Here is a 105,629-nt window from a genome sequence, read left to right as displayed (position 1 = left end):
ACCTGCGGCTGACGTCAGCCCAGCCATACCCCCTCCCCGCCATAGTTCTGAGTGGTACTGCATGCCTATAGCTCCCAGACTAGAATCAGGGCGCTCACTCCGACAAGCTTAGTGACATGATATTATTGACACGATGTGCAAAAGAGGAACAGAAAACCAAGTGTTTGTGCAAATGTCACAATCGTTTTTTTTATTTGTTTATTGTTTGTTTGTTTATTTTGTGCCGGCGCTACGTGTTCCCCCCAGCAAGATGCCGCCATGTGCGCCTGCCAATGTCGCCCATATTTAAACAGCAGCATGTGCTGTGCTCCGCTAACTCAGTCAACCTTGCCATGTCTATGTCGGGTTTTTCATTTTCTTGTCGTTTAAATTCTATATATCGCCTATATTGTTTATGTCGTCCAGCCCTAGATAAGATCTGTATATTGAACCTTGTTTATGGCTTATGGTTTGAAATATACCTCAGCATACGTGAACTTCGAACTTTGAGAGGTACAAGTTCATATTCCCTATTCCCATTCGGGACAAATGTAGTAAAACACCTGCTGGTCGCACAGCTGCTGATTCATTATTATTTAATTAAGTTTCTTCTGAACAGTATAACGGATAAAATATATAATTACGTAATGCTTACATGAATTGAATCGGTTTTTCGTTTGTTCCCTTAATTTCCTATATGAGGGAGAAAACATTCCTAGATCATCACTAAAATGGTTTAGCTCTTATTTGTTATTCTAGGAAATTCCATTTTCGTTTTAAAAGTTTGCTTACAAGTCATGTATTTTTGTGTCTTGATTCTGAAAACAGGTTAGTTATAGCATTCCTTATGAGTTCTTATTTAGCCAGCTTAACATCTTATCAGTCTTAGTACTGTATCACTCATCAAGTTTCGCTTTTATAGTAAAAATGTTATATTCTTCATAATACGGACGCACGTCAGGCTACTCTGACTTAACATTTCCTTGCATTCCGTACTGTACAGTACATATTATATTTAGGTGAAAATAATCTCTGTGCGCTTATCCTACAGAACAGTTGCGTGGTTCCATTTTGTGATCTGGAACTTCCTGCAGAGGCGCTTATTTATTTGATCACATGACCATTCGCGAATTAGGTTTAAATAACAGAACATTCTTAATGGAACAGAAAATGACGTAGTCCGAATCACACTTAAAAGCAAGAATCACAGCCTAGTTAAATGTGGGCCAGAAGAGACATCTTAAGCGAGAAAGGAAATGCAAGAGATTTTCGGGAAGAACGGAACAGAAACGGCCGAGCCCGTAAAAGCGACTATTTCAGGTATATATTATATATATTCCCCGCGACCCAGTAGGATAAGCGGTTTGGAAAATGGATGGATGGATTATATATATTGTTTGCATGGTTGTAAGGCTTTTTGTAACAGCGATGGAACTACCGATGTGCTGTTAACCTAGAAAAAAATATTTCCAGTATTACTGCAAGCTAATTGTATTAAGCCCCCGAAGTCCCACAGAGTGATTTTTTTAAATCGTGCGCGTACAAGTTATTTTCTTGTATCCACGCGATTTAAAAAATCACTCTGTGGGACTTCGGGGGCTCCGTAACAAGCCATAATGACCGACATACAAGGGCGTCGGAGAGAGTTTGATATTGCGGGGGGCACAACATAATTTAAATGCAAAGGTCTATAATGGGGGGGGGGGGGGGGGATGAAGCCAAATTAAATATTGGATGATACGCGTCCCCCCGTTCCTACACCCCTGGCAATATATTACATGAGTTAGTTTCACAGAGAGTACCTGTTACTTAAGTTGCAGGGTTTATCAATGCGTGTAACATCTGGGAAAAAACAGGTCTGTTACTAAGACGGTGAATATCAGACTTTATACTTAGTTTACACCTAGCATTTTGGATGAGGCCTCCATTATTGCGTCATATCATAGTTGAAAGTCTCACTGGCTTGATCATCAGCAAATCTTTCAGGAATTTGAAAGAATTGGAACAGCAAAGTTCCCGACCGAATGAAGAACATGTCGGCTTATACACAGAGCCAGTGCAGCTGGATGAGTGTGTGGCCCTTGGGGTCGCTGTGAGGTCACCAGGTTGTTGGATTCAGTAACTCTTAGTTGTCCTTAACATACTGGTTGCAAAATGTAAAGCAATTTGAGTAGAATATATCATAGGTCTGTAGTATGTAAACAAGCACAGTCACAGTAAGATTCTCAAGCCTTATGCTCTTATCTACATAATATCTAAGTGTATCCTGGGCCACAAGCACCATCAAACGAGTTCTAGTAGTGCATTTTACCATAAAGTGTTTTATAAATAAAAATTTAAAATAAAAAAAGTTTAATTAAAAGTATTAAAAATGTGAAAAAATGTACACAGTTTTAAAATTGATAAAAGTCATTGTGAGTGTTATCCAAGACTTTTATACCTGTACATATGGTATTGGATATATAGTATGTATTGTTACGGACTCACGGCATAGTGCAGACGGGAAAAGATGTGGGAATCCACTAGTGGCTCCAAAACAAAAAGGGGTTTTATTTAAGGGAAGTACAGAACACTGGGAATCACCCAAAATGAAGGACCACGAGGGGTGAAAAAACAATAATAGAACTTAATACTAAAAACAAGCTACAAAAACAATAAGGGAACCATAACCAAGGAACAGGGTACAAGGAGCAACACACAGCAACATTTACACCATGGCATTACAATGTAAGCACAGAGTGAGGGAAGGCACTTAAATAGACAGACATCCAGGGAAAACACGGGAGAGGTGTAACGTAATCAGTGAACCAATCATGGGCGACATTGGAGCAACAAGAAACAGGTGGATACAAAAACCCAAAGAACATATGGGAATTAAGAAAATTAACACACACTAATGACTCAAAATAGCGGCATGGTGGTGCAGTGGTTAGCACTGTTGCCTCGCACCTCTGGGACCCGGGTTCGAGTCTCCGCCTGGGTCACGTGTGTGGAGTTTGCATGTTCTCCCCATGTCGTCGTGGGGTTTCCTCCGGGTACTCCGGTTTCCCCCCACAGTCCAAAAACATGCTGAGGCTAATTGGAGTCGCTAAAATTGCCCATAGGTGTGCATGTGTGAGTGAATGGTGTGTGAGTGTGTCCTGCGATGGGCTGGCCCCCCATCCTGGGTTGTTCCCTGCCTCGTGCCCATTGCTTCCGGGATAGGCTCCGGACCCCCCGCGACCCAATAGGATAAGCGGTTTGGACTCAAAATATACAGCAAGGACTAGGGGAAACAGCACCAGGAAAGACTAGAAACAAGAACATAGAAATAATAAACCTGGGGAAACGCTAGTATTAGGAAACATTAAATAAACACCACAGAACAAAAATCCAGAAAACAAGACAGGTGAGACTAGTTTCAATTCAGTCTAGGACCCAAGCCACAAGTAACCAGACTCTGAACCACACACTCAGCCCACTGAGCCATGCAGCAGTCTGGGGAACAGGGAAAATATGCTGGGGATTAGGCACACTGAGGCTGAAGTTCAAGATGCTGGGAGGAGGACAGGATGGCCAGCAGCACCTGCTGACCAAACAGCAAGGGGACAGGGAGGGCAGGGTCTGACGGACACTGACCCTGACTATGGATAATATGTGGGTTTTCCAAACTACCACCTAGTCGGAACCATGTGTGGCCATTAAACGATTGATGTCTCAATATATGTCAATCAATGGTGGTTTAGATATTTATATTACATACAATTTTAATGTCAAAGTATAATCACAATAATCATTTCCACGTGAAACCACAAAAGTGAGGCTGTTCAACAATATCTAAGTATTGAGCTAAACAGCCCCACCTTTAGGCTGATAAAAGGAACTTCAGCGATACGAAATATTTTCTGCCTCCCTAAGCTGATAGACGTCGATGCTTTTCTCATCACCTTCACTTTAGTAGTTCATTGGATAGTTCTGGAATATGATGGGTTTTTTTAAACCTACCCAATGAAGCATGCTTCAGCTAGTCCCATCCCATCTATATACCATAAATATGAACTTAATTTTTTTTCATTTTTCTGCAAAAGGAGCATTTCAGTGCAGTCGTATAATTAAGTCTTTTGGAAAATGTGTGGATTAAAATTTACATCTGTCCCATATATTACACAATCATACTTTACTGAAAATTAAAGTGCTGTGCCCCATTCTAAACCAATATGGGACATGATATACTTGGTATTGATCCCCCCATAAATTTTATCATCACCTACAGTTTGCTTCACAAAAAATTTTGGTCAGCAGCCACACTTAATGATGTAATAAATTATAATAGCTTATAATATATATGAGCTTTACTGAAGTATCACTTGTGATTATTAAGTAAGGAATAATTGACGACGGGCCGTTGAATTATTAGAAAATAATGCACACCCGAGGTGGTAATGCGGCCACGACGCGAAGCGGAGTGGCCGTTACACCTCGGGTGTGCATTATTTTCTAATAATTCAACGGTCCGGAGTCAATTATTCCGCTTATACTACGGTTGCCACACCGCAAGACATCGATCAGATGATATATTTCAAGGGATTCGTCCGGTTTTTCTACTTAAATCGCTATTGTGAGTAGGATTATTTCTTCCGCATCTCATCCAACGACTCTTTTGCTAGTTTCAAAACGTCATTTTAAAGCTGGCAATGGAGGCTTGAGCCGTTGATAGCAGACTAATGCAGTTAATAATGAAGTTATTAGAAAGAGAGCGAGAGACAGAGACACAGAGAAAGAGAAACAGAGAGAGAGAGAGCTTGTATGAATTAGGCTACCTTTGTGTGTCCCTCAACAGTGTTCTGAAGCACCGTCTCTAAACTGTAAGTCTGCTTTAAGATGCAGCGCTGTTATTACCTCTCTAGTGAGAAATGTCATGTGTAGCCTTTAAGTTGGTACACTAGGCTAACTAATACTGCTGCAGCCCAGTTGTTGAAAGTTTCATATTCACCGTAAATATTAAAATTTACTTTCGGAAAATCGTCTGTCATGTTGTTGTTTTTGTTAGTCCTGTGTGCTGTATAGGTACTGTATGCTAATTTCCGTTATTACAGTTAACTATGCGAAGTGATATGGAACTGTAATGCGGTCAAGAGAGCTACCTGGAACTACGTTCGCCGTGCGGTTATCTGAAAATAATTGCACACCTCAGAACGTTCGTCAGCCAATCAGGTTAAAGCATTCAACGGTCCCGTAGTATAATCATAATTAAATCACATAAGATTTCTTTTACTCAAAGAGAAAATTATTTGATGTTTTTTGATTAAATATTATGGTTTGCCTTTTGTGTTTATGTGCTCTGCAGGCTGCCTGCCTGACTGGTTGCAGGGCTCACTGTTGCGTATTGGACCAGGAATGTTCAATGTGGGAGACACCAGTTACAAACACTGGTTTGATGGGATGGCTTTGATCCACAGCTTTACCTTCAAACATGGTGAGATCAGACAAATGGCCAACAGACCAAAAATGCACCAAGTGAATGGCTGGGAATTAATTTGGTGGAATTGCGCTTGTTCTGTCTGTCAGGTGAAGTTTACTACCAGAGTAAATTCCTTAACAGTGAGACCTACAAGAAGAATATGACAGCCAACAGGATTGTAGTTTCTGAATTTGGAACTATGACGTATCCAGATCCTTGTAAGAACATTTTTTCAAGGTAAACAAACATATTTGACTCACATATTGGAGACAAACACGGTGGTATCATGAGTATTTTGTCATATATAAGTTGGGACCTGGACTTGAATGCAACTTGACTGTTCCAAGATTACGTAGCTAGATGATCATGCTGTTGTTCTCTTGAGCAAAATACCTAACCTGAACTTGTTCTGAAAAGTATAGTTCCATAAAGTAAATAAAATGATTAGTGGTTTTGGATTACATAATTAACTAAGCACAGAAATTACATTAATAAAGCAAACCATATCTTTATAATTAGTTAATAATTAGTTGCGATGCCGTAGTGCAACATTAACCATTGATAATTTTATAATGTTTTAATTTTAGATTATTCAGCCATCTATCCAATATAATCCCTGACTTCACAGATAATAATTTAATAAACATAATAAAATATGGGGAGGACTATTACACCTCATCAGAAGTGAACTACATTAATAAAATTGATCCAGAAACCCTCAACACAACAGGGCGGGTAAGAAATCCAAATAGTTTTATTATTTTCTTTGGTGATGTCGTCTTTTTAGGGGCCATCCTTTCCCTTAGTAGTATCTTGAATTTCAGGACAACTACAGGAATCATATTACTCTGAACCTGGCAACAGCACATCCTCACTATGATGACGAGGGAAACACCTTCAATATGGGGACATCCATCATTAAACTTAGCCAACCTAATTATGTCATATTCAAGGTGCCAGCCAAGGCTTCAGGTAACAGGTCCTGTAAAGGCAATTCAAGATTCCTTATTTAATTAGAAAAGTATAAGAATATATAGTTATCGATGTATATCCACAACCACCTTTCCTGCAGGTGAATCAAGCAAGAAATCAGTTCTTAAGGATATTCAACAAGTGTGCTCAGTGCCTTGCCGCTCCAGATATTACCCAAGCTACTTCCACAGCTTTGGGTTGACTGAGAACTACATCATCTTTATCGAGCAGCCTTTTAAACTGGACATCGTTAAACTGGCTACAGCCTATTTCAGAGGGTTCACCTGGGGAAGTTGCCTCAAGTATGACAAAGATGACATTGTAAGCATATAGAAAAGCTGCAAGGCTTTAGATAATGAAACATAATAATTTCTATGCATTTACATTAAAATAGCCTTTAAGAGTGTTTTTTTGTCATTTTATTAGACATTGATCCATCTGGTCGACAGGAAGACCGGCAAGGCCATTTCCACAAAGTTCTACGCAGATGCACTGGTGACGTTTCACCATATCAATGCCTTTGAAGATGAAGACCACGTTGTCTTCGATATAATCGCCTACAAAGATAGCAAACTATATGACATGTTCTACTTGAGCAACTTAATGAAAGAGACTGACCAATTCATTGAGACTAATAGGATGTCCTCTCCACCAGTATGTCAGAGATTCATCTTGCCCCTCAAACCCAACAAGGTAAAGGGGATGTCTGATGTATAATTTGGCTTCTGATTTCAGTGTTTTAAAGGCCAGAAGGATTCATGGTGTTAAGAAACTATATGCCATTTTGCATATACCTGTAGTTGCATACATACCAAATAATCCATCATTCGACTGTGTGGTTTTATTGCAAAATGAAGTTTTGACCTGGACAGTAATGTCAAAGTTGACCAGGAGTGTTTTGCTGATCTTAGGGTGTAATAGCTGGAACCAACCTTGTGAAACTTGCTGGCGCCAAGGCCACAGCTGTACAGCAAGAGGACGGCTCAGTGCACTGCAAACCCGAAGCTTTATTTGAAGGTACAGTGGTACCCCCATATCCGCGAGGGACACTTTCCTAGACCTACCATGGATAGTAGTGAACACCATAGTCTTTCGTGCGCATACATTAGGGCTGTCACTTTTTATCCGAACACAAAACTATTTAAAAAAATATTTTCCACCGTGACCTCTTAGGGGGTCTGTACTAATGTGACGCTGTACACATGCAATGCTGTTAATAAAAGACTGAAAAGAATTAGTATGTGTTGCGTTTCTTTTTTTTTTTTGTGGGGGGGGGGGGGGGTCCTGGGGATCACAGATATTCAAACAAATTGCTTGACATTTTAAATTAGTTCCAAGTTGATTTTTTAAAAGTGACAGTCCTATCATGCATAACTATGAAAATGTTCCATTAAAAATGACACATAATAAGACAACTAATAATAAAATAGAACAATTATAACAACATACTGTAATAAATTATGTAAATATGGTCATTCTCTTGAATGCTGGCTTTGAAGAACTGCCAGCATCACCTTTGTGCCTTGGCACCATTATTAATAAAAGTTAATGTTTTTAACAAAGAGTGATGTGAAACTGTGGCGACCAACACATAGACCGAGATTCTCGCTGATTAGCAGGGAAGTGGAACAGTGTGAGTAGAGTCACATATTAAGTGCAAAGGGGTAGAAAGGCTACTCAGATTGGTGTGCAGTTTTAAACTTATGAACCATTTGTTTTTGGAATTTTCCACTTCATATGTTTGGGCCACAATAAATCACGAATAACAGATCACGGTTACCAAATCAACGGATATGGGGGTTCCACTGTATATTAAGATATATTGTAATTAATATGAATAATAACTGTAATGGCACACGATGTGTGACCTAAGGCCAGACTAGGATGGCAGTTTGTAGAGAAGAACAGAAATAAGGGAGGTTGCCGAGTTTGACAGGAGACAGCACTGTGTACCAACGTCCTTGGATTTCAGCTAAAAAGCAATGATATAATGGTATTCTTGATAGTAATAGTTTTAATAAAGTATTTGGCTTGATTGTTTCCATCTCTGTGTAGGGTTGGAACTGCCAAGGATTAACTACAAAATGAATGGCAGAATGTATCGGTACTTTTATGGTTCAAGGGTCGAGTGGTCACCACATCCAAATAAGGTAAAGTGGTATATTTCCAGCTCTGCAGGATTTTTGTCTGATGACCTTACTGATAGTTAATATAACTGGCAGTCAAATGAACAGAAATTCCAGCACTCCAGTGTCTATCTCACTATAGATTGGCAAGATAGACATTGTCACCAGACAATGTGCTGAGTGGACTGAGGATGAATGTTTTCCATCAGAACCCATCTTTGTACCCTCGCCGGACGCTGTGGATGAAGACGATGGTGAGAATTCTGCAGTGATTAAACATCAGCACAGGGCCTGATATTGGTGGTTTGAATCAGGAAATACAAAGTTCACATAAATATAATCACCCAAGCGACAAGCAAGTAGTGATTTATAGGAAAACCTAACATTTATGATATGCTGTTGTTCCTGCTCGGTACCAATCTATTTTTGTGCAAATTGTTTGTTCCAGGGGTCATTCTGTCCTCCGTCATCTCCCAGAATCCAAAAAAGTCTCCCTTTCTGCTGGTCCTGGATGCAAAAACCATGAAAGAGTTTGCCCGAGCAGCGATCGAACACAGCGTGCACATGGATATACACGGCATCTTCATCCCACAGCCGGACTCCTGCTGACAGGCTTTGATGCTTCACCTTAAGTGTAGTATTGGTCGGTGTTTGGTTAAATACTACTGCCATCTGCTTATGATGTAATGAAATTTTGGAATGTATCAATGACACATTTAATGATGGTATTTACTTATCAGCAGGACTGTATCGTGGTTTCAATTTATCAATAGTAATAATAGATACTTTATTGATCCCTGTGGGGAAATTCTCTTTTATGCCTCTCTCAACTTGCCCTCTTAAAGGGACAGCAGGTTGCAGCCACCTGTCATGGCACCCAGGGAGTTGGGGGTTAAGGGCTGTGCTCAAGGACCCACAGACGTGCTGAGGCTGGGCTTGGAGCAGCGACCTCCTGATCAGAGGCACAGAGGCTTAGCCCACAATTTGTTCTGCTTTTTGCTAGAATGTGATATTCTAGAACTATTTCAAACTCATGTTTATTCAAATGGACCTTTTAAATATGGCAGGTTAAGCCTTGGGTCTTGGTCCCGCAAATGTAATTCTTATGTGAATATTTGCAGTGCTTATTTGGAATTTAGCCTCGTTTGGCCTGCGGGTGACTGTTCCGGCTGGTAAACTAATGATTTTATTTAAAAAAAAAAAATCAGACCAAGAACAGGTAGATGTGAATTAGCATATCTTACATAAATGCAGTTTTGTTCCCTTTAAGTAAATTCCCTCACCATTACTGTATATCACCCAGTCTGACATTTTTATTGTCTCCAGTTTCAAACAAAGCCTTTATTTCGGAGTGAATTATTGAAGCAAATTCTGAGTTGGAAATTGCATCGTGTCATAAAAAACAGCACTCCAAAGTTCAGCAGATAGAAACATTCTATCATACTCTATTCAGCTTAGCAACTTTATCTGTAATAAAGACTGGTTAATCATAGTGTTTTTGTTATCTAGTGTAATTTAAAAAATTAGATTAGGACAATAAAGCCAATCAACACGACTGATAATGGAATTTACAGCTTAAATTTTACCTGTGAAATACAGCAAAGAAAATCTGATCTGATATCCTATCAATAATCTAATTATATATATGGTACTTTCATGGACTTCAGATGATATGCATTGCTGCTTATGGTAGGGTAGATATCCTCCAAGGGTCTGTTTTCCACAGGTGTATATCTGTTCTTGCAGAACATTGCTGAATCGATGTAAATGGGTTGTTAAATGTTATCTGTGGAAAAAACAGCTGCGATTTTCCCAGACCGGTCTCAATTTGACAAGGTGCATAACACCAATGGCGTAGATTTGGATATGGACAGAAGAGACATGTCCCAACCAGCATTACGTGACTGCTGTGTGTGTTTAGGGGGGCGGGGGGGGGGTCATGGCTGATTTGGTCCCTGCCACTGATGAAACCAAAGCTACAGCCTTGTATAATAGCATAGGATAGCATCTTTTGTGAAGAAACCCTGACTCCTCTGTCTGATCACTCAAAATTTCATTATTCATTTCATTATTATTACAGCAAAATTGTATTATTTTAGCATGTAGTTGAAATATCTCCTCGTAACCCTGACCAGGAGTTATGGGGAATCGGAGCAATCGGATTCGTGGATGTACTTCTTATCATATTTCACTGATACTGGAATCTAAATCATATTACAGTAAAAATATATATGAACTAACAACCTTGTGTGATTGTGGTATTTCAGTATAAAGGAGTTCTTACATAATGATACACATATTATTGAATATTGTTACCTGGGACTTACTTAAAACCAGATATCCAGATTCGATATACAGTAGTCCCTTCACATTTTTGCAGAAGATCCCTGTGAATGTTAAATTTGCTGAGTATGCCTCAGCCATTCGATTTAGAAAAGCAGAACCAGTTTCCGGGAACTGACTTTGTCTTCGGAACCAGACCTTTACCTAGGACTAAGGGCTGAGGGTGGGGCGGGTGGGTATCATTAGTCCTCCTTGATTTTCGCTAACTGGGGGGGAGGGGGGGTAATTAGGTTTAAGGTAAGGCCCCCTGTCAGTAGATTTTGCTGACTGGGGCCAGAGAAAATTTTAGGCAGGGGTTCAAACACGTAGACCTCATTTTACTACCTGACAGCATGCCTGACCCAGTGCAAAATTCTGGGGGGGGGGGGGGGGGGTTCAACTTAATTGTAACCTTGGTATCTGACTATATGCCTGCTCATATTTTCACAAAAATAACAATCTCAAAGATAACATTTAACAACACGTGAAATCAACCACCCTGTTAAAACATCATTTTGGTGTTTGAATAATTATTTGAATATCAAATCAGGGTCTACTGTTAAAATGAAGAGCTTATCTTCAGTTTCTGTCCTGAAATGCATGCAGTGATGTTGACATTCACATTCTGGTTATAGGCTATGTGATAAGTTGGTTTACCACCAGGAAGTTCTATGTGGGTCACGTTTTAGTAATGATTAATGACATAAAAAAACTATGTATTTTGAACAAGAATATACTTATATAAATAAAAAAACACTTAATATATACTTAAAAAGGGCTTTATATAATATATAATTCGCAAGGTAAAACGTCTGTTTTTTATACTGACGTGTGAAGTTTAAAGCATACTAACGTGCGTAGCTTGTTACGCTTGATATATAGCGGATAGACTACAAGCAACATAGCGAGGAAGATAAGATACGCTATCGCTAGATATGCACACCTTGCATGGTGACTCCCCTTAAATATGTGTATATCTGCGATTTATTTGCACGGACCAGCAGCTGAATTAGATTTGTCAGAGTGAGCTCTGATCGTACTATACCGAACCATAAATATACAACACAAAGAAGAAACAAACAATCAAACAATGCCATACGATCACAGCAAGAATAAAGAAGAAATCCCCGATCCGATTAAGGCGTCAGTCGAAGGTATGATTAGAATTTTGCTTCTTTTACAAAAAAAAACAAACATTGTCATTATGAGCATAATGATACCACACAAAATTAATGATGTATGATTTTTAAAAAAATTTTCAAACCAATAGAACATTTTCAATTTCCCAAAATTTGTTCAGAAGTCATTGTTCAGTCCGAAATTGGTAGGGTCTTGAAGAATACTACCTCTTTGAAATATTTCTTTCGGCCGAAATATTATTTTTATACTGTGGGCAGTCTTCCTTTTAAGTCGGAATTCTGACTTTTTATTTCAAAATTCCGATGTTTATCTCAGAATCCATGAAGCTCACTTAAATCCATTCTGACTTATTAAGTTGGAATTCTGACTTTTATATCTCAGAATTCTGACTTATTAAGTCGGAATTCTGAGTTTTATATCTCAGAATTCTGATTTACCAAGTCGGAATTCTGACTTTTATATCTCAGAATACCATACCGAACCTTAAATATACAACACAAAGAAGAAACAAGCAATCAAACAATGACATACGATCACAGCAAGAATAAAGAATAAATCCCCGATCCGATTAAGGCGTCAGTCGAAGGTATGATTAGAGTTTTGCTTCTTTTACAAAAAAACAAACATTGTCATTATGAGCATAATGATACCACACAAAATTAATGATGTATGATTTTTTTTTAATTTTCGAACCAATAGAACATTTTCAATTTCCCAAAATTTGGTCAGAAGTCATTGTTCAGTCCGAAATTGGTAGGGTCTTGAAGAATACTACCTCTTTGAAATATTTCTTTCGGCCGGAATTTTATTTTTATACTGTGGGCAGGCTTCCTTTTAAGGGTGGTTCTGGTTGACTTATTAAGTCGGAATTCTGACTTTTATATCTCAGAATTCTGACTTATTAAGTCGGAATTCTGACTTATTAAGTCGGAATTCTGAGTTTTATATCTCAGAATTCTGACTTATTAAGTCGGAATTCTGAGTTTTATATCTCAGAATTCTGACTGACTAAGTCGGAATTCTGACTTTTATATCTCAGAATTCTGACTTATTAATTCGGAATTCCGACTTATTAAGTCGGAATTCTGACTTTTATATCTCAGAATTCTGACTTATTAAGTCGAAATTCTGACTTTTATATCTCAGAATTCTGACTTACTAAGTCGGAATTCTGACTTTTATCTCAGAATTCTGACTTATTAAGTCAAAATTCTGACTTTTATATCTCAGAATTCTGACTTATTAATTCGGAATTCTGACTTATTAAGTCGGAATTCTGACTTTTATATCTCAGAATTCTGACTTATTAAGTCGGAATTCTGAGTTTTATATCTCAGAATTCTGACTTACTAAATCGGAATTCTGACTTTTATATCTCAGAATTCTGACTTATTAAGTCGGAATTCTGACTTTTATATCTCAGAATTCTGACTTATTAAGTCGAAATTCTGACTTTTATATCTCAGAATTCTGACTTACTAAGTCGGAATTCTGACTTTTATCTCAGAATTCTGAATTATTAAGTTGGAATTCTGACTTTCATTTCTCAGAATTCTGACTTACTAAGTCGGAATTCTGACTTTTATATCTCAGAATTCTGACTTATTAAGTCGGAATTCTGACTTTTATATCTCAGAATTCTGACTTATTAATTCGGAATTCTGACTTATTAAGTCGAAATTCTGACTTTTATATCTCAGAATTCTGACTTATTAAGTCGGAATTCTGAGTTTTATATCTCAGAATTCTGACTTACTAAGTCGGAATTCTGATTTTTATATCTCAGAATTCTGACTTATTAAGATATATTAATTATATCAGAATTCCGATGTTTATCTCAGAATCCATGAACCTCACTTAAATCCATTCTGACTTATTAAGTCGGAATTCTGACTTTTTATTTCAGAATTCCGATGTTTATCTCTGTATTTTAACTTTTCATTGAATGTTGAGTGCTCACTTAAATCCATTCGCATAATGCGCATGTAACGACAGACGTATGCGTATACTTCATGGTGTTAGCAGCAAAAGTAAAAGCGAAGTACAGATAACTTCGTTTCATCGTAGAGGTCTCCTACAGTTGTGTTTTCATCAAGTGATGCTCCCTGGAAATCTTTTATGTCCATTTCAAAGTCACCAGCACATCCAATAGAATTCCTGCCATTCAGGAAAAATAAAGATAAAGCTTTTTCCAGCAAATCTGTTTTTTGATCATTTTTTAACACTTCAACTTTTCTTGTTCCGCCACCTTTCTTTGTTCTCACTTGAATGCATGCATTTTTTTTTGTCATCAAAATTAATCCACCCTATTTCTATCTTCCTGGATATTTTGATTGATTTTTTCTTCAGTAATGCTGAAGTGCCTTCTGTTGTAGGACCTTCTTGTGGTCTTTTGTGGCACAACTTTGACCGTAGATGTTCTAACAGTTTTGACTGGCGCCCTTCTACATTTTTTGCCTTCCTCCTACAGTATGACACTATTGCCAGACGATCACCATACAATGAAAAGTATCCCTGGAGTTGTTCGTCTGTCATTAGTAGAATTACATCACTGTCAATCTGAAGAAGAGAAAACAGACCAGCAAAAACATATTACTAACTACAGTGCACACTTTTTTTTACAAATTACATATACAGTAAACACAAATGCATCATATACAAGAATAAGTGTTGAACACAATTATTTTTTATGTTACAAACATACGTATGAAGAAACAGCAATGTCAACAAGTTAACAAGTATTGTTTTTTTTTTTTTTTTAATTTTCTAGAATTTTTTTAAATAACGACCTTGTCTCTTTGCAGCCTTCCAATGACATTCTCAGGAATGTTCCTCTTTGTCAAAAAACTTGACAGCTCATCCATCCTGGCCAACTAAACAATCAAAAACATGCTACAGATGGCACTGTAAACCTTAAATTATTTCATTTGGAAAACTGCATACTGTATTAAAGTATTACCAATTCAAGACACATACCTCTGTTTAAATTTAATGATTTCCCAGGACTTGCTTCTTTCACACAGTTAACTGCAGGCTATGAAACAGAACAACATCAAACAAGAAAAATTATTTCTAATTTAATATATTTAATGAATTATTTACTGTTCTTCTGTGGCAGTGTGGTGCTACTTTGCTACTATGTCACATAGAGACTATATTTTTGATTGATTATTATGGTCACCTGTAGAGGACACAGTTTTATTAAATTGAACCCTGGAATGAGGTCCTGACTCATAAATCCAGGAAGAACACAACTGGTGCTCCTGCCTATACTATTCCCACTTATCAATAATACTACCTTTTGTCTGTTACATGAAATTGTGTCTTCACAAGCACATTACTTCTCACCCACTACCTCCATCTCTATTTTCCCAGTTATATTTGCAACCTGTCCTGACTATCAAATACCTACCCAAGACTACATTAACACAGCCATACATACCAGATGCTACTTTTGGATGGCATTTTTAATTACGTTTTAAAAAGCTGCAATTACGTTTAAAATTGGGCTGTAAAAAGAAGTCTGCTTGAAATCAGCTGGTCCACCAGCAAGGGCTCATAAATGACGCTAACAAGCCTACCAGCACCAAACAACGAATGCTAGTATTGCTTGTATAACAAACATCGCATATGCTTGTCAAGCTGGTAACTACGGAGCCCTTTGAAGGCCAGGGTGGGGGAAAAAATTAAATAGTTTTGCGTTCCATACCCTCACAATAACTTTTGCGAGGGAACGCAAAAATTATTGCGAGGGAATGCACAACTATTTCCAAAAACATTTTCTCACCCTGGCCTTTAAAGCAGGGCTGACCAGTTACGGCCTAGGCATTGCGTTATATGTTTGTACCAGCCCCTTAGACAGGAATAAATTTGGGAGAAGGGAATCCCCTTGGCAGATTTTACTGCACGAATGTAATTATGTTTTGTATGATGGGTCTTGATTAGCAGTAATCCTTGTTTCACAGTAATATTTACCAATACTTTTAACTTTGTTGTTAATGCTATGTTGAAGTATGTTGGGTGGTCTGTGCCACAATAAGGGTAGGATGTTCTGATTATACCTAAGAGGACAACTAATACAACGCCTGCCGTGCTGCTGGTTAAACTTGATTAATTGATTGATGATCGATATGAGCAAAAGTACCGACCAGCAAGCTTACACGTTCATATCAGTCATATGCAGCAAACAGAAAGAGCTTAACAGAGACCTCATCGAAGAAGCGCATCTCAATAACGGTAACCTTAAAACATTACACTCTGATCCAGTGCGTGTCAACTGCATCCACAATGTGCATTCATGACACATTTACCATAGATAGCAGTGATGGCCAAATTAAGGTTCGTGAACCACTTGCTGTATTTTCCGACTCCACTAGATGGTGCACTCTATTCAAAACAGGGCTCAAAGCATGCGCTAATGCAAATCAAGAGTGCCATCTAGTGGGATAAAAAAATACGGCAAATGTTGCACGAACCTTCATTTAGCCATCATTAATAGATAGCATAGATCGCAGATAACTTTACAAAAACATTACATGACCCCCCCCCGCCCTTCTCCCTGATCATTCTGGACCCAAAGGCAGCAGCCTATACCCTGCACTGGTCCGAATTAAAATATTAATGTGCTGGGACAGTGAAAGTGACCGTGTGCTCACTTTTACATGAATTGTTAAGCTGAAGTCCTTTTTCTGAAAATCGGAATATATATTAACAAACCTTATATTTGTGAAGTTAAAATCCCTAGAAATTTAGAATAAATAATGGCCAAAAACCCACAAATTAAAATGATCTTTTTTAAATTATTCTGGATACTTTTATAAGCTTATTTTGGGAATATGGTATCAGTAACATAAGGTCAGCACATTGTTTGTGAACAGTAGGAATGAGCCTGGATTTTTGTTTTCTTACAAAATGTTTCTGTTTGGGCATGTACAGTATGATTACTGCTAAAATTATATGGAAAGCCTGTCAGAGTACCTGGCTCTCTCAGTGAATCGATGAACAGGATGTAATGATTGTAGGATCAAAGGGGTGATCCTCAAGATCTTTCAGGAATTCCCTCCTCTTTTTTACACACCACAAACATGTTTTTATACCCTTATAACTTACATTATCATTCCTCGCAAAACATCCACACTATCCATTCCTAAACCTCTACATCTCACCTTTTTTATATGTGATGTGATTTTGTTTTTTGTTTTAATTTGAGACAGGCTGCCTCCCTGACTGGTTGCAGGGTACACTTGTTCGTATTGGCCCAGGCATGTTCTCAGTGGGAGATACCAGTTACAATCACTGGTTTGATGGGATGGCACTAATGCACAGCTTTACATTCAAAGATGGTAAGGAAAAGCTCTCAGGTGGTACAACAGGTTTGAGTAAGTTAAAGTGGAGAGAACCCAGCCAAAATAAAAGTCCCTTTTCCCCTGATTGTTTCGTTGGACCCAGAATATTGATACAATATATCCTGTAACATAGTTTCAGTGGCTCCTTGTAGATATTTCTTTGTGTTGCAGGGGATGTATTCTACAGAAGTAAATATCTCAAAGGAGATACCTACAGAGCAAACATGGAAGCCAATAGAATTGTAGTGTCAGAAATGGGAACAATGGCCTACCCCCATCCAAGCAAAAATATACTGTCCAAGTAAGTGTTCGGTTTGCCTTTTTCCATGAGCACTATGACTGTGCATTATGTTGCGTCACATGAAAAATATTTTTAGAGTGTGAACAGCTTTAATGAATATCATGCATAATTGAAACCTGTTAGACTCCCAGTCTCAGCGGGTGATACATTCCTGATGAAGACCTACTGTGGATAGCAGAACAAGTGGATAATAACGAACCATCCGCGGATCTCACATATATATTGATTTTTGTGTACATACATAGGGTAAAATGTAATTGACAACTTAAACAGAGAAAGACATTACCAACATTAAAGACAGTAACATAGAGTACATTGCACATTAATGGAGAGCACGGTACAGCACTGCACTTTCTCTCAAATGAAAGGAACTCTGACATTTTAGGCTAATTTTGAAGAGACGACACAGTAATGAAAAAGAATCATGTATCAAGAGATGGTGGAGCAATGAAAACGATGTTTTTATATCCTTCAATGGATGAAGGAACCACGAAAACATACAATTACTCCTACTGCAAGGAAAATGAGAAAATTTTATTCGTTAAAAAATATCTTAGCCTATTGTCATTACTCAGCAGTGTACAGCCTGTCCTCACTTGGTGCACAATTTGAAACTTATGAATCATTTATTCTTGTAATTTTTTATATTTTTCTCGGACTATGGTAAACTTCAGATACCTGAAACCATGGTTACCGAAGCTGCAGATACAGGGGTTCCACTGTATATGTACTGAATTTTCTTTATTTTCAAAAAAACATTATTTCTAGAGTGATCAGCTTTCTGTCCCACACCATCCCAGACTTCACTGACAACTGTGGGAATAATATAATAAAATATGGAATGGATTATTATGCTACTTCAGAGACCAACTATATACGCAAAATAGACCCTAACATCTTGGAAACACAAGACAAGGTAATTACAGTATAACAGTCTTGGTCTGATTTTAACCTAATGGGTCCAACGAAGCTCACATGTACTGGGCACTTTTCTGTGTATTTCAGGTGGACTACCTAAAATATCTTGCTGTAAACCTTGTGACATCACACCCACATTATGACAAAGAAGGAAACACCTACAATATGGGGACCTCAGTAGCAGAAAAGGGCAAGACAAAGTACATACTATTCAGAGTTCCCCCTGCTGCAGAGGGTAAGACCCCTACAAAGCCAGTATCTGCTGTACATCACTGCTTTTCTTCTTTGTCTCAAGGGCAAGCACTTAAATCACATGTGAAAACCTTCATTTTTTAAGCATGTCCGCTAAGACCAGTAGGTAGTATTTTGAAATTTTAAAAACATGCACACGGAACATGTTGAATTTTATTTGCATTAGATGGTGTGTGATTCATATTAATTCAATGATGTCAGTTAGATGATTGGAGTTTTGGGAATATCTTTGTGAGCTGGCAAGGAGACACTGGGTGTTTCTTAATGTGCGTAGGCCTACTTGACCGTACTTCAAATACAAGGACACGTCACTTGCATCCTTCTCAAACAAGACCAATCCCATGATTCATTATGCTCCAAAGCCATTCTTGGGAGCCAAATTAGCAAGATCGGTCTTGTTAAGATCACAAGTACAATGTTTGTGTTCTTGGTATTGAAATACACCCACTGTCTTCTTCATATAAATGACTCTCCTCAGATAGTGCCAAAGCTACACCGGCCTTGAAGAACCTGGAGGTGCTGTGTACAGTGCCTTGCCGTTCCCTCATGAACCCCAGCTACTATCATAGCTTTGGCATGACAGACAACTACTTCATCTTTGTTGAACAGCCCTTAAAGCTGGACATCCTTAAAATGGCCACAGCATATATGAGACACGTCAACTGGGCCAGCTGCCTCAAGTTTTGCCCTGAGGAATATGTAAGAATCTACAGTCACCTTCATTCTGAGGGTGCAAATTGTGACTTTTGAAATGTTATGCACTTTGGGGTAAAGGTTTTCAGTGGATAACCTCATCTCAAATGGAGTCAAATATTTTCATCTGTCTTGCATCACATTCAGACCTTGATTCACCTGATACACAGACAGACTGGTAAGGAGGTGGCAAAGTTCTTCACAGATGCTTTGGTTATGTATCACCATGTCAACGCATTTGAAAAGGATGGTCACGTGGTGTTTGACGCCATCACATATGCGGACAACAGTCTGTATGAAATGTTTTACCTAAAAAACCTGAAACTGGAAATGGAGAGACCTGGGATGTCAGGAAAAGTCTTTACTAAACCGCAATACAAGCGATTTGCCCTTCCTCTGCTGAATGACAAGGTACCGTTTAATCAACAAAAACACAACATACTTCATCTTTGATCCAAAGAAGACAACATTGTAACAGATGGACAATAATGATACAACTATCAGGAAACAACCCCAAGATTCACTAACTGGGAGCAGTAAATGTTTTTATATGCTATTTCTTTAGGAGGCCAAATTTGGAGATGATTTGGTAAAGCTCACATTTACTACAGCCCATGTCATAAAAGAGAAGGAGGACAGATTGTTTTGCCATCCAGAAATAATTTGTGAAGGTAATAACATTCGTAATTTCTAATACACTAGAAAAGATCATGTGTGAGAGATTCAGCTGTTTTCCAGTTTTTGCACTCAAGTGTGAAGCGAGTACTGTTTGCATCCATTTCTTTTGATAAAGAACAGATGCATTTCTGTACAGTACATCCTGCACTTAAATACTGTATTTATTCTGTATTTGGGCATTCTCAACCACAACAGGTGTGGAACTTCCCAGAATTAACTACGACTTCAATGGAAAAAAGCACAGATATGTGTATATGACCTGTACTGACATGTCAGCAATAAGTACAAAGGTATCGCTACAATATATACCAGGACTGGTTATGAGAGCTTGTTTACTTTATTTACATCAGTACTTACATAATTAAGAAGAGCTGATCTGTAAAATGCAGGACATTTTTGGGTTCTGTGAATAGGTTGTGAAGTTTGATGTTGAAGAAAAGAAGGCTTTGGAGTGGATGGAGGAGAACTGCTGGCCTGGTGAAGCAGTCTTCACTGCTAGACCAAATGCAGAGGAGGAGGATGACGGTGAGTTCATGCAGGAGTCACAACAAATTAAAGCGAGACCCAAGATCAACTGAAACTAAAATCTACTGAAACACGTTAACCGTGGAAATATTTCTGATGGCAAATACTGCTGAAATGTCTTACTCAGCTTTTACTTATTACTTTGAATAAAATATTGACTGTGTCTTTTTTAAATAATGTATGGAAGCGCTGAACTATTTCAATCATTTCTATATTAATATGTTAATATTCCCATATCATTGCATTGGCATTCTCGTTGCAGGTGTCGTTTTGATTGTAGTCATCAAGCTCAGTCCAAAGGTGTCAGCCTTCCTGCTTGTGTTGGAAGCCAAAACGTTTACAGAAATGGCCCGGGCTTCACTGGATGTGGAAATGCACATTGACATGCACGGACACTTCATACCTCAGCTAGGCAGCTAAGGTCATGTCGTCATAGAGAGAGTGTTCCATTCGGTTTGGTTATCAAGATGTCTGGAGCAGTGTCTTCTACAGATGGAGCGAATGCAGGACAAATAACATTAAATGAAAACAACCAAAACTGAATACTTGTTTTCATGCATGGATTTTCGGAAGAATTATCCTGGTCAGGGTTACCTATCTCACACAGCTTGAGGATGGGGCTCAATGACATCATGTCTGTCCATCACAGGCAGGGACAGATTATGGGTTGTGTGGGCCCCTGGGCAAAACGTTCGTGAGGGCCCCCCTCCCCCCCACCACCACCACCACTACCACCACCAGCACCACCACCACAACCACCACAATTCAAGAGCCCCTGGGCAGCGGCCCCGCTGGCCCGGTCCGTAATCCGTCCCTGATCACAGGGTACATACAATCATAATCTATGGACAACTTAGCCTAACTGCATGTCTTTAGATTGCAGGAAGAAACCTACATGAAATGGAGAGAACATTACAGCCCCCCAACAAACACAGCAGAAGCAGGGTTCAAACTGCTAACCTTGGAGGTGTGAAGCAATAGTGCTGGCTAATGAGCCACCCACCTATCCTCATAAACCATTTAATTAACCATTTAATTAACCATCTTTCCAAAAATAACATGCAACGCAGTTGCCCTGATTTTTTTCTTTCAACATTGTATTGTTGAATTCGCCTCATGGTAAATGTACTATGTACAGTATCTTTTTGTATGTTTAAGTATCAGTATAAATAAACATTAAGTTCACTGATGTTTAATTGCGATTTGTATATGATGGATTTACTATTACTAATACGTACTTTTGGTCTCTATTTGTTACAAATCACCCAGTCTACGATTACCCGGAAAAATCATGGATACAAATAAACTTCGGCCTAGCAGTTGAAGAGCTTAAATTAATTCGACCCCATTTTTCATTGGTTCGGAGAAAAGTCAATCATCGAAGACCTAAAAAATTATCCGGAGTCGCCACTCAATCCCACTCATCATCCATAATCTGTTGTGGAAACAAAAATTACATCAATGTATTGCAATGGCTTTTAGACTGAATATATTGCAAGATTAAATGTTTTCCTTTAATTAAATGTAATTATAGAATCACTGAATTACATTTTACAGTAAGAGGGTTAAAAAAATAAAAACATAAACCACTTAGCACGACAAGAAGTCCTTAGTCAACATTTTGATATATAAAATTAAAATGTACTTAATCATAAGTACTCTGCAGATTTCTAGAACGGTTTAATGCTCAAGCTCTTGTCAGTAATTTGTCGTTCCTTACGCAGAAAGTGAGCCAAAGCTCAGGTTGCAGCGGTGTAAATCAGATTATTAGTTAAAATGGATTGTGACGTAAGGGTTTAACCAGCAGGGAACGTTACATATACTTTGTCGCAATAAGTACCGACTGTAGGGAAGCGCGCAGGAGTAAGCATATTTGGGAGGTGGGAATGGTATATCTGATATTATAGTCTTGGGGAAAACAAGCGCGAACAAGAAATAATGGCATCGTTTTTGCAGGTGAGTGGTTGCAGCCTAAACGTAGGATTCGGGATCTTGTATGTAATATTAAGATGCATGTTTTTCTAGCTCAAAAATAAAGGTTGAACTAAAAAATCGTAAGGATACGGCATGCCTGGTCTGAATTCAGATTGTTAGCGGTGAGCCGTTGTCTTAACCTTATTAGTTTGGATGTTTCAGGGATCGATAGCGTTTTAAGAGGATTTTAGGCTATGAAGGGCGGCGCCTTGTGTATATTCTGTGCATACGTGGGTGTCTCCTGCAGCGCTCCAGGCACGCGCGTCGTGTTTATGGCGTGCTGTCTGTCGCACGAGGCGCACTGCAGCTTCCTCACTGTTGCTAAGGCGACACCATTTATTTATTATCGCCTCTGCATTCAGGGCGAATGTCAATAATGGTCGACAGTAAGGCGCTGAAGCCGTGTCGCATTTACTATGCAAAACTTCGTTCTCCTCACGAACGTATGACTTTGCTATGACGCCAGAAGTCAGAAAATTATTCTAATTACAGAAGTCTTGTTTGATCGTTTCTAAAATTTCTTAAAATAGTGATAGCCGCCATGTCTTCCAACAATTATTAAAAATATGTATTGTAGCATTCCCCCACGGGTTTAAAAAACCCGGAAATGATCGAATTGGTGAGTCCTGAGGTAGAGCTTTCATCATAAAACCATCACTTGGGTTTGATGCGTCAGTTAATACATCGTGGGGGAGATTAATGTAGAAACTGCTCATTTTCGTAAGGTAGGCCTAACTAGATATTCTGTTAATTACGTCGCGGACTGTAATGTTGAAATATAGGACATGGTGTGTGTTCACAGTTATTAGTATGAAGGCTTTTGCCCTTCATAATAGTAGCTTAACGTGTGATTAAAATAATGAGTAATGTTTATTCTTTTAAGAAGCCGTATCCCTTTATCGGCGCTGACCTACTTCATTTTCCTATTATACCTAGGCGGATTTGGGCACCTTTTTCTGTGAAAGGAGTGATTTTCATATTAATGCATAAGGCCAAAGAGATATACCCCACCGCTGTGTCCCACAGTGAAACCTCGGCCTATATTTGTTAGTCCTGTAGGATCTGCAAAGTGTTTGAAAGGTTTAAAACTGCTTGATTTCATACAACAAAGAATAGCGCTACACTATCTTAAAATTAATGACCGGGATTTTGCTGTGAAATTTTAAGGTAGACATAGTTCTTGCAGTTATTGTTCAATTGTTGTAAGCAGATAATGAAAGATATTTCAAGAGGGAGTGCACTTTTGTCTCACATGTCCATGACTGAGGGTTTAAATTTCATAATTCTAACAGGTTTATGTCAGAATTTCTTGTCATGTTACCTGAGATTATCTGGTGGCGTACATTTCGCATGTTATATTGCTTCTCTGCATGAGCTTACTTGAGGTGAAGCCATTCCATTTCGCTTGTGATCTCTTTAATCTCCTTCCTCCTTCCAAGATTCCCGATGATGAGAAAGGCCATGACTTGAATCTGTTTTGTGTACCCAAACACTATGAAGATGATTTGGATCGGGTGATTATTCCTCATGGGCTCATTATGGATAGGTGAGCTCAGTACGACAATGTCTCATGTACCTTTGCAGTTCCTCCACTTGGACAGCTTAAAAACACTGTACATCTATGATATTTTGCACACTATACCTGACATAATGATTACTTTAAGGGAAGTTTTTTTTCCGAACCCAGTTCTCCAGGGACCCCCAGACAGTCCACGTATTTGCTCCTCTTCTGGGAGCTGGCAGGGAGCAAAAATGTGGACTTTCTGGGGGTTCCCGAGGACCAAGTTCGGAAGCATTGCATCACACTATTAAAACTGACCATATATTTTTGCTCTTCTGTCTAAGCACGTCCATTTCTCCCTCTGCAGGACAGAACGATTGGCCCGAAATATAGTACAAGACATGGGAGGGTGCCATATAGTTGCTTTGTGTGTGCTGAAAGGTGGTTATACATTCTTTGCAGACCTGCTAGATTACATGAAGGCACTTAATCAAAACATCGATAAATCTGTTCCATTGACTGTGGATTTCATTAGACTAAAAAGCTACTGTGTGAGTGATTCATCTTTGTTTCTTCTCACTTAAAAAAACTCTCTGATATTCTTTCTGGGCCTTTAATCACTGTAGTAATCACCCTTCAGGGTGGATATAATTCATAAGTGTGTAAATTTTATGTCGGCATGCCTTTGGTGTCTATTACTGCATCAAAATGTAACTTAATGTGGTGGAAGACTGGAGCCATAGTTAATTAAATGTAGTGTTGAATTGTATAAATTTCCAAGTCCATTATTCCAGTACGACATGAATTCACATCTTACATCAGTTATAATAATATAAAATACCAGTAATATAAAACTGGTATTGTACATGGCCCTATTTCTTAATTTAATATATTGTGCTAATTCTAACTTGACATACTGGAATTGGGGGAAAATTAGGGGAGATGTGCACTATTTTAGATTCCCCGCGACCCAGTAGGATAAGCGGTTTGGAAAATGGATGGATGGACTATATTAGATTCATTGCTTGTGTCTATTCTGCTTTTGCTACTGCAGACAGTTGGAGAGGCATCCTGAAAGAGTCACTGTTACTTATTTATTTTCCAGGATGATCAGTCTTCAGTTGATGTTAAAGTTATGGGTGGGGATGAGTTGTCTGCCCTCACGGGGAAAGTGAGTATGGAATTTCACTCATATGAACAATTGTTTGAATATTCTTCTTTTATATATTTTTTTTTTTACCCTATTCAGTCTTCCACTTTTCTCCACAGAATGTTCTGATTGTTGAGGTAAGATCTTTGTGATTACATGCATATATTGAGGCATCTTTTAACTTACCTGTTGCAAAAAGCAATCTTGACAATCTTTTTTTGTGTAATACCTTTCTGTCTTTCAGGATATTGTCGAGACTGGCAGAACAATGCAGACGTTGCTTTCTCTATTAAATAAGCACAATCCAAAGATTGTCAAAGTAGTAAGGTATGGTTCTTAATTTACTCCAGTTTTTATAGTACAAAGGTTCTCGTGCTGGAAGGTAAAATAACAGGGGATCCCTCTGGTCTGCTGCCTGTAGATGACTTCAAAAAGAGGTGAATTTCCTCATTTATGTAAAGCGCATAATGGCTATATTAATCTTGTGCAAACTTCTATAGGATACACTTCAGTCATAATTATTGCGTGATGAGCGGATTATCAGACTGGATGACATTGTTTCATTACAGCCTCTTGGTCAAAAGGACGCAGAAAAGCTCTGGATACAGACCAGATTGTGAGTCCTATTTATCTTTTCTCTATGGGAAAGTGTGACACACTTTAGTAGGACTTTACAGTAATAAGCCTAAACACATACATAAACTTGCAGCAATGGCAACATTAATTATGATTCAAATAATAAAATCTCAGTGATAAATGCAGTTTATTTTTTCCATGCATATTGTGCTATTCTGGTTGAAATCTGATAAGCTCTTTTCTGTCTTTGGTACTATAAGCTTATTATTAGTTCTGTGGACTCATGTTTAATTTCTAGCAATGAGAAAATTTGTTAGATACTATTTCAGGATCATCTGAATTGCATGGTGCATTGCTTGCAATAAGTATACTGTATAGTCCATTGTACTAATGCCTTTGGTCCTACCTCTATGCCTTCAGACATCGGGTTTGAAGTTCCGGATAAATTTCTAGTCGGATATGCCCTCGATTACAATGAGTATTTCAGAGACCTCAGTGTAAGTAGATAAGATATACGGGGAAGGCTTTTTGTGTGTGTCTGCAATACTGAGATCTGAAAGCACAGCTAAGGCAAATTACAGGGAAGCTCCTTGATTTTTCTTTTCAGCACATCTGCATCCTGAATGACAATGGAAGAGAGAAGTACAAGAAGTGAGAGGGATGCAGGACGCAGACGACTGCACAATCAACCGACACACAGACCACTGTGAAGCTGCTTATTTTTTCATTTTAATGTTTGGCCTTTTTATGTTTTTCTATTTAACTCTTGGCAATTTCGTTACGGGGCCCCTCCTTTTGAGGGAAAAAAATTGTTTTGCAAGTATTTGATGTTCTGGGTTTTTATTTGTGAATAACTTGAACAAAAATGTAAATCTGGAGTTGTTTCATGGACCTCAACAGCTGGAATATGATTAGACAAAATGAATGTTACAAGGGGGAGTGAGGTTTCCTTAAGTAATATGCCCAAACCAGACCCTGAGATACCAGGGTATTAGTATAGTGAGCTACAAATCAGATTTGTTTTTATTTGTGAAAAAACTATTGTTTTTGGCCAATGTAAACTATTATCCATCGTTATCAGTTTGTATTGTTTATATAAAGGACAGGTGATCAATATAGTTCATTTGCACAAGGAATGTAAAGAAAAAAGGAATGTACAAATATTTATTTGTATGTTTAGTTTTGTTAAGAGCAAGATCATAATGGAATAATTTATTTCAGCAATAATAAACCTGGAAGTTGTTTATCTGTGTTTTGCAATTTAGTACTACAGTGTGAAATATTGACACATTACTCAGCATACTTAATAGTCCAGTAATGGAGGGAGGGGAGTATATAAAATGATTTCATTCAACAACCTACAAAAAAATGGGAGGATTACCTATATTTCTGTGTAAATAGGCAGGTTATCTCTACTTGTGTTCCAGAAATCGAGACTAGGCTTGGGTGGTATTATAGTAATACAGTATACCTCAGTATCTTCGGTTTACCATGGTAGTTTGAAATCTTCCATCCATCCATCCATTTTCCAAACTGCTTATCCTACTGGGTCGTGGGGGGTCCGGAGCCTATCCCGGAAGCAATCGGCATGAGGCAGGGAACAACCCAGGATGGGGGGCCAGCCCATCGCAGGGCACACTCACACACCATTCACTCACACATGCACACCTACGGGCAATTTAGCAAGTCCAATTAGCCTCAGCATGTTTTTGGACTGTGGGGGGAAACCGGAGTACGACATGGGGAGAACACGCAAACTCTGCACACATGTGACCCAGGCGGAGACTCGAACCCGGGTCCCAGAGGTGTGAGGCAACAGTGCTAACCGCTGCACGACCACGCCGGCCCCAGTTTGAAATCTTGACAACAAAATTATCCGCTCAGTCATTTTTCTTTTGCCAAGATTACAAAATACCAGAACAACATTTCTTTTGAAAATACTCTATACCAAGGAATAATTTGTCATGTGTTGTGGTATGAAAATTACATACTGCACAAACCTAATCATTGCTTATTTTTCTGTAGCCATTTTTCTGGAGCAAAATTGAGTGTGTGAAAATTATTCAATTTACTCACAGGGATGAAGAAAATACTCTTTTTCTATAACATAATCCTAAAAATATTTTGGGGACGCTGTTATTTCTGCATAAGTAAAAGTACAGTGCCACGCTAAATGATATTGCAGGAGATTTTTTTATTTCTAGTGAGAATTTTCGATAATACGAAAAAGTGTTATGTGTATGCTGTTATTCATACCAAGGTTCATAACTTGTGGGCCATGAATATTTATCATCAATATACCTGTGACCAATATAAATCATAGATATTTAAATAACATTATTCTGAGAAGGGATCCATGAGCTTCACCCTGAATGGGGTCCATGGCACAAAAAGACCCGTTGATCTATAATGCAAGGTCCAATCAAAGTATACAGAATAAATTATTTTAGCGTTTAAAGGATGAAATTCCATAGTGAGACAATAGGGGGCGGCCGATAAAGACGTAATTCAGCTACCTAGTTTAAAGACCGCCCCGTTTTCTGGTAGGAAACGTCACGTATGTGCGACAGGAATTAATTTTTTTCTGGGGCATGTCAATGGAGGAGGACAGCCTGTTGTCCACTTATATGTCTGTTTGACATTTACGCCCTAAAAATATATACTAAGATCACCATGATTGCACTTAATAGATTTCTTCGCAGAAAACAGGTACGTGTGTAGGCAATGTAGCGTAATAGTTTTTTTTATATAACCAATAAGCGATCGAGAAAAACTGTCATTAACTTTAGTTTACTAGTTCTGTAACGCTGTCCTCTAAACTTTAGATTCATGTAACGTACGGTTTATTACTCACACGACATTTTTAACAGTCTGTGCAATTTCGTTTATTGTCTTAACGTTTTATTGCGTCAGTGTCTGTCACAGGTTGCCTTAGTCGCCGGTCAAATGCATGGCGCTCTATCGTCTCAGACGGAGGGAGAAATCAGAATTGCGAAAATACTTAAAGAAAAATTTCCGCAGGCAGCCTCACTGAAGGTGCTTGACATTTCAGGCGAGTATAATCCAACGGTTAATTTTCTGAGTGACGTCGGAAGCGATAAGCAGCAAGACTTGCGGAAGACAGCAAACGTTTATATGTATTATTGCGTCACTGTAGAATACTGCAAACAGGACAACATTTAAATCGGGGGGTTTTGTGGTTTCTAGGTGGATGTGGCGCCATGTATGAAATACACATTGAATCCGAGGAATTCAAGGGCAAAAGAACAGTTCAGCAACATCGGCTAGTGAACCAGGTGATTTAATAATACCTTTGACTGACATCCGGTCCAGGCTGGTCCCTGCTTACCACGATCCTGCTTTGGAATGCACGTTAAGAAAAGTCCATGGACGGTTGGATAGATGAAAGGGTCCCGTTTTATTTGACGTCACCTGTGATATACTACATATTTTTGAAGTGTTTCTTCATACCACTTATAACTGAGTGTCACAAAATAAATGGAATGATACCACCAGTCTCAAATTCTACATCCTCAGTTAAAACTGTGTATGCAGAGCTTTGCTGCTTTTCATTCTTCACAGTACTGAAGTTTTATTTTCCCTTAACAGGCACTTAAAGATGAGATCAAAACCATGCATGGCCTACGAATATTTACAGATGTTCCCAAGAATTAGAAGCAAGAAGTCTGATGTCATTATCTAATTACCCACATGACCATTATCAGAAAACCTCAAATGGAAGTTGATGTAGCATAACAAACTGCATTTTGCAGACAGAACGCACATAAAACTAATATGCAAAGGTGTGTATTCCTCGGTAGTCGCATCTGAATTTATACCAATGTATCTGGTGAAGAGGAAAAAAAATGACAGGGATGTAAAAATCTTTGTGAAGGTAGTGTGTTTGTCTACTGTTGGCAGCACATTTTCTTGCTGTTGTAAATACTGCGCACAAATGCAACTGGTGAGATTTTTGTTGTGTAAAGTTTACTCTATGAAGAGTGACCTTAATTTTTGATACGCACAAAGTAAAAATGTCTTGCTAGTTATGTCATCTGTGATTAATGCAAGGAGGAGGTTGATGGGTAGACCCTGTGAATAACACACTGGCATGCACAGACCTATCTGGATTTCACTTTTACTTTTGAACTTGGTACATAATTTTTTAAAGTGCATTTGGTCTCACACACTTCACGCTTGATGCACGCTGTACAATGTGTGCAACCCTGTACTTGTACTTGTATGAGCTGTATCCGGTTGTATTTGCATACACAAAAAAATTGAGGAGTGTTTGAGATGTATAGATAACAGGTAATGTGATTAAAGCCATCAACACAGAAGTGTAATTCATTCAGATACTTGGTAAATGCAGTCTTTTTAAATTTGAAAACTCAATGTATGTTATAATGTTATGTCAGATCCTTCATAACCAGTTAGAGTTAGGGTATAAGATTAAGTTAGATAGTGACTGACTGCCTAGACATCCTAACCATAGTACAATATGCGTCTTATTATCTTTTATTTTGTTGGATATTTTAACATGTGGTCTTTTATAAATGTCCGGGAAAGTCCAGTGCGTTTTTTTTTAACTATTTGTTGTTGTCAGGTTTCAGTAAGTTAAAAGTTTGATATTTTATATAGAACTTAACACATTGTATAAATTATATTTTATGGATTAAATGCCAACACACCCATTTTTTTATTTTCTAGTTTTAAAAGAGTTAAAGAGCATGAAATGTATTCCATATATACAAGATACATATTTATCAATGAAAGCATTTACAGCCATATTGCGGAAATGAAAGGAAAACTGAACTGATTTCAGAAAAGTATATTCAATAGCCATAACTACAGAAGAACAATGGAGCTGTATTGCATATTCTTATTTTAATTTGCTTTTTGCGGCACATGCATGCAAATAATACTTTTTAGTGAACTTTTTTAAGCGGCTGATATTTTGCTACGGGCTAGAAAAGCTCATAAAATACGTCATTCGGGCTCAGGGTTTTTGCTCTCTGTACATACTTAACGGGGGCGCCTTTTCCAAAAGATAACTGTCAGTGTTGTCTGTGTAGAGTCGTCATGTTGGGTGCAGCTCTGATTGCTCACTGTATCCATGGTAACTCAATGGAGCTCGACGCTCAGGTAAACACAGACCCTTTGAAATAGCTTCAGTCTGGGGTGAGCTTTGCACTGATGGGATAGCCAGTTGAAATAGTAGCACGTATAGTCAAAGCTCCTACCGTATTACAGTTTTTTTTTGACAAATGTTGCTTATTTCATGGAAAGAGTATCCCATTAATTTGAAAATTTATATTTATATTAGATGTGACGGTTCCCTGTTTCCCCTGCCTCGGGTCCTGTTTCTTGGTACGGTCTTCATGTCACTTTAATACATGAAAAATTGTTAAATTAGTATAAAATAATTCTAATTGACTTTCCGTAGTAAATGATATAATTATTACCTATCCTTAAGGAACATGATTATATTATATGAACGATGATAAAATGAGCCGATTTTCTAACTTCGGAAGTTTATGCCATATTCTCACCAGCAGATGGAGGAAGTTTACAAGTAGTATTACAAAAAAATAGGTTGTAGAAACTGCCTTAACATTTATGGTTTTAAGTCTTCATGACCTTTTATGCAGCCAGCCCCATTGCTTTCATAATTCTTCTTGATAAAAAGGGGGGAAAATGATATAGATAACGCAATTAATCGTCTTGCTTAAATTATTTTAAGTAATAGCCATAAGAACATGAGTGAATATAAAAACGTTATGAATTACTTGCTAAAAGTACGAAATTGTCCTGATTTATCTGCAAATTTCTCTCTGAATAAGTGTCATTTTGGTCAGGATTTGCATTATTGAAGTCTTTAAGCCAGTGTTTCTCCTTTATGGTCATAACGATCCATTGTCATTTACACTGGTAGTGATCTCTCATTCAGTCATGCTCAAATGACATTAATTTAATTCGCGACACGGTTTAAATGTACTGCTGTACACTTCTTACGTTTCTAATGGCGTTAATCAATTTTCTTTCTTTCTCTTTATCTGTCTATCTATCTGATTGTCTGTCTGTCTGTTTATTTATTAGAATATATTCTCATTGTTTAATCATTTCCGAGACTAATGGGGAAAAAAACTGAAGTTAATTTCTTATAAACCACAAGTCATGCTATAATTAAAATAATAAATACTGCTTTATTCCATTGAAAGTGAAACATAGAATTTTACGAAAATTTTACAGCGAGGCTTTAAAGATAAACTATTCGGTTAATGTGATTTTAATTGTGCAATTCAATACCACCTCTAAATAAGCCTAATTAATAGCAGTACTGAAGAACTGCTTTATGTCAAACCTCTACCTCGATTCAAACGCTTGCTCATAAAAGCCTTTTCATTTAGACCACCTCATCTGGTAATTTGATTGACCACACTTTATTAGAGCAATAGATATTATGTTTAAAGTGGAACGAAATCCCGTTTATAGAGAGGGTCTTTTTTCATGAATTGGCAGGTCTCACAGAGTGTACATTTGTTGAATGTGCGTTTCCTTTTCTCTAGCGTCTCCATTAAGCTTTGAACTAAATGAACTGAAGGTTATCGGGCCACCTCCTTTATAATTTAGATGGCTTTTACCCCTTTTTCTGCAATGCTCCAGTTTAACATGTATCTCTGAAATCCATTAAAGCACAAACATTTGTTTTGCACCTATATTCTGAGGCTGTGGGCCAACATCGGCGATGCGCTTGGACCCTATTATTTACCTGTCCAGTAACCATGGAAACTTCCTTAGCTGGCGAACACTCGTACTATAGCCAACAGCATATACTGTATATAGTACATTGAAACTACTAAGGCGTGCATTACACAGACTGTGAGTTTGCATTATTTGTATATTTTGCAAAGTTGCTTTTTTGTTATCATTGGTGCATAGCAAAATATTTTTTATTTTTAATATACTTCGGACAAACACATAGTGTCAAATACATACAAAACAAATACGTTCATAAGCAAACAAACACTGTTATAATGAAGACCATGTGATTTTCTTTCTTAATAACCAAGAAACTCTTAAGCCATACATTCAATTTTGATAGTCATTTAATACAGTGAATACTTGACAATATTTAGCCATTTAAGACAGATAAGCTATGTTCACACTTTATAATATTTACTCAATGGTCTATAACTACTTGCAATCATGCAATTACGTTTAAGAACTTGTTCAACGCAGTTAATACGCATTTACATGCGCAAGAGATCCAAAATTATTTACCTGTGTTTAGTTCGAGAAATGGGAATATTATATCAATTTTTTTCCAGTCAGAAATTATCTGTAAAAATCCAGTTGCTTGTACTTTTCGATTTGGAAAACACAAGTTTTGCACGCAGTAGTTAGAATACACTACCAACAGTACGCTTTTGAAATCTTTCTATCTCAGTAAAACGCGGATAATATTACGTTAGTACTGTATTTCTCTTTCTTCCGCTTTATTGAGTTCCACTAATTCTGATGGGGCCCTGCATGTTTACGTACTCTCAACAACGGCGTTTCGCTGTGACAGGTAATTCCAGTGTTTCGTGTCTTGTTATTAGCTCGTTTTTTTCTTTAAGTTATCTGAATTTGGGTTACTTCTGTCACTATAGAGCTTATCATTGAAGGAAACACGCATACGCGAAAAAACAGGGGTAATTTATAACGGGTAATCAAAACTGTAAAAGAGTTTGTCGTGCTTGGGAGCGTCCACCGAAATTTCTTACTCATCGCGATGCTTTATAATGCTTAATATTGAGTATTTTTTATCGGTAAATATCGTTATGATTCTGTGGGAGTGTCACGGGATTTGTATCAGTATTTAAATATATATGCACACTTATGGTAAGTTTTACGGTAAAAAAAAATTGATCAGCCATTCCCCGCTGCTACGCTACTTAGGGGAGTAACCTAGCGCGAACCCGGAGTAACTGACACGGGGAGGAGAGAAGAGGCACCGCCAGCTGCTCAGCATCATTCCGCTGCTCCATGAAGCCTGTAGATATGGCAAAGGAAGGAGCAGAGATTTCAGAGGAGACGGAGCACATGATAGAGAAGAACGGCGGGAAAGAGCAAGAAAGTGTCATGCCGGGCGGGGACACGAAGGAGATGCGCGCCGTCGTGCTGACTGGCTTCGGGGGGCTCAACAAACTCCGGGTGACCAAGAAAGCGATGCCTGAGCCCCAAGAAGGAGAAGTCAAGATTCGCGTCAAAGCGTGGTAAATGTCTGTCTTTGTGGGATTTGCTCAAGTTGCTAGTTGCCTGGACTTATGTTCTCCGGTTGAGCGTGGCTTTGCACTGTTTTTAGTCGCTAGTTCTGGGCTGACCCGGCTTCTTCTGGGGATGACACAGCCCCGGAGACGCAGCTTGTGTCCGGCGTCGCTCCCACTTCAAACCACTGCTGTCTGTTTCTATATATGCGTTTTTTGGGGCTGCAGAAATACCGGCTGTGGTATCACAACTCATTCTTGCAATTATGAAAATGTTTCATTCACATTCAGGAGGAGAATGAAACGTGAACGAAGAAACTACTCTGGTTTTGGTTGAACTGGTCACAGTAATTCAGTGTTAATTAATTTTATTATAAATGTTCGGGATAGAATCTGGTATGAGTTATGTCTGACAGACTGCATTGCTCTGATTGATATATCATGCCACAGGTCCTCCAACGCTCTGCATAATAAGAGGCTTTTATATCTCCTATATCTGCAGTGAATTAAAATCGCAGTATTTTACTCGCCGTGATTTGCTTTTAATATGAACGCCAAATGTTTTTTTCCAGCGTGTTGCGGATCCAGCTTCGCAATGAAAGTTGATCTGTATAGGAATTTATACGTGTGCCATTTTTAAGTATCGATCGCCTTACGGAAAGGGTGCATGAGCACGGTTCTATCTAATGATAAATGCGGTAACCTGTAGCATCACTTGTTGAAAAGCGTGTTAGATTTCGATCGTTTTTTGACGAGGATGGTGGGAGTTTTTGAGGCGCACTCTCTAGTTAAAATCATGGTCTTGAAGCCCTGAGGGACTGGTTTGGTATGGTTTGGTTTATACCATATACTGATCTTTAGTGTGAACGTAGATTGCGTCTGTGATCTAACTGGCTGCGACAAGAACCGAGCCACTAAGCGTCTCTCAAATATTTTAGTGTGGGTGGACTCTGGTTGCATATAATAATACTGCTATATCGGTTTGGGATGTTAATTTGTTTCCCATTTTCCCCGTTTATAATAATACTTCGTTCAGAATAATCATCTCTGGCACTGTGCAAAGTAGGATCTTTTGCTTGTCACAAGATCACTGCTCAGTGTGTAAGGCGATTCAAGGGTCCAGTAATTCGACTTTATTATAGAGAGTAAGATCATTTGTGCATATTTAATCTCACATTGTCAGTTTGAAGCACAGTATATTTTGGATATTTTACATACCCTTTTGTCAGGGATGTTTGTGAAAATTGCTCCCTCTTAGCTGGTTTATGCTGTTATGGTTTGAATGCCATAATAGGCAGTTATGGTGGAACGAATCAGACAATGAATAACTGTGGATTGAAATGAACTGGCGCTATGCATGCACTGCCCATCATATATGTGTGCTTATAATAGCTCTTGTTAACAACCTCTTTGCTATGGCTGAAGTAATAATTTCACTTTTTTTCAGTGGTTTAAACTTCCTAGACTTAATGGTGAGACAAGGAAACATTGACAACCCTCCTAAAACTCCTCTTATCCCTGGATTTGAATGTTCTGGAATTGTGGAAGCAATGGGAGGCAACACCAAAGGCTTTGAGGTCAGTGCATCTGTAAATGCTTCTACTGTGGTACACTGCGCACTTCGGGGAAACAACAGTTATGCTGCCGACTGTCTTGTCGAGGAAATAATTCAGATGGACAAACTTGGTGGTTGCAGGTTTGGATCTGGCCCAGTGTCTGTGTAATTGGAATCTGTTCATCCTTGAATTGGTTTACTTTGTGAAATTTGGTCCCACATTCCCAGGAAATCTGCGATTCTAAATTTTCCTTATCTAGTTAATTTTGTTTTTTTTTCCCATCTGATGAACTAGAATCTCATCTATGAGTATACTACCTTAAAACACAAGTTTTACGTAGACACCTGATGATTATGACATTGCTTAAGAATAAGCCGTTGCTTAAAATTGACAGATGTTACATACACTTAAAAGTGTTTGTTTCTTTCAATAGTAACCCTGTTCCTTTTATGAACCTGTAGTACTGTGTCTCTTATTGAGCTAATTGTGGCCTTTTGAATGACAAATTAACTGTAATTAAAAGAGGTATGCCGATGCTCTGAGTATATCTGGATGAAACCACAAAAGCAAAATGTTGAAATCAAAATTGCAGGCATATCACAAAAATAAATGTAACTTAATATGACAACGGCATGTTGGTTTACTTTTGAAATTGACCTGTTTATTACTTTTATAGCATTTTACATTTCATTTTTGGCTGTCTTAACTGCTATGAAATATCTGTGACAGAGTAGCACGTGGTGAAGCCAAATTAACATTGCTTACAAAACAAGCATGACTGAAATCTTGAGTGATATGTACTCTGAAAAGATTTTTGTTATATTTAAAAAGCATATTTTGTCTTCCCGTTAATAATGGAAACATATCAACTATGCTGCACCATTTTTTTCCATGTGGGAATTGATTTATGACAGTAAAGCTCATTAAGATTACAGTTGAAGGACTGCACATTTTTTTCTAGATTAAAATCTCCAGTTTAAGTACTAAAGCAAGGCAGACAAACTGAGTCAATGCAGTGTCATTTAGTGTATTCAACTTAAAAAGCAAGATATTTTGTGGATTGAAATGAACTGGCGCTATGCATGCACTGCCCTTCATATATGTGTGCTTATAATAGCTCTTGTTAACCTCTTGCTATGGCTGAAATAATAAATTCCATTTTCTTCAGTGATTTAAACTTCCTAGACTTAATGGTGAGACAAGGAAACATTGACAACCCTCCTAAAACACCTCTTATCCCTGGATTTGAATGTCCAACAACATTGACTGGTTAAATCTTTCCCATGGGGAAAGTTTGTATTAACTTTATTGTACATTGCAGAACACTGAAAGTGACACTTTAAAAAACCAATTCCTGGTTGTTGGGAGAAAACAAAACTGCACAGAATAGCTGTATTAAAATTAACTTTGGAATTTAGTGATTTGTTTTGTATGGGAATATTCTGGAGCCGTCTTTGAATGCGCAAGATTTTTACCCAGGAAGGTCTTTCGTACAAAAATTAATAGGCAGGAAGTCAGAAAATATCTAGAACTCGTCTTCTGACATGTCACACACTGAAGCAGCACATAATGATTTCCTTTACATCAGCACTGCTTCAATAAAGATCACAACCTATAACCTTTTGCAGATTGAGAGGGGACCTTAAATCACCCAGTTCCAGCACACACTCTGTGAATTGGATTGCGTGTAACATGTGCCACAATGCTGCATCATGAGATATGGATTATTTCTCAGGAGAGTAACATTCTAAATTGTACACAAAACAGAATGCTGTCATACCCAAGAAAAGAACCCCAGATTAATACGATACATTGGAGCTAAGCACTCTGGGATGTGGAGTTACACGGGCTGTTGCCACATGTGTGTTTGTCCATTAATCAGAAATGTTGTGAGAGATCACTTGTCACACTGTATAATGTTCCTTCATTACTCAGAAGAACCGTGTTTGTGTTAGGTGTTTATGATCCAAGTGGTTTTTCATACTAATTTCCTGTGCTTCTGACCGCTGCCTCCTAACATCACCTGATTAAGCATTTAACTTTGTTGTTTGTTGCCAGTAATGGCCACAGTGTCCATCTGCTCTTCCACCCCTTCATTCCAGAAGATGTAACGCAGTAGCTCACATTCCTTGCCAGCCTGACTAAACTTCACATTTGGATCACTAGGGTCGCCTAGTAACACTCATGACAGATTGTGGTGCAGATATTATTTCCTTTTATAGAAACTTACAATGCACACATGCCACATTTATACATTTAAAATGCAACTTCTTTCTTCTTGTGACAGAATTGCATGATTTGACCAGTAACCTGATTTTAATTCATTCCCTGGTTTTTGAAGGTTTGTGATGTTTTTTTGATTAAAACATCAGCAAAGAAATTACAAAATGAAACATTTTATCATGTCAAGTGTACTATCAAGGGTAGTTTTTTTTACAGTATTATGTACTATTTGATTTAATGTAAAAATTGCTGATTAATCATTTTGCAGGTGCTGATACAAATTGTAGTTAAACCTGATAAGCTTTCTGGGCCTTTATTGCACTTGTATATGTCAGGGTGATGAAATGCAGGCCCTGCTGACCTTCCTGAGGTGTCATTTATTACACGATAATCCTGATGATGGACCAACGGTACATGCAGGCACAAGCCAAGCGACCTTGAGTTGTGTATCGTAAGCAACAATGTTGGGGCATTTCTGGCATTCTCTGCAGATTTGAAAAACTGACAGTTTCCAAAGCGGCCTCCATTATTCTGATACCCGCACCTGGCTTCTAGTTTAGCTGTGGATCGATAAAAATGGGAAAGCTGTTCAAAGGTACTTAGAGCATGCAAAACGTTTGCCGCTTAACTTTATTGGGAAACAATGGGTTTTATGGATATTCATTCGGCAGGAACCCAGTGCTTTGAGACTCTTCTGTAGCGCTGCACAACATTTTATTGTCAAGCTAATGGAGTGTAGCCAGAATGTGACACCTGTCTGATGGCTATGGCTGGCCGTGCTCCCTTCTTCTGTGCAGTAATCTCATCCATTCTTCCAGATAGGGGACCGTGTAATGGCCTTTGTGAACTACAATGCCTGGGCGGAAGTGGTGTGCACGCCGTTGGAGTTTGTCTATAAAATTCCCGACGATATGACTTTTCCTGAGGCAGCTGCCTTCCCCATGAACTTTGTGGCGGCGTATATGATGCTGTTCGAGGTGGCCAATCTCCACGAAGGGATGTCTGTATTGGTTCACTCTGCTGGAGGGGGTGTGGTAAGTCATGCTTTTTTTTTTTTTTTAGAAAAAAAAGAAATGTTACAGTATTAATATAGTTCATATACTTTTCGTTATTGGATATTCCCTGTGATTGAGTGGCATCCTGCCCAGAGTGTCCCCTACCCTTATACTGTCTGGGGTAGACTCTTGGCTCACCACAGCCAAGTGCTGGAATCACAATTATGGATGATGAATGGATGGGTGGTAAAATTTTAATTTTACTCTCGTATTTTCCATCCATATGGCATGGTGACTCAGCATGTAGTACTGTTGCCTCACACCTCCCGGGTTTGGGGTTTGAATCCTACCTCCGCTCTCTGTGTGTGGTGTTTGCATGTTCTCCCATTGTCACTGGTTTCCTCCCAAAGTCCGAAAACACACAGTTAGACTGGCATCTCTGAATTACTTGTGTATATGCCATGTGATGGCATCTGTTCAGGGTGTACCCCAGCCTTGTGCCCTGTGCCCCCCGGAACAGCTTACAGGCTTCCTTGTGGCCTTGATCAGGAGAAGTGGCTGGAGAATGAATAGAATGGACTTTCTGTACACATAATGTGTTACGCAACACTTTTGTGGGGCTTTATAGTAAAGTGACCTGAAGTAGAATCATTGTAAAGGATGCATCTCTGCACTGAGGGCATGCAAGGCCAAATCTGTTAGTCTTCTGCAGCACCTGGGTAAAGCTGAAGAACACCAATGAGACCTATTCATCTTGATAATTGATTGTAAGCAAGAGGGGTTAGGGTTAGGCTGTTGTGTACCTCAGTGGGGTGGCTCAGGGTTGATTCTCTCCATCTGCTCCTTCATTCTTGATCTCTGTTTATATTAATAAGTAACCCATTTCTCTTGACAGTAAAGCTGGACTGGAGTCATTTTTCAGACCCAAAACCGTATTTTCAGCCCGTCAGACTACTTTTGATTTATCGCAACCCCTCTCAAAAGAATATGCTGATTTCCCTAAGCTAGAAGGTCTGAGATGGTCTGCGTTTACTGTTGCTCTGAGAGCACCATGGTGACATGAAGGCTACGGAACGTTCATGGATTCTCAAATCAGCTTCATCGTGTATTCCAAGGACAACCGCCTGGATCTCTAGCTTTTCTGGACTCGGCTGGACGATGGCCTTTTCCCCAGAGCTACGGTCTAGCCTGGCACGGCACTGCCTGCGAATACAGCTTCTGTGGATAATCTGATAAATGTAGCGGAACACTTTGTAGACCCGGCTCATTTAGTCACAATTAAAAAGAAGTGGTAGATCTGGGGACATTATGGTTTTATTGTTGCAGTTGTGCTACCCCTACTGTGATCTTATGGGTGGTATTAAGTCTCTGCCTCTATTTTCATTTTTATTCAGGGCAATGTCCTTGACTGGAGCAAAATTTAATAATGACACTATGATAGGTTGCACTTGGTCCAATATAATGCAGATACTTTCTGAACATTCTCCCAATTCTTTCTTTCTGTCTTAGGGACAAGCTGTTGCCCAGCTCTGCTCCACCATACCAAATGTTACAGTTTTTGGAACCGCTTCCCCTTTCAAACACGAAGCCATCAAAGACTCAGTGACTCACCTTTTCGACAGAAACGCTGATTATGTGCAAGAGGTTAAAAAGTAAGTGATGCATCGAGAGCTGTGAGTTCCCTCGTGCATATACCACCAGCCTAATGGTTGCTATGAGAGATGCACAGCTGTGTGTGATGTGCTGCATGGAGTGAATCTTTGGTGGACTTCAAACATTCATTGTTCTTTCAAAATAGAATATTTCTGGTTAATCATTTAACACCTTTCCTGACTATTTTCTCTTGTGGTTATACACATTTGCTGGCATTCTCTAAGACAGTGTTTCCCAACCCAGTCTTTGGTGACCCCCAGACAGTACACATTTTTGCTCCCTCTCAGCTCCTGGTAACTGTTCCGGGGGTCCACGAGGACCAGATTTTTACCACAATCTCCTTAGTTATTAACGCTGGGATAAGCTGATTGTGGGTGATTTCAGTTACTCAGTGATGGTTCAAAAGTGTAGCACTGTTGCCTCACGTCTCCAGGGTTTGGGGTTGAAAATGTGCATCTGCTCTGTGTGTGGGGTTTGCATGTTCGGTGACACTGTCTGTGAATGCCATGTGTATAAGAATTTCTCAACACATTCATAACACATTGTAATGCATTCATAAAGCATTATAGACAGATGGATTGATAGATTGGTAACACTTTACATTAACTGCACCTTCATAATGCATTCATTATGCATTCATAGAACGTTCATAAGCAGCATGTAAGTACACCTTAACCTTAAGGGATTTTAGGATGTTAAGGTATACAAACATGATGTTTATGAATACTTAATAAATACATTATGAAGGTGCACTGAACATTTTATGAATGCAATATAAAAGCATTATGACGGTGCAGTTAAAAAAGCGTTACCGATAGATTTTTATGAGGGCATAACACAGTATAGCCATGCTTAGTATGCATTATGAATGCTTTATGAAGCCCTCATCTATAATGCACTACAAATACCTTCATGATGCAGTACAAAGCAATGGAAGTTGCTGTAATGCTTTATTAGTTCTTATAACCATTATAATGCATTATGAAGGTATCTATAATGCATTATAGATGACAGCTTCAAGTAAAGTGTTACTCTATGTACTTCCAGTGTCATGCAGGTTTTTCCTGTAGTCTGTAGTTAATCATCTCTAAATTGCGTGAAAGTCTGACATCCCCCCAGATAAATTGTCAGAAGATGTATGGATAACATGATTATGCTGATTTTTATCTATTTATGTATGTATCTGTTTATCTATTGAAAAGTGTGCTTTCTTTTTTCTTTTGATGGTTTTATAAAATACCTCTTCTGGTCTTCTGTGTACTTTCCAGTGAAATTATATTGGTGTGAGGCAGGGACCGAGAGAAGGAACAGACACACACACATGTGCGGGAATGACGTACTGTCCGGCATTTGATCAGGCGATACACTTATTAGCCATTGCCTTTTCTGGCCTTGTGTGCGGCTGGTTTCCATGGAGACCCGCAGCCTGGCTTTATGGGGGAGGATTGCGGGAGGAGCTGCGCGGGGTTGGGTATCTGGATGAATCTGCCGCGGCACATGGGGCCATAGCAGATGCGGGCTGAGCTGATTCATTCAGGGGAAGCACCTGTAGCTTTCTGCTCCCGGCCAGCTGACGCCGTCCCACTGCTGCAGCTGTATTGTCGATTCCTGAGGTCCTCTTTTGGCTGCAGCTTCATTTTCCCCTCCTCTTTTGGAGAAATGGGGCCAGAAGATTTAGCTATTCTGTGGTATTTCTTATCCATTAAGGTTACATTTCTATTGTAAGGTTTTTCTGGTGTTTGGGTTGTGCAAACGTCTAATAAAGGCAGGAGTCCAGGGCAATTATGAGAACCATTCTAGTACCAGAATTAATTATTGTTCAGGGTAAACAGTCTTTATTTACATATTATGGTATATAATCAAATCTCCAGTAAATCCAGTATTAAAATGGATCCCAGAAGAGGGTAACAGCCAGGTTGGGTATTTTTTGTGCTTCTGTGCAAGGAGTATCTGGAAATAAGTATTCTGAGTTTGGACTTAAGATGACTCATTTCACCAAAGTCTGTGCTTAAACACATGAGGTGTAATGAATGTGTATGTGAAGGTGTGTAATAAAAACAGGCCTGCTCTGAACAAAGGGAGATTAATAAGGCTTCAAGGCCTCGCATTCCAGCGGGGATCATGGGTAGGGACAAATTAAAATGGTCTTAATTTGGACCTCGAACAGTAGGCCATGGCGACAGCATCACGCGACCCGTTGAGCCGTTTTGCGGGACCGGCGGTGAACCACCACCACACAGGAGTGCATTTAGCGGAGCTGTTTGAACTGATATCGCTGAAGACAAAGCCCTATTCTTTGTTATCAAACTCGCAAGCTGGTCATAGTTCCTCAATAACACAGGACTCAAATCTTACTATTTTCCACGGAGTATAATAATACTCATTTCCCATTATAATGTTTGGGCTTCATTTGTGGAGCCAGTTATTAGATGACTTCAAAGTGACGGTTGCCTGCAACAACAGGTTGATAGCTAAGCATTAGGCTTGCAGAAAATCAGAAACAAAAGACTTAACCTCAGTGACTTGCTGAGTTAACTAATGCTTAGCGAGCAAAGTTAGGAGGCTGTGCACCAGTTGCCACTGACTACCGCTGTTGATGATGGGTCATGTCATCGCTCTTACATGGTATGATGTGTTCAGCTTCTGCTTGAACTGCATTTTATCTTAAGGTCTATTTATATCCAGCCGCTGCCTTTTAGAGGAATTTCAAAGAGCATCGATCCATCATGTCTGTTTACGGACAATACTCTGATCCACATACTGTAGGACTCATTAATTTGCATACAGATATTATTGACCTAGCTGTTTATTATTAATAGCTTGATCTTAGCGTATGCCCATATTAATGATTCAGAGGTAGCTTTTTGATCATTTTTTCCCTGATGGTATTCTGTAATGAAGACTGGACCGTTCCGTGAAAAATCAAAGCTTGAATATAGAGATGGAATTGACAAGCATAAAAGGGACTGTACCCAAAGCTAAGACTATTTTCTTCTCGACATTCAGGGCAGGATTTTTTGGGTGTAGGAAAACATTTTTGGACACAATAATTTGTTTTGAATTAAGCTATATTTCTGGTGTAGTTTTCAAATCTGCTGACAGTTAGGTTACTCATATTGTCACAACCTCTCTGTGTGTAGTTGGAGAAGTCTGTAAATGTGCTGGTATACTTAAAAACAGTTGCTAACAGAATGTAAGCTGGCAAAATATTGGTTGATTATTTGGAGTATTTTGATGTCTGCACTTTAGCGCAAGTTGCCGTCTCAGGAAATCTAACAGAAAGAACGCTATTCGAGTCTACGCAATCTGCCAGAGAAGAAAAAGGGCACAGTGTGGAAATTATTAATCAGGGTCCTCTTTGCCTAATGCAAATTTTAAATTGGAAAATGGCTGATTGGAGCCGGTCTCTAATAAGGTATACTAATTTACCGTGTCTCCGGAAATAAGTCAGGAGCTGAGAGACAACCTGCAGTGGAGGAGTCACAGGTCACTAATTGAATGTCCTGTATCCTGCAGGATCTCCCCCGATGGGGTGGACATTGTGCTGGACTGCTTGTGCGGAGAGAACACAGGCAAAGGCTTGGGTCTGCTTAAGCCCCTGGGAACATACATCCTGTACGGTGCGTTGACTCGTGCTGACTCATTCAGGAGGGCCTATTAGATGCAAACTGGAACAACGAGCGCCTGGTTGCACTCTAAGCGTGCTCTAAATAATTTACTGGGAGATGAAAGCCCAGAATGCCTTGGTTAAGAATGCCTACAAGTATAATTTTGTTGGATTGTAATTAACATTAAGCACTCACAAAGCTAGTGTTGAGAGGAAAAAAATGATTGGTTGTAAACTGTAAGAAAAAAAGGGTTTGGTAAGGAGAATTGCAAATGAAAGAACCAGTTACATAGTTTAGAAAAGGTTCCTAATTGCGATGACCAGACAGGCCATCATGTGCTAGATTTCAGCAGATGGTCTGTCTTGAGGTGTCGGGAATTCAGTATCATGCAGGCCGTGCTGCAGTAACAGCATTTCCAGCATTTTATTCATCCTAATGGCCTGTGCCATGTCGCTCCCACATGCCGGCAGCTTGTCTGACCAGAGCTTTTCTGTCCTCCGTCTCCAGGCTCGTCGAATATGGTGACGGGCGAGACGAAGAGTTTCTTCAGCTTTGCCAAGTCTGTAAGTAGAGTTTGAGTTAATGACAGCCAGTGCCTGCTGGACACTCATTATGAGTACTCTAAGGCCATAATGTGCCTTAGTAACATTCCGAAGGATTCTGATGGCACTGAGTATTGTTTTAATCATAGTAATCTTAAAGGCTGCTGCCGCCCCCCTTGTCAAACCTGTGTCTTAAAGCATTTTGATGTTTCATTCTTTTTTTAGCCATTACATTTTATATATCTTTACTTTCATTGACATGTAGCAGACGTATAATTATCTGTGTGCCAGGTGCAATGATTAATTAGCCTTCGGTTACTGTGTCGTGGGTCTTGCCCGCAGTGGTGGCAGGTGGAGAAGGTGAACCCCATCAAACTTTACGAGGAAAACAAAGTCATTGCCGGCTTCTCGCTGCTCAATCTCCTCTTCAAACAAGGCCGGAGTGGCCTCGTGAAAATGGTCGTGCAGAAGCTGTTTTCCCTCTATGAGCAGAAGAAGATCAAGCCTCTGGTTGATTCCCTGTGGGCTGTGGAAGAGGTAAGTGTGGAGTGGCTGCAGGATGGATGTGGCTGCTGAAGCTCTTTTGCTGCTGTTCAAACTGCCCTCCAGCTTGGGAGGCAGGTGTCTGTGTGTGTGCGCAAGTGGGCATGTAGAGTGGGTTGGCGTTGTTCTTGAGGGGGGAGCAGTCCGTTTGCGGTATAAGCCAGATCCCCTTGTGAAATGTTCACAAAATGCGCCGATGGTTGCTGGTACTTCTCCCTGTCCTCTTGTGCCTTTGGTGGACTGTATTTTTGTTTCTTTATTTTTCGGCTAACTGCCTTCCAAAGGCGAAGGCGGTCTCTTGGCATCAGAATCTCCCTTAGCTACACGGGCAGGCTCCGGTTGGTCATCCCTTGTGGGCAGAATGCATCTGAGGCCATGGTGAAGGCCCTGTCCTGTTAGCCATAGTGTAAACCAGCCTTAATTTGGTGCACAGTGTCATGTGTTTTGAAGGAAATGGCTGTTTATAGATACCTTCCTGTATTTGACAGACAGCTGAAAACTCTACAGTATGCATATATGCAATTGTATATTGTGGGGAAAAATGGAAAACGCTCTCTGATTTGCATTTGTTTTTATGTCAGTTTTACTAATTACTTGTATTATAATTAAGATTAACAGCTTCAAAGTCAACCTGTACATGATATTATGTACTTTGCATTTTCCATGTCTATGAGCAGCACTGAACAAGAGCTGTTGACTTCCTAATATTTCTTGATTTGTTGCACAGGGGTCCGTTCTCTAGCTTGCTTTATCACTGTTTTGGTTGGGTGGTGAAGGAATTTGGGCAAGAATCTGATTGATTTGCAACAGCTACAGAGGATGGATGGTAGTCGTAAATGATTTAGCAAATCAGTCATGGAACAAGATGACAAATGAGATGCCTGCTTAAAAAAGTCCCTGTATCATTTTCATATTCAAATAGCATTTGCATAGTATGAGAAATGTCTGAACATCAATCCATTAAACAGACAAATTAATATTAGATTATACTGATGACAGTTTCGTTCAAAGTTATCAAATTATAAAATCCATGCATATTAATTTCCACAAAGTGGAAATTAATCAGTTAAAGGTTTGCTTGACTAATCTCTAAATTGTTTAAATGTAGTATTCTAAATTAAATATCTAAAATAATGGTTTACCGGGACAAAGGACTGCATATGTGATCACATTTTATTTTTTTTTAATACAGTTTCCATTCTATTTCATTCAAAAGCAACCAAAATTCTGAGCGAAGGGCCAGAACTTTAAAGAGCTAAACTTCCCCACCTGTCATGGGTGTAGTTTCACTTCTAGGAAACGATTCCACAAGACAAGTTTATTAGACCCATCAGAAGACCTTTAAGGTCCCGATGTCAGAACCTGTTGTTTTAAAGTCCTTGATGGCGTTTGCAAAAGCGCAAAAGTCAACAGACCTGCTCTCCTTATGTAGCTGTAATCTTACCCTTTAAAGAATTTGTCCCTTTGAGTGGAAATAGGTCGGTTTTACCAGTGAATAGACAACCTTTAGTTTATGGTTATAGATTGCTTTATCATATTTACGGAGTATTGTTTAGTGCCTTCTCTGAACAGGAAAAATGGTGCTGCCTCTGACTTCTTCAATATGGTCTGTCCTGCATCGTCACTCACCTTTCTGAATCATGGCAATGGGGACCGTTGTCACTCCCTTCATGGCGTCTGCGCCTGGACGTTCATGAGTGTTTTTTTCCTGGGTGTGTAGTGCCTCTGCCGGCCCTCCGATGTGTCCGGGGCCCAGGCATAATTTGAACCCAAGAGAACAGTGATCATTTTATCATCATGCCCGGCATCTTGCTGTCATTCACACAGCCCAATTTGTCTCAGACTCCACCGGCTGCCTCTTCCCCCTCCACCCCCACAGAGTCATTTGCTTTACGTAGTCGCTGATGATGGATGTTTCACAGCTTTTCAGTTTCTTTTTTAAGTCCAAAGTTTCAGCCAAAGCTGTCGCTTCACAGTAAACTTGATCTTGTGTTAATGTCCATCTATCTGTCTTACAACTGCTTATTCTGGTCTGGGTTACCTGGAGTCTGTCCCAGGCAACACCAGGCACAAGGCTATGGCTTTAGAGGCACAGATTGCCTAACTGCATGTCTTTGGGCTGCAGGGGGAAACTCGTACCAACCGCGTGCACACATGCAGAGCGGGGGCAGGATTCCAGTCACTAACCGTGGAAGTGTGGGCAGCAGTGATACCCAATGAGTCATCATGCCACCCTTACATTAGTGTACTGATGTTAAATTGATTATTAACCAGAGGGGTAGTGGAGGGGTTTGAGGCTATCACTGCCTAAAGTATATGATAACCCAAGCTGTCCGTGTTAAGCAGGAAGAGCTGAGACAGAGGGTGATCTGCAAGAGAGGCACGAATCTCAGCCTTCCACTAGGTACAGTAAGCCAAAAATGGCTGTGTAGAGGTTAAGTGTACTGATCAATAGGGATGGACCAATTCGCATCTTTTCAGTTCTGATCTGAAGCCGATACCAATACAGATTCCAATACAAGAGCTCTTTTTACTTTAATGTTGTGATATTATATATATATATATATATATATATATATATATATATATATATAACAGCATATGCTGTTCCACCTGGTTTGTATATTATGTTTAAGTGTTTTTTTGTGGCATTTTGCAATTCCATTTGAATATCTTCCAAGCGAGGATACGAGTGGTGAATGCTTAAAATGTCCCACAATTTTTCTCCCACTGGTAACGTCATTTATCTACATTTATCATACTGTCACTGCGATAGTAGCCCCTTGTGTATCACAAGTTGTAGCGAGTATGCAAAACAGACCAAGCTAGCGACTCCCAAATCATCCATTGCTTTTTTTTCATATTACTCGCGTCGTCTTACACAACTCTGTTCTCTTTGTTTTGTGGGATTTTCCACTAAACACTACTCCCACCTCTCAAAATTTTGTTTTCACAAAGACTGCAACTTGCTGTGCTACTAGTTATTATTTAAAAGTGTAAATGCTTCCTGGTTGTCACCTGTTTCTCTGATGTTCTTATGCTGTAAAGTGTATGCACATGACGTCACAGCAGGCCGAAGTCATTGCACTCATACCCACTGAGTGGCAAAAACTGAGTGGCAGCCTTTCCGTTCAACTTCAATGCCTGCAATTCAATCTAAAATGAGAAAGAGCTTTTGTGCGATGGGTTGTACAAATATATTTAACACAAAATAGGAGCTTCCTGTTTAGAAACTTACTAGATAAATAAGTATTGAATGTAGATTGGTCATGTATGGCCAATACCAGATCTGGCAAATCTGGTCTGGATCGGCGCCAATATCGTGCCGAATATTGGATCAGTGCATCTCTATTGATCAGCTTATGATGCCTCATTGTTTGATATCTATGCAGGGAAACAGAGCAGTCATATGAGCCTGGTGGTCCAAACAAGAAACTCTGTAATGCAGGGTTTCACCGAGTGTGGCCACCGACACATAATGGTCGGCGAGCCTTGCGCTTGAAAAGATTGGGAATACTTGTTTGAAATGGTCCAGTGTTTTGTTTTCAAAATATATGTATTAGGACATATATTAGGACATATATAGGAGGGCAATGAAGTGCATGCTTGTATACCTACCTGCAAACTTTAATGGCATATATCGATAAAGAACAATTAATAGCAAAAACAGTAGAACCTTGAAACTCAAATGCCCCTTAACTCGACCAACTCAGACATCCAACGGGTCTGTTGAATTTTTTTTTACTTGACACTCGACTGAGATCTTGGAACTCTACTGTTCCTGCTAAAACTTGTATGGGTCGAGACGCGTGCAAGTCTAACAATACGGACCTCAAAAAATCAGGAAAATTCATACCGCAACTCGACCAACAACTCAAAACATGACAAAACAAAAGACCTGCTAAAGCTTGTATGGATCGTCTCTGATGGGCTGACACAAAGGCAAATGGACCTACTGGGATGCTGATGCCTATGAATGGCTCTCAGTCTTACGGTGCCTCTTGACTGAGTTTGACGCGTGAAAGTGGTGTTCCTGCGCTCATTGAAATTTTTTTGTGGTTTATCTACAGTACATTTAGTGATACGTTCATGGGGCCATGATTACTGTAAGCAGTGATACAGCAAACCAAAGAGGAAAGTAGTGAGAGTCACTGTAGAACTTAAAAAGGAAATTATAGCGAGACTTGAAGGTGGTGCACGTGTGTCTGCTCTCGCTTCTGAGTATGGGAGTAACATTTATTTCATGTTTATTGCATTTTTGTATGTGCGCTTTTTCATGTGTGTATTAGCTTTATATTGATTGTTAATTCTTTTTATCATTAGTTAGGTAGGTAGATAACTTTAAATAGGCAATCATTTGGGGGTCTGTAACGGATTAAATTCATTTATGTGATTTATATGGAGAAATTTGACTTGGACATCGACCAAATCGCAACTCGTCTTCTGGAACGAATTAAGTTCGTGTTCCTAGGTACCACTGTAACTGAATATTTGGAGGAAAAATTCATAAGGGGCAGGGAACAAGTCAGCATAAAATGAAGTATGCAGTATATGACTTGTACTTCGTTCTTATTTTTCAGCCAGGGGTTCCGTGCGAGCAGCAAATTGAGGTTTTCTCTGGGTTTGGAATGAAAAGGTTACGAGTCTCTAGAGCAGGGATGATTTTTTCTGTCTTTATGAAACTGTCTACCAAGCAGTCAAATTATAATAATAAATGTTGACTGTGACGATGAGTGTCATAAAGAAGTTGAGGTAAAGGTCACGAATCGCATCACTGATTAAGTTTGTCGCGCCATCTTGCTCCCGGGTGGATGCCAGCTTTTCTTGACTGAAAAACAGAAGTGAAAGACCCGAGACTGGACACTGTGCACTTGGGCTGGGCAATATCTCAAACATTATATACTATATTTTAATAATAATATACAGTTCCCTCCACAATTAGTGGCATCCCTTGTAAAAAGGGTTAGAAAAAATCCACCTTTTGGTGAAGCAGCTTCATGTCACACTGAAAAATTGAGAAAATCCTACCTTTCATCAACATAATTTTTTTCCAAGAAAAAAAATCCATCATCAAGAAATAATTGTCTTTAACAGAAATACATGTGCCACACTTATTGGCACCCCAGGAAATTGTAGTGTACACAATGTAACTGAAGCATGTTTCCCCTGTAAATTGTACATTTTGGAGTTGAGTGGAGTGAATAGAAACCTTCAAGCTGTAATTCATGAATTCCTGGTTAACAGGGATATGAATATGAGGTGACACAGAGCCCAAATTCCCTTAGTCATCCATCAACATGGGAAAGATAAGAGAACATGCAAACGGAGAAGTGTGTTGACCTTATAAATCAGGAAATGGGTTTTTAAAAATAGCTGCTCGCCTTATAATGCCAATTTCTACTGTTAGGGAAATAATAAAAAAGTGGACAACAACTGGACCTGTTACTGTCACGGAAACCAGAGCAGAAAGGCACGGATCCAGAGATGCAAGCCCAGGTACGCTTTATTTGCGCAGCAAGCCAAGCTAAGGCACCAGAAGGTACAGGCGAAAGGCAAGGTCGAGGGACAGGCAGGTAGGTCGTAATCCGGGGAAGCAATCCGACACGGAGGCACGGGACAGGACCACACAGGGGTACGGGGACGGGACGTGCTGGGCTCGGCGGGGAAAACGGGTCAGGTGCGGGAACGGGTCTGGAACGGGAAGGAAAAACAGGTAAGGCGAAAACACGGGGCAAACAGATCAGGTTAGGAATTCGGGTAAGACGATAGACAAGAAAATGCTCGGCAAGGCTAGAACTCATTAGCGCAATACTTCGCGTCTGGCTGTTGCAACTTGGCTATCTTTATCCTCCCTCTCATTAAGCGCAACACTCTGCAGCTTCTGGTGCCCGCCTGTGTGGGCGTGACAGTTACAAACCTGACTGGAAGAGGACCCAAGTTTGTTTTTTCCCCCACATACAGTGAGGAGGATCATAAGAGAGGCAAATAAAATCCCCAAGGATGACTGTTGGTGAATTGCAAGACCAAGTAAAATTTTGGAGTTACCACGTCCCTGAAAAAACACAATCAGATACCCCCTTCATGCTAACAGATTATTTGGAAGGTTTGCCAGAAAAAGCTGTTTTTGTCAGTTACCCACAAATGTAAGCTGTTGGAGTTGGCGAAACACTACTACAACTTTTACTGGAACTAAATTCGGTGGTCTGATGAAACAAAAATGGTGCTTTTTGGCAATAAGCATAAGGTGGGTTTGATGTAAAAAGAAGGATGGCTGTAATGAAATTAACCTTATCCCAAATGCAAAATATGGTGGAGGTTCTGTGATGTTGTGAGGCTGTTTTTCCTCCAAAGGCCTTGGAAACCTCGCTACGGTACATGGCATTACGGACTACATGAAATACCAGGACATTTTAAATCAAAATTTGGCTGCCTCTGCCAGGAAACGAAAACTGGGCCTTCATTGGATCTTCCGGGTGGACAGTGATCCTAAGCACATGTCCAAATCAACACAAAAACGGTTAGCTGACCGCAGAATCAAGCTTCTGCCATTGGCCCTCTCAGTCACCTGACCAGAACCCCATTGAAAACCTGTGGGCTGAGCTGAAGAGGAGAGAGCACAAGAGATGGTCGAGGACCCTGGGTGATCTGGAGAGGTTCTGTAAAGAGGAATGGACTCAGATGCCCTGCTCTGTATTCACCAACCTTATAAAATGTCATAGGAGACTCAGTGCTGTTATAAATCTTTGTAGTCTTGCTTTGTGTATAGCTGAAGCCTACTTCCCCCACAGAGGTGATAATCGCCGTTTAGTCACTGTTGGATACCAATACTGGGTTACTTGTCTAACATTGTCCATTACCAATAATATTGTCACATCCACCATTGCAGCAGCTTGTCACTCCCTTTACTTTCACAGCCATTTATATTGATTGAATGGGGGGATCAGGTTGAGTGCTATACTTTAGTGTGTAACAGCCATAGTTAGTCCTTTTTGCTAAGAGGCTGGGGTCAGACTCTATGATCCCATGATAGAATAAAATAGTGATACTTTATTCATCCTCATGAGGAAATTCTCTTTTTGCCCTTTTCTATGCTGATGAGAGCAAGTTTGTGGGTTCGCAGTGTATGGGGGGGGTTCGCAGTGCATGGGGGGTTCGCAGTGCATGGTCAACCAGCATGCAGCACCTTAGAAGCAATTAGGGGTTAAGGGCCTTGCACCAGTCTGCCAGTATCAGGATTTGAACTGGCAACCTCCCAACCACAGGCGCAGAGTCCTAACCTACCGGGCCCCTCGCCACCCCCCATGGTGCCTTGCTTCAGAGTAGGCCTATGTCTGGCCTTCCCATAGTCGCAGTCTCAGTTCCAGCTGTCTATACAGTATTAGGAGACATCATTCGCTGTTTCGTCTTTTCATTGTGTTTACTTTTGTCACATTTGTCAAAGATGTTAGTGTAAGACTTTGAGGTAGACAGTGAACAGACCCGTACGCTTTAGGGGAACGGGATGAAAGAACAGAGATTTTATTTATGGATGGGTTTTACTAAATTAGCAGAGACGAGTGAGAACACCAAAGGGGAATGAGTGAGATGCAGACATGGAAAGGGTTATCGCTGCTTGTGGACTCAGACCTTGTGACCTGAGCAGATCTATATTTTCAGAAGGAAAGCAGAATGCAATATCTGTTATTAACAAAGCACAGGTCATATGAAAAGATGTGCACAGTAAATGAGATCCCCAGTACAATTAAAGGGAGTTTAGTTGATGGAGGAATAGAAGAAAGAAGTATGTTTCTTCCAGTCGGAGGTAACAACTGACTGTGAAAATCGACAGGTATAAATCCGGATTGAGTTTTTCCATTTAAATTACAAAGTGTGCCATAACACTTGAAAATAAAGAATTCAGTATTTCAAAAATATATTAACAGCTTAAAAATAAATGGAAATATCAATAGTTCCAGCTGCCCATGGTGCTGATATGTAATATTTCCATTTAAAGCCGCTTGCTCCCGTGGCTCACTGGAATAGATTGTGTTCCTCTGAAAAAGGATGTCTGAAATATGCACGGACATGTCGCAGAAAAAGCTTCTGAAGCTCATTTCCATTTGTAAGCTTCTTGCCATAGCAAATCTGTACTTCAGCGAGGTATTCCGCGCAGACGGTTCCCATAAATGCACTGGACTTTGTAAAGTTATACATATTTAAAAAGAGCTCCAGATAGGTTACATTAATTAGCCGGCAGGTGACCGCCACCCTGTGAGCACTTGGCCCCACTTGAGTGCCTTTAATCCATTGGGAGCCGCTTTGGGAATGATGGGAATGATGGGAATGGTACTTATGAGAGGTGAACAGCAGGGTCATTCCTTGGAATGCATTTGCTAAATCATTTTTTTTTCATTAATTAGCTGGGCTATTGTTTGCAATGGTGTTCCTTTTTTATTTAAGAGTAATAGTCATACTGTATCAGTACAGAGCTAAGGGTATGTGTTAGAGTGGGGATTTTTAATCAGATTTCCAGCTGGTGGTTAGGTCCCGCAGTGTGTGGCTCAGTTGTTTAGGGCGCTGTGCCCACGATCGGAAGGTCGCCGGCTTAAATCCCAGAGTCGGCTGGGCACTGTCACCATTGGGCCTCTGAGCAAGGCCCTTAACCCTGAATTGCTCTAGGACCTGTTTGCCCTGCTCTATCTCAAAAAACATGTACGTCAATTATGAATGAAAGCATCTGCTAAATAAATTAAAGTGTGTGTATTGTACACCTGTATGCTTAGCGCATTGAGCGGCTGACATAATACTGTCCTAGTCATTCTGATTTTTAGGTTTCTACACATCTCAACCACCATGTTTTGTTCCTCCGCAGACAGCAGTGCATTTAACTTGAATCATGTTTCTTTTTTTCAGATGGGGAACCATCGTGTTTATAAGCATATTATGGATTTCTTATGGTTTTAGCTGTGCTCATTTGCAAGCAAAATATACAGAATGTATATGCCTTTTGAGTTGTGCAGTCTTATCGTTGCAACCCTGCGGCAGAGCTGATTTTATTTTTCCATGGGTAATTGTTTTGGTGTTGCAGTTCCTTCGCCCACCTAAATCATGCCATTGTGGGTCTCTCTCCTGGCCTGTAGATAGATAGATTCACTCAAAAGGCCTCCCTCATTTAAATGCCGCTGCTCTTAAAACGAAGGAACCACTGTCTAGCAAAGCTGTCATGGACAAAAATCCAAGATAAGCCATGTAAATGCGTTAATCAGACACAAATATTTGGCAGGTATTTTACAAAGGAATTATTTTTATAAACAGGGGTGCCGTCCCCCACTTTTAAAAGCTGAAAAAGCTGAGCAAAACTTGTGTCAGCGAACATATCTGGGAAATATATGCAGAGTAACACAGGACCCAGCTGCCCCCCCCCCCCAGCTGCAGGAATAAGCTATCGTAGGGGAACACACACCAACCAGGACAATTTAAACCACTAATCTGTTCTGCGTATATTCTTTGGAGATGTTATAGGAAATGAGATAGTCAGGTATGCTGAATTTAAAAGCCCAGCTTTCCAGTGATGAATAATTAAAGCAGAGAATGAACTGTTCCCACCAAAAATAAGACATTTTATGAAGTCTAAGGATGTGATAATAAAAATCAACTGTTGATCACACAGAGGAAGTAATATGCAAGCTGTTAAGATAATCACTTTGTAACAAGGGATCATTTGTGTTAATAAGCGTCCATCCTGCCATTTCACACCGCCTTGACCTTTTGTCCTAATTGAGCTGCAGTGTGATATGTACGTCTAGCTCACCTTGTCTTTGGTTATGTATTGGCTATTATGAGAATGCTAAAAGCTGTACTGTTAGCTTGCATTTGCATGCAGCAGATAAAAATGGTCCCATGGGAAGTAGAACAAGAGGGATTTTAATATGATATGACCTGGAAAAGCAGAGGTGCAAGGAAATTTGTGGCTGAAATGCTCCCGTGTAAAAAGAAAATGCTTTGCAGATTCTGGAAAATATGCTAAAATTTATCTTTGTAGCAGTGCAATATCTGAGTTCCATGTCTGAGTCTTAAATGACCAAGGGAAAGGATCACAATGTTTATTTGTATGACTCATCAAGCTGCGAAAGATTGGGAGATATCTGGGCAACTTGGAAATGCTCTGGAGCAGCAAAAATGGTTACACGTTGTACGTGTGACATGTTTTAACGAGACGTATCCAGATCTAATTTCGCTTCAGTAATGCGTGTTTGTGGTAGTGGAATTTATTTAGCCTTTTTTTAAAAAAGGAAGGTATTTATTATTTCAAGTTATAATGTTTATAATATTCTTTGAATAAGATATTAATAATCCATCCATCCATTTTCCAAACCGCTTATCCTACTGGGTCGCGGGGGGTCCGGAGCCTATCCCGGAAGCAATGGGAGATATTAATAATGATATATTTAAATGTAACCTAAATCATAAATTTCTTAAGTAAAAGACTTAATGTTTGTTACTATGAAGCAGTGATACCGGATTAAATTTGAAAAACGTTACATACTGTATGAGTGTTACATCATGTAAGTGGAGTTTAATGAATTATGATACTGTAACTCGTAAGATTCATAATACATTATGTGCAGTGAGGAGAGCCCTGAGGTTGCTTCACAGCCTGTTTTGGTGTGAGTCTCAGGAAGATATTTAATGAACCCCACCAGCGGTTTCTGTGTAATACAGAATTCACACTGGTCACTGTCATGTGACAACATTAATTTTTGATTGCTTGTATAACTATTACAGTGGATCAATACCTGGATGATTCAGTCTAGAGACGGTCTTATTTTGCCATTCTTCTTTTTAACATCTGAAATCCAGTGAGATGCCTTTGTCTTCCAGTGTCATGTTCTCCGCACAGACTTTGTCATGGTGCTCTTGTTGTTATCAAAGATATGACAGATGTTAACAAAGCAGATTTCTTCCTGTAACTTTGAATGGTTCCCAGCGTAATAGAAAAAATAACAATGAAAATGAATACGAAGTTTGCCTGCCTCACTATTCAGAAAACAGCAGTTGGTCTTTTCATGACATAATAACCCCACAAGAAGTTGCTTTAGTCTGGTGATGGATCCCTCAGAAGTTGGCCTTGGTCAATTTTTGAAACTGCCACCTAATTGTATCAGGTATTTAAAAGCAAGTCGACCCTTAGACCTTAAAATATTACAATCCATAATGAAATAAAAGATGGTAAGAGAGTTAAGAGCAATGTTGGGAGGTCATGCAGAGATAGCACTGCATGCAAAGCTGATGATGGAGAGGCTGTCCAGGTAAGTGACCTGGAGCTGTGGGGAGGGAAGGTTTTGAGTACGACGTGAGCCTCATGCCCAAGGGAGACTTTTGTTGTGTCATTTTCTTTTGTCTGCTGTGCTTTTACAGAGCTGCTGTCGCGGATGGAGATAGTGCATGCAGTGCAAGCTGTGGGCTTAGCGGCAGTGCCCAGTGTGAATGGCCCAAATTCTCACACATATAGATAGCTGTTGTTTGCTTCCAGTGACCCATAGATCACCTTCTCAGACATTTTGATGGTCGGTGTTCAAACTCCTTTTTAAAGCTAAAAAGTAAAGTAGGGTTTTGCGATTTCTGCAAGTTGAAGTTCCTTTTGATGCTGTTGACCTTCATGGAATTTGTTAATGTGTCCTTTTCTCGTACATATTGTTCTGTGTGTCGAGCGACTAATGTGTGGGAAATGGAACTGAGTGCACATTGTAACTGAAGCTGGGATTACCCAAAGCCTATTAACCCACTGACTGGTCACTAATGATTGACCTGACACCAATAGCAGAGTTACTACTGAAGACTGCATTGCTGTTCCAGCTGGTACCTTTGTGTCTAACGACTAGATAGGAAGCTAGTCGCTGGGTGAAGCTTGTTTTCTGTTTACTCTCAGTGCACCTTCATGCCACTGCAGTTTCAGTCCCCACAGCAGTCGCATGTGGGCCTCTTTGGCTCTCTTTCCTGTTTCTCAGTACAGCTTTTGTGCAAAAATATAATTAGCAGCTCCCTTTGTTGGTGTGGCCATCAAAGAGGCACAGACACACTGATATCCGGATGGCTGTAGCGGTCCTCTGGGACATCGGTTAACCGTTATTTTAACCATTATTTATTATTTAACATTATTTTTATTTAACATTATTTTAACCATTATTTAGTGATCATGTTTCCTTAGGATGTTTATGAGTTACACAGTGATCCTGAAGTGCCAGCTCTCCATGTTTATTGTCCATATTTTTGTAAAACTTTTTTAAACTAAGCTTTAAATTATTTCAGTATATTTTGTCATCCAAAAACAGGTTTCTGGCACAAACTTTCCCCAGCTTGGCGAGGATCTCAGGGAGGTGAAGAGCTTCCTGGTTAGTTCTGTAGGGTGGCTCAGTGGGTAGCAGAGCTACCTCACGATCCCAGGATTGGGGGTTTTCCGTGTGTGTGTGTGTGTGTGTGTGTGTGTGTGTGTGTGTGTGTGTTATGTTTATATTACATTGTGGGGACCAAATGTTCCCCATAATGTAATTAAAACCTGTTATTTTGATGTTGTGTGGACTATATTTCAGGTTCCCACAAAGATATGCGAATGCAGTCAAAAAACTAAAAATGCTAATATTTGTTTGGTTACTTCTGGTTAAGGTTAGGGCTGGGTAGGGGTTAAGGTTGTCATGTTGGTATTAGAGTTTTCCCCATAGATATGAATGGAGAGTCCCCACAATGATATAAGCTGTGTGGATGTGTGTGTGTGTGTGTGTGTGTGTGTGGAGTTTCTTCTCCCAGTCCAAAAACATACAGTTTGGTGAATTTGCATCTCTAAATTGCCCATGTGTGTGTGCTGTGCAATGGGCTGACACCCCATCCTGGACATTCCTCTGTACCCAGTGCTGCCTGATATTGGTTCCAGGCTGCCCCTGACCCAGTACGAGAGAAACAGTTGGAGGATGGATAGGTTTCACAATAGTACTAGTAATTTCCAAAGCTCTCAAATCTTGAAATAATACATAGATATGAAAAATTACAAAAATCCCTATTTTCATGAAGATCCTGCACTAGTATAATCTTGTTATTATGACTGTTTTTCTTAAGCTAGAATGTTTCACACTAGATTAGGTTTTGGCTAAAGGTGGGAAAAGCATGAGCTTGTTGCTGTGTGGCTTGAAAAGGGCCGTAGCTCATGTTTTTACACGGTAGACGTCCCACAAGACAGCAGCACCTCATTGTTCGAGTTCTCTTTGTCAGCCCTGCAAAGGCCTTGGCTGGACGAGCTGTGTTTTCCATGGGAAACTTCAGCACCGTTGTCCTGGTTCCGTCGGGGCACAGGGGGCACCGAGCGACATGCAGCATATTCTCAGAAACCAAAAACCCGTGAAGGGCCTCATTATGGTGAAGTGGGCGCAGGCAAGCCGGACCCTGCCGGCTCTGCAAGGTTCGACAGGCAATGTATGCATGGAAGAGGCTGCAAGTGGGGCTGCCAGACTGGAACGGGTAGAAAAAGGCTCTTGTTTTTCTTTGGCAGCGTGAGTGGGTGAGGGGGACTGTGTACAGGGTCCATTATTTATTAACGGCGGCCAATGATTTGTCCCTGTAATGTCGTCTGTAATCACATCTCTGAGGTGACTGAAAGCTCCTTCAAGTTGGTTAGTCACGTTTAAGTTGTTGATTTTGTTAAAGCAGATAGGCAATAAATGGGAGATCTTTAAATTCAAAAACCATGAGTGTCATGATCCTCTGCAGGGTAAGTGGAAGACTGATGGGTAAATATTAGTAAATATTATAAATATTCATTTATATGCATGTCCGAGACTTTTTTTGCCGGTAAAGCTTGGAAATTGGAAATGCATAGTAACTGAGAGACTGGGTTTCATAAGTGAGATAAAATTTGAACATCTGGTGTATGACGCAGCAACTGTACGGCTTTGTAGTATTGTCATCTCAGAGCTTCTGTGGTTCAAGTGAGAATTCAGGCCCAGCTCTCTTGGTGAGGATTTTGGATGTTCTCCCTCTGTTCACTGGGATCTGTCTCGGTTGATTCCTTGCCACAATCCAAAAACATGTTGTTCAGGTCACACTTTGTGTACGTGTACGTGCGAGGGATTCGTGGAACTGGCGTGCCGTCTGGGGTGTGCCATGCCTCGCACCATATGTTTTCTGGGATAGGCTCCAGGAACTGATCGGAAAAGCAGGAGCGCTGGATGAATGCTTCACAGAAAAGCAACGAGATTCCGTTTTAGAGAAATAACGTGTCGATCGTGTCAAATGCTGCACTCGGTTGGCTGTAAAAAGGTGGTCGCATGCTGAATATTAGCTACTGACAGTAAATTATATCTAACTTGAACTCCCACTGGAAATTCCCTGTTTCAAGCTTGAAAGCCTGACTGAAAGGGTTTGAGCAATTAATTGGAAGAAGTCCTTTAAAAGACGCAATAAAAGATTTTTTCCGCTTAAAACTGATGGGACATAGAGAGAAAGCATTTAGGCTAACACACTCCACTCCCGGTCTATTTTCAATAGGTTTTCACCTGATTCATAATACCATAAACCAAGAGTTGATGTTTTTGTGCAAGACTTAATCATGTTTTATAATTTTCCAAAATATAGGGTCTTTATCTTGAAAATAATTATGTAAGGGGTGGCCATGCATATATAGATTAAATATAGATTATTTTATGTTGTTTTCAAAAGCATGGATGCTATTATTTGCAAAATAATGAATAAATGGTTTGGATAGAATATGGGGTCTGGTAGGAAGGTAGGCTAGTTCTTTGTAAAGGCAGAATCAACTAGATATTTCAGTCACCACTCAGACTGATCATGATGTTAGGAGCACTTCTTTGAAGTGATGCTTTAGGAAAAATCTCTGCAAATTATTTTCGCTAATAGGGTTGCTTAAAGCCATTAAATGACCATTTAGTATCCCAGCCCAGACCTGAACGTATACATTTCAAATGTATTTGTGCAGTAAATCTACTAGCATTGACAAAAAAATTACGTGAAAGACAGACAGACAGACATAATAGTTCGAAAATTGATGGTTAATTGCTAAAGAAATGCAGATGAGTTGTGAATTTTTGCCATCTTTAAGCCTCTTTTAGATATCCGGGCGAAAAATAATAAATTTTTATTGGGAATTTGTCTGAAAGCAGTTTGGAACTAAAAGGGTTTTTTATTTTTTTTTGTTTTTTTGGTTATTCACCACTTAGGTCTCACTTCAGTGAGAAACAGTGAAAGTATTCAGCATTCAGTGTTATATTTAGAGACGGATCTGAGTCATTAGACACCCCAGCAGATGTGTCGCTTTTTACCGTACATTTGTGAATAGAAGCTAACAGTTACTCTCACCTTGTTCCTAGTATTTCTGTCAGTGACACTAATGAGAGTAAAATATGGATTATCTGCCAGCTTAACTTCCTGTACCACTTCATTAGCCATAGAATCGAATAGAATAGCAATAGAATCTTTTTCATATTACACTGAATTGTGTTCCTTCTCCTTGCCCACAAACTTTCATTAGCTGGCACCTATCAAGAGGATAATAAAATAGTATGTCCTCCATATATTCAATATATTCAAAAATGGATCAAAAGTTTATTGGCGCATTTAAAATTAAATTAGAGGAGCTTTAGAACTAGGAATGCCATTGCATAAATTGCCAGTAATATTGCATACCATATTTTTTAACAAAGAGACAGTTTTAAAATCATGCGAGAATGTTTAAGTTGTACCTGAGTAGGAAACACTGATTTACCAAATTATTCGGTAATCAGGTTTATGTAATGCGGTTTTAAATCGCACCATTTCAGTTTTATGTTTCATTGTGGTTTCAAAGAAATGTTCGTCAATGCTGCTGATCCTGTGTTAAACTTTGACTTAATATGTAATGTCACTTTTAGGATTAGCCGTTATTGAAAGACAAATGATGTAAGCACATAATTTGTGTAAAGGCACAGTAATCCCCTGGAAGATGGGAGATCATCCGTCCCACATATTAATATCCTTCTAAGTTAATGAACTTGTTTTCCCTTATATGAGGTTTTTCTCTTGTGAAAATTCATCGCAGTCTTCTTCGATTTTAGGGCTTCTCAATGCCCATTGAGTTTCTCTCTTTGTTCCCATGGTTTTGTGCTACACTGTGTTCCTCACGCTGCAGATCCCCATCGATTACATCCATAAACAGTTTGTCCATCTTGCTGAAGTTAAAGCTTTTCTGCTTTTGGCCGTTCAGGGAAAGTCCCGCTTGCCTTTTCGCAATGATTCCACTGCCTTTAATATAGCACTATAAACAACACTATAAACTCTGTGCCTTTAAGACAGCCTGATGGCTGTAGATATGTTATTTACCATCCAGAAACTACTTGACCATTATGTGCTTGATTGCCTTCTGTATGTTTTAGCTTGTGGTAATGGCTCAGATTAGCAGCCATCACAGCACCTGTATGGAATTTGGTAAACAGAGACCAAACCAAGTAACAAAGACCTGTGTTGCTAAATTGCCTTTTTCCAGATTGAACACCCCCCTCACCCAGCAACAGCTAACGTGAAACTGTAGCTTTTAAAAGCAATGCCAGCGGCAGCCCTTTCTTTCCACAGAGGGTAACCCATCAGTGGGGTTAAGCCATCAGAGGGGGTGGGAGGATGCCCCCCAGCCTATCTGCTCTGTGATACAATCTCCCGGCTCTGTCTAGCTTCACTGACGGGGAGGGTGGATGAGGGGGCATCTCCGGCATAGAATCAGTCACTGGCTTATCGCCTTTCCTTGTGGATTGGTAATAACCGGCACTCAAAAGGTAGTGAGGTATCGAACTGAGGCACCTAACCGCAATGGAGACAGCAAGACAGTGCTGGGGGTCCTTTCTCGTACACACAGGGAGGTCTTTGTCTATGCCTCTTCCCTTGATATCAGGTGGTTTTTCAACAAAGTTTAGAAACTGTTTTGAGCCCATCACTATGAATTTAGGGCATGGATGCATACATGGCAAGTTTAGGTAGGTCTTGGTCCTTAATAGAATCAGTTAAATGATTTTAGAGTATGTCACCATGTAGCATTGGACTCGCATAATAATGGAAGGTTTCCAACAGATATAGATACCGGTGAGTTTTATTTCTGTATTCCGAAACACAGATCCAATACACCGAGTCTGTAAGCAGGTCGCGACCAATCAGGATCCAACAGCACAAGTGGTGAGTAACCGCAGGTCATACACACAGAAGGAAAGTCACGTACAAATAAAAAGCATAAACTGGAACTGAAGCTCAGATCGCAGCTTGAAAACAAAAAACAGGGACTCTGCGACCACAGCAGCGTCACAGGCGCTCAGATGTCCACACCGCTGACGAGCTACAGGTGAATGTGGCCTGATTAGTAATACGGTGTGGAGGCGTGTTGACGATGGTCTGTTACGGTTCAAAAGGCAGCAATGGGAATAAATGTGGAAACGGTTTGGTAACCAGTCATGGGCTGTCAAGGCCGAAACGCAGCCTGCCAGAGAGTTAAAGCCTGGATGCATTGAAACTAGCAGCTGGATCATTTCAAGGCGTCGCATGTTCAGAAGGCTTTGGCTTCCCTACTGTCAGCACTCACACGTAGGTAGATTTCTTAGTTTTGCCTGGCAGCTTGGTTTTAGAAAGTCTAATTTATACTTATAGGAAAGGCTCAACTTGTGAAGATGAAACAATCAAGAATATGCTGTTTTGATTTGATTGTAAGATTGATTGAAAATCCTTTGGCTGCTGTCCTCTTTGTTTACCAGACGTGTATATATATTTCTTGTGTGGGTTGCCTGGGGGGAGGCGTGATCCTTGGATCCCCAGTTGTCCGGGCGTGAGCTGTAGCTGTCTGGCTGTGACTCATACTCCATTAGCATCATGAGCGGAGACAATTCTGATTGTGGTGGCCAGGCGGAGCCACCCTACCCCAACCTCCCCCCCCCCCCCCCCCCCCCCCCCCCCAGGTCTCAGCTTGCATCAGACAGCTGTCAGCCGCTTGGGTGTTTTATGTGGCTCGTGCTGATCTGCAGAATCACAGACTGCACCCAAACAAAACTGACACGTTAAGTATTAAATCGCAGTGAGCCAGCTGATTTTGGAATGTTGAGACTCTCATTTCCACCTACCACTTCCCTGGGGTGAATAAAAGGATTGTTTAATCATAAGCAAAAAGAAAAACATTATTCATAGTTACGAATTTGGTTTGAGTCGATCTTAAAAAACTACGTTTTAAAGTGTGTGGAGTTGTTCTCTCCTTGTGTTCGTGCTCGCTTTCTCTGGGGATGATTGTTAATGTCTGTGTGTGCCCTCTTACTGGCATCCCATGCAGGGCATTCTCCTGCCTTATGCCTTGTGCCCCGAACTACCTGGGATAGGTTACAGGCTCACCATTGAACCTAAACTGGATCAGTAGTTTTGGATGGATAGATACATTTTAACATCATCTATGCTGCAGCCTGTGCTTCTTGAGGCGAGTAATACCATGCTGTGGGTAAAATAGTTTAGTATTAATCAAGGCCCAGCTCCACAAGCCAGAGAGATAGCAGCTTAGCACTCAGTTCAGAGGGTGGGAATAGACAATGAGAACATGCCTTTTGTCATTGGATTAAAACGTCTTTAGTTCAGCGGATCAGGTGCATGCTGGGATGTATGAGATTACTTTTTGCAAAAGCTGATAAAATTGTCCATGATATCAAAGGGGATCTGTGTAAGCCTTGTTGTTCCCTAGAGAGCTTTGCTGCCTTCTCATAAGTCTTTTTTTGTTGTTACTACTGCCACCTAAAGCTGAATTTGTGGCACTGCATTAAGTTAATGGTTGGAATCCTCTTTGGAATTGAGCTGTATTCAGGCGTAAGAGTGTTCTGGATATGATATACGCACTAGTTTAATGCAGGAAGCTTCCAGATATATTCAATTTTTCAGAATTATAACACAAATTTAAACCAACGTAGCACTATCTGCTGAGAGTGTTTCTTTGCTGCATCATTCTTAATGTCCGTTAAGTTGACTGCTCTTGCCTCCGTTTCTAATGAATTAAAGAGCTGTTTTGATCCTCACACAGGTGAAAGAAGCTATGCAGAGAATCCATGACAGAGGCAACATAGGGAAGCTCATCTTGGATGTGGAGAAATCCCCCATTCCACTGGTAAGCAAATTAATACCTTTAAAAGCATCGCAGCATCTCTTTCACCTGCAGTATTTGCATTGACTCAGATTTTTTTCATATATTTATTCAAATGGGCCAAACATCACTAAGAAATAAATCGGTAAAACCAGGATAGCTAAACAGGATAATTTTGGTGGAGCTGAGATTTAAAAAACAACAAAAAAAGAATCATCTGATTACTAATGTGATCACATAACTGACCTATTGAATGTATCTGACGTATTGCTCACTGAAGAGGAAATTACAGGCAAACTTGGCCACAAGCCTGAAAAAAATTATGATTAATTCTTATTAATTCTATTTTTGGAGCCCCTCATTACTCTAAGTGGTTGAAATAAGATGAGATGCATACGCCTGATGTACTTAGGATATATTTTTCAGCAGGACAGCAAGGTAGGCCTTCACATCGCTAGTTTCCATGGAGACAGTTGTTCATGGCAAAAGTGCATTTAGAAGCAAAAGTCAATGTTAACATTGTCTAAATATCTGCAACTGTGATCCAACCCTGCCTGTGCCGCCTAACTGCATTGCCCTTTCTCAGATCATTGGATAGATGGCCAATCGAAATGAGTTATCCATCATGCTTCTTTGCCGTGTCCATGGAGACTATGACCTAGGAAATTAAATCATTACCATTCAGCAGAACATCGTCTGGCCTGTAGAAATGTAAATTTGTTTCTTATGGAAAACCCATGGGACATGATGGCCCTCTGCTGAAGTGCGGTATCGCATACCTGAAGCTCTGTTTTGCAAGCAGTTAAAAATTCATGCAGTCTCACTTTTTCTCCTCCTTTGCAGATATCACTGTTAAAGATACACTGTATCACTGAGTTCACCACATATTATGCTAAAGCTACCGTTCTGGTCTTTCGTTTCCTAGTTTTGCTTCCTTCTCTCTATGCATGAAAGAAGCCTGCAGATTGAATTTCTGCCAGCTGTCTTTATAATGAAAAGTACAATGCTGATGTTATATTTTTTTTCTCCAGTGAATTCCAAGAAATAGATGTGGCAAATATAGTTTTGTCTTAATGACAAATGCCCATTATCTCAGCCTCCTGGCTTTTGGAGTGGAGCCGCTCATCCCAGGGATATCGGGCAAGCTCCCTGAGTGGCGAAACGCACACAACGGTGAGACATGGATGCCCTCAGGAGAACCATGACGTGGCTCAGTGAGCACCTTTACCTTTCAGATGGCCAACGACAGCACAGAGACGAGTGAGGCGGGTGAGGAGGAGGAGGAACACGAAGGGGATAATGACAACAAGGAGCGGATGCCCTTCATCCAGTAAAGGCGGGCACTGAGGGCTCCCTGGCTGACTGAACCACGGAGACGGATGGGGCGGGTGGGGCAGGGGTAGGGGAGGGGCGATTTAAAACGGAAGACCGTTCACCCTCGAGTCTGTGTAGTACAGTGTGTGTGCTGTCGTATCTGTCTGCCAGTCAGCTGAATTGTGGGGAAAAAAAGAAAAAAAAAAAAACATGGCTTGTTGACAGTGTTGAACAACTTAAGTGCCATTCCCAGTCAGTATTCAGACAATGTTACTTTTGTGTTGCCAGCCAAACTCTAGCTACCAGATGCTTGGCCATGTTTACAGCCTCTTGGGTGTCCGTTTCGCCGTTTATTGGTCTCAGTAGAAATGAGTGAGCGTGCGAGTGAGCGTGTGCGTGAGTAAAATTGCTGTAGCAGTGGTGATGGCAGATAAAAAATATATATATAAGGTGAAGAAGCACTTTTCTGTGTGAGCCTGTGCTGTTCCCTCATTTTTCCTCCAGTCCCGTTTGGCCGGCAGATAAAAGAGAGCAGTACATCAAAGATCCCGTCTCAGCACAGCCGGGGCTATGCTGCTCCTGTTCTCTTCGTGTTCTCCAAAAGACTATCTAAAAGCACCTTGCTTGCACCTTGCTATACCTACACTACAAAGGGCAGCTCTCTGATGGCATTTCTGGGTGGTGAGATTTTCTCCTACCTGAAGTGCAGCGGGCATAGATGCTTGTGGCTGTTTGGAGTGACTTGCTAGGTTGCCGTTCTGAAGCTGTGATGCTCTGGTTCTCTTTGTATACCTCTCACCCCAAACCTCCCCTTTCCATTGCCAGTCCGTAGCTCCAGCCTGCTTGTACTCTGTCTGAGCAGGACTTGCATGAGCCCAAGGCTCCTGATTCAAATGTCCCTCTGGTAAAGACAAATAAAGCATGTAAATTTCACTCTGTCTAACCACATCACCATTATGAAACCTCCAGAGAATGATAGTGTCCATATAAAAAGACTTATCATAACAGAAAAGTGGCTTATGGTTGTGCTGTTTCCCAGCTCCTTCATCTTTCTGTCCTTATGTTGTGTTAAATGCTTGTACCTAGAAAATGATGTTTACCTACTAGTGCCTGTATATTGTATATTAAAGAACACAAGCTAGGAGCAGTGTAAGGGACTTGGAAAATCAGACACAAAGGTTGTGACTGAACTGACGAGCTTGTGGCTGCAGATTGAGGGGTTTATAAGTATTTGATCTCAACTTTTTGCCAAAACTGTAGGGTTTGCCCTATTGCAATTGTGTTTGCACCCTCACTAGAAAAATATCAGTATTTGGTGTGAATACCAGTGCAGTCAGACATAGGATTTTTCCACAAAAACCTGTTTTGTTTTCCCTTGCTGAATAAGTAGCATAAAATCTGATTTTTGCATGAATCTTTTTTTTCCACTAAAGAATCTCACTACTTTCACACTTGCATGTAACTTCTATTTTTTTTGCAACTGTTAATTTTGTTTTAAAAAGGGTGGTAGACATGAAGCAATGTTTGATCTTTATTAATTTGACACTTTTTGGTTTCTTTTAACACACATTAAGAAGTTCACTTTTCTGTAATGAGTAATATAATTTTTGAAGTTCAAATTTTACATAATTTGTATTCATTTTCTTTGTGATGGTCAGATTCATGTAGTAGCAGGGAGACGAGATTTTATTTACTGGTTGATTTGGGCAAGAAATATATATCAAAATGGGACCTCTATTAATTGACATGGGTGAAATTTGTCATTTACTTAATTGTATGTCTTTATTTTATAGCAGGTCTCACCCGGGGGGGGGGAGTTATTATTATATATTATACAAGCCTGACTCACAATATTTCATGATTTTAGTTTTCATTTGTATACATGTTTAAATATTAGAAATTACCATGTATATGTTTGACAACAACTTTTTGGAGTATGTTGAAATTTTAGGTATGTCTCGCACACCTTATATTCTGTTAAAATACTAAAAAAAATGTTATGTTGTACTGGTGGTTTATCGGCATTGATAATATTTTGTGAAAATAGTGGTTGCACTTAAGCTGCGCAACCACTCCGAAGACTTGACAGAGATTTAGTGAGCTCAGCTTGAAAGTGAGTCATATTGCTTGATAAGCCTTACTCTAGTGATTTGTTTCCCTTTAATGAAAGGCCAGAAACATAGTGTTTGCACAAGGTATGCGTGGATGTGGGAAGCAAGGTAATTTTAACTGAAGGAAACTCCAGGTAGGACTCAAAGGATCTGGACTACTCAGTGTACAGAATCTGTTTGACATGGTTAGATGGCTTTTCAATTTGCCTTAAAAAAAATACAAACTGCATTTGCTTACCTGTCAGCTCAAGCCTGGATCTAGATTAATATGGGAATATTGTTTAACTGTGTTTGTTGTTATTAGTGCTTCTGTTCTGCTGTGCACATGAAGCCAGTTCTGTTTACATGAATAAAGTCATCAGTATGGCAATCTGGTCAGCGCAGTATTTCATTTGGCTGCTGGTTTTCAGTTCAATGATCATAACAGACTCTGAGGTAGAGTAGTGGGCATAGTGCCTAATATTAGCAACCAATTGTGATAAAAATGAAACTAAAAATCTATTTCAGGGGTGGGTGGGTCATTGGGATTGGTCCTTTAAAAAAAACAGGCAACTTGATATGAATATCTTAACGTGTGCTGTTCTGTCTGTAAGATTTAGAAAAACAAGAAAAAACCTTTAGATTTATGTAAAATATAAAAGCTACGGGATGACCAGGGGTGTCTGCACAGAAGAGAACGTGTGTGAAAGGTCAACCAGAACAAAATGGATTCCCTACCATTAAACATGTTTTCTGTCTGAAACTAATTTGTACTTGAGGAAAAGGTGGTAACTACAGGATCGGGGGGGGGGGGAGCACTTTTCGATTTGTTTATCACATGCTTTGTCAGATATATATGCACATCTGTTACATTCTGAATGTCACCCTGCAGAATAACCCACCTTTTGACCTTTAACGTTACAGCTAGTGTTCTGTTAGTACTGGGGCCGGGACTGCAGCTTGAGGGCCCCTGGCTATTCAGTGGGGCCTTATCCCTCTGACTCATTCTGCCTCATCCACACCTCCTAAATGTGGAAAAAGCCTTTCTGTATCTAACTGAACTATATTTATCCCACCAGGACATAACAGTATCTAAATGTATTGTATGTAAGTTTACATATATAGTAGACACTTTTGTCCACAAGTGCGTAAAGTTAGAGAACAGGGTCAACTGGCATCCATGGACCAGTTGGGGTTAAGGTCCCACTGGTGCTATTCTGTCACAGAATTTGAACCCGTAGAGCAGTAACCCATTGGGCTACACACCTCTCACAAGTTGTATTATCTTCTTTAATATTGTGATATTTCAAGTATCATATTGATGGGCGAAGGGTGAAATTTCATATCCTGCATATGACAACTTGGAGCATATAAGACCTGCCCTCATGATGACAGACAGCAGCTTTCATCCACTGCTCAGCTACCGTGTGAAGGTGTTAAGACTTGACACATAATCAGGTTGAATGTTAACTAAAGGTTCTACACTTCTCTTTCTTTCAGAAGCCTCATGCATTTCAGTAATAAAGCCAGATGATGGGCCCGTTTTACCACCAATGACAATGAGACGTTATCAAGTAGTACCTCAGTGATTAAATCCACAGTTTGATTTCCACGTAATGTGAATGAATCTGACCTTCAAATTTCAAAGCTTCTTCTTCCCTTTCAGCTGCTAGGACGTTCTGTGCACTCAACTGTCTCTAAAGTGTCTACATATGGCTCTGAATGCTAAAAATAGTTATACAGACACTACTCTACTTACGAACGAGATACGTTCCAAACGGCCGTTTGTAACTTGAAATGTTCTTAAGTTGTTGTTCAAAGTCATTTTAAGGGTATAACCAAGTACTAAGAACTAGGATGCTAGGAGTACGCAGGTTACGCTGCTGCACGGCGGGAGTAGCGGCCAGAAGTCGTACTGGGTAGGATTGGTGCGCGGAAAAAAGATTATGTTGCGGGCAGGAAACGGGAGCCCAATGAACACAATTTGGACTCGCAATTCTCTTCGTTCGTATGTCTGAAAGTACGTAAGCTGAGAGTTCGTAAGTAGAGGAGCGTCTGTACATCCCTCACATTCCAATTTTATAATAATCCAACATAATTGCAGTTTATTTTCAAATTTTTCATTGGCATTTTTATATGAGACCCTAACAATCATGAGCAACAGCACAGGATACAAATGATGTTTTAATATGATGAGATTTCATAGTTACAGGATATCTCAGTTTAGCTGGGTTAACTTAAACTGGAAGTCATTATTGTCCAGTAAGAGTTTACGTGGAGTGTTCTTATTGGACAATTATGACTTTTAGCTTAAGTTAACACAAACAACCAGCTATTCCAAACAACAAACTGTGTGGATTAATCATGTAGTGGCTCCGACATCTCAGAAACAGCCACCTCCTGTCATTTTCACACGCTATATTATGTGGAGTTTAGCCTACATAAAATAATGCAACAAATCAAACACATCCAGTCAGCAGCAGCTCTCTGGTAAAAGCATCTTGTTAACGGGAAAGGTCGGAGCGCAACGTTTGGACTCGTTAAAGCCTAACAGGAAGACCACAAGTGCAAGAATAACAGCTCGGTACAACAGTAGTGCACAGAATAGCTTCTCTGAACACACAGCGCATCTAGCTTTGAAGTAATTCTGAAGACAAAAGTGGGTACTAACCAGTACTAGCTAGATATACCAAATAAAGTGAACAATGCATGTACTTGATAACAAATAAAATATTTTTTCCAGTAAATATACATCTATGCATAATTTATTTATATGCAGAGAAAGAAAAAGCATAGCAGCTCATTTGAATAATAGTGAGCCAGTTAGCAAGCCACGCAGGCACTTGTGTAATCGGTAGCTAAACGAGTCCCACACAAACCCAGGTAAATATTTATGAACGGACCAAAAGAGAGCGCTGTCTGTTACCTATCCACCTTGTGTATTTGAGACATACAATACAGGCCAATGAGTTTCTGCCAGCACAAACATCCATCCCATATTTAGCCAGTCTGGGCCATTTTTGGGCCATTTTTCATCAACACGAGGCACCGACTGGTATTCCAGCAGTATCTGCAGAGAGCAGTGACTGAAAAATGGTGGGTCCTGCTCTTGCTGTAGTCCTGGTGATCAGCGGCGCTTTGCTTCAGCCTGGAAGTGGGCTGCCGTCTCGGACCAGAAGGGCAGCTCCGGCCAGACAGAGAGGCAAACGGCTCGGGACTTCAGTGCTGACAGAATTAATGAAGCACTGGCTTGCCTAGTTGCTGTCCCCCCCCCCCCCCCCCCCCCCCCCCCACTCCCATGCTAATTTGCTGCTTTGTCCGGTCGAATTTCCAACTGAGATGCAGCAGCGGATGAAGATGACGTCAAGTCTCAAATCAGCAAGTTGTGGCAGGAGGTGAACTCCTTGAAGGAGGTGCAGGCACTCCAGATGGGTGAGTTGGGGAAGGAGGGACATTATTGTTGTGTGGTCTCAGGGCATCGCGCAGGCAAAGTCTATACAGGCCGTTATCCACTCATAACCACGATCAGTCCTGTTGTAAGTCAGGCCTTTATTTTACATGCAAAATTTATCATGTGTATAGCATACTGTATAATGAAATTATATTATCTTTAAGTCATGTTGTCTGGTACGTCGCATAGGTTGTAAGGCGACGATGACCTGTATTAGAAAGCAAAAAGCCCAGTGTGGAGATGTCAGTCACATAATCACTAGGGGGAAGAATCAGTATTCATTCATTTTTTTAACCTGCTGTGCTTGGGAATCTAGAAGCAATTTCAGAAATAATGGCTTTCTGTGCCAGTGCATGTACTGCATTTACACAAAGAAACCTCCATTCAGACAAACACAGGGTTAAGCCTAATAAGGGTAGAGTGATCTGCACTGAAGACTACTCACCATCTGTATCCGCATGCTGCCACCAGAGGTCAGCAGTGGGTTTGACGTCACTGGAGGGACTCACCCAGACAATCGAGAAACACAACGCAAACATTTTAAGCTCTGGATTGATAAAGCACATGAGGCATGCATTCCTGAATCCTCATAGTTACATTTTTAGTGCTGAGACTGAAATATGTGAAGTAAAGATTTTCAATGTACCATAATGGAACCTTTTTCAAGTACTTGTACAATATCTGGTGTATCATTATACATATTTACAAACACCCTATGGGGTGGCACGATGGTGCAGTGGGTAGCATAGCCGGCTCATACCACTCTGTGTGTGCAGAGTTCTGCCTGCGTCACATGGGTTTTCCTCTGGAATCCTATGACATGCAATTAGGATGATTAGGATGTTTACATTTAGCATAATTAGGATGTCTACATTTTCCCTGGTGTGTTTGTACCTTGTGATGGACTGGCATAACATCCAGAGTAGATTCTTGAATCGTCCTGCCTGGGAGAGGGTCCCTGTGACCCCAACCCAGATTAGTGGCTCAAAGAGGGATGGATAAAGTCACTGCGCTCCATCTTACACAAGAGGTCCTGGAAGTTAACAAGTCAGGATCCAAATAAGAAAATGTTTTTATGAGAGGAGTGAAACATGGTTTACGAAATCACACAGTGGGTTTCTCTGTTGAACGCTACTTTCTGAATGGCCTTATATATTATGCTGGAAACAGACTCACAAACACATTACCACAGTAAAAAGGCTCTGCTTGTTTAAATTCCAGATGAATGTTTGAGGAGGTATTAAAAGTCTCACCGAAGATTTGTTAGGTGCTATTATTTAGAACTTTATTAGTAATAATTATATATTATCTATATATCTATATTATTAATTATAATATTATCTGAAACTTCATATTCAAAAGATGAAATTTTTGACAAAACAAGAACCGCCTGCAATAATATGTGTATTTATCTTATTATGTTTATCTTATCTAACTCTGGGGTTGATATTTTTATACTGTATCACTGGTATCCAAAAAAAGCAAAAACAAGATTTTCCCCCAAATAGCGACACATTGATGTGTTTTTATAAAGTCAACAGAAGAGAGTAAACACACAAAGGCTTGACCGTCTAACTCTGTTTTCAGTTTGCCTCCGAGGCACCAAAGCTCACAGGAAATGTTACTTTATCATCGAGCAGCCCCAGCACTACCATGAAGCCGAGGACTGCATCTCACAAGGGGGTACACTGGCAATTCCCCGCGACAAAAACGAGAACAATGAGCTGTGGGACTATGCCAGGCGGAGCTCGCCGGGGACCAAGGATTTCTGGATTGGTGTGACTGACATTGTGAGAGAGGGTCATTATGTAGATGTCAACAGTGCACCGGTCAGTTACGTCAACTGGGACCGCTCCAGGAAGGAGCCCACTGGAGGAAAACGGGAGCTGCGTGACACTCTCTCTGGCCTCACAGGGAAAGTGGCATGACGAGGTGTGCCGGACCCTGAAGAAGTACATATGTGAATACCTCATCCCTTAGCTGCTGTTAATCAAACAGATGAAAAAATACAAAAACACTTGAAGGGGCTTTTTTACAGCTCAGCTGTATTCTGTATCCTATACAATAATTATTGCTTTTTGATCATTGTTTTGAGAGAGAATGGAAGCTTGTTACGGGTATGTGAAAAATGTACAATACGTCCTTTGTAACCTACTACGGCACGTCTAATCTATCACTTAAAAATGTAACGATTTAAATTGTTTTTAAACCTTTTCTTTTCCTCCTGATGAAATTAAACTTCAATATCTCCCTGGCAACAGGTTGTCTGTATCTTTATTGTTTTGCATTCCTGTTCTGTAAAATATTAAGCAACTGCAAACTGTTATTGTTGCAGGATCACATAACATTAACTGACCAGAAATGCGACAAATCAGAATGAACCTTTTTTTGTATAACACTGATACGCTCATGGAATTTTAACTTGGTGCCCTTCCTCTTGCTCAGTATAAAATATAGGATTTGATAGGCAGTCTCATAGATAAGTATCCTTAGAGATAAGCAGAGAAGTCAAAAAATAAAACATTATCTCTGATTCATTTACTAATCACTGTACAACCAACAACAAAATCACTCCACTAGTAAGTCGGAAATTGACTCACAAATATTTTTAAAAGCCCGAGATTTAAAATGTGTTCCTCCCCGAGCAATGACAAATTTGACCGTCACTTCTGTTGGCAATAAACTAGTGAATAAAATAAGAACTAAATATAGACGTATACGGCTATTAGCCTATGTTATTAGATTATGATTTGCCTACACACACACACGCGTAGCATGTGGGGGAAATGACGCATGGGTCAGCCGGAAGTCTCGCGAAACTGAGAAACAGCCACCCCCCCCAACACCCCCCCCCCCCCATTGATTGCTGTCTGTGCTTAGCTAGCTAGCTGGCTAGGTGGTACAGCTAACAGAGAAGAAAGTGTTTGCGGTCACTTTGGTGACAAGTTTCCCCCGTGTGCTTTATCTTCATGTTTTCTTTTTTAGCTTGAGAAAAACAAAAACAATGTTTGACTGCGCTGCCTTAAAGCTCTCCCGCTGACAGCCGAGCTCGGGTAGATGTTCGTTTAAAGTGTCGTACGAATGGAAATGGTGCCTAGCGAAGAGAACCAGCTTGTACCCAAAGAGGTGAGACCGGGCTTTTGGCACCGACGGGCCCTAAATCCTTCCCCCTCAGCCAGCGGAATAAACTAAGTAAACCACGATTGTAGTATTTAAGGATAGCGGCATTGTTTTAGGAAGAAATACGGATAATAGTGAATTGCGAGCCTGTCATTGCTAATAGCTATCGTTAGCCTCACAAAACATTGAATAACTTAGCAGAAGTGCTAGAAAGCCAAGTTATTATTAAGGGGAGAAATCACTCCGATGCTTGGCTTATTCAGAAACATGCGAGCTGCGTTGTTCTGCAGACTCCAGTTTTGTGTTTGAAATCGCAGAATACAGTTCAGCAGACGTTCAACTGCGAAGTACCCTGTCAACATTTTAGAAGGGGGAGTGAAAAGGCGATGGAGGTAGCTAGCCAGCTATCCAGCTAACTGCTACTGCGGCCTTCAGTGGATCGCGGTGACAGATTGGCGCTGAGGGGCCTGTTTGCGTCCTGGCGGTGGATGATGCATCTAATGAGCTTTTAAATATCCACCAAGCCACCCGAGTAACTTGTCAGAATAACAAGTTAAAATGAGCAAGTGTCACTTAAGAAACAGCATTTTCCTACAAAAGCCAAGTAACACGTATAATTCATCAATAAGTGTATTCTCGATAATATTGTCACGATCCGTTATAACAAGCCTTATGTAGCAAGTATAATTACAGTTCATCCTACTATATAAATGAAATGGACTTAATTGTTACAGTTGGTTTAAAGTATGATTCTGATTATCTACCTATTGTCTCGTTTTCTTTCTGGACATTTTGCCTTAATGATTATATATCAGTATATAATCCGAATTTGGGATTACATGTTCAATAAAATTTATTGTACTAGTTGGACTTTACGTTTCAAATGTAACTGAAAATTTGTTTTTTAAAAACAATAGTAGGAATTTTTGACAACTGATTTTTATCCCATAATTGAATCTTTAGTGAAACACTCTATAATAAGGTAATGTTCTAAAATGTACAAATTCATAGTCCCTAAAATGTTATCTTGGAACCCCTTATATCTGATCAATAGTAAAGATTCTCTGAATATATTATAATAAGCCATCTATTTTTTTTTTCTCATGTAGTGTAACATGTAGTCTAATTTAAAAAGGTGATTTTTCTGGAGTATAATGCTTTGACTTTATTGTGTAATTATACTGGCTGGTCTGGGAGTCTCACATGTTTGTTGAAAGAAAGTGGTTTAGTGAACATATCCTCTACTGCTAGTCATGAAGTTGAAAAGGTAAGCCAGTGTGTCTTGGCACAGAACAAAGATGTTGGCAGCCAAAGGACTAGGGAAATAATTGCTTTATTTGCTTGTTACAGTAATTTTCATAAGTGAGTTTAGTTGGCTAACATTTTTCTTGGGTGTGTTTGTGCTGGTGTCTGTTCCAGCCAGCTTTGTAATTTGATTTTGATTGGGTTTTTCCAAATTAAATTAAATGCCACTATTAGGAGGTACAAGTGAAGGATATTCTTAGGAAAACGGTACAAGTTTGTCTATGTTGATATGTAAGCATTTTTATTTGGTTTGTTTACCCCTAATGATTGCAAGTTGAGGCCCAATTTTTTTTTTTGCACTGAATCAATGAGTCAGTTAAATTATAATAATAAATTGTTGTCTCTATCGTTAGCTAAATTTAAGTAAACTTAACTTTGCTTTCTTTTTATCATTGCAAATACTTATGAGAAGTTCAGAAGACATGGGCCAGATTTAATTAACTGTTCATTAATGGTGTAATGAAACCAAGTATACATGTGTCCCGTTCAGGACCCAAAAGCAAAACCCACGCAGTTAACTGCAGGTCCATAATACTAGTATTTTTAAGTGCCATGTGCTCATAATATGTTCAGACCCAAAACTGATTCTTTTACATATCCTGCTACTGACAGTTTGTGTGTGTGTGCGTGTGATTTTTTTCCTGAGGCCTTAATTATGTTTAACTTAGTTTTTTTTGTAACTTCGATTTAAGATCGTACTATTTGTGAGATTTTGGTAGAGTGTTTTATTGGAAATATTAATAATGAAAATACATTCAGATAATTGTCTGTTTATATAGCTTCTCCAGTAAGCTATGCTTCATAAATTTAATTATGAATCTCCTTCTGACTGTTTCAGTCAATCAAATATATTGTTGATTAGATTTGCTATTTACCCAAGTTTCGATGAACACTTTACATCTTTTGTTTTTGTTAAGTGTTTTGTAACCGTTTGGCCATGCCATAATTAGTACAAACAGTACTTGGTAGCCATTCTGCAGACCAGGATCAGGACTGAGAAACTACACTAATTTAAATATATTCCAGCACAGGGTATGAATTCAGTCGCTAGTGGCCACAAACTATGCTGATTTTAAACTCAGCCTCAGCTCTTAATCACATCGTTTGTTATTTGAACAGTAAGTCACTTCACTTAGATTGTTAAATGTTAATGTGGTGCCAATTAATAGTTTTTTTAAAATCTGCAGAGCCTTGTGTTTGCTGTTCATCTTGTGTCCTGTGCATTACTTGGCATATTCATGGTGCCAAGCCTGGAAAATATTACAAAAATACTTTAATTTAGAAATTCATTTGGGTGGCATGCGGGTTCAGCAAACGGTATACACGTTCATATTGGCAGGGTTAAAATTCATCTGTTTGTGTGGTTCTGTGTTCTCATTGTATTCAGAAGGCTTGCTGTTTTAAAAAAAAAAAAAGCATCTGTTCCTTGTGTTTGAACATTAGACATTTTTTGTTTAATGCACAGGCTTGTGACCTGTCAAACATTTAGACAGTTTCCCCCTCCATAAAGTGTAAAATGGGACTTTTTGCACTTTAGCATTGTATTAATATTCCCTGCAATATCTGTTGTAGTTGTATTGGTTCAGTACTGGATAATGAACATACTGTGTAGTATATTTTTGAATTAAGCCACTTGAGGTGCTTAAATTCTCCTAGCATAATTACATTTGGTGCTGTTGCAGAAATAATGCGCTTTCAGCAGTGGTGGTGGTTGTGTTGCTTTAAGTGTAAACTGCAAAAGGTTTTCGTTTTTTAGTTACTCGGTGACCAGAAGCAATCAAATTAGATGTTACTTATTTTAAAGCAAATTATTGGTTACTTTCCGTTCTATCTAAAATGTTGAATTACAGCAGATATACAGTAGCAAACATTGCATAATAGCACATGTTATCTTGTCAAGTGCCATAGTATTATTAATCGTTGATGGTATATTAGACTGTTGCACCCAGTGCACCATTAAAACGACTATATGATAAACTCATAAGGAAAGTACCAGTTAGACAATCTTATGACTTAGGGTAAAGACTGAAAATAGGCTTAAACCACATGTTTTGGAGATTATACATTTTAATTTTCCAGAATCCAGAAAGTTTAAAAAAAAAAGAGTGATATTTTACGAAGTGCACTTCACCCATTTGCCCAGTGGACACCTTCTACTTTGGAGTGTCCATTGCTGGGGGCTGCAGGATTATGCTATTCGACTCACTATAGCATTGCTCTTTCCCTGACAGGATAGTATACGTACCTATCACATTTCAAACATGAAAAAATGTGCCCCTTATATGTATGAAGTTCCATTCATTAATCTTGCAGGTAAACATTCTCAAGAAACGTTTGGAGTAAATGGGGCTTTAGGTTAGCATATCACTGCTTTGGCAGCATGTTCCTCAGATACACACACAAATGCAGGAAAACCAGCTTCGGCTGTTACTGTTTAGTACTGGAGTGTTAGAAAGGCTAATGACAGTAGATTGGTTGTGCGCTGAGGGGGATCTGTCACTTCCACAAAACAAAATGACTTCCTGTTTCATTTGCCAGATACTTGAAATAGTCACATGGCTCCAGTGATGGTCCCCATGAAGACGATTGGTTAATGTATCACATGCTTGCAATTGCTGTGCTGAGCCCATTATATCTGATCGCCGTAGTGCCTAGGGCTTTTGTAGCCTGAGCTCTCATGACATTTTGAAATGCCATTTCTGTTTGTTTTCAAGATATCAGTCAATGTTGAAGATGGGAAATAATACTGAATCAGTTTTGTATAGGAAACATCATTTGAAGATGTACTTTGTCTTTGTGCGAGCTGTGGAAATATTAAATCAATGGGATTTTTTTCAATTTGATAAACTGAAAATAATTGCCTGTTTCAGAGTAGAATTGTGATATTTCAACTTCATCCCTCCAGAACATCTTAAACATTGTCTAAGGCCAATTGCTGTGAAGGCTGTATACATTTTTCTACTATGAACAGTAGCACTGTGGATGGTATAAAAGGTAATGCAAATATGAAAGGCAGCTGTCTTCTTGCTGTAATTTTACCTGGTATTTTCTCTGATTGGTAGTGTGTGTGTTCTGTATAGTTGGCAAAATATTCACCCAGTGAATTCTAAATGCCTTTAAGATTGATAATTTAACAGTATATGTATGTGATTTGTGTGAATGCCTATATTTTCATTTAAATCTCCATTAGATATGTTCATGTAATCAGAATATGTGAACCTGGAAAGCCGAAAGGCTGTCATAGGTTTAAGTCCCCTGTTTATGAAGTGTGGTCCTTATTTAGTGTTATTCTCTCTTTGATATCCACTGCACCAGCTGTATTTACAGTTTCTCATTCCATCTAGTGTTGAACTTCACCGCTCCTGCTGGATCAGGGTTTGGACTTGCTTGTTATATCAGAAGCGTGAATAATTAATCAATAAGGACAAAAGCTCTGGAGCTTAGTGTTCCTTTACCCTTGGTGCATTTTTTTGCCTTGTTTGCATCTTGCTTTTGTATGCCCTGCACTAGTTCCACTTGTTCGACAGCATTCACAGAGTCCTTCAGGTGCTCAGAAGTACATTCCTTCCAGGTGTCTCGCTATGACAATGCATTTGTGAGGTTTTTTTTTCCAGTTTTTGAGTTCTCAGATTTTTGTTAATCTCACCATCAGCATTTAGGCATATGTTTCTCTTGTATTCTTTTTAGTGAGTGATTGAGTAATATTATTTTTGCAAAATATTCTGCAGAATGTATACATTCAGTCACTTTTTTACAACAACTTTACAGGCCTACTTGAGTTGACTGATGGGAATGGAAACTGTGATCATGTTTTTGTTTTAAAAGTTTTATCCTAGAAATAAGTAGCTAGCGAGAGGCAGAAACATTACTTTCAATGTACCTCACCATGACCTTTGCAGTACGCAATTACTTATAAATGACTGGGCCATTGTAATCCCCATTGAAGCCATACTGTAGTTGGCTTTCTGCTATTTTAAATTGAGATCTTGGTTTTTTGTCAGGTTAGTCTCAAATCCAGAATAACAAAGGCTTGTAAAGTAGGCCAGGTACACTGGCTTTCAAAGTTGCTGTTGCATGTAGTTTTATTATATTACAGTTGTATTGTAATTTTTTATTTGTCTTTTTATAAAGTTTTTATATTAGCACTGTGTGTAAAGTTTGCTCTGTGTTAAGTAGGAAAAAAGGTGTCACTGGCAATGAAATTGATGTTAATTTTTCGTCTGTAGTGTTCAGGTTGTTAATTAGACTTGACTGTTTTATTAATTTGTGTTAAATAATTCAAATCATGTAACAGAATGTTAAACACATTTAAATTATAATCCCATTGAACATTTTTGTACTATTAAAATGCATTCTTAATTTTAGAAATTCTAACAAAACAATACTTTTAATTAATTCATCCATTAAGGGCTATCAGTGTGTAATTGATTAAAAATGCATAAAATGAATAATATTATGAATTTTCAGGGGCATAACCAAAGATATTTAGATTTTCACCATTAGTTCCTAACATCAATTTGGTATAACACAATTGAGTCTTAAAGTAAACAATTTTCATTTAATATCGCTAAAGTCTGAGAAATCTTTAAGCTGTTTATTTACTCATCATCTCACTTAACCTTACTTAAGAGCTGTATTGGACTACATCAGTAATCCTGTATATAAAGAGTACTGTGAGGACCCCAGTAGTTTGGAAACACGGAAATTGACCTTTACAATTTTTTCCCCCTTTGTATTCTCAAATGATTCTTATTTCTGACATTTTGGTTTTGATTAGTTTTGCCTCATCATAGACAAATATCAGGGACAGAGTAGGTGTGCGTTTCACTTCTAAGCAGGAAGTGATTCTGGATTGGCTGTCTTGCAGTAGGTGTTTGCAAGTTCAGCTAATACAGTCAAACAAGGAAGTGAAGAGGTGGTTTCGTTTTCTCACTCGAAGCTGAAGGGGAATGGAGTAACAGAGAAACTAAAGTTTTTACTTTATTTCTATAATTTTTCTCAATTCGGTCAAGGTTTTGTGTCCTTTTAAGTGTGGAGAATTTATTTCATAGAAATAAACACAACTCCTAACTGTATAGAGAGCTGAGCGGCCAGTCCAATGACTTTGTCGGCTAAAGATTGTTGCACTTTGACTGCTCATGATCAACACTCACCTTGAATGCTTGAATGCAGGTTCACGCGGATGTCTAAATGTTCAAACATTTTAAATGCTTCTCAAATTGGATGTCAAGTTTGAAAGGCAGGAAGCCATTCCATGCTGTGCCTTCAGGACAGGTATCGTAACCTGACATCTTCCTCTGTGATGCTGTGTGATTCAGCAAAGGGTGTAGTGACATGAACAGGATGCTAGCGTTTTAGATAGAAACTTTGTTTTTTCAGTCTGGTAATTGATGCCGGTGTGGACGGACAATTTTTCAGTGCTCTGATTTTGATGTGGTGCTCAAGTAAAAAGCTATGTAGGATACGTTAAGTTGCGAGTTGTAAATGAGTTAAAGCCTGATTTTGCTGTTAGCTCCGCATGCAGTTTGATTAACGCTATTTTCTGTGAGCGTGGCTGGCTGAATTCTAGGTCCTGTGAGCCACAGGTTGGAAGAGGGACACCTGTAACTGAGACTTTTCTCATTTGTCAACGTTAGCATGAAGCTTTCTTATCTGTGGTAAAAATACCTCTAATCTCATAATACACTCTGATGTATTAACGTTGATTCTTTGGGTTGGTTGTTGTTTTGAGTCAGACTTGGTTTTATTTCCTGGTTTTTGGCAGCTAAGCCTGAACAGCTGTAAGTTCTGCGTTGTGACGTGAAGGGCGTGTTTATAAAATAGCTTGTTGAATACAGAAGTAAAGTTTATGAAACAAGAAAGTTACTAGAGCCTCACAGGGCTTCCTTCCTTCAAAAGCATCGAAGGAAACAGGTGGTTTCTATTTGTAGAGCTTCTCTGTGATGGATGACATTTTAACTTAGCTGTGTGGGGTTTTTTTATGTTTTAATCCTTTTGTGTGTCACAGGGTATGTTTTGGAGTTGTCGACAGACTATTTTAGAGGAGATGAAGAAGAAATTCTCTCAGGTAGCTCCCAGTTGGGAGTCGTGTGTGTGTGTGTGTGTGTGTGTGTGTGTTCATTGCTGTGATGGCATGCTGCAGTCCACTGGGATGCTGTGATTTGTTGGCATCTCATTTTCTAACCCATCAGTCCTAAAATACCCCCTTTTCCTCCTGGCATCAGGTCCACCTGAGCTGAGTATGAATTGTTGTTTAGGGTGGACAACGGCGACCAGGTTATTTTATTAACTGACCACTGTTAAATGCTTGACTGTCTTTATCTTTAGTAATGGATTGATCATCATTTCCTGCATGAACTTCTCAATTATTCAGCCCTGCTAATGACAGTATTTTAAAGAAAAAACGGGATTGTGAAATGTATAACGTAAAAGCTTAATTTCAAGAGTAGAATCCGGTGCTATGATTTGTGTTGTATGCAGATTAAGGGGCATTGGCCAGAATGTCATTTGCATTGTTTTCTTTTAGTAAGCTTGTGTTGCACGTGAACTGGACAATTACTGCTGTGTATGATATAAAAACTCAGACTTTTAGCACCAAGGAGCAAAGTTTAATGAGCTCATATGAACCAACGACATAACTGTCTTGATCTTGGCTGCCTCTCAGGTGAAAGGTGATGTCCAGACATCATTGTAGCACCACTGGGAAATTAGCATAAACTCATGTACTCAGAGCTCATCTGTATGGTGAATTGGGTAGATGGTGTGATGTTTACTTCCTGGTTCAGAGTCATGTACTTGACAAGACAGAACCTTTAGTACTGAAAGTGTCAGACTCATGCAGATGGCTGGGTGATTTTTTTTTCATCTTCTGCCAACGTCCGTATGAGAGTAATGAAGCAGGTTTTTCAGACAAAAGAGTGAATGTGGACTGCAGGAAATGGCTTTTCTCGGTCCTTAATAAGCATGCAGGTTGCAGTGATGTTGGCTTTGGAGTGGTCTTCTGCAGTGTCACAGCGATGTCACAGCTTGTGTCCACGCACTCCCAGGCTTAGCTTTTTAAGCTGCTGCTTTCAACAGATTAACGCATCAAGGTCACCGGAGGTCCTGTGAATTCTGAATCACACGAGCTTTATGCTCCACTCTCCAGAGTGTTGTTTTCCTTCTGTGACATGCATGGTTATGTTACTGATTTTCTTAACAATGTATGCTTTGAACTTAATAAGCTTGGCTTATCAGTAATATGTTGCCGATGATTTAATTTTCTCCTGGGGTTGTCCTCATGCGTGGTGGCCGTGTGCGACTGCAGCAGGAGCGCATGTTGTCTGACCCAAAAACGTGCACACGTCTGCCACCCATCCGGCGGGGAGTCAGCGGCTTCTTTCTCCGTCCCGCAGATTGAGAATGCAGCGGAGGAGCCCAGAGTCCTGTGCATCATCCAGGACACGACCAATGCTAAGACGGTCAATGAGCGGCTGACCCTCAACCTGCCAGCTTCCACCTCTGTCAACAAGCTGTTTGAGGATGTGGCCCAGAAGGCGGGATATGTGAGCGGCACCTTCGACTTGGCATGGGGCAACACTATGGACATGGTGAGACCCTCCCCCTCCCAAGGCTTTTATTAGGGAGCCCTTTGACTGGTATTGAAAAATCATCCAAAATGACTATTGAAGTTGGACATGGGGCTGTACAAATGGTTTATCTTAATCTAAGGTGAACTGACAAAATGGTTGACTGTTGATAAGCTTGATTTTCAACATTTGTTTACAAATGTTGGCTTCTCTGACTATTCAGAATACAGCAACCTTGCATGCCTTTGGTTTAAGTTAATATTTTTTTCCTTTAATTTAGCTTTTAATTAGATATGGCTGTAGACTCATATGACTGCATTTAATAACAAAAATAAATTGTGTATATATATATATATATATATATATATATTTGCACATATGTGTGTGTGTGTGTGTGTGACTGCTAGGCTACTTTAACCTGTTGTCACCCCTGCAGGCGGTGCTGGACCACAGCAGTGAGATGCCTCTGAGTGACTCGGGCTTTGAACCTGGCAAAAAGAACTTCCTCCAGCTGACCGACAAAGATGGCGAACAGCCTCAGTTAGCATCGGTAAGTTGTGAAAATGACACGCAACCCAAACCTCAAATGTCACTGCAGCACTGTATCAATCTATACTAACCCTCAGTTTTTTAAGCTTGCACCCTCCGTCTTTGGCTTTTTCTCTATGCGGATGTAAGATCTCGGTATTGTTCGCCTTTTGTCGAACACTAAAGCTTCCTTTTAAGCCTCCCTGTGTGTGATTATGGCGCCAGTGCCAAACACACGCTGGTTGCTACATCGCAGACCGCGGTTTCAATTTGCTGTGCTACTTGGTTGTGCCTGAGGGCTGTCGTGCGATGAGTCATCTGGCATCTGTCCACCAGCACGTGCCGGCCAATTTGGCTGAATGGTGCACGAGCACCTTGCTGGCTTCACTGCTGCTTTTGCTGAACAATGTTCCGCTCCTTGGTCGGCGTCGCCCTTCCCGTAGTGCTCGCGTGACTTGAACTTTGATCTTGGCTGCGGGAGATGCCCCGTCTTCTTCCTGGGGCATTTGGGGACACACGGCTGACAGCGGAATGTGAGCTGATGGTCTGGCATGGTCTGAGTGAGTCGTGTTTGTGTACAGGATGAGTCGGGCACAGCGGACAGCAGTGGTTTGGACGACAGCTCTCAGGATCGCTTTATTGGGCCACTGCCCCGGGATGGTATGGTGGGCTGCAGCAGCGACTACAGCAGCCTAAACTACTCCTACGCTTCCATCCTCAACAAGTCAGAGACGGGTAGGCCTGCCTGCCTGCTGCCAGTGCCCCCTTTTGGTGGCTTCCTAAGTTGCAGCTGCAGTCAGTTCAAAACTCATTCATTTTTTTCTACCCATAAAGGTTATGTAGGCTTGGTGAACCAGGCCATGACCTGTTACCTAAACAGCCTTCTGCAGACCTTGTTCATGACCCCGGAGTTCAGAAACGCACTGTACAAGTGAGTGGGCTGCCTCATCTGCTCTGTGCTTGATGGTACCAAAGAGGCCGGTTCCAACTTCACTGTCCCACTTGTGTGAGTAGCTGGGAGTTCGAGGAGGGAGAGGAGGACCCCATCACCAGCATCCCCTATCAGCTCCAGAGGCTCTTCGTCCTGCTGCAGACCAGCAAGAAGCGTGCCATCGAGACCACGGACGTGACGCGGAGTTTTGGCTGGGACAGCAGCGAGGGTGAGCATCGTGTTGCCGGACCCACAGGCCAACATACTCAACGGTTGGGTTGCTATGAGAGGGAATCGTTGATTAGGTGTGATTTAATAAATTCTTCATACCACTTGCCTTGTCTTATGAAACTTGCCTGTAATTTTATGCGGAAACACTCCCAGAAATCAGCAGGCTTAGGAATAAACCTCTTGGATGGGTTAAAATGCAACGTTTTGCCGGACCATCTGCATTTCACAAATTGTGCTTTTTTTCCTCTCAGCTTGGCAGCAGCACGATGTACAGGAACTCTGCAGAGTCATGTTTGACGCTTTAGAGCAGAAGTGGAAGCAAACAGAACAGGTCCGTGACTGAGACACTCCTTGTCTCCCTCCTCCTCCCTTTCTGGTTAACAGCAGGGCAAGTTGATGACTTACTTCCCTCTGAGTGGCTGTAGATAGCTTAATGATGAACGATATTTGTAATGTAGCTCTGTTTGTTTAGTATTGGGATTGGCTTAGTTGGGTTTATTGACCTCTTGTTTCCCTTGTATGGTTATGCTGACTGATGTAATATCTCGTGTATTTTCATTGCTGAATTGCTTCCTCAATCATGCAGGGAGTGAAGAATAAAAGCGCAGGATTTAAATGGTAATTTGGCCTCCTTTGTGACCTTTTAGGCTGACCTTATTAACCAGCTGTACCAGGGTAAGCTGAAGGACTATGTGCGTTGTCTGGAGTGTGGCAATGAGAGTTGGAGGATCGACACCTACCTGGACATCCCTCTGGTCATCCGGCCCTACGGTGCCAGCCAGGCCTTCGGGAGTGTGGTACGTCTCCCCCCTAGTCCCACCAGTCCTGTAAACCCTGCCAACGTAGCTGACAGGAGCAAGAAAGGTGTTAACCTAATGTATGCAGTCTAGAGTGTAGATTGAGCAACTGATAGGTCGTTGTGTAACAGATCTGAAAATTGCATTCTTACAATAATAAAACGCATCTATGTTTAGAATCAAAAAACTTTTATTATCCGGAAGGAAATTGTATAATTGCTATCTATATTGCCCAACATAAACTGTCATGTCTTGCATTACTCTCCGCCAGTGTGGCTGCATGGTGTTGCAAGTTTCGGGTTGTCTGTTACCTTAGTTGATAGTATTTTATTTATTCTCATCTGTGTGGTGCCTGGCTCTACAACAGGAAGAGGCTCTCCAGGCCTTCATTCAACCAGAGACCCTGGATGGACCCAACCAGTACTTCTGTGAGCGCTGTAAGAAAAAATGTGATGCCCGAAAGGTGAGTGTGATCTTAATGGCCACTGTGGGTCCAGCGTTATGGTGTGAATTCTGGATGATGTCTTACAAAAAAAGTCCTGTAAGAGAAACATTTCCGTGGATGAACCGTTTCGAGAGGTTGGTTATATTCCATCAAAGACCCCTGACTCCCATTTGCCCAGTCATTGGCACTTTCCCCACTAAGTGATCATCTTGACTTTGAAGGCTCGTGGGTCATTTCTTGGTGGGACTGAAAGTGAGGGTGACCCTGTTCAGCCAGATGCTATCCTGATTGGCTGGGTGTGCCTCTGTGGGTTAGGTCCCTGCGTCTGTGATCGAAATATTTATATATCAAAGGAGCATGATGGGATATGCGAAAACCTTCCTATGTGCCTGTACTCACACTTGTACAAATGGCAAATAAACTATCATTTCATTTCCATTTCATGGCCATGTGTGTCCATAGATTGCCTTCGCCCATCTTATGTGCTGTCTGTGCCTTTCCCTCCAGGGCCTGCGTTTCCTGCACTTTCCCTACCTGCTGACGCTTCAGCTGAAGCGATTCGACTTTGACTACACCACTATGCATCGCATAAAGCTCAACGATCGCATGACGTTTCCGGAGGAGCTGGACATGAGCCCCTTCATCGATGTAGAAGATGAGGCACGAGAGCGTTATCTACTTTTTCTTATCAGCAGTCTGTCAGACCTTACTTACCTCATCTTATTGTAGGACTTTACCCAATATAAGGTTTACTATCAGGTGTAAAGACACCATAATGTTCCCACTCCAGCAAATGTGAGCTCATCTTCCTTTTTTGGTCGCTTTTGCCCTTTTGATTTATCACTAACAGACAAGTGGCCCATGATTGTGACTTGAAGGAAATGCGTTGGCTTGTTCTAGGAATTCGGATTTAATTTCTTGGTATTGTGCTGTGCTATTGTTGCATATAATATTGTGTTTAAATATTAAAGCGCCAACGGAGTTAAGTTTACTGCTACTATTACTCTCTGATGTAATCAAATTCTAAAATTTACTAAAAAAAAACTAAAAAGATCCAGTGAAGTAGTTTAGACCTTAATGATGTTTACTTTTATGTAACCATAATATTTCTCTCGCACTATCAAAGCTAACCCCTCTTCTTGTCTGTCATCTTCTGTCTCTTAAACCCAAAGAAGTCTCCTCAGACTGAGAGCTGTACTGACAGTGGGGCGGAGAATGAGGGCAGTTGCCACAGCGACCAGATGAGTAATGATTTCTCCACGGACGATGGTGTGGATGAGGGCATCTGCCTGGACAACGCCAACAGCGCAGAGAGGGTACTCAAGCCAAAGGTATCTCCTGACTTTAAACTTTGGAAATAAAACGTTTGACGTTCTGCTTCAGTGCATTAAGAGAAGTATTTGTGCATTATATAATCCTGTTAAACTGGACTGGATTAACAAGATTATCAGTTTTATATAATTTTTCTGTGTGCCATCACATGCTAAGGCCTTGTTTGCTCTTGCAGAGCTCACTGATCTTCGAGCTGTTCTCCGTCATGGTTCACTCGGGCAGTGCTGCTGGTGGACATTACTACGCCTGCATCAAGTCCTTCAGCGACGGCCTGTGGTACAGCTTCAACGATCAGCACGTCAGCAAGGTAGCCCACGGAGTCTGGCTTGTGGGAGGGCGGGTCAGAAGTGAGGGAGGTGTTTTCAGCCGGTCCCTAATGACAAGCCGTCTTGCTGCCCCTGTGATTCCACAGATCACACAGGAAGACATCAGGAAGACTTACGGTGGGTCTTCGGGAAACAGGGGTTACTACACCAGTGCCTTTGCCAGGTAAGTGGGCAAGTGCAAAGTCCTGTGATCTGCATCACGTCTTTCCTATAAGTCTTAAATGTCAATCCACTAAGGGCTTTGTGTATATCATACAGTCATATTCCAAAAATACTACACTCATTCAACCCAGTAGTGCAGTATTTGTATTCATGCTTTCCGTAGCATTTGATATTGGATAAGTACCATATTTAGCAGAATAATCCAAAAAATTTCTTAAAGCAAAACGATTTCATTTGTATTTTGGGAGCCTGACAGCCCTGCTCTAGCCTCTAGCATGAAAGCTAAGACAGACGCCTCTTACAAAACAGGAACAAACAACTGTCATGTTATGCAGCCACGTGTTTCAAATTCGTGTTTGTCCCACTTTCCCGCATTTGTTCCCTTCCTACAAGGGAGTCATTATCACGCCGTAAACAAAGCTGCATTGACGATCGTAACACTGCGTGATGATAGTTACCTTTGGCGCATTGGGGTAGACGTGCCTGATCTAGTGATGGAAATTTTCAGTTCAGGTAATGCTGCTATATCATAACGTACTAAATGATTTATTTCAACAGTTCTACGAATGCATATATGCTCATCTACAGACTGAAGGATCCCTCGAGGAATGCAAGTAAGACAGCTCAGAATCCTTTATATGACCTCATCTTTGCACAGTAGATGTACTATATGAAAAAAAATTACCTGCAGATTTACAGTCTATCTTAATTTGGTGTGGATCTATTATGTATATGGCATTACAGATAATGGTGCCATCGCTTCAGCTGAATGTAGACGTGCAACTCTGTCACTGGGCTGCAATTATTTCCCCCTCGTGTAATTCCAGAATATTTGGATGTGGAGAGCTTCCCTGACCACATAAAGCGCCTGGTCCAGAGGGAGAAGGAAGCAGAGGAGCACGAAAAGAGGCAGAGGGAGATTGAACGTAACACTTGCAAGGTATTCTGACAGGCCCATACAGACATATGGCGGTGACAGCCAAGACCCTCTACTGATCAGTTCACGAATATGTGAAATGTGATGCGTATGTGTGTGTCTGGTAGATCAAGCTGCTGTGCATGCATCCGGTGAAGATGATGATGATGGAGAACAAGCTGGAGGTGCACAAGGACAAGACTCTGAAAGAGGCTGTGGAGATTGCCTATAAGGTGCAGGACGATGTTCCAAGTGCTTCTGGCCTGGCTGGTTTTGACATTATGGAATTTAAGCGGACGGGAGACTAGATAGAATGCCTTTATACCTATTGTGCTTGAAAGCCGTTTTTAGGCTGAAAATAAAACTGCAGAGTTGTCTGCTGTGAAAAATAATGCAGGTATGCTGACTGACAGTCTTGGATTGACCCGTCTTGCCTGTTTTGTGTAGTTGATGGATTTGGAGGGGGTCCTGCCTCTGGACTGCTGCAGATTGGTGAAGTATGACGAGTTTCACGAGTACCTGGAGCGCTCCTACGAGGGCGAAGAGGACACTCCGATGGGGCTGCTTCTGGGTGGGGTCAAATCCTCTTATATGTTTGACCTTCTGCTGGAGACTCGTCGGCCAGACCAGGTCTTCCAAACCTATAAACCGGGAGGTGAGAAGACTGACCTTCTCTGGGGACTTTTCGAGACACACGTCTTCCCTTGTCCCTACAGCGATTAGAGATTTCTGACCCCTTCTTCTAACCTCAAATCTTCATACGTCTCTGAGTTTTAGTTTGCCAGGTGCTCCTGTTGCAGGTAGATTGAAAACCCTACTGACGAACTGCCAAATACCCTACCCTTTACTCTTTGACTGATTTCAGGAGGGAAGGGCTTGTCTAGGGGTATAGATACTGCATTTGAAACTAGATTGCCATTCTGTTCATGGATGGTTGCATTAGAAAAGATATTCAGATTTACATCACTGGTTAATCGTGGTGGTTCTCTGTAGAGGTGATGGTGAAGGTCCACGTGGTTGGGCTGAAGAGTGAGACTATCTCTCCACCCGTGAGCGTCCGGGCCTACCTAAACCAGACCGTCGCAGAGTTCAAGCAGCTCATAGCCCAGGTAGGATGTCGTGGGAGTTTCCTTGTGATGGTGACAGCACATAGTGCTGCATCCAAGGAGTAGTCAACTCCCACCCTCAGCATCCTACTTACTGCAACTATATTACAAAAATATATAAGCAGTGAAGAAGAGTTAGTTCTATGACTGAACTGTTTTCTTGTGCAGGCGACTGGCCTTTCTGTGGAAACGATGCGTGTTGTCCTGGAACGTTGCTACAATGACTTGCGGCTTCTCTACGTGCCCAACAAGACACTGAAAGCCGAGGGATTCTTCAGGAGTAATAAGGTCCCCATCTTTCCCCTCCTGGTGTCTCTCCTGTGCTGTTTGAGGCTGTAATGAGAAGCAATCTGCTCTTCCATACCAATGTGTTAAGAAAGAAGGCTAGAGAGTGGAGGCTATTTTAATATGTACTTTGAAGTTCCATTCTAGGCTTTGCTGTGCTGTAAAGCACCTGAGGCGCACTTTTTTGCAGTTGTAGCCGCCTGATGAAATTGATAGCTTGGTTTCCTGTGTTTTGAAGGCGGTGTAATAATGCTCTTAATTCTGCTCGTCTAGGTTTTTGTGGAAAGCTCCGATTCGCTAGATCACCAGATGTCATTCACTGACTCACATTTGTGGAAACTCTTGGACCGGCATGGAAACACCATCCGCTTGTTTGTTTCGCTGCCTGAGCAGTCACCGGGCTCGCTGGCCAGTAGAACTTGTAGCCAAAAGGTGGGCGCTGAGTCCGAGGAGCTCTTCGAGGGGGCGAAAAGCAACACTAAGTCTGTCGAGGCCATACTGGAGGAGAGCACGGAGAAGCTGAAGAACCTGTCCCTCCAGCAGCAGCAGGAGCAGCAGGCCTCTAGCAACAGCGACAGCCAGAACGCCAGCGACGTCGAACACGTGGACTCCCTATCCCAGGAGGCGTCTTCCGCCTTTTCCGTCTCCACCGCTGACAACCGGGAATTGGAGAAGCGGATCCGAACCGGCGGCGGCAGTGGTGGAGCCTCCGACCCAGAGAACCAATTTCCGTCGGAGGAGCGCTCAGACTCTGATGTCAACAACGATCGCAGCACGAGCTCGGTGGACAGCGACATCCTGAGCTCCAGTCACAGCAGCGACACGCTGTGCAACGCCGACAGCGGGCCCATCCCGCTGGCCAACGGCCTCATCAGCCATAGCATCACCAGCAGCCGGCGATCCAAGGCCCACGAGGCCAAGAAGGAGACCTGGGACACGGCCGAGGAGGACTCGGGCACCGACAGCGAGTACGACGAGAGCGGCAAGAGCAAAGGCGAAGCCCATTACATGTACTTTCGGGCCGAGCCCTACTCGCAGGAGGATGGGCCTGGGGACGGCCACAGCAAATGTGCGTTGCTTGAGCTTGCTTGGTAGTTTTTATGGTCCGTTAGCAACATTAGCGGCTTTTGGAGCTGCTTTGAGGAGCAGCTGCTCTGCAGTATTGTAGAGTTGAACAGAAATGCATGATAATGTGATTATTTTTACATCATCCTCTTTGTGTCTGTTGTTTTATTGGTTGCAGGAACTTGCTTATAGTTTCAGCTGTAAATTGTCTAGCTCAGCGGGTGGCACCGTTGCCTCATATATAGAGGGTTTAGGGTTCAGATCCCTCCCATGCTCTGTGTGTGTGTGTGTGTGTGTGTGTGTGTGTGTGTGTGTGTGTGTGTGTGTGTGTGTGTGTGTGTGTGTGTGTGTGTGTGTGTGTGTGTGTGTGTGTGTGGTTTCCTCCCACAGTCCAAAGACATGCAGTCTGTTGAATTTGTTTCTCCCATTGTGTGTGCGTGATACATTGACATACCGTCTAAGGCAGGTGTGCCCCTGCAATATGCTGCTTAGTTCTGGGCTCTAGGCCCACTGTGACTGTGGACTGGATAAGTTGTTAAGATGAATCATAATATAGCCGTACATCAGATATACCGAGAGCAGAACAAGCCAAGCAGCAATCTGCTTAAGAACCTGCTTTTTGACCTTGCTCACTGTTTCTGAAGAGAACATGCTTGTTGTAGTGTGTTGTATTCTAAATCGGTGTTTCTCACCCCGGTCTATGAGGACCTCCAGACAGTGGAGAGTCTGGGTGTCCCCAAGGCCCAGGTTGAGAAACATTGTTTTAAATGACATAACTTGGAAATATTTCTGAAATGTAACTGGATGGTGAAATTAAATAGTGTGAACCTGGTTTTTCAGGTTTGCTGGTCTACGTGGATAAGAGAATAACACTAGCTGCGTTCAAACAAAAACTCGAGCCCTTTGTAGGGGTCCTGTCCTCCCAGTTCAAGGTCTTCCGGGTCTATGCCAACAACCAGGAGTTCGAGAGCGTGCGGCTGAACGAGACCCTCTCCTCCTTCTCTGACGACAACAAGGTAAGTCTCTTTTTGAGGTCAAACAACCTTAAGCCTTCTTATTTAGATTTATTGAATCTTTTTCACAAGGGCCATAAGGCTATGGGTAAAGGGAGGGGTGTTTTCAATGCCAGATTTATCTCTGTTTGTTTTTATATCTAAACAGATAACAATTCGATTAGGAAGAGCGTTGAAAAAAGGCGAGTACAGAGTGAAGGTGTACCAGCTACTGGTGAATGATCCAGAGGTAAATATATTTTGTGTAGATCTTTGACCTCGTGTAAAGTACATTTCTGGTGGAGCACTAAGCACTGTCCTCTCTTCCCAAGCCCTGTAAGTTCCTGCTGGATGCCGTGTTTGCCAAGGGCATGACTGTGAGGCAGTCGAAAGAGGAGCTGCTGCCTCTGCTGAGAGAGCAGTGTAAGCTGACCCTCAGCATCGACAGGTCAGTGCCACTGTGGGAAGATGCCGAGGTGCCCTTATAGGGGGTGGGTGGGCGGGTGTGTGCCTTTCTGTAGCAAAATCAGTGAGTCACGGAGCTTGCATTTAGCATTGGATACACCTGAAAATCAGTCTGTGATTCATGAGTAAAACATAACCAGTTTTTTTTTTTTTTTTTTTTTTTTTTTTTTCTTCCTGTCCTCAGGTTTCGCCTAAGAAAGAAGACTTGGAAGAACCCTGGGACTGTATTCCTGGACTACCATGTTTATGAGGAAGATATTAATATTTCCAGTAACTGGGAGGTCTTCCTAGAAGTTTTAAATGGTACATATTCGGAAGTTACCCCTGGAAAAAAAAGTGCTTTGTTGTCAATCCTTCATTTGTCACAGGTGTAATTTTGGTTATTATAGCATCATCGATGGGGGGCTCCCTGATTGCCCCCTCACTGTCTTTCGTTTCTATAGAGCCAGAGAAGATGAAGTCCATGTCCCAGCTGGCGGTGCTGACCCGCCGGTGGAGTCCTACCCGCATGAAGCTAGAGCCTTTCCAGGAGGTGGTGCTGGAGAGCAGCAGTGTGGATGAGCTGAAGGAGAAGGTGGGTATTCCTTCCTGAAGCCCTGCACCCCTCCATGGGAATGTGCTGTGCAAGATGTGAGGCGTTATTTACTTTGTTTCAAATGTGCTGTTTGAAATCTCTTTCAGCTCAGTCAGTTGAGTGGAATCGCAGTTGAAAATTTAGAATTTGCTAAGGTATGTCACCATTGTCCTTTTATTTTTAGATTTTATGTTAGCTTGGTTTTGTGTCAAATGTGTAGCACCTACATACATTTGTCTCCTCTCCAGGGTAGAGGAACGTTTCCTTGTGACATCTCAGTTCTGGAGATCCATCAGGATTTGGATTGGAATCCCAAGGTTTCCACACTCAACGTCTGGCCTCTCTATATCAGCGACGATGGGGCTGTAGTTTTTTACAGGTAGAAACATTTTAGCTTTATCCTTGATGCTGTTTATTGAACAGGATGATGTCATGCTGATACTTTTCCCCATGTAAACATGGCAGTTTTGGGGGCACCTATAAAAAGGCATTTGGATTTTGCAATCAACCCAGGTATTTTAACTAATATTCTTTTTTTGAACTCGTACAATCATCATGTAATCCAACAAAGAATTTCTGTCACATTTCCAAAGCTCACTAATCCACAGACATTTTGTCAGACATCTCCCATGGCCTGAGTGAGCTATGGAAATGTGCTCTTCCGTTACATTTTTATACGCTGAACTTTCCTGGCTTGACGCGAATATCAGTGGTAGTTGTATTTATCCTCGTAAAATCCCTGGGCTCGTTTTTTTTTGTATCCGTCTGTCGCCTTCCCAGTTTCCTTTACCCACCATTATCCAGAACAGTGGATATTGCCAAGGCCAGCTTGATTTACTACTTCTTACTCCAACCGTGAACTGCCAACATGCTAACAGGAAGCTATGAATCTCACGACCTCGTGCCGCCCCCCCCAGGGACAAGATGGAGGAGCCCATGGAGCTGTCAGAGGAGGAGCGCAACGAGCTGATGAAGAAGGAGAGCAGCCGGCTGCTGAAGACGGGCCAGCGCGTCAGCTACTCGCCCCGCAAAGAGAAGGCGCTCAAGATCTACCTTGACGGTGGCCCCAGCAAGGACCCGGGCCAGGACTGAGTGCCCGGGTCGCCCATGGGCTTAGCTGGCTCGCCCCCGCCGCTGTGAAGCCCCACCACGGCAGGGATGGAAACGTCACCAGCGCTATGTGGCTGACCCACCCTTCACACTGAGGTTTAGAGTGGCTCAGTATACTATTGTGCACTATAGTGTAATATACTGTAAAGTTTAAAGGGAAGTGCAAAAGCTATTCAATAAAATGAAAAAAAAAGAAAAAAAAAAAACACAAAAATCTAAAACCATAGACAAATCAATTGAGCGATACCGAGATGGGCGCGTGCGTTGAACAGTTGGGAACAGCGTGGCAGTGTCTGTCTCGTGCTGCTTTTCCCTGTATAATGTCAGAGCCTTCCTTTCCCACATGGCACATATACCTCTAAGATGCTCAAAGTTCCCTATATAGCAACCAGGCAAAACGCCCCCAACGTCCAAGGCTTATGGGAGATTGCTGAGCATCAATATCAAACCATTCTGAGTTGTTCTCACATTGACTCCATCCGCATGTCTTCATTCTAGTAAAAACGTGTGGTGTTGGTCTTCGGGTTTTTTTACCTTCGTGTTAAAATCTCCCTCCTGATTCGAGAGGGTCACGGCTTTGTCTGACAGCATTTTAACTTGTCTACATTGTTGGTGGTATCCTGGCCAGCCACCCCGAGGATGAGGTGTGTTATCGTCCTTCCTCTGCAGACACATGGAAGTCTGATCAGTTCCCCCAATTATGACACTGCACTATGACTACACTCATAAACACCTGCTTTTTAAATAAAAAAGATAATTCTGGTAGCTTTTGTTTTAATTTGGCAGTACTGGTACATATTAGTTGTCATACTACCAAGGCTTAAAAAAAAAAGCAAAAAAATAAAAAAACTTGTTTTGTAAATTATTTTGCCGCAGACTTAATGAGCATTAGGTCTTGTGAGTTGGCACTTTTTTGGACTATTTAACCTTATGTTAATTTAGTGTTTACTGTCTCTACCCCCGCCTCCTCTGTGTATGGCCTGGCGTGTGTCCGATGAGTTGAAGCTGCATCTTATTTGGATAGTTTGTGAGCTTCCTTGGGGAGGTCCGCTGCCTTTGCGGAATGTGCGCGAGGGGGGTGGCGTGTTGCGTTGCTCGTTCACGCTCAGTCAGGGGGAGACCTGCGTTGGAATGGAGGGCATGAACTGGGGGCCTACATTTGCCGCAGGCTGTTCACCATAGAAAATGCCAATACAAAATTTTATTTTGCAGTTAAAATCTTGTGTGAACATAGCTAATGATTTTAGAACTAATTAAAATGCTTTTTTTCATAAATGCGGTATTCTGTCATAAATTATATCCTGTCAATCCTGACTCCAGAAAAGTATCATTGTCCTTAGTCTTTCAGAAAACATTTAATTAACTTATTTTTTTCTTTTAATCAGGACATTTTAAAGGGGTTTGTCCTTGAAATGGTAATTATCCTGTTTCATCTTCAGCACTGTGGGTAGTACACATCCAGCATTTATCTTCTACATTATCTAATTTTATTTTAATTGATTTGAGACGAAAGACCACAGAAGCTTTTCCAAAGCATTTAATCTTAAGTTTAATGGAGTCATTTCACCAGCAGCAGTTTTTCTGTAGTGCTACAGGACACTTCTGGTGTGAGACAGAGACTTTCTTAAATTTCTGAAATGCCTTCGTCATTATTTATTGACCATGTCTGAACCCACACAGAACCCTGTAGCTGCTTCATATATATTTATACTTGCACACACACACACACACACACACACACACACACCCATCTGTGTGTAGCATCTTGACTTAGGGAAATACTAAATTACACCACTGACGTACAAACCACCTTGTCCTCATTTGCATTTCTTTGTTGGTTCCGCAATCAAACGCTTACATCGAAGATAAAGATACTTTCACCTTATGTGACACTGGCAAAATATACACAGATCTATAGCTTTGGTCACATTTCTGGTGTCGCAGGCCAGCATTTCTGCACTGAATCTCAAGCACAACTTACACGCTTGCAAGATGTTTCAATGAACAGTGGAAATTAATGAAAGCATCTCTAATAGGATGGGAGAAGCTCAATAAATAGTGCAACTGAGTATAGTTGCTGGCCTGGGTGCAACTTCAGACACATTGGTCAGGTAGCTGGACGCATCGCTCAGACTCATACTGCAAGCTTCTGGTTTTGGCTGCACCGTTCACACGATGTAGTCCGTCTCAGAATAAGACGCGTCGTCCTGGTCTTCACTGGAGGAGTTCTGCGGTCTCAGGCACAGTGAGCCTCTTCTGTGGTGGGAGGAAGGGCGGGTTAGCAAGATGCCACATCCATACACTTCCCATTAATCCAAATGCAAGTCCTTCAATGTTTTGGGTGATTATCAACAGGAATAAAAGTTCACATGAGTTGTGCCTGCAGGAATCACAGTCTTGTTCTGAACTGTTCATTATAGCAAATACTGCAGTATTTTTTATTATTTTTTTTTACTGAGGAGAATTTCGTATTCTGTCCACTAGGTGTCACTAAGTCTATCGGAAATAGTCACATTGAGGATATTTTTTTGTTCTGTTGTAAACATTCTAGTCATGGAATTTAACATAGAGTTCACAGTTCACTGCGCAAATCATTCAAAGCAGTCTTTTTTCTGTAATGTTATGCAAAGCTGCGTTATTTCATATGTGCCATGACTTGACGCTTAGCGATTGCTATTTTAATTTTACATGAGCTCATTTATCTGATGCTTTTATCCAAAGTGATTGCAGCAGGAGGAAAGTTTACAATTGCGTGCTCCCTGGGATTTGAACTCATGACCTTAGCGCTGCTAGCATGATTCTCTTGTTGACGAATAACAAACGGTATTAAACTGGGCGAAAGTTGTTAAATGTGCATGCGGCCTATTGTTGGAAGAAATGAAAGCAGGCTAACAAACGACGACGGACTTAGTACACTGGGGGAATGTAACCCTTACCCCAGTGGCTGGCACTCTAACTCCGCGGCACAGGGGCAGTACTCCCGAGGCCCCTCCCCCTCCATATCCCAGGACTGCAGTTCATTCAAGTGGTTGGATGGGATGCGGCAGCGCTCCCGTTCCAAAGGCCTGCCAGTGCACACTGGGAAGAGCAAGGCTGGGGTGGGGGGGGGAGATGGGGGGCAGGGCGCAGCAGCCAGGTCTGATTGTTGTTTTTGGCTTCACAGAGCAGAAAGTATGAGATTGAATCTGTTACAATAGACTGGAGTTTTAGCACAACCAGGTTTTCAGTTCCCCACACAGCCATCCATCCATTTTCTGTAATGTTTACAATGTATATCAGTGCTACTTCTGCATGGCCACGAAGTGGCTGGGTCTCCAAAGGGCTGTAAACTGCTGAGTAAAATCAAACGGATGACCATTTACGATATCGATCACCAGTTTAGTGAACTGGTTCAGTGCTTGACTGAAGGGTGGCGGCCGAAGCTGGTCACTTGCTTTGTGAACGATCAGGAACGTGTGGAATTCCCCGGCACTCGTGCGACGGTCCCAGAAGCCGAACCTTTGTGGAAGGCGCAGCAGAGGTTGGCTCGGCACTGGCTCTGGCACTGGCAGATGGTGCCCGCCTCTCCTTTGGAGCTGTTCTCCGAGCACTGGCCCCAAACGCACAGCTGACCCGCACAGCATTCCTCATCCTTGGTGCAGACCTGAGACACACATGCACAGTTTGTTGCCATAGCACCCCAGAACCAGAACAGGAACGAAAGTGATGAAGTGTAGCGAAATCCAGAACTTTGAGATCCCTTGTGCTCCTTGTTAGTCCAGGCACCAGAACTTTACACAAAATCCTAGTTTCACATGTGAAAGTAGCACGAAGCAGAGATTTGTATAAAAATACCCTGACACGGTGATGAGAGTCTGCGCAGTCTTTCCAGGGAACTGGCCCTGTAAAGCGTGTGTGCTCTACCTATTACGGGCCACTTCTCGCCTTTGTTTTCCATTCCTACCAGCCAAAACCATCCCATCCATGTTTGTGGTCTGTCCGGCTGACGTGTCTCATCTCTTTCTTCTCACCTCATCTTCCACATGACGGAGGAATGGGGCAGCACGGGCGATCTGTCAAGTGGCCTGCTTCACGTTAAATGTGAAGTGATGTAACGGCACCCTTAAGACTTTCACCTCAGCTACGATTTCTGGAAGCACCCTGCTACATACAAGATTAATTGTGTCGGATGATCTTGATGCTTCCTGCACATGGTTTCTCCTTTAGCGGCACTTAGCCAGATGTTCAGTTGGGAGAGGAGGATGTCTGGAATGCCGCGGAGGGGCTGCCTTTTAATCCATATATCAACAAGAAGCTGAACAAATTGCTTTCTGGATATGAATGTCACACACACTTGGGAGGCACCTACCGCGTCGACGGTCTTGCAGGGAAGACATCTTGACTGTAGGATGTCGTAAAGGCAGTAGTGGCCTACAGAGCAGTCCTCATCAATGAGGCATTCCTGCAAGAAGACAACACATCGATCCCCTCAAACCCAAAGACGCAATCTATTCTCTCTCCGGTTGACGAGGTTTCACAGAAGTAAGCGACAAGCAAAGTGTAAAAGTGCAGAATTAATGTAGTAAGACCCTACTAGCTTAAAAAAAACAAAACAAGTTTCAACTATGAGTAAAGGCATGAACGACATGGAAATAAAGTGGGAACGTGACCTATTTTCCAGGATTCAAGCAATGTATCCTGTTATTTTCCAAGTCGGGATCCTCAATCAAAATGCCATAAAAGCAGTTCTTAGTGGTACACAGAAGCAATCTGTGCAAATCTGCACCCCAATTTCAAATGGAGAAATTCTTTGATCTGCAATTTCCTATGAAGTATTTCTGGAGGAAATCTGGAAACTCCCATGATTAGAAATCAGAGAGTGCCTTGAAAAACCTTGTTTACTTCAGTAGGATAGCAAACCACACATTCTTTAGGACTGTAACGTTTTCATTCTCCACGGGCGTCATTAGTTCCGATGCGAATTATCCTACTTCAAAAAAAATAGTCAAGCCCCAGGTAAACTTGACTTAGCCCCCGGTCTTTTCAATAGCTAGAAACCCCCCCTCTCTTACTTTATAGGGAGGAAGGAAGGCCATTTCAGTGCACCAATCTGGGGAAATCATGCTCTGGTATGTTAATGAAGTGGTTTCAAATAGAGTTGTTTTTTTCTTTTTTAAATAAAACTAAAGAAAAGCTTTTTTCAGTAATAGTAATAATGATGTCACAGTAACATATATCATTTTTCATTTCAGTAATAGGTTACATTTAGTTCACTTTTATAATGAAACATTGTCAGAGGATTTACCACATTTCCTGCTCAGAGAAGCAGGAAAAGGTGGCTTTGGTAGCACATATGCATGTGCATGTATGTGCTGTACAGCCCCCTGCCTCTCGGTAATTAATCTATGACTCCAAAATACTGGACACAAAGAAAGAAACCAAGCTCAATAATCAGAAATGTGGAGCCGCTGTGAGGCAGAGTTAATCTGGTTATAAAGCCATCATCTAAACACATTGTTTTCTTCTCTTAGAATATTCTTGGTTGCAATCACTGAAAGCCAACATGTAGGTGGAATTTTCTAATTTACCCCAGGCTACAGTGCAAAGAGGATCGCTGCTTGATTTTGTTTAATAGCATCACACTGGCACAACCCCAGCTTACTGCATCCATTCATGGTCACCCACTCAATCCCTCAGTCCCGAAACACTCTGACGACGAGTACAAATCGGCGCGGCTCCCCAGTGAGTCATCGGCTGCTCCCCCGCACCCCGGCGTTTCCTCTCCGCCTTTGTGCTTATATTGGCCCATTCTTTCCCAGGGAGTAAAACATAATAAATGAAGTAAAATTGCAGAGCGTCTGAGTGGCTTTTCCATCCCACCAGATGGGGCAACTTAGCCGCGGTTTCACGGCCTGCGGAATGTGCCGGGCCAGATGGAACGACGTGGTCCCTGTCTGGGAGGGAGCATAGGACGGCATCCCTAGGGTGGTGCCACCACTTTGCTACAGTTCTTTGTTCGTTTACTCTTTTCCTTCACAGAGTATCGCTCAAAATAGGAGGCGAGTCACCTCACTGGGAAAGGTGAGGGCATGTGTTAAGTGCCCGGAGGAGGTGAATTTTGTTACAATGTCTGTTGTTCTGAAACTAGGGGCACGGAAGTCTGGAGTGGAAAAAGTTTCACTTGTAATCGAGCAGGAAAACAGCAGCGTGCCACGTCAGTGCCGAGCGTCTGAGGTGTCCCGCGCCCACACAGCCCCTTCCAACAACCCACTTTCCATTCATGGGCTCCAGGTGCTTTATTGCAAAAGCTTTCAGTGATGGTACCTCAGGGGGCTCCAACTAATGCTGTTATGAACTTCCCACTGGTGTCCTGTGCTAAGGCACTGGCCCAGATAAAAGCATTTACAGCCCTATTATATCAGACAAAAGCCCACATCTGTATACAGATACGTATACAGTCCCCTAATCAGAAGAATTCCAGAAAGTCTGAAACGCTAAAATAAAATATGTCCCCTTTTCTTATAATTCATGGGTAGTAACTAACAGAGACACCCACAAAGAGGAACACTGTCCTTCATAAAGGCTCAGCTGTCCTAAAAGAGGTTTTATTTCTCCAGACTATAATTACAAGCATAGTCGTCAGTACAGCCATTACAGACTCAAACTGCCGGATGTCAGATATTCCTTGAACAAAACACTTTACGGCAGGAACACATCTGCAATGCATCACCGTGATTAGCTGAATGCGGTTATACCAGGTTGTTTGGCTCAGCCTGAAAAAAAAAATGCCCAACTAATAAACAACAAAGGTATGATGGCTACTACAGAGACGCCTGTTGGTCCAGCTGCCAGGACAATAATGCGGACAGCCAGAGGTCTGCCGCAGGAAGCCCCGCTTCCTACTGAGATTCCAATAACGAGTAAGAAGAGTCAGCAAAGGATCTATACTGAGGACGCCTCCGTACCCCTGGACTGCAGTGGAAGCTTGTCGATGAACACCGGTACAGGATGATCCCGGTAAGTGACATCGCTTACCCGATCGATCTGGTTTCTTCGCCCGTCTGGCTGGATCAGGCTTCTGGAGAAGTGCGTCGTCCCCGTACTGTTGTCCGTTACCTAGAGAAAAAGGCCATGGGCATAAACGTGTATGAAAACAAGCAGCTAATTGTGGCTTAGGGGAACCGCACAGATCCCATTGATTAAAACAGCACTTTGCTCAATGAATTAAATCATTAATTCTTCCTCTGTCCCTTTTCCATAGCTATGCACACTAATAATGAGGTAATAATGGACAGTGTGTCTCTGGTAAATGGAGTGTGCAGTGAGGGGCCACCCTACCTCACCCATGACCTCTCCAGTACGGACGGATTGATTTCCAGCTGCACGCTCTGCACTGCTTTCCTCTTGGTAATTAGACGGAAGGTCATTGACGTACAGCATTGATTTAGCACTTTCGTTATCCATCTGTAAGAGGAGAAATTTCAGAAGCAAATCTCCAGTGTGAACATCAAATCAATAAGTCACAGACAGTTGTATTTACCCCTGCCCTGTTCACCTTGTATAATATAAACTGCAAGATGTTTATCAATATTGCACTTGAGCAATTCTGCGCAGAAGATCCTTAAATTCAATGCACAGCACAATTTACTGGAGACAATTATGAGTCAATGTGCAAAGATAAGACCAATGATCTCAATAGTAAATTCTAACAAAAATAATAATTCAGCTATCTCTGAGTGCTTTTTATCAGTAACTTGCCATCTGGGGGACAGTTTAACTGTGATTTATAGGAGGTTAAAGACGAGGTGATGGAAAAAGTGCATCGTCCCAGTGGAAATTATAATAACACTGTAGAGAACAGGAGAACTGCTTTCGGCCATACCTTATAGACAGCCTCTTCCAGTTTATGTTGCGTGTCCTCCATTAATTTCTCTACCTCCCTGAACATGTCGTTCAAGGTCGTGTGCCCCTCAGCCAGATTCGCATCTACGAGGCGGGTGGCGTCCGGCTCCGCCGAAGCAGTGGTTTGAGGGGCAACGCCATGAAGTTGAAAAATACACAGGACAAGCGCCGCAAGCTGCATCATCCTTGCCTTGGGATCACGCGTCATTCAGTCTGCGGTTTGCGCCTTACAAGAGGCTCTTTGGTGGAGATAAGAAACGTGCAAGGAATGCAATGATTCACATAGAAAATTACTTAAGAACGGATCAAAGAATGCAAATAGACATACATAATATACGACCAAATTTCAAATCACTGTAAATTGTACCTCATATGGTGACGCACTAAAAGGAAAGTAGAATACAAATGTAATCTGTACCTGTGCTTCAGATTTTCCGCTATCAAGTGACGACGTTTTCCTCCGTCCACTTCTGCAAATAATGTATCCAAAGATGCTTTTAGTAACCTTACTTTATTTACGCAAAACGAGCCAGCTAGAAAAGGGGGCCAATGAAATGCGCAGTACGCCGCAGAGCCGACCAATGAGATTTGCGGAAGAGCGCGGTGGGCCGACCTACCGCCGCTGAGGTAATGTCTGCATTTCTGCGCAGTTTCTCCGGTCCTAACCTGTCAACTGCGTGTCTAGTATTTCTACAGCCCTGAAAGCCTTTCGTAATTTTATTTTTTTTAGTCATACACGAAATAGGTATTTAATATAAACATACCTCTTTAACACGAAGTTCAGTGCTTAATCTTATTTGTGAATAAAGGAGATACAACTACTCCAAGTTTATTTTATGTTACTTTGCAAATCCTGCAACGGGTACAATGGGGGGCGTCGTAGTAGTGTAGTGGTGTATTATCTCACACATCGGGGAGCGGCGTTCGAACCTACATACATGCGGTTATAAACGGTTTCAAAAAATGGATGGATGCAAGGCGGCTGGGGGCTGCTTCGTAACCTGCGCTCGCCCTCGTGTGGCTGATCTGTTCGTAGACGATTTTCATCCCATCGTCTGTCAAATGTCTAGTATTTAAACGGGCCCAGCATTTCCAACGAATCTTGCTCTTCTGAACGGATCATATTATTACTTACAATTAAAGCACTTCTCTAAAATGCTCATTTAAAAACAGCGCATAATATACTCTACAAAAAAAAACATCCGCTTTTAATCTCTAATGACACCGACCGTTACCTAAGGTGTAATATTGATTTTTTAACATTCCAGTAAAATGCGAGGAACCTGCATCCGCTTTCTCACTGTGGTAGTTTGGAGTATGGAGTTTACAGAAAGGTAGCAGTTGTCAGTCGTTAAACATAACTGTAAATATAAGCCTGCTTTTATGGATTAGTTAAATGAGTTGCCTCTAGCTTAATATTTTGGGTAGTGTCTTCTCTAGTTGTACATAGTCGCATTTTATGTTGAACTGATGCTATTATGAAGTAGAGCTATTTCTGGAAAAAGGACGAAAACGTGTCCATGGAAATTAATTCAACTGAGAGGGCACATCAAACAATATGTAATTTATTGTACATCCAGTGCAATGATTCTTTTTTTGTACAGATAGGAAATAACCGTGTTGATTTTATCCAAAAGCAGTAAATCCTTTGGTGCTTCTGTTATTTTAACCCCACATTTTTCTGGACAGCACAGTGGCTGTAAGTGTGTGTGTACATACGAATGTGTGGGTGTGTGTGTGTCGGGTGGGTGTTGAATCAAACTACCCCTCTGTGCACTTGGAGCTACCATCATCTCACTGTTTTATGCAGGTTTCTTCAATCCAATCCAAAGACCTGAAGTTACCTTAACTGGTGTCCTACGCTGTGTTTGTGTCTACATGTGAATATCAGCTGTCGGCCTTAAAACTGTCACAGCCTCTCCGATCATCTACACATGTTCAAGCATCATTACCATTGTGTCGTCAGGTTCAGTTACGAACATGTAAGTGTCCATTTTATTTTTTTGATCATAATCAGCATTGTATGGGGTTAAATCAGAATCAGAGAGGAGCGGGAGCTAGGTCAGGTATGCGGGGGACACTCAATAGCCTGCTTGGTACATTAATTTGTTAGTTATCATATATATTAGTTATCAAATGTACTGTAGTGTCCATGTGAGAAATGGAAACTATCCAGTGACCTGAGATGAAGACTGGACCCTATGGTACACTGTGTCTCTTTGTAGAATCCTTGGGTACCGCTGGTTTGACTTTGTGCCGAATGAGCGGTTGCTCAGGGAGCCCCGAATGAGGCACATTACCGGCATTGTGAGGGAGCCTCAGTTATAGCAGTATGGCCATGTAACGCGTTTCCCTGAGGGTGATCTGGCTCACGGCATCCTCATTGCTGATGACCCAAGTGGCTGGACCAGGTCAAGGGGACGCCCACATATCACCAGAGGGTGTTACCATTTCCAGAGGGTGGGACTAGATTGCATGTTGGCCTGGGGGGTCGTCAATCAGGTTCCCAAGGTGTTTTGTAGTGTGGTAGGTTCGGAAACGCACTCCACCATTACATGCTCCCCAACCAGACCTGACCTGACCTGATATGTATTTATGATCTCAGTCTTAAAGATGCAGTATGTTCATCTGTTGGCAGGTTGTGTTACCACCTTAATGAAATACAAAATATGCCTAAACTAAAAATGTGATTAAAAATGCATTTTTCCCTAATGAGGATATTGTACATGTCGCGTGGTTAAAAACAAATTTTCAGAATTTTCTGACACATAATATTTAAATTAAACTTAAAAATGCATAGAAATTACTTATTGCTACAAGTAATATTCTGGTGTTTTCATTCATAATCTGAAAAATACATACAAATATCGTGATTGCTTCTTACACACATCCTACAGCTACCTAGTAAAAGAAGTTTTGGCAGCAGTAAGGTAAGCGAAATAATTCAAAATACAGAAACATTAGAGAGAAATAATGGTGACATATATAAATATGTCATCCTCTCCAGCCCTGAATGGCTGGTCGCACCTACTAATGAAAATGAACATTATGGTGAAAAAAACATGATGTTTAGCGCAAAACTGACCTTTTATTAAACCATGCACTTTTACGACGTTTTGGAACATTAAGGGGAAAGGTTGACGTCGAGCTGAGCGAAATACTGCACTATGTATTACAGTCTTACCGACACCTTTTTATTTCCATGAATAAAGGGAAAGGATATATTCATAATAAATTATTTTTGCCAAAAAAAATGGATATAT

At 40.8% G+C, this 105,629-nt stretch overlaps 8 protein-coding genes across 14 annotated transcripts; 7 read left to right on the top strand and 1 right to left on the bottom strand.

Moving 5' to 3' along the window:
- Window positions 1-1,059: 1,059 nt before the first annotated feature.
- On the top strand, window positions 1,060-10,760 carry bco1l (beta-carotene oxygenase 1, like). Its single transcript, XM_049031560.1, has 11 exons — window positions 1,060-1,299; window positions 5,306-5,434; window positions 5,527-5,656; window positions 6,007-6,154; window positions 6,244-6,391; window positions 6,492-6,712; window positions 6,818-7,084; window positions 7,303-7,408; window positions 8,447-8,541; window positions 8,660-8,771; window positions 8,966-10,760. The coding sequence occupies exons 1-11, from the start codon at window positions 1,236-1,238 to the stop codon at window positions 9,124-9,126; spliced, it is 1,581 nt and encodes a 526-aa protein (XP_048887517.1). The 5' UTR covers window positions 1,060-1,235; the 3' UTR covers window positions 9,127-10,760.
- A 5,349-nt stretch (window positions 10,761-16,109) lies between these two features.
- On the top strand, window positions 16,110-21,111 carry bco1 (beta-carotene oxygenase 1). The gene is made up of 11 exons (XM_048969449.1): window positions 16,110-16,215; window positions 17,193-17,321; window positions 17,496-17,625; window positions 18,394-18,541; window positions 18,631-18,778; window positions 19,274-19,494; window positions 19,636-19,899; window positions 20,054-20,159; window positions 20,362-20,456; window positions 20,580-20,691; window positions 20,954-21,111. The coding sequence occupies exons 1-11, from the start codon at window positions 16,110-16,112 to the stop codon at window positions 21,109-21,111; spliced, it is 1,617 nt and encodes a 538-aa protein (XP_048825406.1).
- Window positions 21,112-22,445: 1,334 nt separating this feature from the next.
- Window positions 22,446-27,136, top strand: hprt1l (hypoxanthine phosphoribosyltransferase 1, like). 4 transcript variants are annotated; one of them, XM_048969612.1, is made up of 9 exons: window positions 22,446-22,647; window positions 24,105-24,211; window positions 24,534-24,717; window positions 25,272-25,337; window positions 25,436-25,453; window positions 25,561-25,643; window positions 25,886-25,932; window positions 26,313-26,389; window positions 26,500-27,136. In XM_048969612.1, exons 1-9 carry the CDS (start codon window positions 22,630-22,632, stop codon window positions 26,545-26,547), a joined length of 648 nt encoding a protein of 215 aa, XP_048825569.1. In that variant the 5' UTR covers window positions 22,446-22,629; the 3' UTR covers window positions 26,548-27,136. The 4 variants fall into 4 exon arrangements, with proteins under 4 accessions (XP_048825569.1, XP_048825570.1, XP_048825571.1 ...); XM_048969613.1 differs by lacking the exon at window positions 22,446-22,647 and adding an exon at window positions 23,002-23,284; XM_048969614.1 differs by lacking the exon at window positions 22,446-22,647 and adding an exon at window positions 23,253-23,390.
- Window positions 27,137-28,444: 1,308 nt separating this feature from the next.
- On the top strand, window positions 28,445-30,246 carry bola3 (bolA family member 3). 2 transcript variants are annotated; one of them, XM_048969405.1, is made up of 4 exons: window positions 28,445-28,601; window positions 28,806-28,944; window positions 29,100-29,188; window positions 29,502-30,246. In XM_048969405.1, the coding sequence occupies exons 1-4, from the start codon at window positions 28,566-28,568 to the stop codon at window positions 29,565-29,567; spliced, it is 330 nt and encodes a 109-aa protein (XP_048825362.1). In that variant the 5' UTR covers window positions 28,445-28,565; the 3' UTR covers window positions 29,568-30,246. The 2 variants fall into 2 exon arrangements, with proteins under 2 accessions (XP_048825362.1, XP_048825363.1); XM_048969406.1 differs by having other exon boundaries at window positions 28,453-28,601; window positions 28,818-28,944.
- Window positions 30,247-33,034: 2,788 nt separating this feature from the next.
- vat1l (vesicle amine transport 1-like) lies at window positions 33,035-65,754 on the top strand. The gene is made up of 10 exons (XM_048969549.1): window positions 33,035-33,465; window positions 33,837-34,153; window positions 35,592-35,721; window positions 38,742-38,957; window positions 40,428-40,570; window positions 44,088-44,191; window positions 44,687-44,742; window positions 45,064-45,258; window positions 64,313-64,396; window positions 65,608-65,754. Exons 2-10 carry the CDS (start codon window positions 33,924-33,926, stop codon window positions 65,704-65,706), a joined length of 1,257 nt encoding a protein of 418 aa, XP_048825506.1. The 5' UTR covers window positions 33,035-33,465; window positions 33,837-33,923; the 3' UTR covers window positions 65,707-65,754.
- Window positions 65,755-69,075: 3,321 nt separating this feature from the next.
- clec3a (C-type lectin domain family 3, member A) lies at window positions 69,076-73,485 on the top strand. Its single transcript, XM_049030409.1, is given in 4 exon segments — window positions 69,076-70,978; window positions 71,125-71,208; window positions 72,815-73,112; window positions 73,114-73,485. Coding segments are annotated over 4 exon segments (585 nt in total). The 5' UTR covers window positions 69,076-70,869; the 3' UTR covers window positions 73,208-73,485.
- Window positions 73,486-74,086: 601 nt separating this feature from the next.
- usp47 (ubiquitin specific peptidase 47) lies at window positions 74,087-95,760 on the top strand. Of its 3 annotated transcripts, XM_049030405.1 has the most exons (29): window positions 74,087-74,353; window positions 81,660-81,719; window positions 83,047-83,241; window positions 83,657-83,770; window positions 84,330-84,483; window positions 84,583-84,679; window positions 84,763-84,908; window positions 85,162-85,241; window positions 85,558-85,707; window positions 86,075-86,170; window positions 86,660-86,812; window positions 87,325-87,483; window positions 87,660-87,791; window positions 87,897-87,973; window positions 88,531-88,586; window positions 88,800-88,912; window positions 89,017-89,121; window positions 89,336-89,543; window positions 89,882-89,997; window positions 90,163-90,282; window positions 90,553-91,348; window positions 92,185-92,360; window positions 92,506-92,586; window positions 92,669-92,784; window positions 92,986-93,104; window positions 93,245-93,375; window positions 93,483-93,530; window positions 93,624-93,754; window positions 94,293-95,760. In XM_049030405.1, the coding sequence occupies exons 1-29, from the start codon at window positions 74,309-74,311 to the stop codon at window positions 94,465-94,467; spliced, it is 4,149 nt and encodes a 1,382-aa protein (XP_048886362.1). In that variant the 5' UTR covers window positions 74,087-74,308; the 3' UTR covers window positions 94,468-95,760. The 3 variants fall into 3 exon arrangements, with proteins under 3 accessions (XP_048886362.1, XP_048886364.1, XP_048886363.1); XM_049030407.1 differs by lacking the exon at window positions 81,660-81,719; XM_049030406.1 differs by lacking the exons at window positions 74,087-74,353; window positions 81,660-81,719 and adding an exon at window positions 80,297-80,926.
- Window positions 95,761-96,009: 249 nt separating this feature from the next.
- On the bottom strand, window positions 96,010-102,932 carry dkk3a (dickkopf WNT signaling pathway inhibitor 3a). The gene is made up of 8 exons (XM_049030408.1): window positions 102,785-102,932; window positions 102,347-102,605; window positions 101,803-101,928; window positions 101,500-101,580; window positions 98,834-98,926; window positions 97,984-98,128; window positions 97,422-97,578; window positions 96,010-96,741 (listed from the first exon to the last, which is right to left on the bottom strand). Exons 2-8 carry the CDS (start codon window positions 102,572-102,574, stop codon window positions 96,654-96,656), a joined length of 918 nt encoding a protein of 305 aa, XP_048886365.1. The 5' UTR covers window positions 102,575-102,605; window positions 102,785-102,932; the 3' UTR covers window positions 96,010-96,653.
- Between the last annotated feature and the right edge of the window lie 2,697 nt (window positions 102,933-105,629).

The sequence above is a fragment of the Brienomyrus brachyistius genome, chromosome 11 (genome assembly GCF_023856365.1).
Source record: "Brienomyrus brachyistius isolate T26 chromosome 11, BBRACH_0.4, whole genome shotgun sequence".
NCBI classification, from domain to species: domain Eukaryota; kingdom Metazoa; phylum Chordata; class Actinopteri; order Osteoglossiformes; family Mormyridae; genus Brienomyrus; species Brienomyrus brachyistius.
The sequence above is the reverse complement of the archived record's forward strand: the minus strand, read 5'-3'. Positions and strand labels throughout refer to the sequence as shown.

Excerpts from the sequence above, each read along its gene's own strand:
- bco1l (XM_049031560.1), top strand. The coding sequence starts at position 1,236 with ATGCAAGAGATTTTCGGGAAGAACGGAACAGAAACGGCCGAGCCCGTA. Across the intron at positions 6,392-6,491 it reads GGTGCCAGCCAAGGCTTCAG|GTGAATCAAGCAAGAAATCA; the intron begins GTAACAGGTCCT and ends CCTTTCCTGCAG. Across the intron at positions 6,713-6,817 it reads AGTATGACAAAGATGACATT|ACATTGATCCATCTGGTCGA; the intron begins GTAAGCATATAG and ends TCATTTTATTAG.
- bco1 (XM_048969449.1), top strand. The coding sequence starts at position 16,110 with ATGAGCAAAAGTACCGACCAGCAAGCTTACACGTTCATATCAGTCATA. Across the intron at positions 20,160-20,361 it reads TCCAGAAATAATTTGTGAAG|GTGTGGAACTTCCCAGAATT; the intron begins GTAATAACATTC and ends CAACCACAACAG. Across the intron at positions 20,692-20,953 it reads TGCAGAGGAGGAGGATGACG|GTGTCGTTTTGATTGTAGTC; the intron begins GTGAGTTCATGC and ends TTCTCGTTGCAG.
- hprt1l (XM_048969612.1), top strand. Across the intron at positions 24,212-24,533 it reads CATGGGCTCATTATGGATAG|GACAGAACGATTGGCCCGAA; the intron begins GTGAGCTCAGTA and ends CTCCCTCTGCAG. Across the intron at positions 24,718-25,271 it reads TTAGACTAAAAAGCTACTGT|GATGATCAGTCTTCAGTTGA; the intron begins GTGAGTGATTCA and ends TTTATTTTCCAG.
- bola3 (XM_048969405.1), top strand. The coding sequence starts at position 28,566 with ATGATTGCACTTAATAGATTTCTTCGCAGAAAACAG. Across the intron at positions 28,945-29,099 it reads GAAGGTGCTTGACATTTCAG|GTGGATGTGGCGCCATGTAT; the intron begins GCGAGTATAATC and ends TGTGGTTTCTAG. Across the intron at positions 29,189-29,501 it reads AACATCGGCTAGTGAACCAG|GCACTTAAAGATGAGATCAA; the intron begins GTGATTTAATAA and ends TTCCCTTAACAG.
- vat1l (XM_048969549.1), top strand. The coding sequence starts at position 33,924 with ATGAAGCCTGTAGATATGGCAAAGGAAGGAGCAGAGATTTCAGAGGAG. Across the intron at positions 35,722-38,741 it reads GCAACACCAAAGGCTTTGAG|ATAGGGGACCGTGTAATGGC; the intron begins GTCAGTGCATCT and ends CCATTCTTCCAG. Across the intron at positions 40,571-44,087 it reads TATGTGCAAGAGGTTAAAAA|GATCTCCCCCGATGGGGTGG; the intron begins GTAAGTGATGCA and ends TGTATCCTGCAG.
- usp47 (XM_049030405.1), top strand. The coding sequence starts at position 74,309 with ATGGAAATGGTGCCTAGCGAAGAGAACCAGCTTGTACCCAAAGAG. Across the intron at positions 87,974-88,530 it reads TACACCAGTGCCTTTGCCAG|TTCTACGAATGCATATATGC; the intron begins GTAAGTGGGCAA and ends TTATTTCAACAG. Across the intron at positions 93,755-94,292 it reads GGGGCTGTAGTTTTTTACAG|GGACAAGATGGAGGAGCCCA; the intron begins GTAGAAACATTT and ends CGCCCCCCCCAG.
- dkk3a (XM_049030408.1), bottom strand. The coding sequence starts at position 102,574 with ATGACGCGTGATCCCAAGGCAAGGATGATGCAGCTTGCGGCGCTTGTC. Across the intron at positions 98,129-98,833 it reads CCTGCAAGACCGTCGACGCG|GTCTGCACCAAGGATGAGGA; the intron begins GTAGGTGCCTCC and ends TGTGTGTCTCAG. Across the intron at positions 97,579-97,983 it reads CTGCTGCGCCTTCCACAAAG|CCTTGCTCTTCCCAGTGTGC; the intron begins GTTCGGCTTCTG and ends CCCCCACCCCAG.